Here is a 144,179-nt window from a genome sequence, read left to right as displayed (position 1 = left end):
CCCTCAGGAAGGAGGGCAAGGGGCTGCTGTTGAGGCCAAGAGGTGGGTGAGCAAGCTCCCGAGAGGGTGCACAGAAGGTGGAGGGTGCTGAGGTCAAGGAGGTACAGGCCCCGCAATTCCTTCGAGGTCCTCTCGGAGGAGATGTGCCATCACCGGCTGCGTTTGTCCAAGACCACGGTGTGTCACATTTGGGAGGTGCTCTCACATGTGGCACCATGGGGGAGCGACGGCCACCCGCTCCCTGTGGACATGAAGGTGACGGTAGCCCTCAATTTCTATGCCTTTGGGTCATTCCAGGCTCCCAGTGGCGACCTAGCTGGGATCTCCCAGGTCTCTGTGCACAGATGTGTGCCGCAGGTCACAGATGCCCTGTATGCCCGGGCAGGGCAGTTCATTAATTTCGATGTGGGCCATGCACAGCAGGAGGCCCAGGCTCTCGGCTTCACATCCATCGCCGGGATCCCGAATGTGCAGGGGCAGTGGATGGCACGCACATCGCCTTGCAGGTCCCCCATGCAGAACCGCAGCGATTTGTGAACCGGAAGGGGTTCCACTCCCAGAACGTTCACATCGTCTGCAACCATCAGCTCAAGATCATGCAGGTCGATGCATGCCATCCAGGGAGTGTCCATGACAGCTTTGTGATCTGGCAGTCGGACATCCCTGGGCTCTTTGATGATCAGCCCAGGCTCCCGGGATGGCTACTGGGTGACAAGGTCACCCACAAAGGTCATGGTTGATGACACCTGTGCAGAGGCTCCAGACCAAGGCAGAGACCTGCTACAACGTGATTCATGCAGCCATCCGGTCCGTCGCTGAATGGTGTATCAGCCTGCTGAAGATGCGGTTCCGCTGCTTGGACCGCTCTGGGGGCGCCCTCCAGTATAACCCTGTGCTTGCTTCACACATCGTTATCATTTGCTGCGCTCTACATAACATCACCCAGCAGCGGGGAGATCAGTTGGAGCAGGAAGGGGAGCAGCGAGGGGGCCAGGTAGGCGCCCCACCACATGAAGAGCTGGAGGAAAAGACAGCGGGCGGCAATGGCAGGTGTCCGGCAAAGAAAGGCAGTGAGGTAGCCTTGATTGCAGCTCGCTTCACCGAGCTGGTGCTGTGCAGTGAGGGGGGTGCAATCAACACACATCTACCACATCCCAGGAGCAAGTGCAGCCGCTATTCCCCCTCCAAATCAACCTGGTCCCTCAAACCACATCACTCTTCCCCTGCTCCTGTCATCCCACAACCACCCTATCCCCCAGAAACATCCGACCCAACTAATGTGTTTGGGCTGGCAATGGTTGCGAGTCTTGTTTGAAGGCTGAGGATGATGATGACTCACTGTTGTGCACACTGAGATCCTGCCCCTGGTGCAATTCAAGTCTGACTCCTACCTGTACTCCGAATGCACGCTGCCACCCTACCCTGGCCCATGTAGTTGTAAGGGTTGCAAACACATGTTTTTTGGCCGGGTGCGGGGGGGGAGGCACTTGCAACCAAGGGTCTGGTGGATATTGGGGAAGGTAGGGCAGGTACTCTGAAACATGGGCTGAGTCTGCAAGGCTCAACAGACCTCTAAAGTTTGGGAGTCGGGAACACTGAGCTGTGGGGAGGGGGCAGAATCAGAGACACATTAGTCACAGCATGATGTGCAATTAACAGTTTATTGTGCTCTTAACATAATGATTATCAAACCCTGACTAATGCTGACCTTCACACGTGCCCTCTAGTGAACTACAACTTTCTAACTTTGTGCTGTTTACTGCTTCTTCTCGGTGCTACCCCAGAATGCACATAGGAGGTGGAGGTGTCCAGCTGTGATGCATGCCCCGTTGCCTGTGATGCCCTTGGCAGCCATCCTCTGGGTGGCCAGGACCTGGAGGGCTGTTTGGTGCCATCCTGTTCATCTCACTGGCCCTGAGATGCCCCGGTGTGAGGAAGGGGGGAATCGGAAGGTCTCTGGACGTCTGGGATCTCCTGGGTGAATGACCCCAGCATGGACTCAAACCCTTAATCCTCCCTTGGGGTGCCCAGAGGCCCTGGGAGCACTCCATGGGACATCAGGGTAGTTGGACCAAGCTCCAGAAGCTCCAGCGTCACCTGGCTCTGCCAGTCCTGGAGGCCTAGATGTGTCTGCCCCATGATCTGTGATCCCTCAGCCCTGGCCCTCTGAGACTCGGCCAAGCTCCAGAATCCCTCTGCCACAGCATTCTGTGAGCAAGCCAGGCTCTGGAACCCCTCAGCAGTAGCCCTCTGAGCCTGGGCTAAGTTGTCGTGGCTCACAGCCACGGCCTGCTGTATCTTCAGAATGCCAGCGAGAGTCCCAGCCATGGCCAGCAGTGTCTCCCACATGCCCCCCGACACCCATGGCCATCGAACGCTATGCCTCCTGGATGCCGGAAACACACTCACCCGTGGCCTGTAGTGTCTCCAGATGGCCTGGACCCTGTCAGCCAAGAGGACAGATGCCTGAGCCAGACTTTCCACTGCAGTCGCCACCCTTGCAGTGTTGGCCTGGGTCTCATGCTGTGTCGACACCACCTCCTGCAACAGCACTCTGTCTGACTCCCCTAAACAGCCTTGCAGTAGTAGCATGGTTGCTGACAACCCTTCCACAACTCCCCAGGTTTCCTGATGCATCCCCACCAACATTGGGAGGAGCCATTGACAAGAAACTGAACTGGACTAGCCATATAAATACTGTGGCAACAAAAGCAGGTCAAACGTTAAGAATCCTGTGGTGTGTAACTCACCTCCAGACTTCCCAAATCCTATCCACCATCTACAAAGCACAAGTCAGGAGTGTATTGGAATACTCTCCACTTGCCTGGATGAGTGCAACTCGACAACAATAGTCAAGAAGCTTGGTACCAACCAGGACAAAGCACCCTGCTTGATTACTATCCCTTCTACAAACATTCAATCGCTCCACCACTGACACACAGTGACAGTCGTGTGTACTATCTACAAGATGCATTGCAGGAACTCACCAATGTTCCTTAGGCAGCACCTTCCAAACCCACAACCACTACCATCTAGAAGGACAAGAGCAGCAGATATCTTGGAATGCCACCACCTGGAGGTTCCCCTCCAAGTCACTCACTATCCTGACTTGGAAATATATAGTTTTTGCCTCATTGTCACTGGGTCAAAATCCTGGATTTCCCTCCCTAACAGCACCATGAGTGTACCTACGCCTCAGGGACTGCAGTGGTTCAAAAAGGCAGCTCAACATCACCTTCTCAAGGACATCTTGGGATGGGCAATAAATGCCGGCATAGCCAGTGACATCCATATCCCATAAAAATGAACTTTAAAAAAACGAACGTAAGAATTAGGAGTAGGCCCCGCGAGCCTGCTGTGCCATTCAATAAATTCATGGCCGACCTGCTTGTAACTTCAGTCCCACATTCTTGCCTACCCCTGATGACCTTTCATCCCCTTGTAGTCAAGAATCTTTCCAGCTTTGCCTTTACAATGTTTAAGGTTTTGCTTCCGCTGCCTTTTGAGGAAGAGAATTCCCGAGACTCATGACCTTCTAAGAGAAATGATTACTCCTCATCTCTTCTTAAATGAGTGACCCCTTATTTTTAAACACTGACCCCCCCCCCTCCCCAGTTCCAGATTCCCCAACAAGAAGAAACATCCTCTCCACAGCCTTCCTATCAATACCCCTCAGGATCTTGAAACACAGCACTTAAAGATAAGACATCATCTGTCGGTGATTAGTCAAGTTAACATTTCAGGTGCCAATCCTCTGATGACAGAACTAATTAGCTGGTTCCCTCTGAAGATGCTGTCTAAGCTGATGAATGTTTTGAACATTCCCTGTTTTCATTTCAGAAATTCAGTTTCTCAACTTTTGCTTAAAAGGGACTCATTCCCAGATCACTTCTGTGAAGGAGAAAATGATCAACTATCCCAAATTGTGAAAGTGTGGTGAAGTCGCTTGTGGTCTTTGAGATACAAACAGAAAATGCTGGTAATACTCAGCAGGTCTGGCAGCATCTGCAGAGAGAGAAATAGAGTTAATGGCTGGAATTCTCCCAATCCGCCCACCTCTGCAATTCTAGCGGGCGGGTTGCGGACAATATGAAGGTCCACTGAATTTCTGGCTTTTAGACCAGCGCGGCCGAAGAATTCCGTCCAATGTTTCAGGCCTTTCGTTCCAGTATCCACAGTACTTTGGTCTTGCTGTGGCCTTTGGAAAGTGTGATTTGCCTGTTAATAACTCAATCCATTTGTTCCGAGTCCTTCTGTGTTCATTTTAATTGCCAAGATGACATTCATGAGACACCTGTACTGTCTAGCACTCTGTTTCTATGCCAATAATGTGCAAAAATGCACAGCTTTGTAACAACATCTTGTTAAAGGTGTGAAAACAGTGAGATACATGATGCAACACACTGTGAAGATCCATGGATTGCTGCTCAAGGCATAACTATTACAAGCACAGGATTTAGAATTATCATAAGATTGCTGACTATGACTACAGTATGTATTATTTACAGCTTCCACACTATCTCCCAGCCCCCACAGCAGTTAGCTGAGGAGAACAAAACCAAAAATTTCATCAGACGAGCAAAACCTACAAGTTTCTCTCCACTGAGAATCTTCGACACTGTGAAGGCGCTGGAGATCAGGGAATGACAGAAATGGGGATCACACCAAGGCTGGATCATGGCCTGGAATACTCCCAAAGGAGACCTCCTGAAGTTTCCCCTATTGTAAAGGCAAATGCTTACCACTGATGAACACCTTTTGGGGCGGCATGGTAGCACAGTGGTTAGCATTGCTGCCTCACAGCGCCAAGGACCCGGGTTCAATTCTTGGCTTGGGTGACTGTCTGTGTGGAGTTTGCATGTTCTCCCCGTGTCTGTGTGGGTTTCCTCCGGGTGCTCCGGTTTCCTCCCACAGTCCAAAGATGTGCGGATTAGGTGCATTGGCCAAGCTAAATTGCCCCTTAGTGTCCCGGTGTGCATACGTTAGCGAGATTAGCAGGGTAAATATGTGAGGTTATGGGGATAAGGCCTGGGTGGGATTGGTGTCAATGCAGTCTCGATGGGCTGAATGGCCTCCTTCTGCACTGTTGGGTTTCTATGATTCTATGAAAGTGCACACTATCCTAAACTGGACATATATAATTCCTTCACTGTAGAATTACCTATTTAGCTCCTTGTGGTGAAGGTGCTCCAACTTCAGGACTGATGTGGTTCCAGCTGACAGCTCAGCACAATCTTTCCAGGGAATCAGGAAAAGGGAGATAAACGTAGCCTTGTCAGCAAACCTTGAAAACATCCCATCAAGGAATTCCTGCTGGCAGCAGGGATATGTGGAAGTTCCATATTCCCCAGCAATGACCTGAAATGTAAAAAGGAGGGCAGGTCCGAGAGGATACCACCTGCTCAAACTCTCATTGTTCCTGCTTCTTTTGCACTGAGAATCCTCGACACTGCGAAGGTGCTGGCAATCAGGGAATGACAGAAATGGGGATCATGGCCTGGAATACTCCCAAAGGAGTCCTCATGAACAAAGAACAAAGAAAATTACAGCACAGGAACAGGCCCTTCAGCCCTCCAAGCCTGCACCGACCATGCTGCCCGACTTAACTAAAACCCCCTACCCTTCCGGGGACCATATCCCTCTATTCCCATCCTATTCATGTACTTGTCAAGACGCCCCTATTGTAAAGGCAAATGTTTACCACTGATGAACACCTTTTGGAACCTGGCCAGACAGCTGCTTTCCCTCATCTGTCCATCATATCTTCCTCTCCTTGACTGTAGCAGCACCCAGACTGCCGGGCACTTCTTGGATTGATTTAAATTGGATATCCCCACCCGAACCCCGAATCCTGCAGCAGGATCAAGAATGCAGTTTGCTGGCGAGCTACTATTCCTACTCCACATGGCTATGGTAGCAGATTGGGACCGAGACAATTTGGTTCTGGTTTAGGCAGGAACTGTGGCCACTTGATTAAGTTAAAGGAGGGCTTACAACGTTTTGCAACTCTACTTCAGTACGGAGTCAGCTCCTTCAGGAAAGGAGCACTGAAACATTGGGGAGGGGGGCTGGAAAGTATAGCAATGGATAGAGATTAAATCTTTCAATAGCAGTCCTGAAGTCAAGCCAATTCCATTGACATCACCATCCAAGTGGGATTTTGTCTTGATATTTGGGTTTGTGTAATGACTTGTCCGTGTGTAGAGGATTCATATCCCTTTATCTTTTGCTCTGATTCTTTGAAGTGTGTAAATAATTGTATAGTTGACTCATAGATTGTTTCCAGTGACACTGAGTACCAGAGTCAAGGGATTGGGTGCAACCATCGATTGAAGATATTTCCTTTACCTCCAGGACTAGCTAAATCCAGTCCAAACTGATAAGATGAAAATCTCCACTTTCTGAATGAATTTGGGCTTTCAATCAATCCAATTCCCTGTGGTCCTGGATGCACAGCACAGTTTGTCTATAATTCTATGTTAACTGGTACTAATGAGTAAAGCTTAGTCAGAGAGTGCATCATAGAATCATAGAACCCTACAGTGCAGCAAGAGGCCATTCGGCCCATCGAGTCTGCACCAACCACAATCCCACCCAGGCCCTACCCCAATATCCCTACATATTTTATCCACTAATCCCTCTAACCTACGCATCTCAGGACACCAAGGGGCAATTTTCTCATGGCCAATCAACCTAACCCGCACATCTTTAGACTGTGGGAGGAAACCGGAGCACCCGGAGGAAGGCCATGCAGACATGAGGAGAATGTGCAAACTCCACACAGACAGTGACACAAGCTGGGAATCGAACCCAGGTCCCTGGAGCTGTGAAGCAGTAGTGCTAACCACTGTGCTACCGTGCCACCCCAAATGGGACTGTCACATAGGTCTAAGACCAAAGCTGCCCTTTGACAGAATTGTTAGCTGCAGCTGCTCTTTCCAGAGGCAATCCCACTTTACAATTTATTTCCCAGGGGGATTTCCTTAATATCCACCACGTGCCACAAACCCTGCTGTGTTCCAAATGTGGGGTTTATACGATTATTAAGTTTTAGGACTATATCCTTTGGTTTACAAAATGATCATAGTTTGCAACAGTAATTTTAAATGCCGGTTAAATGAAAGGGGTCATGTGACCTATGTTGGCGTCTATCTGATAGTCAACCTGGTGGTTTAATTGCAAAATCAAACTGAAGATTCAGGTTGCTCCGATTCTATTGAAAGAGTGGTGCCCAGCATTTACATTCAGCAACATTGACAGTTGTTTTTAAGTCCAAATGAAAAGATCCTAAGTACTCTAATACCCAAGAATGTGTTACTGACGTCAAGTTATAAACAGTTGTGCTGGAACCTGCACTTTTGTTTCTAAAATGAAAGGAAGTTGTGACCAGAGATAACTGATTAGGATTAATACAAGGATACAAAGCTAGTATCTAAAAGCTAGTACCTACGAAGCTAATACAAAGCTGATTCTGGGATGGTGGGACTGATGTATGAGGAGAGATAGACTAGGTTAGGATTATTTTCGCTGGAGTTCAGACAAATGAGGGGGATCTCATAGAACTTATAAAATTCGAACAGGACTAGACAAGGTAGATGCAGGAAGGATGTTCCCAATGGTGGGGGAGTCCAGAACCATGGGTTACAGTCTGAGGATTCAGGGTAGACCATTTAGGATGGAGGTGAGGAGACATTTCTTCACCCAAAGAGTGGTGAACCTGTGGAATTCATTACCATAGGAAGTGGTTGATGCCAAAACATTGAATTTATTCAAGAGGTGGATGGATTTAGCACTTAGGGCAATGGGATCAAAGGTTATGGGAAGAAATCAGGATTAGGCTATTGAATTAGATGATCAGCCATGATCGTAGTGAATGGCGGACCAGGCTCGAAGGGCCAAACGGCCTCCTCCTGCTCCTGTCTTCTATGTTTCCATGTTAGTGTGTTTTCCGCTTCCATGGAGAAAGAGATGAAGGAAACCATCTTGAGATCAGGTTACAGGATTCCCAATAAGCCCAGAAATATCACAGATAGATAGATGGGCATTGCAGTTTTATTTTATGGGGTCTGCAGTCCTCTCCTCAAACCAACTTTTGACCCTGAGGATCATGAAAACTACTTCCAACTCTTTTTCCTCACCAAGTTCTTTGAACATGCAGTTATCTCCCTAATCTGATCCATCTTTCCCTCCAATCAGGTTTCTGTCCCATCAAAATACCAAGCCAACTCTTATCAAAGTCACAAATGGCACCCTATGTGACAATGACAAAGGCAATCTCATCCTTCTTGACCTTTCTGCAACTTTCACACGGTTGACCACATCCTCTTCCTCCAATGTCTCTACACTGACATCCAGTGGATGGGAGTGTACTCACCATTCTTTTTATTATTCATTCAAGGGATGTGAAAATTGTTGGCTTGACCAACATTTATTGCCCATCGCTAGTTGCCCCTGAGAAGGTGGTGGCGAGCTGCCTTCTTGAACAAATGCTGTCCATCTGGTGTAGATACGTCACAGGGCTTGCAGAAAAAGAATTTACCTGGCTGTGGCCTAAGAATCACCTGTAATGGCTTCTCTTTGAATTCCATACTGTTATCTCTAGTGTGCCCCTGTGATCTATCTTTAACCTTTCCTATTTTTCATCTACATGCCTTCCCTCAGCGATTTACTTCCCTAAAAGGGACCATAAAACCACTTTTTTTATATAAGATCAATGATAGTTTCATGGTTACCACAAGTGAGAATAGCTTTCAGATTTTATTTATTGAGGTTAAATTCTACCAGCTACCATGGTGGGGTTTGAACTCATGTCGCCAGAAGAACATCCTCAAGTTCCAGGTCATAGATGGGATGCAACAGCAATTCATCTCAGCTGAAGCCTGAAGTTTATGCTGATAACCCTGAACATTCCAACAAAGGGCAGGGAAAGAACCCAGAGAGAAGGCAGCTGAAAACCCTAGAAAGAGGGAAACAAAAGACTCCAGAACAAAGGAGACAGAAGACCCCTGAGAGCGGGAAACAATATTCAACCAAAACACAAGATGGTTGCCGATCACATCAGTGCAATGGAATGCACAAGCCAAAGGTCCACGAAGTCCTACCGGAAAATGTTCACATCAGAGCTGAACTGAAAGATTTCAAAATCAAGATCAAAGCTGAATTTATACCTTTGAACATGTACAATTAACTGAAGTCTTCAATGAACCAAGTTGTGTGAGATCTGAACAAACAGATGATGACACAAAGGGACCTGATGGGAATAATGGCCCTTAATTCCATAGTTAGCAAAGAAAAACTCAACCAGATGTACAGCAAGGCTATATGGCAGGCAGAACAGACACACAAAGAAGTTGCAAACTTGAATTACTCCATATTGAGTAGAGAACTACCATCAATCCCAGAGATCCATGTGGCCTGAACAACCGCAATGTAACAACAAGTCACCAAGGCCATAAGGGCCATGGAAATAACACTCTCTGGACAAGAATCTCACCCAGATGGACAGCCAATGTCAACGCACACAGGTTCTGTTAAGAAATCTGCATGATTTAAAGACCGCATGTGAGAGACTAATTAATAGAACAAACAGCTCCTAATGCATGAGAACGGAGGGAATGTGGTGGATAACTTGAGTAACTCATAGTTACACAGGATCATGCCTGCAAATGTGTCTTTTGTTTGCTAGGCAAAGGTGGATGTTTGTATCTTTTGTTTGACATGAAAAGGAGGATGTGTAGGTTTTGAAATGTAATCAGTCAAATGTCACATCTAGCTTTTCATAGTCATGTGATTATGCCATGAGGCTGTCTCTCTGGAGGCAGACAACATAAGACAGTTCAATAAAGCCTCTCACTGAGAAGGCACTGATGTCCTTAAATACGAAACAGGGTAGGTAAGGAGAAATTATTCCTGCTGGTTAGGGCAGTCAAGGAGATTTCAGGAGTGAAATTAGGAAACACTTTGAAATTCAAAAGGTGGTCAAAGTTTGGAACCCCCTTCTGCAAATGGAAATTGATTTTTAAAAAAAGCATTATTGTTCCTGGACTGACTGCTGCTTTGTAGAATTTATGCAAATAAAAATATTTTCCCACCTACCATCAATTTATCCAGTGCTGATTGGATAAACCGTGGGAATTTGTGAGGGAGGCAATGTTATGTTATTTTAAAAATAAAATCCAAAGGCGGCCTTCACCCTTCTTCTACATTGTTTATAAAGTTAGTTTTTCCAAATGTTGGACTGAGATGCTGAATTCAATTGCTTTGCTGAGTTAACTGTACATAAGATGGGTGATAGCTTCAATACCGGCCATTCCAATTGATTATGATGGTCCTGGGGCTGACTTACGGGTGGGTTTGTTGAGTCAGAGTCATTTATAGTGCAGCAAGAGGCCATGCGGCCCATCTGTGTCTATGCCAGCTCTTCATAGAGCAATCAAATCTATCCCTTTACCCTGATGTATCCCGCTAGCACTGCAAATCTATCTCCTTCAAATACATATTCAATTTCCTTTTGAAATCATTGTTTGTCTCTGCTTCCAGAACCCTCGTGAACAGGGAGTTCCAGATAATTATCATTTACTTTGTCAAATAATTCTTCCCCACATTCCCATCACCTGGTCAGAATCTTAAATCTGTACCTCTAATCCTTGTACCATGAGCTAATTGGAACTCTTTTTCCTTGTCTACCTTATCCAAAACTTCTGTCCCTTGATCAAATCTCCTCTCAATCTCCTTAGCTCCAAAGAAAACCCCAACTTCTTCAACTTAACCTTGTAACTAAATTCCCTCATCCCTGGAACTATTCTGCTAAGTCTCCTCTGCAGCCTATTGAAGACTCTTACATCCTTCTTAAGGTGTGGTGACCAGTCTGGATGCAATCCTGTAGTTGTGGTATAACCAGAGCTTTATAACGGTTCAGCATAAAATCGCTGGATTTGTTTTCAACACCTGCAAGCCCAAGATCCTGTGTGCTTTGCTAACCATTCCTTCAATATGTCCTACCACTTTCAAAGATCTCCTAGCACATCCAACTCCCTCTGTCCCTGAACAATCTTTTGAACTGTGCCATTAAGTAACTGTTGCCTCTCCCCATCCCTTCTGCCAAACTGCATCGCCCCACACCTCTTTGTATTAAATTCCATCTATCACTTCTGGAACTGTAGGACATTAGAAAAGTTATGGCATAGACGGAGGCTATTCAGTCCATCATGTCTGTGCCATCTGTAGAAGTAAACATTTCAAAATCAGCGGCCCATTCCAATCCCACCTTCCAGCACCTGATCTGTAGACTTGCAGGTTACATCATTTCCATTATTATTATCTTTTTATTTTATTTCCTTAATTTTATCTTCCTATTCTGCTGGTCATAGGGCAACTGTAACTGCCCTATTACAGTTGATGTGCAGTGAAAGGAAAAATGACCAGTTTCCCTACTCTCCTGAATCTTTTAGGTGTTGCCTGTGGAAAATTATATTTTTATACATATCTGCTGAGAACATGATTTGGTCCTCTATGATGCTTCTGCTCCTGTCCTCAGTAATAGTCAATATGCTTTAAGCCAGGGTTGTCCAACCATTGGAGCAGGTCAGATCCTTGTGACATAACTACTTTTTAATTTATTCAGGGTGGCACGGTGGCACAGTGGTTAGCACTACTGCCTCACAGTACCAGGGACCCGGATTCGATTCCTTTCTCGGGTCCCTGTCTGTGTGGAGTTTGCACGTTCTCCCCTTGTCTGCGTGGGTTTCCTCTGGGTGCTCCGGTTTCCTCCCACAGTCCAAAGATGTGAATGTTAGGTTGATTAGCTATGCTGAATTCTCCCTCGTGTCAGAGGGATTAGCAGGGTATATGTGTGGGGTTATGGGAATAGGGCCTGGGTGGGATTGTGGTCGGTGCAGACTCAATGGGCTGAATGGCCTCCTTCCGCACTGTAGTGATTCTATTCTATTCTATTCATTCTTGAGATGAGAACATCACTGGCTGGGCCAGTATTTATTACCCATACCTAATTACCTTTGAGAAGGTGGTGGTGAGCTGCTTTCTTGAGCCGCTGCAATCCCTGTGGTGTAGGTACACCCATAGTGCTTTTAGGGAGGGAGTTCTAGGATTTTGACCCAGCGACAGTGAAGGAATGATGATATGTTTCAAAGTCAGGATGGTGTGTGACTTGGAAGGGAACTTCCAAATGGTGATGTTCAACGTGCATTTGCTGTCCTTGTCTTTCTAGATAATAGAGGTTGTGGAGCCTTGCTACAGTGCACCTTGTAGGTGGTACAAACTGCTACTGCATTGCAGCAGTGGTGGAACAAGTGAATGTTTAAGGTTGAGAAGCAGGTGCCGATTGAGCAGAGGCTTTGTCACGGATGGTGTCAAACATGTGCCTAACTCGTGCCTTGTAGACGTGGACAGGCATCTGGGAATCAGGAGGTGAGTTATTTACTGCAGAAGTTCCAGACACTGACCTGAACTTGTCAGCCACAGTATTTATATGGCTGGTCCATGGTAACAGCCAGAAATTACAGTGGGGGTTTAAATGATGGTTAGAGGTTAAGGGGAGATGGTTAGATTCTCTTTTGTTGGAAATGATCCTTGTCTGGCACTTTTGTGACATGAATGTTACTTGCCATTTATCAGTCCAAGCCTAAATGTTCTGCAGGTCTTGCTGCACCCGGATATACATTGCAACCTTATCTGAAAAGTTGCAAATGGAGCTGAACACTTTTAAGTTTATTTATTAATCACAAGTAGTCTTACATTAACACCAGTGAAGTTACTGTGAAAATCCCCGAGTCGCCACACTCCAGCATCTGTTTGGGTACACTGAGGGAGAATTTAGCATGGCCGATGCACCTAACCAGTGCATCTTTCGGACTGTGGGACGAAACCAGAACACCCAGAGGACACAGACACAGGGAGAACGTGCAAACTCCAAACAGTAACTCAAGCCAGGAATCGAACCCAGGTCCCTGGCACTGTGAGGCAGCAGTGCTAGTTACTCTGCCACCGTGCCGCCTTGTACAAACATTAACAAGTAGCCCTGCTCCTTATGATAGAGGGAAGATCATTGATGAAGCAGCTGAAGATGGTTGGACCATGGGCATTGAAGAAGTCCTGCACTGACATCCTGGGGCTGGGCTAATTCACCTCCTCGCTTATTTGAGCTAAATATGATTCCAGCCAGTGGTGGGATTTCCCCTTCAATTTTGCTAAGACTCCTTGATCAAAGGCTGCCATGATGTCAATGATATAAAACTTTCTCTTAATCTCCAGAATTCAACTTTCTGGTCCATGTTTGTACCAAAGCTGAGATCTGGAGCTGAATAGGCCTTGGAACCCACTCTCCCTCAACATCAAAATGAAGGAGATTGTCATCGACTTCAGGAAGAGTATGGAGAACATGTCCCTGTCTACATCAACGGGGATGAAGTAGAAAAGGTCAAGAGTTTCAAGCTTTTAGGTGGCCAGATCACCAACAATGTCCTGGTCCCCCCCATGCTGACACTATAGTTAAGAAAGCTCTATCTACACTTCCAACTGCCTCAGCAAAGCAGCCAGCATAATTAAGGACCCCACGCACCCTGGACATTCTCTCTTCCACCTTCTTCCGTCGGGAAAAAGATATAAAAGTCTGAGGTCACGTACCAACCGACTCAAGAACAGCTTCTTCCCTGTTGCCATCAGACCTTTGAATGGACCTATCTTGCATTAAGTTGATCCTTCTCTATGCCCTAGCTATGACTGTAACACTACATTCTGCACTCTATGAACAGTATGCTTTGTCTGTAGAGCACACAAGAAACAATACTTTTCATTGTATACTCATACATGTGACAAGAATAAATCAAATCAAATCAAATTGGGTGCTATTCCACTCACAAGATAGTTATCAGACCTTTTTTTTTAGCTAATTCTATTTTTGTATGTCTTTCCAACCAAGAGCTCCTCCACTTCTGTACTTCCATAATTTCCTGTTTTGATTCCAGATTCCCAGCGGTATGTTGCGTTGACAGAACTTTCGCAACAGATGCATTTCGGCAGACAAGGATTTTTTAAGACACAAACTTTGAAATCTAGAATAGGAAGAGGCAGAAGCATGTGAAATAGATGGTTGGTTGCCCCAACATCTAAAGTAAAAAGTTCATTTATTAGTCACAAGGCTTACATTCACACTGCAATGAAGTTACTGTGAAAATCCCCTAGTCGTCACACTCATGCACCTATACGGGTACACTGAGGAAGCATTTAGCATGACCAATACACCTAACCTGCACATCTTTGGACTGTGGGAGGAAACTGGAGCATCTGGAGGAAACCTATGCAGACACAGGGAGAATGTGAAAACTCCACACAGACAATGATCCAAGCCGGGAATCAAACCCAGGTCCCTCCCGTTGTGAGGCAGCAGTGCTAACCATTGTGCCGCCCCATCAGGGGACAAAAAAGAGGAATAGTAAGGCAACATCTAAAATGCTAGCCCCTCTTTCCAATCCCAGCACACACACACAGACACACACATGCTTCATGATTTCAGCTAGCAATTCATGAGGTAAGGAGTTCTGTAACTTTGCCACTGCGTGAGTGCAGCTATTGGAAGAGAAATCAGAACCTGAAATGAATGATAGTCATTCTGTGTAAATGAATTGAGAGGGTACTGATCGATAGGAGAGCAAACAAAGAGAAAACGCAAGTGAGAAAAACCTGCAGCAAGCCACGGCACACGGGTGTACCATGGTACAATGGTTGGGAACCACAGATTTAGAGACCCAGGGTCTCCTTTGGGGACTCGTGTTCGAATCCCACCACAACAGGTGATGAAATTTGAATTCAATAAAAATCCAGAATTAAAACTCTACTGATGACCATGAACCCATTGTCAATTGTCATAAAAACCCACCTGGTTCACTAATGTCCTTTGGGGAAGGAAATCAATCATCCTTACCTGGTCTGGCCTACATGTGACTGCAGATCCACAGCAATATGGTTAACTCTTCAATGCCCTCTGAAATGACTCAGCAAGCCACTCAGTTCTCAGTGACACCCACATCCGATGAATAGAAAAATAAATCTTGACGAGTGAAGCAGCTAAAACCGGAGTACAGATTTTAAGTAGTACAGCCAGGATGTTGTCAGGGCCATTGTTTTTGCTGTGTTCAGTGCATTAAGCTGTTTCTGGATATATAATGGGCAGGCAATGCCTGATTAAGATAGAATCATAGAATCCCTACAGTACAGAAGGAGGCTATTCAGCCCATCGACCACAATCCCACCCAGACCCTATTCCCGTAACCCCACATTTACCCTGCTAATTCCCTGACAGTAGTGTCAATTTAGCATGGCCAATCAACCAAACCCGCAGATCTTTTGACTGTGGGAGGAAACGAGCACCTGGAGGAAACCCACGCAGACACATGGAGAATGTGCAAACTGCACACAGACAGTGACCCGAGTCTGGAATTGAACCCCGGTTCTTGGCCTGAGAGGCAGCAGTGCTAACCACTCTGCCACTGTGCCGCCCCATATATATATATGTGATAGCTTGTATTTGTCCGCTTTGTCGTCCATGTCGCCCATGCTTTTCAGTAAGGCTGAATGATGCTTAACAACCACAGCCCCAAAATTCCTGGGATTTCTTTCTGTCATGGCGAGATTTGTGTGGTAGAATTTCCACCCACAAGTACCTAGGCTAGAGGGCCTATCCCAAATTCCAGGGACAGGATCATTTCACTTCACCCATTTGTACTTCCATCCCACACTCTACTGCTGGGATTGACCTCACAACTATTGTTCCTGCTGCTACGAGGGAGCATAGTCTAAAGATTAGACTATCTTTTAGAAATGAAGTTAGGAAACATTTCCACGTATGAAAGAAGACAGAAATTTGGAAATCTTATTCCACAAATGGCAAGTAACATTTGATCATTGGTAAGTTTAAAACTGAGATTGTGTTAGCCAAAGGTATTAAGGGACATGGGCCAAAGGTGGATATTGCTATCGGTTAAAGTCATTGAATGGCAGAACAGGCCTAAGGAGCTAAACGGCTTACTCCAGTTCCTGTGTTACTATAATTCCTATCACTAACTTAGTTATTGTATCTTACCTATGCAAGCACCAGTGCAGAGCCCTTATCAGAAAGAAGTAGTTAATGAGTCAAAAAGTTTTCACTGGCTGAGGCACTGAAGGCTAGTGAGCATAAGGAACTGGAAATGAAAGAGGGGGATTGAACCATTCCTCCGTGAAGAGCAGGGAATTTGAAATGAACTCTCTGCCTGTGACAGAACCAAATGAACAACCTATGTGTGATATACAGGAGAGATAAGACCAATCTTCAGCTGCACCAATGTGATATCCACATCAAGAATTCCCTACCCGTCATTGTTGGCTGTCCCTCAATTCGCGAATGACATCTACAGGATTGCAAGTTTCTGCCTTGGGTCTTCATGATAATGAACAGGCCAATTCTCAATCCACTGATATTTAGGCACATAGAGCAGGGCGAATAAGGTACTGCAGGATTTACTTCACTTTCGTTACTGCCACTCATTAGACTGAAAAATGATGCACTTTAATGGACACATTGTCAAATTGTCAATGATTGGTAGCAACTCCTCGAAGTCATTAAGGTCAATGCTGCCAGGCTTCAGGGAGAGTTCCAGAGTCTTTGAAATGTCGGTCATTTGAGAGTTGAGAGAACAGGACCTGGCGGAGAGACGGGTTTTGGTCATCTGGACACAGTGTCAGGTCCATCGAAGTTGATTTTGTAGGAGTTTTACCTGAACGCTGTGTAACTGGCTTCCAGGAGGACACTAGTGTTTGTTCAATGGTCCTCCTATTGAACGTGGAAGATGCAGCAGGAGCGTTGCTGGTGGAATTTCTCTGACAATCTTATGTGTCATTGATACACAGTCCAAATCTCACTGCAGTGTAAGAGTGTGGTGACAACAACTGTTTTGTTCACTCGGACTTTTGTTGAAAGGAGTTCTTCTACCGCCATTTGTATGGTCTGCTGTAAATTGGGGTGGAATTTGAGGAAATAGATTCAGAAGTTAGTCACGCCCATCAAATCCCTTCTAAGTGCGATGGAGCAGGCTCCCATGGGCCATAAAAGGAACCGATGATTTTGTGCGGATCTGTGGCACATTTTACTCCATCTGATACTTCAAATCCAGAACAATGCAGGCAGCAATTTGGAGGAATATCCAATCTCTCGATTAATAGTTGTCAAAAGAAGAAGCTACTAAAAGTTTGGTCTTCCGTTTTAAATTCTGGGACAGAAACTGTTCTGATGTCCTCAAAGAACTAACAGGATTGTTCCTTTAAACATGAAGAAGCTATAAAATCCAATACATGAGCTAACAAAAATCCTTTGGGACTGCCAGCTTTCTGCAGCATAGTAACTGCATATGATGTTAACAGTTAAGAGAACTATTTCCATGATTCACATGCATTGATGCCCTTATTTCCGATCAGCAGAATCTCCCTCTCTTCATATAACATGCCTTTAGAGAGTGTTGGCAACCCTGGAGTTCCATGTGTTGGTTTCACAGTTATGCATGACAAGGTTTGCTGTTGTCTTTACAGGTTCTGGCCCGTCAGGAAACTCTCCCACTCTCACCATCTATAGGCCTAATGATCAACCTGTTTGATCGTGCTTTGGACATACCTTCCAAGGCCTCCCAGAGTGGAACTTGAATCTAGAGCTTCTAGCTCAGAGGTAGAGACTGTGACACAAAACATCCAGCAGCATAATAAATTTTAGTATTTCCATAGAAACATAGGAATACGTGTAAGATAAGCCATTCAACCTCTCAAATATGTTCTATTCATTCAGTTAAATCTTAGCCATCTACCTGCACTGGCTTTGTAACCTTTATTACCGTTGCCTAATAAAAAGAGATCAATCCCGGTTTAGAAATTATCAGTTGGCTAAAGTATTAACAACTTTTTGGGTGAGAGATTTCCAGATTGCTGTTGCACTTTGTGTGAAGATTTCTGACACTATCCCTCACAGTGTAGCTTGAACTTTTAGGCTATGCTGAACTCCCCCACCAGAGGAAATAGTTTCTATCTCCTCTATCAACTCCTTTGACCGACTTAAACACTGCAATTAGATCATCCCCTAATCTTCTTGAAAAAAGGCCACAATTCCCTGTAGATTTGTTGAGCAATTGAGGAAGTTTGTGTAAATATTTCAAATGGCACTCTTCTGGGCGTTGTTTCACAATAAGGAAATTGCAATAATTTCTGCTGAAACACACAATATGCTCACTGCATTAAGAATGTTGCTTTATTTAGTGCATGGGAATCTACAGTCTAGATTCAGAGACAGTGACCCAAACCTGGACTATGCGAATCAACCAGTCTGGACTCCTATAGACACTGACACTAACCTGGACTATATGAATTAACCAGTCCACACTCTCGTAGACAGTGACACTAACCAGGACTACGTGAATTAACCAGTCCACACTCTCATAGACAGTGACACTAACCTGGACTATGTGAATTAACTAGTCCAGACTCTCAGAGACAGTGGGGGCGATTCTCCCATCACGACCCGCAAATTTTCTGGCGGGTCAGGTCAGGAGATGCACGTGTTGGCCATTTTGCGGGATCCCCGCGAGCCTTTACGACCCACGCGCGTCTCCCAATCGGACAAAAATGGCGCCGCTGGGACCGCGCAGAAAACTGGCGTGCCGCTATTTGCATTACTTTCCATTCCTTAGCATGTCATTATTGGGACTGACACACAATCTCCGCCACATTTGTGTCTCCCACCTCTTTGGCGTGATGTCACCTTGGCGCGAATCAGAGTAGGTATATAAAAGTCTCAGCCTGGCATGGCAGCCTTGAATAGGTGTGAGGAGGTAAGTGCTGCTAGTGGAGCGTGGGGGATGTTGCAGGCAAGCCCTGGAGATGCCTGGTGGGCTTCCTCCTGCTGTTTTCAGGTGCTGGCCCATGGATCAGTGATATCTGGGATTGGGGGGGAGGCTTCTATTTTCTCAGAGCTCTCTGGATGAGGTTCCCTGAAGGAGTCCTGCTCAGCCTTCCCCTCCAGGGCACTTTGCAGTGGCATTGTCTTGCCATGGGGTGTTGTCAGGGACTCGACTGAGTGCTGGCGTTCTGGGGTGGGGGAGGAGTGTACCATGTTCTGACTGAGGCCTAACCAGATGAAGCAGCTGCTGCTCCAGGTCGGGCTGCAGAGGTTCTGACATGGACTGCATGGAATCTGCTCTCATTGGACACACATCTGATGCTGATTTGCAGTCTGTCCCTGCTCTGTGACATGGACCAGCAACACATGCCTGTAACAGATGCTGCAGTTGCACACATAGCAATGGCTCAAGGGTGCGCATTGCCCATGACTGCACACCAACCTGCATAATCTGTGCCAGCATTTATCATGATGGGAATTTCACACAACCCTAATCAGGTCACGCATGGCACCATGGATTGTGTGGTGTTGCCAGCACCCACAAGTGGGGATGCCGGCCCAAGTGAGGGATTGAGGAGGTGCTGGGTCTATGCAGCCAATGATAATAATCCGTCATTCTATGCTCTTTCCAAACCCCACTGTGCAGATGGATCTCGGTTTGCTCGATCTGGAGCTGGCCATGTTGGTGGCAGCAGGGGCGGAGGAGGAGGAGGCGGTTCAGGAGGTGGCAGGCATGGAGAGAGCACTGTAGGAGCACCCAGCACCAGTCCGTCAGGAAGGAGGGCAGGGGGCTGCCGCTGAGGGCCAGGAGGTGGGTGAGCAGGCTCCCGAAAGGGTGCACAGAACGCAGAGGGTAAAGGCCCCGTAATTAATTTGAGGCTCTCTCAGAGGGGATGTGCCATAGCCGGCTGCGGCTCTCCAAGACAATAGTGTGACATCTTTGTGAGGTGCTTGCACACCTGGCACCTCAGGGAGGGGCGGCCATCCGCTCCCTGTTGATGTGAAGGTTACGGCTGCCCTGAATTTTTATGCCTCCGGCTGATTTCAGGCACCCAGTGGCGACCTAGCTGGGATCTCCCTGGCCTCCGTGCACAGATGTGTGTGGCAGGTCACAGATGCCCTGTATGCTCCGGCAGAGCAGGACATAAATTTTGATGTGGGCCAGGCTCTGGAGCCCCTCAGCAGTAGCCCTCTGAGCCTGGGCTAAGTTGTCGAGGCTCACAGTCACAGCCTGCTGTGTCTCCAGAATGCCAGCAAGAGTGCCAGCCATGGCCAGCAGTGTCTCCCACAAGCCCCCGACACCCATGGCCATCGAATGCTGTGCCTCCTGGATGCCGGAAACACACTCGCCTGTGGCCCGTAGTGTCTCCAGGATGGCCTGGACCCTGTCACCCATGAGGACAGACCCCTAAGCCAGACTTCCCACTGCGGTCACCACCCTTGCAGTGTTGACCTGAGTCTCATGCTGTGTCAGCACCACCTCCTGCAACAGCACTCTGTTGGACTCCCCTAAACAGCCTTGCAGTCGCACCATGATTGCTGACAGCCCTTCCACAACTCCCCAGGTTTCCTGATGCATCTCCACCAGCCTTGGGAGGAACACACCCAGAGGCCCAGCAGCTGGCTTGGGGACAGCTGAATCCTGGCCTCTGGCAGATCTCCGTGTGCTTGTGTCTTCAGATGTGCCCGACTCCACCCGATGTGCATCAGTGTCTATGATGTGCTCACCAGTTCGTGACCCAGAAGCCTCAACACTAAAGGTACCCACCGTCTCTGTGTTGGTGGGTTGTGTGGTACATGCCAATGCTCCTTCAGTGGTGCTACCCTCAGAGGATTCCTCAGTGCCTCCCTCCAAGGTGTCTTCCAGGGGATTGTGGGCAGCAGGCGCGGCGGCAACACCTGAAGGGCCAGGTTCCTCTGGGTCCAGAGCTGCAATAAAGAACATACATTGGGGGAGGGAGGCAAAACATTCTATGCAGCATCGCACTTACTTCGAGAAGGACCTAGGTTGAGGGTTACGCTTCTGCTCATTTGTGTGCTGGATGCCGACTTGGCTGTCGGTGACCATTCGGGATGGCCCATCACCCCCTGCCAGCTCCATGGCACGCTCCTCCATGCTGGTCAGCTGCCGCAGGTCAGGCACACCATCACCAGTCTGTGTCGTCTCACGTACATTGTGAATGTTCTTTTCCTGTGGGAACATAAGGTGGATAGCAAGCATTAATATATTGCAGTGCATGGTGCGCAATACGTGCCCCTGTCTCAGGCATTGGGCTGGCAGTTTCAGGGAAAGTGGTCACCACTGAAGGGTGCTTGTTGAGGGGTGAGGGGAAGGGGTTAGATTCTGTTCCTGGGGGAAGGGTAACTTGTTGCATGCCCTTCAGGTGTCTAAGCAGGGTTTGTGATCCGTGCCAAGCATGTGTGGGGTTCCAAGAGGGATGCTCACTCACCCTTGCTGCTCGAAGAAGGTTATACATTTTTTTCTGACACTGCTGGCCAGAGCGTGGTGTCAGGCTCCTGGCATTCACCGCTTCTGCCACTTCCTCCCACAATGCCATGGTGGATGTACCCCTTGGGTGAGGGCCCTGGCCGGGGAAGATCCACTCACGCCTCTCCTCCACGGCATCTAGCAGGTGCTCCTGTAAATCTGGATGCAGGTTTGCGCGCAGACATCTTTGTGGCGTGACTGGCTGTGTGTCCAATCCTGCAGCTCATATACAGCTTTGGGTTATTAGAGGAGTGCAGGTGCAGTGAGTATGGCCAGTCAAGGGGCCGTTGGCAACAAATACTTGTGAAAGATTTTGAAGGGTGCTGATTGGCTGCCATTCAGTAGGGGGGGTGCAATACCCAAGGCTCCCATTCAAGAGAGGAATGATCACAAGGTGGGGTTGTGCATGTCAGCACAACGCTAGTTCTCTGCAGGGCAACAGTGAGGACTGTATGTTCAAGGGATGGAGGGATTGCATTCCCACATTATCCGAATCCATGGGGACGTGAGGTGAGCTGGCAGCCATGTCTGTGTGTGGGGGGAAACAGGAGGGGGACAGTGATGAGGCTAGCGATGTCTCTATGGAGAGGTTGTGGGAGACAGCGATGTCTCTGTGGGGGGGTTGTGGGGGCCAGCGATGAGGCCAGCAATGTGCGTTGGGGGTTGTGGGGGCCAGCGATGAGGCCAGCGATGTACGTTGGGGGGTTGTGGGGGCCAGCGATGTCTGCAGGGGGGTTGTGGGGGCCAGCGATAAGGCCACTGATGTGTGTGGGATTTGGATGGCAGTGCTCTGGATGCTGGGAGGACTTTTCCACCATCTCCCAGCGATGTGCGCATGTGCGGATTCCCGCTCATCCTGCCAGTTTCAGGCTCTTTGGCCCCGCCCCCGAGCGTTTAATGATATTCACGCCTAGGCCCTCTGCATTGCAGAGTGTGGAGATTCGGGTGAGAAGCTGAACTGTCAGAACGGTCGCGATCTAGAACAGTTTTCCCATCAATTCAGCACTTCTGGGAGAATCGCCCCTACAGTGTCCCAAACCGGGAATCGAACTCGAGTCCCTGGCGCTGTGAGGCAGCAGTGCTAACCAATGTGCCACCTTCCAGTGAACTTGGCCAGATCCTGCCTTATTTTACAAAAATCTGCTTTTCCCCATTCCAAGACTCTTTTTTGCAACTTTTTTATTTCTTTGTCTATATCTTTGTCCACAACAAGCTTAAATTGTGCCATGTTGTAGTCGCTATCGCTAAACGGCTCCCCGTGAACACCTACCTCAGCCACCTGAACGAATTCATTCCACAGAATTCGGTCCAGCACTCAGCTGTCCCTTGTTCGACATTGAACGTATTGACCTAAAAGGTTCTCATGTACACATTTCAAGAAATCCACAGCATCAAGCCCTTAACACTATGACTATACTCATTAATGTTTGGAAAGTTGAAATCACCTAATATAATTATCCTATTGCTTTGTTTTTAAACACCTCCATGAATTTTGCACATACTTGCACCTCAATTTCCTGCTCACTATCTAGGGGCTTATAATATTTGTTCTTGTCCTTGATTCCCCCTCCTCTCATTCCTTGCATAGGTTCCCATCCCCCTGCCATTTAAGTTTAAATCCACAGCAATCAATCGAGCAAATACTCCCCCTAGGCAGGAGCGGGACTAAGTGTAACTCGTTCAATTTGTACTGGTTTCCTCCAGAAACAGCCCCAAGATCCTAGGAATCTGAAACCCTCTCTTTCAGACCATCTCTTCAGCCACACATTCATCCAATATATCCTGTTATTTCTACTCTGTCTAGCACGTGGCACTGGGCGTGTTCCTGAGATCACTACCTTAGAGGCCCTACTTTTCGACCTACTTCCTAACTCCCTATATTCTGCATTTAGGACCTCATCCCTTTTTTTTGTCTATGAAATTTGTACCAATGTGTACCATGACCACTGGCTGTTCGCTCTCCCCCTCCAGAAAATCCTGCAACCTCTCCAAGACATCCTTGACCCAAGCACCAGGGAGGTCTCATTTGCGACCACAGAAATGACTATCTATCCCCTTGACAATTGAATCACCTATAACTATTGCAGTCCCACACATTTTTATTCTTCCCCTGTACAGCAGAGCCAACCATGGTGCAACAAATTTGTCTATTGCTGCTTTCCACTGAAAGACCATTTGACTCAATAGTATCCAAAGTGATACATCTGTTTTGCAGGGGAATGGCCACAGGAGATTGCTGCACAGCCTGCCTAGACATCTTGATCTGCCTAGTGGTCACCCATTCCCTTCCTGTCCGCTGGTCACCCATTCCCTTCCTGCTTGGGTAGTCTTAGCTTCCTGTGTGACCACCTCTCTAAACGTGTTTTCCACAATGCACACTGTCTCGCGGATGCTCCACAGTGTCACTATCTGCCGCTCAAGTTCCGAAGCATGGGCTTCCAGGAACTGCAACTGAAGACACCTCCTGCACACATGCTGGCCTTGGGCACTGGAAATTCTCCGGCTTGGGACCCGCATCCAAGGCACTTCGCAAACCCCTACAGCATAGTCTCTTCTAGGTCACATTGGCATCGGCTCAACTCGGAACTCACGTCTTGGTTCTTCTTGGGCCCCCTGCACCTCGGGTCTATTTGGACAGCCTTGGCTCCTCCCGGGCCCCACAACTTCGCCCTTCTCAACTCACGTAGCTTCATGTGTTCACAGGCGCTTCTGACCTCAGCGCTACTCGGGCCCCTTGGCCTTGGCTCTTCTTAAGCCCGCTGGGCGTCTCCCCGCACTCCCGCCCTTTGAGCCTCAGCTCTCTTCGGGTTCTCTCGGACTCTGATCTTCTCTGGCCAACTTGGCCTCAGCTCTTCTCGGGATCCCATCAATTCTGCCATTTTCATGGCATAGCTGTGTCCATTCACGCGCTATTACCCTTGGGCCTTGGCTCTACAGGAACCAATGCACCACACCGTCATTAGTTCATCTTGCGTCCAGCTACACTGAACCCCAGTTCTTGGCATGACCCGCGGTCTCAGCTGCTCACAAGCTGACACCGACAACTCTAGTGCTCTCCCCCGCCACCGTCAACCACGTTTCCTCTTGGGCCCATTGAGTCGGCTCTTCATTGGCCTCTTCACCCTGAGCTTATCTCGTGCCTTACGCCACCCTTGGCTACTCTGCACACTTATCTCTGCCTGCTCTGCTGATTTTGGTCCCCCGGCCCCGGATTTTCTCAGGCCCCTCCGGCACAGCCTCTTCCTGGGCCCTACCAGTCTCAATGCTCCTTGTGTCTCTCCAGCCTTGGCTCTACTCAGGACCAGCTGGATTGGCTTTTCTTGACCCCCGCCCAGCCCTGGCTGTTCATGCGATCCCCTCAGCCTCTGGCATGAGTGGCCACTTTGGGCCATCTTGGGACACATGGCCTCAGCTCTTTTCACGCCCCCATGGCTGCGGGTCCGCTTGAGACACACAGATCCAGCTTTTCTCGGGCCTTCTCGGTCTTGTCTCTTCTTGAGACCCTTAGCCTTGGTGTGTCTCAGACTCACTCAAGCTCAGCTATTCTCAAGCCCATTCCATCCAGTGTCCTCAGGGCCTCATCTGCATGGGCTCTTCTCAGGACCTGTGACCTCGACTCTTCTCAGGCACATTCAGCCTCGTCTCTTCTTGGACCCACAGCTTCAGCTCTTCTCAGCTCCTGCTCGCCATCAGGTGTTCTGAGGCTCCCTCCACCTCCGCTGAACCTGGGACCGAAGGCTGTTCTCAGCTTCTCCTCGGCCTCGGCTCTAATAGGGCCCCACTGGCCTCGACAATTCTCGTGCTCCTCAGCATCAGCCTTCATAGCCTGGGTTCTTCTTCCCACCTTTCGGCCTAGGATCTTCAGGGCCCTCTCGACAAAGGCTCTTCTTGGGATCGTGGTCACAGCTCTTCTTGCGCGCCTCATTCGCGGCTCTTCTCGGGCCTCCTTGTATTTGGCTGTTCTTGGATCGCCAAAGCTTCGTCTCTTCTTGGGCCTGAAGGCCATTGCATTTCTTGGGCCACTTCAGCGTCGTCCTGTCTTGGGACCCTCAGCCTCAGCTCTTCACAGGCCTCCTCAGCCTCAGCAACCTCTCAATCCCCACTTGGCTTCGGTTCTTCCCAGGCTCCCTTGGCCTTGGTCCCTCTCAGACACCCTCCACCTCGGCTCTTCCCAGATCTTTTGGCGTTGGTTCTTCTCAGTCTCTGTCGGCTTTAGTTCCTCAGAGCCCGCTTGGCTTCGGTTCTTCTCGGACCTGTGACTTCACCTCTTCTCGGGCCACCACGGATCTTCTTGGATCCACAGCTTAGGCTCTTCTCAGGCCTTCTCAGCATCGGCTCATCTCAGGCCACCCTTGGCTTCAGATCTTGCTGGGCTCCCTCGACCTCATATCATCCTGGGACCCTAGGCTCTTCTCATCTCCCACTCAGCCTCAGCTCTTCTCATGTTCTTTGGCATCGGCCTTCATAGCCTGGATTCTTCTTGCTACCTTTCGGTCTCGGCTCCTCAGGGTTCCCTGGACACCGGCTCTTCTTTGGGACCCATGGCCATAGTTCTTCTTGAACCCTTCGGCCTTGGCTCTTATTGGGCCTCCTCGGACCTGGCGGATCTTGGACCGCCTGAGCCTCCTCTCGGAATTGGTGACTTCAGCACTTCTCAGGCCTCTTCAGGCTTGTCTGATCTTGGGACCTTTGGCGTCAGCTCTTCACAGGCGTCCTCAGCCTTGGCATCACTCACTCCTTACTTGGCCTCGTTTGTTCCCAGCCTCCCCTGACCTGGCTTCTTCAAAGGCTCTGTTGGCCTAAGTGCCTCAGGGCCTGCTTAGCATCGGCATTTCTCAGGATCTATGTCCTCGGCTCTTCTCGGGTCTCCTCAGCCTCAGCTCTCCTTAGTCCTCCCTTCAGAACTTCTCATGCTGCTGCGGTCTTGCCTCATCTTGGGACCCAAAGAACTTCTCAGCTTTCTGTCAGCCTCGGCTCTTCAAAGGCTCGCTCGGTCCTGGCTCTTCTCGTGCCCCTCAGCATTGGACTCATGGTCTCGGTTCTTCTTGGTACCTGTCCACCTAGGCTCTTCAGGACCTCCTCGACATTGGATCTTCTCAGGACCCGTTGCCTCAGCTCTTCTCGAGCCCCTCGGCCTCATCTCAGCTATGGCCCCCTCAGCCTCCTCTTTCTTGGAACTCGTTGACTCAGCTCTTCTTGGGCTGCCTCACTCGCATCTTGGGACCCTCGACCTCAGCTCTTCACAGGCCTATTCAGTGTCAGCACTTCTTAGCCCCACTATTCCCGACTCTGTTCAGGCACCCTCCGCCTCGGCCTCGGTTTTGCTTGGTACCTATCATCCTGGGCTCTTCTGGGCCCCCATGGCATTGGCTCTTCTTGGGACTCATGTCCTCGGCTTTTCTTGGGCTCAGTGGCCGCAGGTTTTCCGAGGACCCGTGGCCCAAACTTTTTCGGGACCCTTCAGCCTTGGCTCTTCCCAGGTTGCCTCAGCCTCAAATGTCCCCTAGGTTACATCTCGTCTTGGGATCCACGGCCTCCTCTCTTCTTGGAATATACGGCTTGTCTCTTCTAGGGCCCTTCCAGCCCTGGCCCTTCTCGGGCCCACTCGGCCTGGTCCCTTCTTGGAACCTGCAGCCTCAGATCTTCTCAGGCCCTCTTTGCATCAGCTGTTCCTGGGACACACGGCCGTGGCTCTTCTCAGGACCCTATGCCTTGGCTCTGCAGGAACATCTGCCTCGGCTCTTCTCGGTTCTCCTCAGCCACGTCTCTTCGTGGGACCCACAGCCTCTGATTTTTCCGTGGCATCCTTGTTCTCAGCTCTTCTCGGTTCCCCCGGTCATGGCCCATCTTGGGACCCACAGCTTCATTGTTTCGTGGGAATCTCAGCTTTGGATCTTCTCGGGCCCCGGTTCTTCGGTTCTTCTTGTGTAACCACAGCCTTGACTCTGATCGACACCCAAGTCCTGAGCTCTTCGCGGACCCCTCAGCCTCAACATTTCTTGAGTCCCCTCGGCCAGATCACCTTTTAGGATCCTCAGACTCGGAACTTCATGTGCCCTTGTTGGCCGCATCTATTCTGCATACGCAGCCTCGGTTCATCTTGGGCCCCACTTGGCCTCGTCGCTTCTCAGGCCCTTTCAGCATAGGCACTTCAGGGACCCCTACACAGCAGGTATTCATTCTCGGGACCCTCAGCATTGGTTCTTCTTGAACCCATGGCTTCTGCTCTTCTCTGGTACCCTCGGCTTTGACTACTTTCAGGCCCCCTTTCCATTCTCGCGTCCCACCCCCACCCTTCTCCCACCACCTCCCATGATCTCGGCACCTCATGTGCCACCCCATAGCCTCCCTTTCTGTATTTTCACAGAATCGCATAATGCAGAAGAGACACATGAGAAACAACTGATCTACTACACTAATCCCTTTTCCCAGGAATTGGCTCATAGCCTTGAATGTTATGACATGCCAAATGCTCATCCACATACTTTTTGAAGGATGGAAAGCAACCCACCCCTCTAATGCAGCGCATTTCAGACCTTCACCACCCTCTGGGTAAAAATTATTTTCGCACATCTCCCTAAACCTCCTGCCTTCACCTTCTGTCCCCTTCTATCACCGACACTTCAACTAAGGGAAACAGTGTCTCCCTATCCACCCTATCCATGCCCCTCATAATCTTGTACACCTCGATCATGGCACTGCCCCAAATGCCTTTTTCACCACCCTACTAAAATGCACTTCCGCTTTCAGAGATCTATGGACAAACACGCCAAAGTCCCTTTGTTCCTCAGAACTTCCTCGTGGTATGCCGTTCATTGAATGCATCGTTGTCAAAATTGCTCCTTCCAAAGTGTATTACCTCACACTTTGCAGGGTTAAATACCACCTGCAACATATCTGCCCATTTGACCATACTGTCTATATTTTCCAGTAGCCCAAGACATTCAATCTCATTGTGAATCACCCAGTCAATCTTTGTGACATCTGCAAACTACTAATCTGACCACCCCCTCCCCCCCAACGCCCCACCACATAGTCATCTATGTCATTTATATAAATGACAAATATTAGGGGACCCAGCACACATTCCTGTGGTACGCCACTGGACACTAGCATCCAGTCACCAAAATAGCCTTCTGTCATCACCCTCTGTCTCCAAGAACTAAGCCAACTTTGAATCCAATTTATCAAATTACACAGTATCGCATGTGTATTTACATTATTTATAAGTCTCCCATGTGGGACCTTGACAAAGATTTTGCTGAAATCTACTTAAACTACATCAACTGCACAACCCTCAACACAGCTGGTCACCTCTGACACCTCATCCATGGCCAGAGAGGAATTAAAAAATTGGGTCAGAGCCCTTACAATCTCCTCCCTTGCCTCCCACAGCAGCCTGGAACACAATTCATCTGAACCTAAAGATTTGTCCACTTTTAAACCTACCAACACCTAAAATATCTTGTCACTCCCTACATTAATTTGCCCCAGAACCTCACAGTCCCTCTCGCTGTGCTGCATACCTTCATCCTAATTCTCTTAGGTGAAGACGGATGGATGTGAAGGGTCATGAATGAAGCCCAGTCCATCACTCAAACCAGCCTCCCATCCACTGGTTGTCTTCACTTCCTGCTGCCTCGTTAAAACAGCCAGCATAATCAAGCACCCCACCCACCCCGGACATACCCTCTTCCACCTTCTTCCATCCAGGAAAAGGATACAAAAATCTCAGGACATGTACCAACCGACTCAAGAACAGCTTCTTCCCTGCTGCCAACAGACTTTTGAATGGACCTACCTTGTATTAAGTTGATCTTTCTCTATGCCCTAGCTACAACTGTATACTACATTCTGCATTCTCTCCTTTCCTTCTGTATGTACATGATGTGGGGATGCCGGCGTTGGACTGGGGTGGGCACAGTAAGATGTCTCACAACACCAGGTTAAAGTCCAAAAGGTTCATTTGGAATCACGAGCTTTCGGAGCACTGCTCCTTCATCAGGTGAGTGGAGTTGGTGGGTTCACAAGAACAGCATAGTCATATTGTGTCTCTGTTTCTACATGCCGTGTTTGTGAACCCACCTCTCCACTCACCTGATGAAGGAGCAGCGCTCTGAAAGCTTGTGATCCCAAATAAACCTGTTGGACTTTAAACTGGTGTTGTGAGACATCTTACTGTCTCTATGTATGGAATACTTACTCTGCATAGTGCGCAAGAAACATTACTTTTCACTGTATACTAATGCATGTGACAATAATAAATCAAATCAAATTTTTATCAATGCCCACTGGCTCCACATGCAGAATGCCCACTTTCGTCTATTTCCTTGACAACTAAATCACCTATAACTATTGCAGTCCCACACCTTTTACTCTTCCCCTATCCAGCAGAGCCTCAGCCTCGACACTTCTCAGACCCCTCGGCCTCCAATTCTCAGGCCCGTTCCATTTAGGTTCCTCAGAGTCTCCATTGCATCGGCTCTTCTTGGGACCTGTGGCCTCGGCTCTTCTCAGGTCCCACTCGCCATCAGTTCTTCTCAGGCTCCCTCCACCACGGCTGATCTTGGGACCATGGGCTCTTCTCAGCTTCTCCTCCATCTCGGCTCTTATAAGGCCCCCTCGGCCTCAGCTCTTCTCGTGCTCCTTGGCACCGGCCTTCATAGCCTGGGTTCTTTTTGCTATCTTTCAGCCTAGGCTCTTCAGGGCCTGTTTGTCATTGGCTCTTCATGGGACCCGTGGCCACAGTTCTGCTTCAACCATTCGGCCTCGGCTCTGCTTGACCCTCCTCGGACCTGGCTGTTCTTGGATTGCCTAGGCCCCATCACTTTTTGGAATTGGAGGCCTCAGCTGTTCTAGATCGTCCTCAGCCACGTCTTATCTTGGGAACCTTGACTTCAGCTTTTAACAGGCCTTCTCGGGCTCAGCACTACTCACTCCTCTGTTCGCCTCGGTTCTTCCCAGGTCGCCTTGGCCTCAGCTCTTCTCAGGTTATGCCTCCTCAGGGTCCGCATGGCGTCAGCTCTTCTTGGGATCTTTGGCTTCAGCTGTTCGTGGGTTCCATCGGCCTCATCTTTTTCTTGGACCCACAGCCTCGGCTCTTGACAGTCTCCCTTCGGCTTCAGATCTTCTTAGACTGCTGCGGTCTTGACTCATCTTGGGAACCTTAAGAACTTTTCAGCTTAACCGGACTCGGCTCTTCTTAGATCCCCAGTCTCGGCTCTTCTCATGCCCCTTGGCATCGGCATTCATGACCTCAGTTCTTCTTGGTACCTTGTCAGCCTAGGTTCTTCAGGGCCCCCACGGCCTTGTCTCTTCCTGAGACCCTCGACCTCAGCTCTTCACAGGCCTACTCAGACTTGGCACTTCTCAGCCTCCAAAGGACTTGGCTTCTCTCAGGCACCCTCCACCTCAGCCATTGGATCTTCTTGCTACCTTTTGGCCTTGTCTCTTCTGGGCCCACATATCTTCTTCTCTTCTTGTGACCCACGGCGGTCACTTCTGGTCTCTTCTAGGGCCCTTCCTCCCCTGGCCCTTCTAGGACCCCCTCGACTATAGCTTTTTTAAGGCCCCCTTGGCCTCGTCTCTTCTTGGAAACCGCAGCCTCTGATCTTCTCAGGCCCTCTTGGTGTCAGCGCTCCTGGGACGCACAGCTTTTAACTTCTCAGGACCATCTGCCTCGGCTCTTCTCGGGCCCCCTCCGCCACGTCTCTTCTTGGGACCCACAAACTCAGATTTTCTGCAGCTCACTTGTTCTCAGCTCCTGCCGTCATGGCTCATCTTGGGACCCACAGCTTTATCATTTCTTGGCACCCTTGGATTTGTATCTACCCAGGACCCCGCGTCTTCAGCTCTTCTCGGGCCCTTTCTGCCTAGGCTCCTGAGGGACCCCTACACATCAGCTATTCTCAGGACTCTCAGCATTGGTTCTTCTCGAACCTGTGGCCTCGGCTATTCTTGGGCACCCTCGGCCTCATCTCTTCTTGCTACCCTCGGCTTGGCTCTTCTCAGTATCCCTGGCCTCGGCTCTTCACAGACGCCTCGACCTTGACTCTTTTCAGGTCCCCTCAGCCTCATCCATTCTCACACCCCACCCCGATCCTTCTCCTGGAACCTCTCATGGTTTCGGCAACTCACGTGCCACCCCACAGCCTCCTTTTCTGTATTTTCACAGAATCACACAGTGCAGATCGGGCCCTTCATGTCTGCACTGAGACATGAGAAAGGCCTGAGCTACCTACCTAATCCCCTTTTGCAGGACTTGGCTCATAGCCTTCAATGTTATGACATATCAAGTGCTCAGCCACATACTTTTTGAAGGACGTGAGCCAATCAGCCTCTGAATTCATCCTGGTGAATTTCCTCCAAGTGGGAGAGGGATTAAAAATTGGGTAAGATACCCTGCAATCTCCTCCCTTGCCTCCCACAGCAGCCTGGGACAGAATTCATCAGGACCGAGAGATTTGTCCATTTTGCGTGCCAACACCTCCAATTGCTTGTCACTCCTTATATTAATTTGCTCCAGAACCTCTCAGTCCCTCTCCCTGTGTTGCATATCTTCATCCTCATTCTTTTAGATGAAGATGGAGGTGAAGTATTTCTACTGATGTCCTCAGGCACCATATACAGAATGTCCACTTGGTACCTAATGGGGCCTACTCTTTCCCTGCTCTTTCTGTACTCCACTAATGCCTCAGCTGATTTGCTCCCCTTGTACCTGAGTCTCTTTCCCTTCTTATCGTATTCTGAAGTTCTCTGCTCATCCATGGGCTTGTTAGTCCTTCCTATCACCCTAGAGGGAATATGTTGGGCCTGTACCCTCCCCATTTCATTTTTGAACACCCCCCACTGCTCTTCTGTAGAAGTCCCCACAAATAGCTTTTCCCAGTTTACCCTGGCCAGATAATGTCACATTTTACCAAAATCTGCTCTTCTCCATTCCAAAAACTCTTTTTTGCAACTTGTCTATTTCTTTGTCTATATCTTTGTCCATAACAAGCTTAAATTGTACCATGTTGTAGTCGCTATCAGATGCTCCACGGTGTTGCCAACTGCCGCTCAAACCCCAAGGCACGGGCTTCCAGGAACTGCAGCTGGAGACACCTCCTGCACACATGCTGGCCTCAGGCACTGGAAATGTTCCCGGCTTCCCACAGCCTCGACTCTTCTCGGGTTCCTCAGACTTGTCTCTTCATGGAACCCATGTCCTAGGCTCTTCTCAAACACTTTCAGCCGAGGCTTTTCTAGGCCACATTGGCATCGGCTCTTCTCAGAATCTGCCACCTGGCTCTTCTCTAGCCCCCTCAGCCTTGGGCCCCCTGCCCCTCGGGTCTACTCGGACACTTCTAGCCTTGGCTCGTCTCGGACCCCACAGACCAGCCGTTCTCAGGTCTCGCAGCTTCGCATGTTCTCAGGCCGTCCTGACGACAGCCCTACTCAGGGCCCTTGGCCTTGGCTCTTCTTGGATCCCCTGAGCATTTTCCCGCACTCACGCCCTCTCAGCCATAGCTGTCCTCGGGTCCTCTTGGCCTCAGATCTTCTCTGGCTCCTTGGCCTCGGCTCTTCTTGAGATCTCATCACTTCTGCCATTTGTATGGCCCACCCTCATCCATTCAGGTGCCACTGCCTCCAGCCTTGGCTCTTCATGCACCAACGCACCACGCCGTCCTTAGTTCACCTTGCGTCCAGCCACCCAAACCCCAGTTCTTGGCATGACTCACGATCTCAGCTGCTCACAAGCCAACACTGACAATTCTTGTGTCCTCCTCTGCCACTTGCAAACTCAGTTCCTCTAGGGCCCATTGATTCGGCTCTTCACTGGCCTCCTCACCCTGGGCTCATCTTGTGCCCTACGCTGCCTTTGGCTATTTGCATACTCAACCCCGCCTGCACCGGCTCCTTTTAGTTCCCCAGCATCAGAACTTCTCAGGCCGCTCCGACACAGGCTGTTCCTGGGCCCCAGCAGCCTCGAGGCTTCTTGGGTCCCTCCAACCTTGGCTCTACTCAGGACCAGCTGCATCAGCTCTTCTTAGGCATATTGGCTATGGGTCCTCTTGAGGCACGCAGCCTCAGCTCTTCTCGGGCCTCCTCAGTCTTGTCTCTTCTTGAGACCCTCAGCTCGGCATTTTCAGACCCCCTTGGGCTCAGCTATTCTCAGGCCCATTCCATCTAGTGTCCTCAGGGCCTCCTTTGCATCGGCTCTTCTCAGGACCTGTGGCCTCGACTCTTCTCAGGCACATTCAGCCCCATCTCTTCTTGGACCCACAGCTTCGGCTCTACTCTGGTTACACTCAACATCAGATGTTGTGAGGCTCCTTCCACCTCCGCTGGTCTTGGGACTGTAGGATTTTCTCAGCTTCTCCTCGGCCTTGGCACTTATAGGGCCTCATCGGCCTTGGCTCTTCTCGTGCTCCTCGGCATCGGCCTTCATAGCCTGGGTTCTTCTTCCCACCTTTCGGCCTAGGCGCTTCAGGGCCCTCTCAACATCAGCTCTTCTTGGGATCGTGGTCATAATTCTTGGGCCCCTGGTCTGAGGCTCTTCTCGTGCCCCCTCGTACTTGGCACTTCTTCAGACTGAAAGCCTTAGCTCTTCTCGGGCCACCTCAGCCTCGCATTATCTAGGGACCCTCAGCCTCAGCTCTTCACACACCTCCTCAGCCTCGGCACCTCTCAATCCCCCTTGGCTTCACTTGGTCTCAGATTCCCTTGGCCTTGGCTCCTATCAGTCACCCTCCACCTCAGCTCTACCCAGATCTTTTGGCGTCGGTTCTTCTCAGTGTCTGTTGGCCTTAGCTCCGCTTGGTTTCAGCTCTTCTCGGGCCCCCTTGGATCTTTTTGGACCCACAGCTTAGGCTATTCTCCTCAGCATTGGCTCATCTCAGGCCTCTCTTGGCTTCAGATTTTCTCAGGCTCCCTCAACCTCGTCGCAGCCTGGGACCCTAGGCTCTTCTCATCTGCTACTCGGCATCGGCTCTTCCCGTGTTCGTCAGCATCGGCCTTCATAGCCTGGGTTCTTCTTGCTACCTTTCGGCCCAGGCCCCTCGACATCGGCTCGCCTTGTAACCCGTGGCCATGGTTTTATTGAGCTCTTCGTCCTAGGTTTTTATTGGGCCTCCTCGGACCTGGCTGTTCTCGGACTGCCTATGCCTCAACTCTTCTTGGAATCACTGCCTCAGCTCCTCTTGGGCCTCCTCAGCCTTTCCGTTTTTTGGAACCTTGGCATCAGCTCTTCACAGGCCTCCTCAGCCTTGACACTACTCACTCCTCTCCTCCCTTGGCCTCGGTTGTTCCCAGGCCCCCTTAGCCTCGCTTCTTCTCCGGCTCTGTTGTCCTAAGCTCCACAGGGCTGTTTGGCATTGGCTCTTCTCGGGACATTTGGCCTCAGCTCTTCTTGGAAACCCTCGGCCTCGTCCTTGAGGGGTCCATAGCCTGGGCCCTTCTCGGGTCTCCTCCGCCTCAGCTCTTCTCAGTCACCCCTTGGCTTCAGATCATCTCATGTTGCTGCGGCCTTGGTTCATCTGGGAACTTCTCAGCGTTCTATCAGCCACGGCTCTTCAAAGACCCGCTCTATCTCGGCTCTTCTCATGCCCCTTCGCATCAGCCTCATGGCCTCGGTTCCTCTTGGTACCTGTCAGCCTAGGTTCTTTGGGCCCTCTCGACATCGGCTCTTCTTGGGATCGTGGTCACAGTTCTTCTTGCACCCTCATCCGCAGCATTCTCGGGCCCCCTCATACATGGCTGTTCTCGAATCGCCAAAGCCTCGTCTCTTCTTGGGACTGAAGGCCTTAGCTCTTCTCTGACCACCTCAGCCTTGCATTATCTAGGGACACTCAGCCTCAGCTCTTCACACACCTCCTCAGCCTCGGCACCTCTCAATCCCCCGTTGGCTTCACTTCTTCTCAGGGCCCCTTGGCTCCTATCAGTCACCCTTCATCTCGGCTCTTCCCAGATCTTTTGCTGTCAGTTCTTCTCACTCTCTGTCGGCCTTAGCTCCTCAGGGCCCGCGTGGCTTCAGCTCTTCTCGGGCACCCTCGGATCTCCTTGCACCCACAGCTTAGGCTATTCTCAGGCCTCCTCAGCATCGGCTCATCTCAGGCCTCTCTTGGCTTCAGATTTTCTCAGGCTCCCTCGACCTCGTCTCATCCTGGGACCCTAGGCTCTTCTCATCTCCCACTCGGTCTTGGCTCTTCCCGTGTTCTTCAGCATCGGCCTGCATAGCCTAGGCTCTTCTTGCTACCTTTCGGCCTACGCTCCTCAGGGTCCCCTCGACATCGGTTCTTCTTGGAACCCGTGGCCATAGTTTTTCTTGAGCTGTTTGGCCTCGGCTTTTATTGGGCCTCCTCGGACCTGGCTGTTCGTGGACCGCCTAAGCCTCAACTCTTCTTGGAATTCACTGCCTCAGCTCTTCTTGGGCCTCCTCAGCCTTGCCTTATCTTGGAACCCTTGGCGTCAGCTCTTCACAGGCCTCCTCAGCCTCGGCATTATTCACTCCTCTCCTCCCTTGGCCTCAGTTGTTCCCAGGACCCCTTAGCCTCACTTCTTCTCAGGCTCTGTTGGCCTAAGCTCCTCAGGGCCTGCTTGGCATCGGCTCTTCTCGGAACATTTGGCCTCAGCTCTTATTGGAGTCCCTCGGCCTCGCCCTTTGGGTCTGCTCCGCCTCGGCTCTTCGCAGTCACCTCTTGGCTTCAGATCATCTCATGCTGCTGCGGCCATGGTTCATCTGGGAACTTCTCAGCGTTCTATCAGCCACAGCTCTTCAAAGGCTCACTCCATTTCCGCTCATTTCATGCACCTTCGCATCGGCCTCATGGCCTCAGTCCTTCTTGGTACGTGTCAGCCTAGGCTCTTTGGGCCCTCTCGACATCGGCTCTTCTTGGGATCATGGTCACAGTTCTTCTTGCACCTTCATCCGCAGCATTCTTGGGCCCCCTCTGGCATGGCTGTTCTCGGATGCCACAGCCTTGTCTCTTCTTGGGACTGAAGGCCTTAGCTTCTCCGACCACCACAGCCTCGCATTATCTAAGGATCCTCAGCCTCAGCCCTTCACATGCCTCCTCAACCTTAGTACCTCTCAATCCCCCCTTGGCTTCACTTCTTCTCACGGCCCCTTGGCCTTGGCTCCTATCAGTCATCCTCCACCTCGGTTCTTCCCAGATCTTTTGCCGTTGGTTCTTCTCAGTCTCTGTTGGCCTTAGATCCTCAGGGCCCCGCTTGGCTTCAGCTCTTCCCTGGGCACTCATATCTTCTTGGACGCACAGCTTAGGGTCTTCTCGGGCCTCCTCAGCATCGGCTCCTCTCACACCCGCCCTTGGTTTCAGATTTTCTTAGGCTCCCTCGACCTCGTCCCAGCCTGGGACACTAGGCTCTTCTCATCTCTCACTCTGCCTCGGCTCATCCCGTGTTCTTCAGCATCAGCCTTCATAGCCTGGGTTCTTCTTGCTATCTTTCAGCCTCGGCTCTTCAGGGTCCCCTCGACATCGGTTCTTCTTGGAACCCGTGGCCATAGTTCTTCTTAAGCCCTTTGGCCTAGTCTCTTATTGGGCCTCCTCGGACCTGGCTGTTCTCGGACCACCTAAGCTTCAAATCTTCTTGGAATTCATGGCCTCAGATCCTCTCGGGACTCCTCAGCCTTGTCTTATTTTGGGACCCTAGGCTTCAGCTCTTCACAGGCCTCCTCAGCCTCACTCCTCTCCTCCCTTGATTTCGATTGTTCCCAGGCCCCCTTAGCCTCGCTTCTTCTCAGGCTCTGATGGCCTATGCTCCTCAGGGCCTGCTTGGCATCGGCTCTTCTCGGGTCCTTTGGCCTCAGCTCTTCTTGTGCACCCTCGGCCTCGTCTCTACTTGGACCCACAGCCTCGGTTCTTCTCGGGTCTCCTCAGCCTCGGCTCTAGATCTTCTCTTGCTGCTGCGGCCTTTTCTCATTTTGGAACCCTTAGGAACTTTTCAGCTTTCTGTCAGCCTCGGCTCTTCATGACCGCCGTTCCTCTTGATACCTGTCGGCCAAGGTTCTTCAGGGCCCCCCTCGGCCTTGTCTCTTCTTGGAACCCACAAACTCAGCTCTTCTCGGGTCACCTTAGTCTCATCTGAGAGCATCGATGAAAGCTCTTCACAGGCCTACTCAGCCTTGGCACTTCTCAGCCCCCACTGGCCTTGGCTCCTCTCAGGCACCCTCCACCTCAGCCATCGGATCTTCTTCGTACCTTTCGGCCTTGTCTCATCTGTGCCCCCCATGGATTCTTCTCCTCTTGGGACTCACAGTCTCATCGCTTCTTGTATCTGCTAGGGTCCTTCTAGAGCACCCTTGACTTCAGCTTTTCTATGGCCCCCTTTGCCTCATCTCCTCTAGGAAGCAGCAGCCTCACATCTTCTCAGGCTCTCTTGGTGTCAGCGCTTCCTGGGACACAGCTCTTCTCAGGACCATCTGCCTCAGGTCTTCTTCGGCCCTCTAGACCACGTCTCTTCTTGGGACCCACAGATTTTCTGCAGCTCACTTGTTCTCGGCTCTCCTTGGCTCCCGCTGTCATGGCTCATCTTGGGACCCTTGGATTTGGATCTTCTCCGGCCCTTTCAGCCTAGGCTCCTCAGGGACCCCTACACATCTGCTATTCTAGGGACCCTTGGCATTGGTTCTTCTCTTACCCGTGGCCTCTGCTGTTCTAGGGCAACCTCGGCCTGATCTCTTCTTAATACCCTCAGCTTTGGTTGGCTCTTCTCAGTACCCGTGGCCTCATTTCTTCGGGCGCTGTGGCATCGGCTCATTTCAGGGGTTCTCGGCCTCATCCATTCGCACACCCCACCCCAACCCTTCTCCCGCCACCTCCCATGGTCTCGGCAACTCACGTGCCACCCCACAGACTCCCTTTCTGTATTTTCACAGAATCACACAGTGCAGGAAAGGCCCTTCGAGTCTGCACTGACACATGAGAAACACCTGATCTACCTAACTAATCCCTTTTCCCAGCACTTGGCTCACAGCCTTCAATATTATGATGTGCCAAGTGGCCATCCACATACTTTTTGAAGGATGTGAGGCAATCAGCCTCTACCCCTCCCAGGCAACACATTCTAGACAGTCTCCACCCACTGGGTAAAAAGGTTTTTTGCATATCGCTCGAAACCTCCTATCCCTCACCTTGAACTTCTGTCCCCTCGTGACTTCAACTCAAGGGAACAGCTGCTAGAAGTCCCTACAAATGTTTTTTTTATTAGTGTCACAAGTAGGTTTACATTAACACTGTAACAAAGTTACTGTGAAAATCCTCTAGTCAACACATAACGACGCAGTGGGTACACGGAGGAGAATTTAGCATTGCCAATGCACCTAACCAACACGTCTTTCGGACTGTGGGAAGAAACTGGAGTATCCTGAGGAAACCCCCGCAGACAAGGGGAGAACGTGCAGACCCGCACACACAGTGACCCAAACCGCGAATCGAACCCGAGTCCCTGGCGCTGTGAGGCAGCAATGCTAACCAATGTGCTAGCGTGCTACCTTTCAGTGTAGCTTGGCCAAATACTGCCTTATTTTACAAAAATCTGCTTTTCCCCATTCCAAGACTCTTTTTTGCAACATTCCTATTTCTTTGTCAATATCTTTGTCCATAACAAGCTTAAATTGTACCATATTGTAGACGCTATTGCTATCAAGCTCCCCACCAACACTTCAGCCACCTGAACGAATTAATTCCACAGAATTCGGTCCAGCACTCAGCTGTCCCTTGTTCGATGCTGAACATATTGACCTAAAAAGTTCTCATGAACACATTTCAAGAAATCCACAGCATCAAGTCCTTAACACTATGTCTATACTAATTAATGTTTGGAAAGTTGAAATCACCTAATATAATTACCCTATTGCTTTGTTTTTAAACATCTCCATGAATTTTGCACATACTTGCACCTCAATTTCCCGCTCACTATCTAGGGGCTTAAAATATTTGTTCTTGTCCTTGATGCCCCCTCCTCTCATTCCTTGCATAGGTTCCCTTCCTCCTGCCATTTAAGTTTAAATCCACAGCAACCAATCGAGCAAATACTCCCCCAGAATATAGTCCCGCTCCTGCCTAACTGTAACTCGTCCAATTTGTACTGGTCCCAACTCCCCCAGAAACAGCCCTAATATCCCAGGAATCTGAAACCCTCCCCCTCACACCATCTCTTCAGCCACATATTCATCCAATATATCCTGTTATTTCTACTCTGTCTAGCACATGGCACTACTTTTGAAGCCCTACTATTCAACTTACTTCCAACTCCCTATATTCCGCATTTAGGACCTCATCCCTTTTTATTATCTATGTTGTTTGTACAATGTGTACCACGACAACTGACTGTTCGCTCTCCCCCTCCAGATAATCTTGCAATCGCTCCGAGACATCCTTGACCCGAGCACCAGGGAGGAAACACACCATCCTGGAGTCTCATTTGCGATCACAGAACAACTATCTATTAGCTTGACAACTGCATCACCTAATTATTGCAGTCTCACACTTTTTACTTTTCCCCTGTGTAGCAAGGCCAATCATGTTGCAACAAATTTGTCTGTTGTTGCTTTCCACTGAGAGATTATTCCCCTCAACAGTATCCAAAACGGTACACGGGTTTTGCAGGGGAATGGCCACAGGAGATTGCTGCACAGCCTGTCTAGACATCTTGATCTGCCTGGTGGTCACCCATTCCCTTTCTGCTTGGGTAGTCTTAGCTTTCTGTGTGACCACCTCTCCAAACGTGCTACCACGATGCACACTACCTCGCGGATGCTCCACAGTGTCGCCATCTGCGGCTCAAGCTCCGAAGCAGGGGCTTCCAGGAGCTGCAACTGAAGACACCTCCTGCACACATGCTGGCCTTGGGTTTGGAAATTCTCCCAGGTTGGGACCCGCATCCTAGGCTCTTCACAAACCCTTTCAGCATAGACTCTTCTAGGCCACATTGGCATTGGCTCAACTCGGAACTCGGGTCTTGGCTCTTCTTGGGCCCCACAACCTCGCCCTTCTCAGCTCCTGCAGCTTCGAGTGTTGACAGCACCAATCGTGCCCCTGGGGCTTGGCTCTTCTTAAGCCCGCTGGGCGTCTCCCCGCACTCCCGCCCTTTCAGCCTCAGCTCTCCTCGGGTCCCCTCAGATTCTGATCTTCTCTGGCCCTCTTGACCTCAGCTCTTCCCGGGATCTCATTAATTCTGCCATTTTCATGGCACAGCCCTGTCCATTCACACACTATTACCCTCGGGGCCTTGGCTCTAAAGGCACCAACGCACCACACCATCCTTAGTTCATCTTGCATCCAGCCATCCCAAACCCCAGTTCTTGGCATGCCCCGTGGTCTCAACTTCTCACAAGCCGACAAGGACAATTCTTGTGCTCTCCCCCACCACTGTCAACCTCGTCTCCTCTTGGGCCCATTGATTTGGTTCTTCACTGGCCTCTTCACCCTGAGCTCATCTTGTGCCCTACGCCACCCTTGGCTATTTTGCACACTTAACTCTGCCTGCTCTGCTCTTTTTGGTCCCCCAATGCCGGATCTTCTCAGGCCCCCCGGCACAGCCACTTCCTGGGCCCTACCAGTCTCAATGCTTCTTGTGTCCCTCCAGCCTTGGCTCTACTCAGGACCAACTGGATTCGGCTTTCTTGACCTCCGCCCAGCCCAGGCTGTTCATGCAGTCCCCTCAGCCTCTGGCATCAGTGGTCCCTTTGGGCCATCTTGGGACACATGGCCTCAGCTCTTTTCATGCCCCCATGGCTGCGGGTCCGCTTGAGACACGCAGACCCAGCTTTTCTCGGGCCTTCTCGGTCTTGTCTCTTTTTGAGACCCTCAGCCTTGGCATGTCTCAGGCCCATTCAAGCGCAGCTATTCTCAAGCCCATTCCATCTAGTGTCCTCAGGACTTCATCTGCATCGGCTCTTCTCAGGACCTGTGGCCTCGACTCTTCTCAGGCACATTCATCCTCGTCTCTTCTTGGACCCACAGCTTCAGCTCTTCTCAGCTCCCGCTCGCCATCAGGTGTTCTGAGGCTCATCGCTTCTTGTATCTTCTAGGGCCCTTCGCGACATGGCCCTTCTAGAACCCCCTTGACTTCAGCTTTTCTGCCCCCTTTTCCTCATCTCTTCTTGGAACCAGCAGCCTCAGATCTTCTCAGGCTCTCTTGGTGTCAATGCTTCCTGAGACACAGCTCTTCTCAGGATCATCTGCCTCGGGTCTTCTTGGGCCTCCTCGACCACATCTCTTCTTGGGACCCACGGACTCAGATTTTCTGCAGCTCACTTGTTCTTGGCTCTTCTCGGCTCCCGCCGTCATGGCTCATCTTGGGACCCTCGGATTTGGATATTCTCGGGCCCTTTCAGCCTAAGCTCCTCAGGGACCCCTACACATCGGCTACTCTTGGAACCCTCGGCATTAGTTCCTCTCTGAGCCATGGCCTCTGCTGTTCTTGGGCAACCTCGGCCTGATCTCTTAATATCCTCAGCTTTCGTTGGATCTTCTCACTACCCGTGACCTCATCTCTTCGGGCCCCTCGGCCTCGACTCATTTCAGGACCTCATCCATTCTCTCACCCCCACCCCAACTCTTCTCCCGCCACCTCCCATGGTCTCGGCAACTCACGTGCCGCCCCACAGACTCCCTTTTTGTATTTTCACAGAATCACACAATGCAGAAAAGGCCCTTCGAGTCTGCACTGGCACATGAGAAACACCTGACCTACCTACCTAATCCCTTTTCCCAGCACGTGGCTCATAGCCTTCAATGTTATGATGTGCCAAGTGGCCATCCACATACTTTTTGATGGATGTGAGGCAATCAGCCTCAATCCCCTCCCATCCAGCGCATTCTAGACAGTCTCCACCCACTGGGTAAAAAGGTTTTTTGCATATCCCCCTAAACCTCCTACCCCTCACCTTGAAGTTCTGTCCCCTCGTGACTGACACTTCAACTAAAGGGAACAGCTGTTAGAAGTCCCCACAAGTGTTTTTTTTATTTATTAGTGTCACAAGTAGGTTTACATTAACACTGTAATGAAGTTACTGTGAAAATCCCCTAGTCACCACACACAATGGCGCCGTGGGTGCACTGAGGGAGAATTTAACATGGCCAATGCACCTAACCAGCATGTCTTTCGGACTATGGGAAGAAAGCGGAGCACCCTGAGTAAAACCTCCGCAGACACGGGGAGAACGTGCAGACTCCGCACACAGTGTCCCAAATCGCGAATCGAACCCGAGTCGCTGGCACTGAGAGGCAGCATTGCTAACCAATGTGTCACCGTGCCATCTTCCAGTGTAGCTTGTCCAGACCCTGCCTTATTTTACAAAAATCCGCTTTTCCCCATTCCAAGACTCTTTTTTGCAATTTTCCTATTTCTTTGTCTATATCTTTGTCCATGATCAGCTTAAATTGTACCATGTTGTAGTCGTTATCGCTAAAAAAGCTCTCCATCAACACTTCAGCCACCTGAACGAATTCATTCCACAGAATTCGGTCCAGCACTCAGTTGTCCCTTGTTCAATGCTGAACATTGACGTAAAAAGTTCTCATGAACACATTTCAAGAAATCCACTGCATCAAGCCTTTGACACTATGACTATACTAATTAATGTTTGGAAAGTTGAAATCACCTAATATAATTACCCTATTGCTTTGTTTTTAAACACCTCCATGAATTTTGCACATACTTGCACCTCAATTTCCTGCTCACTATCTAGGGGCTTAAAATATTTGTTCTTGTCCTTGATTCCCCCCCCCCCCACCTCTCATTCCTTGCATAGATTCCCATCCCCCTGCCATTTAAGTTTAAATCCACAGCAACCACTCGAGCAAATACTCCCCCTAGGACATAATCCCGCTCCTGTCCAAGTGTAACTCGTCCAATTTGTACTGGTCTCACCTCCCCCAGAAACAGCCCAGATATCCCAGGCATCTGAAACCCTCCCCCTCACACCATCTCTTCAGCCACATATTCATCGAATATATCCTGTTATTTCTACTCTGTCTAGCATGTGGCACTGGGAGTGTTCCTGAGATCACTACCCTTGAGGCCCTACTTTTCGACTTACTTCCTAACTCCCTATATTCTGAGTTTAGGACCTCATCCCTTTTTTAAAAATTGATGTTGTTTGTACCAATGTGTACCATGACCACTGGCTGTTCACTCTCCCCCTCCAGAAAATCCTGCAACTGCTCCAATACATCCTTAACACAAGCACCAGGCAGGAAACATACCATCCTGGGGTCTTGTTTGCGACCACAGAAATGACCATCTATTCCCTTGACAATTGAATCACCTATAACAATTGCAGTCTCACACTTTTCACTCTTCCCCTGTACAGTAGATCCAACCATGTTGCAACAAATTTGCCTGTTGCTGCTTTCCACTGAGAGACCATTCCCCTCAACAGTATCCAAAATGGTACATCTGTTTTGCAGGGGAATGGCCACAGGAGGTTGCTGCACAGCCTGTCCAGTCTGTCTTGATCTGCCTGGTGGTCACCCATTCCCTTCCCGTCTGGTGGTCACCCATTCCCTTCCGGCCTGGTAGTCTTAGCTTGCAGTGTCACCACCTCTCCAAATGTGTTATCCACGACTGCCGCTGCCTCGCGGATGCTCCACAGTGTCGCCTGCTGCTGCTCAAGCTCCGAAGCACGGGCTTCCAGGAACTGCAACAGAAGACACCTCCTGCACACATGCTGGCCTCGGGCACTGGAAATTCTCCCGGCTTGGGACCCGCACCCTAGGCTCTTCGCAAACCCTTTCAGCATAGTCTCTTCTAGGGCACATTGGCATCAGCTCAACTCGGAACTCGGGTCTCTGCTCTTCTCATGCCCCACGGCATCGGCCTTCATAGCCTGGGATCTTCTTCCCACCTCTTGGCCTAGGCTCTTCAGTGCCCTCCCGACAAAGGCTCTTCTTCGGATCGTGGTCACAGTTCTCCTTGCGCCCCTCGTTCGTGGCTCTTCTTGAGCCTCCTCGTATTTGGCTGTTCTCGGATCGTTAAAGCTTCATCTCTTCTTGGGACTGAAGGCCATTGCACTTCTCAGGCCATCTTAATGTCGATCTATCTTGGGAACCGCAGCCTCAGCTCTTCACAGGCCTCCTTAGTTTCGGCACTTCCTAATCCCCCCTTGGCTTCGGTTCTTTCCAGGTTTCCTTGGCCTTGGTTCCTCTCAGGTGCACTCCACCTCGGTTCTTCCCAGATCTTTTGGCGTCGGTTCTTCTCAATCTCTGTCGGTCTTAGTTCCTCAGGGCCCGCTTAGCTTCAGCCCTTCTCACACCTGTGACTTCACCTCTTCTTGGGCCCCCTCTGATCTTCTTGGACCCACAGCTTAGGCTCTTCTCAGGCCTTCTCGGCATTGGTTCATCTCAGGCCCCCCTTGGCTTCAGATCTTCCTGGGCTCCCTCAACCTCATGTCATCTCCCACTCGGCCTCGGCTCTTCTCGTGTTCTTTGGCATCGGCCTTCATAGCCTGTGTTCTTCTTGCTACCTTTCGGCCTAGGCTCCTCGGGGTCCCCTGGACATCGGCTCTTCTTGGAACCCATGGTCATAGTTCTTCTTAAGCCCTTCGCCCTTGGCTCTTATTGGGCCTCCTCGGACCTGGCGGATCTCGGACCGCCTGAGCCTCCTCTCAGAATTGGCGACTTCAGCTCTTCTCAGGCCTCTTCAGGCTTGTCTGATCTTGGGACCTTTGGCATCAGCTCTTCACAGGCCTCCTCAGCCTTGGCACTACTCATTCCTCCCTTGGCCTCGGTTGTTCCCAGGCTCCCTTGGCTTCGCTTCTTCTCAGGCTCTGTTGGCCTAAGCTCCTCAGGGCCTTCTTAGCATCGGCTTTTCTCGGGACCCATGTCCTCGGCTCTTCTCGGGTCTCCTCAGCCTGGCTCTTCTGAGTCCTCCCTTCAGATCTTCTCATGCTGCTGCGGCCTTGGCTCATCTTGGGACCCGAAGAACTTCTCAGCTTTCTGTCAGCACTGGCTCTTCAAATGCCCGATTGGTCCCTGCTCTTCTCGGTTGGACTCATTGGACTCATGGCCTCGGTTCTTCTTGGTGCCCGTCGGCTTCGGCTCTTCAGGACTCCATCGACATTGGATCTTCTCGGGACCCGTTGCCTCAACTCTTCTCGAGCCCCTCGAGCCTGGCTCTTCTTGGACCTTCTCGGCCTTATCTCAGCTATGGCCCCCTCAGCCTCCTCTCTTCTTGGAACTCGTGGACTCAGCTCTTTTCGGGCTGCCTCACTCTCATCTTGGGACCCTCGACCTCAGCTCTTCACAGGTCTACTCAGTCTCGGCACTTCTCAACCCCACTATTCTCGGCTCCTCACAGGCACCCTCCACCTCGGTCTTGGTTTTGCTTGGCACCTATCATCCTGGGCCCCCCTGACATTGGATCTCCTTGGGACTCATGTCCTCGGCTTTTCTTGGGCTCAGTGGCCGCAGCTTTTCTGAGGACCCGTGGCCCCAACTTTTTCGGCGTTGGCTCTTCCCATGTTGCCTCAGCCTCAAATGTACTCAGGTCCCCTAGGCTTCATCTCTTCTTGCGACCCATGGCCTCGTCTTTTCTTGGGAGATACAGCTTGTCTCTTTTGGGGCCCTTCCCAGGCCCCCTCGGTTTCGTCTCTTCTTGGAACCTGCAGCCTCAGATCTTCTCAGGCCCTCTTTGCAACAGCTCTTCCTGGGACACAGGGCTTTGGCTCTTCTCAGGACCCTGTGCCTTGGCTCCACAGGAACATCTGCCTCGGCTCTTCTCAGTTCTCCTCAGCCACGTGTCTTGATTGGACCCACAGCGTCAGATTGTTCCGTGGCACCCTTGATCTCAGCTCTTCTCGGCTCCCTATTCATGATCCGTCTTGGGACCTGCAGCTTCATCAGTTCGGTTTGGATCTTCTCAGGCCCCACGTCTTCGGTTCTTCTTGGGTAACCATAGCCTTGACTCTTATCGACACTCAAGTCCTCAGCTCTTCGTGGACCCCTCAGCCTTGGCATTTCTTGAGGCTCCTCGCCTACATCACCTTTTAGGACCCTCAGACTTCTTGTGCCCTTGTTGGCTTTGTCTATTCTGCATAAGCAACCTCGGTTCATCTTGGGCCCACTAGGCCTCGTCTCTTCTCAGGCCCTTTCAGCGTAGGCACTTCAGGGACCCCTACACAGCAGATATTCATTCTCGCGACCCTCAGCATTGGTTCTTCTCGCACCCTGGCCTCTGCTCTTCTTGGGTATCCTCGGCTTCAGCTCTTTTCAGCCCCCCTCGGCCTCATCAATTCCCGTGTCCCACCCGCACCCTGTTCCCATTACCTCCCATGGTCTCAGCACCTCACATGCCACCCCACAGCCTCCCTTTCTGTCTTTTCACGGAATCACATCGTGCAGAAGAGGCCCTTCGGCCTCTTATTCCATTCCAGGCAACATCTTCATGAATCTCCTCTGCACCTCTCCAAGTCCAATCACATCTGGTGACCAGAACTCTACACCATACTCCAGCTGTGGCCTCAGCAAAGTTCTATGCAACTCCAGCATGACCTCCCTGCTTTTCTAATCGATGCCTTGATTGATAAAGGCAAGCGTCCCAGATGCCTTTTTCACCACCACACTAATTCGAATTCAGAGATCTATGGACAAACACGCCAAGGTCCCTTTGTTCCTCAGAACTTCCTAATGTCATGCCATTCATTGAATACTTCCTTGTCAAAATTACTCCTTCCAAAGTGTATTATCTCACAGTTTTCAGGTTAAATTCCATCTGCAACCTGTTTGTCCAGTTAACCATATTGTTTATATCTTCTAGTAGCCCAAGAAACTCAATCTCATTGTGAAACACCCAGCCAATCATTGTGTCATTCTATTCATACGTTAGGAACAAAAGGCATTCTATTCATACGTTAGGAACAAAAGAGTTGTCAGGGAGAAAATCGGACCTCTCAGGGACAAAGGAGGGGAATTATGCTTAGAACCCAAGGGAATAGGGGAGATCCTAAATGAATACTTTGCATCGGTATTCACGAAGGAGAGGGGCATGTTAACCGGGAGTGTCTCGGAGGGAGGTGTTGACCCGTTAGAGAAAATCTCCATTACAAGAGAGGAAGTGTTAGGTTTTGTAGGGAACATTAAAACTGACAAAGCCCCAGGGCCTGATGGCATCTATCCTCGACTGCTCAGGGAGACGAGAGATGAAATTGCTGGGCCTCTGACGGAAATCTTTGTCGCTTCTTTGGACACGGGTGAGGTCCCTGAGGATTGGAGGATAGCGAATGTGGTCCCGTTGTTTAAGAAGGGTAGCAGGGATAACCCAGGAAATTATAGGCCGGTGAGCTTGACGTCCATGGTAGGGAAGTTGTTGGAGAGGATTCTTAGAGACAGGATGTATGTGCATTTAAAACGGAACAATCTCATTAGTGACAGACAGCATGGTTTTGTAAGAGGGAGGTCGTGCCTTACAAATTTGGTGGAGTTTTTTGAGGAAGTGACAAAAACGGTTGATGAAGGAAGGGCCGTGGATGTCGTCTATATGGATTTCAGTAAGGCATTTGACAAAGTCCCACATGGCAGATTGGTTAAGAAGGTTAAGGCTCATGGGATACAAGGAGAAGTGGCTAGATGGGTGGAGAACTGGCTTGGCCATAGGAGACAGAGGGTAGTGGTCGAAGGGTCTTTTTCCGGCTGGAGGTCTGTGACCAGTGGTGTTCCGCAGGGCTCTGTACTGGGACCTCTGCTATTTGTGATATATATAAATGATTTGGAAGAAGGTGTAACTGGTGTAATCAACAAGTTTGCGGATGACACGAAGATGGCTGGAATTGCGGATAGCGAAGAGCATTGTCGGGCAATACAGCAGGATATAGATAGGCTGGAAAATTGGGCGGAGAGGTGGCAGATGGAATTTAATCCGGATAAATGCGAAGTGATGCATTTTGGAAGAAATAATGTAGGGAGGACTTATACAATAAATGGCAGAGTCATCAGGAGTATAGAAACACAGAGGGACCTAGGTGTGCAAGTCCACAAATCCTTGAAGGTGGCAACACAGGTGGAGAAGGTGGTGAAGAAGGCATATGGTATGCTTGCCTTTATAGGACGCGGTATAGAGTATAAAAGCTGGAGTCTGATGATGCAGCTGTATAGAACGCTGGTTAGGCCACATTTGGAGTACTGCATCCAGTTCTGGTCGCCGCACTACCAGAAGGACGTGGAGGCATTGGAGAGAGTGCAGAGAAGGTTTACCAGGATGTTGCCTGGTATGGAGGGTCTTAGCTATGAGGAGAGATTGGGTAGACTGGGGTTGTTCTCCTTGGAGAGACGGAGAATGAGGGGAGATCTAATAGAGGTATACAAGATTATGAAGGGTATAGATAGGGTGAACAGTGGGAAGCTTTTTCCCAGGTCGGAGGTGACGATCACGAGGGGTCACGGGCTCAAGCTGAGAGGGGCGAAGTATAACTCAGACATCAGAGGGACGTTTTTTACACAGAGGGTGGTGGGGACCTGGAATGCGCTGCCAAGTAGGGTGGTGGAGGCAGGCACGCTGACATCGTTTAAGACTTACCTGGATAGTCACATGAGCAGCCTGGGAATGGAGGGATACAAACGATTGGTCTAGTTGGACCAAGGAGCGGCACAGGCTTGGAGGGCCGAAGGGCCTGTTTCCTGTGCTGTACTGTTCTTTGTTCTTTGTTGTCATCTGCAAACTTACTAATCCTTACTCCCCACAGAGTCAACTATGTTGTTTATGTAAATGACAAATATTAGGGGACCCAGCACACATTCCTGTGGTACGCCACTGGACACTGGCATCCAGTCACCAAAGTAGCCTTCTGTCATCACCCTCTGTCTCCGAAAACTAAGCCAACTTTGAATCCAATTTATCAAATTACACAGTATCGCATGTGCATTTACTTTATTTATAAGTCTCCCATGTGGGACCTTGACAAAGATTTTGCTGAAATCTACTTAAACTACATCAACTGCACAACTCTCATCAACACAGCTAGTCACCTCTGACACCTCATGCATGATGTGGAGATGCCGGCGTTGGACTGGGGTAAACACAGTAAGAAGTTTAACAACACCAGGTTAAAGTCCAACAGGTTTATTTGGTAGCAAAAGCCACACAAGCTTTCGGAGCTGCAAGCCCCTTCTTCAGGTGAGTGGGAATTCTGTTCACAAACAGAGCATATAAAGACACAAACTCAATTAGTTCTTAGCTGATTAGTTGTAAGTATTCGCATTCCAACCATTATTCATGTAAATTGAGTTTGTGTCTTTATATGCTCTGTTTGTGAACAGAATTCCCACTCACCTGAAGAAGGGGCTTGCAGCTCCGAAAGCTTGTGTGGCTTTTGCTACCAAATAAACCTGTTGGACTTTAACCTGGTGTTGTTAAACTTCTTACTGTGTTTACCTCATGCATGGCCAGAGAGGAATTAAAAAATTGGGTCAGAGCCCTTACAATCTCCTCCCTTGCCTCCCACAGCAGCCTGGAACACAATTCATCTGGACCTAAAAATTTGTCCACTTTTAAACCTGCCAACACCAAAAAATCTGGTCACTCCCTACGTTAATTTGCTCCAGAACCTCACAGTCCCTCTCACTGTGTTGCATACCTTCATCCTCATTCTCTGAGATGAAGACAGATGGATGTGAAGGGTCGTGAACGAAGCCCAGTCCATCATGGAAACCAGCCTCCCATCCACTGGCTGTCTACACTTCCCGCTGCCTCGTTAAAGCAGCCAGCATTATCAAGCATCCCACCCGCCCCGGACATACCCTCTTCCAACTTCTTCCATCCAAGAAAAAGATACAAAAGTCTCAGGACATGTACTAACCGAGTCAAAAACAGCTTCTTCCCTGCTGCCATCAGACTTTTGAATGGACCTACTTCGCATTAAGTTGATCTTTCTCTACACCCTAGCTATGACGACATTCTGCACTCTCTCCTTTTCTTCTGTATGTACGTGATGTGGGGATGCCGACGTTGGACTGGGGTGGGCACACTAAGATGTCTCACAACACCAGGTTAAAGTCCAACAGGTTTATTTGGAATCATGAGCTTTCGGAATGCTGCTCCTTCATCAAGTGAGTGAAGTAGGTGGGTTCACAAAAACGGCATACATAGTCATATTGTGTGTCTATCTCTACATGCTGTGTTTGTGAACCCACCACTCCACTCACCTGATGAAGGAGCAGCACTCTGAAAGCTCGTGATTCCAAATAAATCTGTTGGACTTTAAACTGGTATAAGACTTCTTACTGTCTCTATGTATGATATGCTTAGTCTGCACATTGCGCAAGAAACAATACTTTTCACTGTATACTAATGCATGTGACAAGAATAAATCAAATCAAATCAAATTTCTATCAATGTCCTCTGGCTCCACATGCAGAATGCCCGTTTGTCTATTCCCTTGACAACTGAATCACCTGTAACTATTGCAGTCCCACACTTTTTACTCTTCCCCTGTACAACAGAGCCAACCATGATTCTACAAATTTGTCTGTTGCTGCTTTCCCCTGATAGACCATTCCCTTTAACAGTATCCAAAGCAGTACATCTGTTTTGCAGGGGAATGGCTACAGGAGTTTTCTGCTTAGCCTGCCTAGACTTCGTGCTCTGCCTGGTGGTCACCCATTCCCTTCCTGGGGAGTCTTAGCCTGCTGTGTGACCACCTCTCCAAACATGCTATCTACGATGCTCTCTGCCTCGCAGATGCTCCACAGTGTTGCCAACTGCTGCTCCAGCTCCGAAACACGGGCTTCCAGAAGCTGCAGCTGGAGACACCTCCTGCACACATGCTGGACTCGGGCACTAGGAATGTTCCTGGCTTCCCGCAGCCTCAACGCTTCTCGGACCCCTCAGACTTCTCTCTTCTTGGGACCCACGTCCCAGTCTCTTCTCGAACTCTTTTAGCTGAGGCTCTTCTAGGCCACCTTGGCATTGGCTCTTCTTGGAACTCTCACCTTGGCTCTTCTCAAGTCCCCTAAGCCTTGGCTCTCCTTGGGCCTCCTGTCTCTCTTGGACACTTCCAGCCCTCTCAGGCCCCACAGACCAACATTCTCAGATCCTGCAGCTTCGCATCTTCTCAGGCCCTTCCATCCCAGCCATACTCAGGGCACTTGGCCTTGGCTCTCTTTGGGCCCCCTGGGTGTCTTCCCACACTCCCGCCCTCTCAGCCTCAGCTCTCCTTGGGTCCTCAGATCTTCTTTGGCCCCCTCGGCCTCAGCTCCCGGCATCTCGTCATTTTTGCCATTTTCATGCCCCACCCCCATCCATTCACGTGCTACGATCCCTGGCCTTGACTCTTCATGCACCAATACACCGTCCTTAATTCATCTTAGTATCCACCCACCCCCAATCCCAGCTCTTCGCAGGAGTCATGGTCTCAGCTGCTCACATATTGACACTGACAATTCTTGTGCCCTCCCCCACCAGCGCCAACCTTGGCTCCTCTTGGGCCCACTGACTCTCAACACATCTCATGCCCCATACTGCCCTTGGCTATTTGCGCATTCAACCCCGCCTGCTCTGCTCTTTATGGTCCCCTGGCGCCAGATCGTCTCAAGCCCCTCCGGCACAGACTCATCCTGGGCCCTACCAGCCTTGATGCTTCTTGGGTCCCTCCAGCCTTGGGACCAGCTGCATTGGCTTTTCTTGACCCCTGCCCAGCCCAGGCTCTTCATGCAGTCCCCTCGGCCTCTCGCATCACTGGTCTCTTTGGACCATCTTTGGATACATGGCGTCAGTTTTTCTCAGGCTCCATGGCTGCAGTTTTCCTCAGAGACGCGGCCTCAGTTCTTCTGGGGCCACCTCGATCTTGTCTCTTCTTGAGACCCTCAGCCTCAAAGCTTCTCAGACCCCCTCAGCGTCAGCTATTCTCAAGCCATCTAGGCTCCTCAGAGTCTCCATTGCATCGGCTCTTCTCAGGCCCTTTCTGCCTAGGCTCTTAAGGGACTCCTACACATCAGCTATTCTCAGGACTCTCGGCATTGGTTCTTCCCGAACCTGTGGCCTCTGCTGTTCTTGGGCACCCTGGGCCTCATCTCTTCGTGCTACCCTTGGCTTGGCTCTTCTCAGTACCCGTGGCCTTGGCTCTTCTCGGGCCCCGTGACCTTGACTCTTTCCAGGGCCCCGCGGCCTGATCCATTCTCGTACCCCAACCTGACCCTTCTCCCGCAACCTCCCATGGTCTCGGCAACTCACGTGCCACCCCACAGCCTCCTTTTCTGTATTTTCACAGAATCACACAGTGCAGATCAGGCCCTTCATGTCTGCACTGACACATGAGAAACATCTGACCTACCTACCTAATCCCTTTTTGCAACACTTGGATCATAGCCTTCAATGTTATAACGTACCAAATGCTCTTCCACATACTTTTTGAAGGACGTTGAGCCAATCAGCCTCTACACCCCTCCCAGGCAGCGCATTCTAGACCGTGACCGCCCACTGGTTAAAAAACTTTTGCACATCCCCTAAACCTGCTGCCCCTCAGTGACCTCTGTCCCCTTGTCACTGACACTTCAGCTAAGGGAAATAGCTGCTCCCATTCCATCCTGGCCATGTTCCTTGATCAGCTTGTCCCTCAGTCTTCTCTGCTCTGAAGTGGGAAAAACGTAAAGATGGGTCATAACACATAAAATGGCTACATAAACATAAACAGTCACCTGGGAAAGAGACATTAAACAGGCACTGACTTTTAGTGCAGACAGCTACTTGAAATTTAAACATGAAGGACAGACAGTTATTTAAAGTTAAACATGCAGGAATCAGATCCTGCAAGAAGCTAGCCAGGGCTTGAGGCACTTTTTAGGATAAGGACAGATCTAGGACAATAAGGACTGATAAAGAGGTTAGCCACAAACGGGAACGGGAATACATAAATGCAGGAAAACCAATTACTGTATGAATAGACCGAAACTAAGTCATTGATAGGGAACATGTTAAAAGCCAATGTCTGTATATGTCTGGCTGTAACGATGTGTTAAACTATCAAACCTACTCAGCTATAACTATGTGTTAAAGGGCTAATGTCCGGACTATCCATTGTCTAAAAAGTATAAAAATGAACCACTCCTATTGTAACATTGAGAGAAGGTAGCTGCCTAGTGTACTGCGGAGTGCCAGTGCCTTTTTTCCACGAAGCTTCGTTAAATAAAACTGTATTGTTGAAACCTCCAAGTCTGACTCCGAAGTGGCAATTTTCCCACAACAGCTCCAACGAAAACAACCCAAGCCTATCCAAACTCACTTCTTAAATATTCCACCTGAGGCAAATACTAGTGAATTTCGTCCGCACCCCTCCAAATGGGAGAGGGATTAAAAATTGGGTCAGAGCCCCTGCAATCTCCTCCCATGCCTCCCACAGTAGCCTGGGACAGAATTCATCTGGACCCAGAGATTTATCCACTTTGCCTGCCAAAGCCTCCAATAGCTTATCACTCCTTATGTCAATTTGCTCCAGAACCTCTGGCCCTCTCCCTGTGTTGCATACCTTCATCCCCATTCTTTTAAATGAAACATGGATGTGAAATATTTCTACTGATGCCCTCTGGCACCACATACAGGATGTCGACTTGGTCCCTAATGGGGCCTACTCTTTCCCTGCTCTTTCTGTACTCCACTAATGCCTCAACTGATTTGCTCCCCTTGTACCTGATTCTCTTTCCCTTCTCATTGTATTCTGAATTTTTCTGCTCATCCGTGGGCTTGTTACTCCTTCCCATCACCCTAGAGGGAATATGTTGGACATGTACCCACCTTCCCCATGTCCTTTTTGAACCCCCCTTCCCCCCCACACTGCTCTTCTGTAGAAGTCCCCACAAGTAGCTTTTCCCAGTTTACCCTGGCCAGCTGTCTCATTTTACCAAAATCTGCTCGTTCCCATTCCAAAACCTCTTTTTTGCAACGTATCTATGTCTTTGTCTATCTCTTTGTCCATAACAAGCTTAAATTGTACCATGTTGTAGTCGCTATCAGATGCTCCACAGTGTCGCCAACTGCCGCTCAAACTCTAAAGCACGGGCTTCCAGGAGCTGCAGCTGGAGACACCTCCTGCACACATGCTGGCCTCAGGCACTGGATACTTTCCCGGCTGCCCGCAGTCTCAACTCTTCACAGGTCCCCTCAGACTTGTCTCTTCATGGAACCCACGTCCTAAGCTCTTCTCAAACACTTTCAGCCGAGGCTCTTCTAGGCCACATTGGCATCTGCTCTTCTCAGAACCCGCACCTTGGCTCTTCTCTAGCCCCCTCAGTCTTGGCTCTACTTGGGCCCCCTGCCCCCCCTCGGGTCTACTCAGACACATCTATCCTTGGCTCCTCTAGGGCCCCACAGACCGGCCCTTCTCAGGTCCCGCAGCTTCGCATGTTCTCAGGCCATCCTGACGACAGCCCTACTCGGGTCGGGGCCTTTGGCCTTGGCTCTTCTTGGGACCCCAGAGCGATTTCCCACACACACACCCTCTCAGCCATAGCTGTCCTCGGCTCCTCTCAGCCTCAGATCTTCTCTGGCCCCCTTTGCCTCGACTCTTCTCAAGATCTCATCACTTCTGCCATTTTCATGCCCCACCCCCGTCCATCAGGTGCTACTGCCTCCAGCCTTGGCTCTTCCCACGCCAACGCACCACGCCGTACTTAGCTCACCTTGCGTCCAGCCACACCAAACCCCAGTTCTTGGCATGACTGGCGGTCTCAGCTGCTCACAAGCCGACACCAACAATTCTTGTGCCCTCCTCTGCCATCGGCAAACTCGGCTCCTCTATGACCCATTGATTTGGCTCTTCACTGGCCTTCTCACCCTGGGCTCATCTTGTGCCCTACGCCACCTTTGGCGATTTGCATACCCAACCCTGCCTGCTCCAGCTCCTCTTGGTCTCCCAGCCCCAGAATTTCTCAGCCCGCTCCTTCCTCAGCCCCAGCAGTCTCGACACTTCTTGGGTCCCTCCAATCTTTGGCTCTACTCAGGACCGGCTGCATCAGCTTTTCTCAATCCTCGCCCAGCCCTGGCTCTTAATGCAGTCACCTCAGCCTCTGGCATCACTGGCCCCTTTTGACCATCTTGGGACACATGGCCTCAGCTCTTCTTAGGCATGTTGGCTACGGGTCCTCTTGAGGCACGCAGCCTCAGCTCTTCTCCGGCCTCCTCAGTCTTGTCTCTTCTTGAGACCCTCAGCCTCGGCATTTTCAGACCCCCTCGGGCTCAGCTATTCTCAGGCCCATTCCATCTAGTGTCCTCAGGGCCTCCTTTGCATCGGCTCTTCTCAGGACCTGTGGCCTTGACTCTTCTCAGGCACATTCAGCCTTGTCTCTTCTTAGACCCCCAGCTTCGGCTCTACTCAGGTCCCACTCAACATCAGGTGTTGTGAGGCTCCTTCCACCTCCGCTGGTCTTGCAACTATAGGATTTTCTCAGCTTCTCCTCGGCCTTGGCACTTTTAGGGTCTCATCAGCCTCGGCTCTTCTCGTGCTCCTCGACATCGGATTTCATAGCCTGGGTTCTTCTTCCCACCTTTCGGCTGAGGCTCTTCAGGGCCCTCTCGGCATCGGCTCGTCTTGGGATCGTGGTCACAGTTCTTCTTGGGCCCCTGGTCTGCGGCTCTTCTCATGCCTCCACATACTTGTCTGTTCTCGGATTGTCGAAGCCTCATCTCTTCTTGGGACTGAAGGCCTTAGCTCCTCTCTGACTTCCTCAGCCTCGCATTATCTAGGAACCCACAGCCTCAGCTCTTCACATGCCTCCTCAGCCTTGGCACCTCTCAAACCCCTCTTGGCTTCAGTTCTTCTCAGGCCCCCTTGGCCTTGGCTCCTATCAGTCACTCTCCACCTCGGCTCTTCCCAGATCTTTTGCCGTCGGTTCTTCTAAGTCTCTGTTGGACTTAGATCCTCAGGGCCCGCTTGGCTTCAGCTCTTCTTGGGCCCCCTCGGATCTTTTTGGACTCACAGCATAGGCTCCTCTTGGGCCTCCTCAGCATTGGTTCATCGCACACCCACCTTGGCTTCAGATGTTCTCAGCCTCCCTTGACCTCGTCCCAGCCTAGGAGGCCAGACACTTCTCATCTCCTACTTGGCTCTTCTTGTGTTCTTCAGCATCGGCCTTCATAGCCTGGGTTCTTCTTGCAAACTGTTGGCCTAGGCTCCTCAGGGTCCCTTCGACCTTGGCTCCTCTTGGAACCCATGGCCATAGCTTTTCTTGAGCTCTTCAGCCTGGGCTTTTATTGGGCCTCCTTGAACCTGGCTGTTCTCGGACCGCCTAAGCCTCAACTCTTCTTGGAATTCACGGCCTCAGCTCTTCTTTGGCCTCCTCAGCCTTGCCTTATCTTGGAACCATTAGCATCACAGGCCTCCTCAGCCTTGACACGACTCACTCCTCTCCCCCCTTAGCCTCGCTTCTTCTCAGGCTCTGTTGGCCTAAGCTCCTAATGGGCCTGCTTGGCATCGGCTCTTCTCAGGACATTTGGCCTCAGCTCTTCTTGGACTCCCTCGGCCTCGTCCTTCGGGGACCCATAGCCTGTGCTCTTCTTGGGTCTCCTCCACCTTGGCTCTTCTCAGTCACCCCTTGGCTTCAGATCTTCTCAAGCTGCTGCGGCCTTGGTTCATCTGGGAACTTCTCAGCGTTCTATCAGCCACGGCTCTTCAAAGGCCCGCTCTATCTCGGCTCTTCTTATGCCCCTTTGCATCGGCCTCATGGCCTCGGTTCTTCTTGGTACCTGTCAGCCTAGGCTCTTCAGGGCTCGCTTGACATTGGCACTTCTTGGGATCGTGGTCACATTCTTGCACCCTCATCCATGGCATTTTCGGGCCCCCTCATACATGGCTGTTCTCAGATCGCCAAAGCCTCATCTCTTCTTGGGACTGAAGGCCTTAGTTCTTCTCTGACCAACTCAGCCTTGCATTATCTAGGGACCCTCAGCCTCAGCTCTTCACACACCTCCTCAACCTTGGCACCTCTCAATCCCCCCCTTGGCTTCACTTCTTCTCAGGCCCCCTTGGCCTTAGCTCCTATCAGTCACCCTCCACCTTGGCTCTTCCCAGATCTTTTGCCGTCGGTTCTTCTCAATCTCTGTTGGCCTTGGCTCCTCGGGGCCCACTTGGCTTCAGTTCTTCTTGGGCCCCCTCGGATCTTCTTGAGCCCACAGCTTAAGCTCTTCCCAGGCCTCCTCAGCATTGGCTTATCTCAGGCCTCCCTTGGCTTCAGATTTTCCCAGCTCTCTCGACCTCGTCTCATCCTGGGACCCTAGGCTGTTCTCATCTTCCACTCATTTTCGGCTCTTCCCGTGTTCTTCAGCATCGGCCTTCATCGCCTGGGTTTTTCTTGCTATCTTTTGGCCTCGGCTCCTCAGGCTCCCCTCGACATCAGCTCTTCTTGGAACCCATGGCTGTAGTTCTTCTTGAGCCCCTTCGGCCTCGGCTCTCATTGGGCCTTCTTGGACGGCCTCAGCTCCTCTCGGGACTCCTCAGCCTTGTCTTATTTTGGGACCCTTGGCTTCAGCTCTTCACAGGCCTCCTCAGCCTCACTCCTCTCCTCCCTTGGCCTCGATTGTTCCCAGGCCCCCTTAGCCTCGCTTCTTCTCAGGCTCTGATGGCCTAAGCTCCTCAGGGCCTGCTTGTCATCGGCTCTTCTCGGGTCCTTTGGCCTCAGCTCTTCTTGTGCTCCCTCGGCCTCATCTCTACTTGGGCCCACAGCCTCAGTTCTTTTCGGGTCGCCTCAGCCTCGGCTCTAGATCTTCTCTTGCTGCTGCGGCCTTTTCTCATCTTGGGACCCTTAGGAACTTTTCAGCTGTCAGCCTCGGCTCTTCATGACCTCAGTTCCATTTGATACCTGTCGGCCAAGGTTCTTCAGGGCCCTCCTCGGCCTTGTCTCTTCTTGGAACCCGCAAACTCAGCTCTTTTCGGGTCACCTCAGGCTCATCAGAGAGCATCGACAGAAGCTCTACACAGGCCTACTCAGTCTTGGCACTTCTCAGCCCCCATTGGCCTTGGCTCCTCTCAGGCACCCTTCACCTTGGCCATCGGATCTTCTTGGTACCTTTCGGCCTTGTCTCTTCTGGGCCCCCCATAGATTCCTCTCTTGGGACCCACAGCCTCATCGCTTCTTGTATCTTCGAGGGCCCTTCACGACATGGCCCTGCTAGAACCCCCTTAACATCAGCTTTTCTGCGGCCCCCTATGCCTCGTCTCTTCTCAGGCCCTCTTGGTGTCAGCGCTTCCTGGGACACAGCTCTTCTCAGGACCATCTGCCTCAGGTCTTCTTGGGCCCCCATGACCATGTCTCTTCTTGGGATCCACAGACTCAGATTTTCTGCAGCTCACTTGTTCTCGGCTCCCGCTGTAATGGCTCATCTTGGGACCCTCGGATTTGGATCTCCTCGGGCCCTTTCAGCCTAGGCTCCTCAGGGACCCCTACACAGTCGGCTATTCTCGGGATCCTCGGCATTGGTTCTTCTCTTACCCCTGGCCTCTGTTGTTCTTGGGCAACCTCTTGCTACTCTCAGCTTTGTTTGGCTCTTCTCAGTACCCGTGGCCTCATTTCTTCGGGCCCCTCGGCCTCAACTCATTTCAGGGTCTCTCGGCCTCATCCATTCTCGCACCCCACCCCAACCCTTCTCCCGCCACCTCCCATGGTCTTGGCAACTCAGGTGCCGCCCCACAGACTCCCTTTCTGTATTTTCACAGAATCACAGTGCAGAAAAGGCCCTTCAAGTCTGCACTGACACATGAGAAACATCTGACCTACCTACCTAATCCCTTTTCCCAGCACTTGGCTCATGGCCTTCAATGTTATGATGTGCCAAGTGCCCATCCACATAGTTTTTGAAGGATGTGAGGCAATCAGCCTCTATCCCCTCCTAGGCAGCACATTCTAGACAGTCTCCACCCACTGGGTAAAAAGGTTTTTTGCATATCCCCCTAAATCTCCTACCCCTCACCTTGAACTTCTGTCCTCTCGTGACTGACACTTCAACTCAAGGGAATAGCTGCTCGAAGTCTCCACAAGTGGGTTTTATTTATTAGTGTCACAAGTAGTTTTACATTAACACTGTAACGAAGTTACTGTGAAAATCCCCTAGTCACCACACACCGGCGCCGTGGGTACACGGAGGGAGAATTTAGCTTGGCCAATGCACCTAACCAGCACATCTTTCGGACTGTGGGAAGAAACCGGAGCACACTGAGGAAACACCCACAGACACGGGGAGAACGTGCAGACTCCGCACACACAGTGTCCCAAACAGGGAATCGAACCCGAGTCCCTGACGCTGTGAGGCAGCAGTGCCAACCAATGGGCCACTGTGCCACCTCCCAGTGTAGCTTGGCCAGATCCTGCCTTAATTTACAAAAATCCGCTTTTCTCCATTCCAAGACTCTTTTTTGCAACTTTCCTATTTCTTTGTCTATATCTTTGTCCATGATAAGCTTAAATTGAACCATGTTGTAGTCGCTATCGCTGAAATGCTACCCGACCACCACCCTCAGCCGCCTGAACAAATTCATTCCACAGAATTCGGTCCAGCACTGCGTTGTCCCTTATTCGACCCTCACTATATTGACTAAAAAGTTCTCATGTACACATTTCAAGAAATCCACTACATCAAGCCCTTAACACGATGTCTATAACCAATTAATGTTGGGAAAGTTGAAATCACCAAATGTACAATTTCCCTGTTGCTTTGTTATTACCTACCACCATGAATTTTGCAAATACTTGCACCTCAATTCCACACTGACTACATGAAGGTTTATAATATTTGTTCTTCTTGATTCCGCTTCCTCTAACTCCTTCCATAGGTTCCCATCCCCCTGATATTGTAATTTAAATCCATTACAACAACTCTAGCAAATATTCCCCCTAGGACATAGTCCCGTTCCTGCCCAATTTGTACCGGTCCCACCTCCCCCAGAATGGGCCCAATATCCCAGGAATCTGAAACCCTCCCCCTCACACCATCTCTTCAATATATCCTGCTATTTCTACTCTGACTAGCACGTGGCACTCGTAGCATTCCTGAGATCACTACCTTTGAGGTCCTACTTTTCAACTTACTTCCTAATTCCCTGTATTATTCATTTAGAACCTTATCCCTTTTTTAATCTATGTTGTTTGTACCAATGTGTATCACGACCACTGGCTGTTCGCTCTCCCCCTCCAGAGAGTCCTGCAACTGCTCCGAGACATTGTTGACCTTAGTGCTAGGGAGAAAACATACCATCCTGGAGTCTCTTTGCGACCACAGAAATTAATATATTTTTCCTTGATAATTGAATCACCTATAACTATTGCAGTTCCACACTTTTTAACTCTTCCCCTGTGCAGCAGAACCAACCATGGTACAAGAAATTTATCTGTTGCTGCTTTCCCCTGAGAGACCATTCTCCTCAACAGTATCCAAAGCAGTACATCGGCTTTGCAGGGGAATGGCCACAGGAGATTGCTGCACAGCCAGGCTAGACTTCTTGCTCTGCCTGGTGATCACACATTCCCTTCCTGCCTGGGGAGTTTTAGCCTGCTGTGTGACCACCTCTCATAACGTGCTATCTACGATACTCTGTGCCTCGTGGATGCTCCACAGTATCGCCAACTGCCACTCCAGCTCCAAAACACGGGCTTCCAGGAGTTGCAACTGGAGACACTTCCTGCACACACGCTGGCCTCAGGCACTATAAATGTTTTCCTGGCTTGGGACCCGCGTCCTAGGTTCTTCTCACACCCTTTCAGCCTCGGCTCTTCTAGGCCACCTTGGCATCAGCTCTTTTCAGAATATGCGCCTTGGCTCTTCTTGAGCCCACTCAGCCTTGGCTCTTCTTGAGCCCCCTGCCCCTCGGGTCCACCGGACACTTGCAGCCTCTCAGACCCCACAGCCCGGCCCTTCTTAGGTTCCATAGACTCATCTGTCCTCAGGCCTTTCCGGCCCCATCCCTACTCAGTCCTTGGCCTCGAATATTCTTGGGCCCCCTGGGCAAGTCCCCACGCTCCCGCCCTCTGAAGCTCAGCATTCCTCGCTCGGGTCCTCTCGGCCTCAGCTCTCCTCAGGTCCTCTCGGCCTCAGATCTTCTTTGGCTCCCTTGGCCTTTCTTGAGATCCTGTCGCTACTGTCATTTTCATGCCGCACCCCATCCATTCACATACTACAACCCCCGGCCATGGCTCTTCACCAATGCACCTCGCCGTCGTTAGTTCATCTTGCGTCCAGCCAGCCTCAACTCCAGCTCTTAGCATGACCAGCGGTCTCAGCTGCTCACAAACTGGCACCAACAATTCTTGTGCTCTCGCCCGCCACCGCCAACCTCGGCTCCATTTGGGCCCACTGATTCGGCTCTTTACTGGCCTCCACGTCCTGGGATCATCACCTCCGGCCCCCTTCACTATTTGCACATTCAACCCTTCCTGCTCTGGCTCTTCTTGTTCCCCGGCCCCAGATTTCCTCAGGGCCCTCCGGCACAGGCTTCCTTGGACCCCAGCAGCCTCGATGCTTCTTGGGTCCCTCCAGCCTTGGCTCTACTCAGGATCAGCTGTGTCGTCTTTTCTGAACCCCTGCCCAGCCCTGGCTCTTCATGCGATCCCTCTGGCATTACTGGTCCCTTTGGACCATCTTGGGACACATGGCCTCGGCTCTTCTCAGGCTCATTGGCTGCAGGTCATCTGAAGACACGCAGCCTCAGCGCTTCTTGGGCCTCGTCGATCTTGTCTCTTCTTGAGACCTTAGCCTTGGTGCGTCTCAGACCCCCCTCGGGCTCAGCTAATCTCAGGCTCATTCCATCTAGGGTCTTCAGGGCCTCCTTTGCATCGGCTCCTCTCAGGTCCCACTCGCCATCAATTCTTCTCAGGCTCCCTCCACCTCGGCTGATCTTGGGACAAAAGGCTTTTCTCAGCTTCTCCTCGGCCTCAGCTTTCATAGGGCCCCATCGGCCTCCATTCTTCTCGTGCTTCTCGGCATCAGCCTTCATAGCCTGGGTTCTTCTTGCCACCATTCGGCCTAGTCTTTTCAGGGCTCTCTTAACATCATTTCTTCTTGGGACCTGTGGTCACAGTTCTTCTTGTGGCCCCTTGGCCTTGGCTTTTCTAGGGCCTCCTCAGACCTGACATAGCCAGGTTGGATCATCACCTGTTGGATCACCGAAGCCTCGTCTCTTGGGACTGGAGTCCTTAGCTCTTCTCAGGCCACTTCATCCTCATCTTATCTTGGGACCCTCAGCCTCAGTCCCTCACAGGCCTCCTCGTGCTTGACATTTCTCAGTCCCCTCAGGAATCGGTTCTTCTCCAACTCCCTTGGCGTCCGTTTTTCCCAAGCCCCCTTGGCCTCGGCTCCTCTTAGACACCCTCCACCTCGGCTCTCCCCAGGCCTTTTGGCCTCAGTTCTTCCCAGGCCCTGTCGGCCTAGGCTCCTCACAGAATCAGTTCTTCTCAGGATTTCCTTGATCCAAGAGCCTTGACTTTTCTCAGGCCACCATTGGCTTGAAATCTTCTCAGGGTCCCTCCACCTCGGCTCATCTTGGGACCCTAGCCTCTGCTCAGGCTCCCTTGGCCTCGACTCTTCTCGTGCCTCTTAGCATCGACCTTCATAGCCTGGGTTCTTCTTGCTACCTTTCCACCTAGACTCTTCAGGGCTCCCTCGACATTGGCTTTTCTTCTGACCCGTGGCTCATTGGCTGCAGGTCATCAGCCTCAGCTGTTCTCAGGCTCCCTCACACCTGGCTGTTCTCGGACCGCCTAAGCCTCGTCCCTTCTTGGAAGGGACCTCAGCTCTTCAGCATCGTCTTATGTTGGGACCATTGGCTTCAGCTCTTCACAGGCCTCCTCAGCCTCGGAACTTTTCACTTCCCCCTGAGCCTCTCTTCACCTCAGGCCCCCTTGGCCTACGTTCTTCTCGGGGCACGCTTGGCATCAGTTTTTCTCGGGACATTTGTCCTCAGCTCTTCTCGGGCTCTCTTGGCCTTGTGTCTTCTTGGACCTACAGCCTCAGGTCTTCTCAGGTCTCCTCAGCCTCGGCTCTTCACAGACACCTTGGCTTCAGATCTTCTCATGCTGCTGAAGCCTTAGCTTACCTTGGGACCCTTAACAACTTCTCAGCTTCCCTTCGGCCTCGGCCCATCTAAGGCCACTTCGGTCTCAGTTCCTCTCGTGTCCCTCGGCGTCAGCCTTCATGGCCTCGGTTTTTCTTGGTATATGTTGGCGTCAGCTCTTCCCGAGCACCTCACCCTCAGCTCTTTTTGGGCCCCTTGGATCTGGCTCTTCTTGGACCCCCTCAGCCTCATCTGTTCTTGGAACTCAGCTCTTCTGAGGTTGCCTCAGTCTCATCTTATCTTGGGACCCTCGACCTCAGCTCTTCACAAGTCTACTCAGCCTTGGCACTTTTTAACCCCCATTGTCCTTGGCTCCTCTCAGGTTTCCCCCAGCTCAGCCTCGATTCTTCTTGGTACCTTTCGGCCTGGGCTCTTCTGGGCCCCCTTGGCATTGGCTCTTCTTGGGACTCATGTTCTCAGCTTTTCTTGGGTTCAAGAGTCTCAGCTTTTCCCAGGAGCCGTGGCCCAAGTTTTTTTGGGCCTCCTTGGCCTCAGCTCTTCCCAAGTTGCCTCAGCCTCAGCTGTTTTCAGGCCCCCAAAGCTTCATCTCTTCTTAGAACACACGGTTTGTCTCTTCTAGGGACATTCTCACCATGGCCCTTCTCTGGCCCCCTCAACTTCGGCTTTTCTCGGGCCCCCTCGGCCTCATCTCTTCTTGGATCCTGCAGCCTCAGATTTTTTCATGCGCTCTTGGCGTCAGCACTTTCTGGGATACACGGTCTTGGATGTCCTCAGGACCCTCTGCCTTGGCTCCGCAGAACCATTTGCCTCGGCTCTACACAGGCCCCCTTGGCCACATCACTTCTTCAGACACACAGGCTCGGATATTCTGCAGCTCCCTCGTTCTTGGCTCTTCTTGGCTCATGGCTCAACATGGGACCCTCGGCCTCATCATTTCTTGGGACCCTCAGCTTTGGATCTTCACGGGCCCCGGTGGGCTCAGCTCTTCTTGGGTATCCGCAGCCTCGATTCTTATCAACACCCGAAGCTTCAGCTCTTCACAGCACCCAAGGCTGCAGCTCTTCATGGGTCCCTGTGTCTCAACATTTCTTGGATCCTTTGGCTACGTCACTTCTTGGGACCCGCAGCCTTGGATCTTCTTGGCGTACGCAGCCCCAGTTCATCTTGGGTCCCACCCTGCTCGTCTCTTCTCAGGTCCTATCAGTCTCAGGGGCTCCTACACCAGCTATTCTCGGGACCATCAGCATTGGTTCTTCTCGAACGCTTGGCCTCTGCTTTTCTTGGGCACCCTCGGCCTCATCTCTTGTTGGTACCATCGGCTTCAGCTCTTCTCGGGTCCCTCAGCCTCGACTTTTTTCAGGGCCCCTCAGCCTCATCCAACCTCGCGCCCCACCCCCATCCTCATCCCACAACCTCCCATGGTCTCAGCACCTCATGTGCCACCCCACAGACTCCCTTTCTGTTTTTTCAAAGAATCACATCTTGCACAAGAGGCCCTTCAAGTCTGCACTGACAGAGGAGAAACAACTGACCGACCTACCCAATCCCCTTTCCCAGCACTTGGCTCATAGCCTTGAATGTTCTGATGTGCGAAGTGCTCATCCACACATTTTCTGAAGGATGTGAGGCAATCAGCCTCCTCCCAGGCAGTGGATTCCAAACCATCACCACCCTCTGGGTAAAAAGGTTTTTCACATATTTTCCTGAACTCTTTCCCCTCACCTTGAACTTCTGCACTCGTGACTGACATTTCAACTAAGGGGAACAGCTACCCCCTATCCACCCTATTCATGCCCCTCATAATCTTGTACACCGATAAGCTCGCCCCTCAGTCTTCTCTTCTCCAACGAAAGGAAACCCAAACTTATCCCACCTCTCTTCATAACTCAAATATTCCAACCCAGGCAACATCCTGGTGAATCAGCTCCGCCCTCCCTCCAGTGGAATCACACCATTCCTATTTTCTGGCGACAAAAACTGCACACAGTACTCCAGATGTGGCCTCACCAAAGTTCTGTACAACTCCAACATGGCCTCCCTGTTTTTCTAATCTATGCCTCGATTGATAAAGGCAAGTGTCCCATATGCCTTTTTCACCACCCCATTAATATGTCCTTTCGCCTTCAGAAATCTATGGACAAACACACCAAGGTCCCTTTGTTGCTCAGAACTTCCTAGTGCCATGCCACTCACTGAATACCTCCTTGTCAAATTACTCCTTCCAAAGTGTATTACCTCACACTTTTTCAGGGTTAAATTCCATTTGAACCCTATTTGCCCATTTGACCAAACTGTCTATATCTTCCAGTAGCCCAAGACACTCAATCTCAATGTGATCACCCAGCCAATCTTTGTGTCATCTGCAAACTTGCTAATCCTACCCCCTACAGAGTCATCTAGACCATTTATATAATTGAAAAATATTAGGGGACCCAGCACAGATTCCTGTGGTACGCCACTGGACACTGGCATCCAGTCACCAAAGCAGCCTTCTGTCATCACCCTGTCTCCGAGAACTAAACCAACTCTGAATCAACTTATCAAATTACAGTTTCTCATGTGCATTTGCCTTCTTTATAAGTCTCCCATGTGGGACCTTGAACAAAGGCTTTGTTGAGATCTATTTAAGCTACATCAAATGCACAACCCTCATCAGTACGCTGAGGGTCACCTCTGGCACATAATCCATGGCCAGAGAGAAATTAAAAAATTGGGTTAGAGCCCCTGCAAGCCTGCAGCCCAATTTGTCTGGACCTAGAGATTTGTCCCCTTTTAAGCCTGCCAACAACTCCAATACCTTATCACTCCGTGTCAATTTGCTCCAGAACCTACCAGTCTCTCTCCCTGTGTTGCATACTTTCATCCTTATTCTCTTAGATGAAGACAGATATGAAGTATTTCTTCCGATGTCCCCTAGATTCAAATTCAGAAGGCCTCCTTGGTCCCTAATGGATCCTTTCCCTGGTTATCCATTTTCAATTGATATATTTAGAGAATATCTTGGGATTGCCCCAGCTTTTGTCAGCCAGAGCTTTCTCATATCCCCTCTTTGCTGTCCTAACTGCTTTCTTAAGCTCAACCCTGCTTTTTCTGTACTCCACTAATGCCTCAGCTGATTTGCTCCCCTTGAAGCTGACTCGCTTTTCCTTCTCATCGTATTCTGAAGTTCTCTGGTCATCCATAGGTTTGTTACTCCTTACTATCACCCTAGAGGAAATATGTTGGGCCTCTATCCTCCCCATTTCCTTTTTGAACACCGCCCGCCCGCCCCCCCCCCCCCCCCACTTCTCTTCTGTGGAAGTCCCACAAGTGGGACGAGTGGACAAGTGGTAATAGTAAGGACAAGTGGCGGCAGGGTGGCACAGTGGTTAGCAACCAGGAACCCAGGTTCGATTCCTGGCTTGGAATCTGTGTGGAGTTTGCACATTCTCCCTGTGTCTGCGCAGGTTTCCTCCAGGTGCTCCGTTTTCCTCCCACAGTCCAAAGATGTGCGGGTCATGTGGGATTCGCCATGCAATATTGCCCCCTAGTGTCAGGGGGACTAGCTAGGGTAAACGCATGGGGTTATGGGGATAGGGCCTGGGTGGGATTGTTGTCAGTGCAGACTTGATGGGCTGAATGGCCTCCTTCTGCACTGTGGGGATTCTATGATTCTAAGTAGCTCTTCCCAGTGTACCTTGGCCAGATCCTGCCTTATTTATCTGAAATTCGCTTTTCCCCATTCCAAAACTCTTTTTTGCAACTTGTCTATTTCTTTATCCATAACAAGCTTAAATTGTACGATGTTGTAGTCGCTATCACTAATATACTCCCCCTCCCCCTCCTCCTCCTCCTCCCCCCCCCCCCCCCACACCACCTGAACAGATTCATTCCACAGAATTGGGTCCAACACTGTGCGCTGTCCCTTGTTGAACCCACTACATATTGACCTAAAAGGTCCTCCTGTATACATTTCAAGAAAGCCACTACATCAAGACCTTAACACTGTCTACATCAATTAACTTTGGGAAAGTGATTATCCTATTGTCACTGTTTTTACACACTACCTCCACTGATTTTGGACATACTTGCACCTCAGTTTCCCGCTGACTATCTGGAGAATATTCTCCACCTCGCGGATGCTCCTCAATGTCACCATCTGCCGCACCAAGCTCTGAAACCCAGGCTTCCAGGAGCTGCAGCTGGAGACATCTCCTGCACACATGATGGCCTCAGGCACTGGAAATGTTCCCAGCTTCACACTGCCTCAACTCTTCTGGGGCCCCCTCTGATTTGTCTCTTCTTGGGACAAGTGTCCTAGCCTCTTCTCAAACCCTTTCAGCCTAGGCTCTTCTAGGCCACCTTGGCTTTGGCCCTTCTCGGAACACTCGGCCATGGCTCTTCTTCAGCACGCTGCGCCTCGGCTCTACTTCCAGGCTTGGCTCCGCTCAGGCCCCACAACCCAGCCCTTCTCAGCTCCTGCAGTCTCATCTGTTCTCAGGCCCTTCCGACTCTGACCATACTCTTTACACACTTTATCTGAATGCTTGCAGCATTCGAAACAAGGTAAATGAGTTGACAGCACAAATCATTGCGAACGAGTATGATTTGGTGGCCATTACAGAGACATGGTTGCAGGATGATCACGACTAGGAGTATCAGACTGTTCGGAGGGACTGACAGGAAGGTAAGGGAGGTGGTGTTTCTCTGATATTTAAGGATGACATCAGGGCAGTAGTGAGAGATGATATAGGTTCTATGGAAAAAAAAGGTTGAATCCATTTGGGTGGAAATTAGAAATAATAAGGAGAAAAAGTCACTGATAGGCATAGTCGATAGGCCACCAAATAATAACATCATGGTGGGGCAAGAAATAAACAAAGAAATAACTGATGCATGTAAAAATGGTACAGCAATTATTATGGGGGATTTTAATCTATATATCAATTGGTCAAACCAGGTCGGTCAAGGCAGCCTTGAGGAGGAGTTCATAGAATGTATCTGCGATAGCTTCCTTGAACAGTATGTAATGGAACCTACGAGGGAGCAAGCTATCCTAGATCTGATCCTGTGTAATGAAACAGGAAGAATTAATGATCTTACAGTTAGGGATCCTCTCGGAAGAAGCGATCACAGTATGGTTGAATTTAAAATACAGATGGACCGTGAGAAGGTAAAATCCAATACCAGTGTCTTGTGCTTAAACAAAGGAAACTACAAAGGGATGAGGGAGCCGTTGGCTAAGGTAGACTGGGAGCAAAAACATTATTTTGGGACAATTGAGGAACAGTGGAGGACTTTCAAAGCGATCTTTCACAGTGCTCAGCAAAAGTATATACCAGTGATAAGGAAGGACTGTAGAAAAAGAGATAATCCGCCATGGATATCTAAGGAAATAAAGGAGAGTATCAAATCAAAATAAAATGCATACAAAGTGGCAAAGATTAGTGGGAACCTAGAGGATTGGGAAATCTTTAAAGGTCAACAGAAAGCCATGAAAAAAGCTATAAAGGAAAGTAAGATGGATTATGAGAGCAAACTAGATCAGAATATAAAAACAGACAGCAAAAGTTTCTATTTACAAATACATAAAATGAAAAAGAGTGGCGAAAGTAAACATTGGCCCTTTAGAGGATGAGAAGGGGGATGTTATAACTGGAAATAAGAAAATGGCTGAGTCATTGAACAGGTATTTTGTGTCGGACTTCACAGTGGAAGACACAAATAACATGCCAAAAATTGATGACAGGAAGGCTATAACAGGTGAGGACCTAAAAATTATCATTATCACGAAAGAGGTAGTGTTGGGGCTAAAGGTAGACAAGTCTCCTGGCCCTGATGGAATGCATCCCAGGGTACTAAAAGATATGGTGGGAGAAATAGCAAATGCACCAATGGTAATTTACCAAAATTCGCTGGACTCTGGGATGGTTCCCACAGATTGGAAAACAGCAAATGTGACGCCACGGTTTAAAAAGGATGTAGACAAAAGGCGGGTAACTATAAGCCGGTTTGCTTAACTTCTGTAGCAGGGAAAATGCTTGAATCTATCATCAAGGAAGAAATAGCGAGACATCTGGATATAAATTGTCCCATTGGTAAGATGCACCATGGGTTCATGAAGGGCAGGTATGTTTGACTAATTTGGTGGAATTCTTTGAGAACGTTACATGCGCAGTGGACAATGAGAAACCTGTAGATGTGGTATATCTGGATTTCCAAAAGGCATTTGACAAGGTCCCGCACCAAAGACTGCTACATAAGATAAAGATGCATGGTGTTACGGGTAATGTGTTAGCATGGATAAAGGATTGGTTAACTAACAGAAAGCAAAGAGTGGGGGTAAATGGGTGTTTTTCTGGTTGGTGATCAGTGACTAGTGGTGTGCCTCAGGGATCAGTGTTGGGACCGCAATTGTTTACGATTTACATAGATGATTTGGAGTTGGGGACCAAGTGTAGTGTGTCAAAATTCGCAGATGAGTGGCAAATCAAAGGGTGCAGAGGACGCTGAAAGTTTGCAAAGGGATACAGATAGTCTAAGTGAGTGGGCAAGGGTCTGGCAGATGGAGTACAATGTTGGTAAATGTGAGGTCATCCATTTTGGTAGGAATAACAGCAAAACGGACTATTATTTAAATGGTAAAAAATTGTAGCATGTTGCTATGCAGAGGGATCTGGGTGTCCTTGTGCAAAAATCACAAGGAGTTGAGTTGCAGGTGCAGCAGGTAATTAAGAAGGCAAACGGAATTTTGTCTTTCATTGCTAGAGGGATGGAGTTTAAAAACAGCAAGGTTATGTTGCAGCTGTATAAGGTGCTGGTGAGGCCACACTTGGAGTACGGTGTACAATTTTGGTCTCCTTACTTGAGAAAGGATATACTGGCACTGGAGGGGGTGCAGAGGAGATTCACTAGATTGATTCCAGAGTTGAGAGGATTGGCTTATGAGGAGAGACTGAGTAGACTGGGGCGATACTTATTGGAATTCAGAAGAATGAGGGGAGATCTTGTAGAAACATATAAGATTATGAAGGGAATAGATAAGATAGAAACAAGGAAGTTGTTTCCACTGGCAGGTGAAACTAGAACTAGGGGGCATGGCCTCAAAATAAGGGGGAGCAGATTTAGGACTGAGTTGAGGAGGAACTTCACACAAAGGGTTGTTAACCTGTGGAATTCTCTGCCCAGTGAAGTAGTTGAGGCTACCTCATTGAATATTTTTAAGGCAAGGATAAATTTCTGAATTAACAGTTATGGTGAGCAGGCGGGTAAGTAGAGCTGAGTCCACGAAAAGATCAGCCATGATCTTATTGAATGGCGGAGCAGGCTCAAGGGGCCGGATGGCCTACTCCTGCTCCTAGTTCTTATATTCTGATACTCGGGGCCCCTTGGCCTTGGTTCTTCTTGAGGTCCTGGACGTCATCCCACACTCCCGCCTTCTCAGCCTCAGCTCTCCTCAAGTCCTCTCGGCCTCAGATCCTCTCCGGCCCCCTTGGCCTCGGCTCTTCTCGGGATCCTGTCACTTCTGCTATTTTCATGCCCCACTCCGTCCATTCACATACTACAACCCCCAGCCTTAGCACTTCACACACCAATGCACCACGCCATCCTTAGTTCATCTTGTGTCCAGCCACCCCGAACCCCAGCTCTTAGCGTGGGTCTCAGCTGCTCACAAGCCGACACTGACAATTCTTGTGCTCTCCCCCTGCAACCTTGGCTCCACTAGGGCCCATTGATTCAGCTCTTTAGTGGCCTCCTCACCCTTGACTCATCTCCTGCCCTATCCCACCCTTGACTATTTTGCATTTAACCCGCATGCTCCGGCTCTTCTTGGTTCGCTGGCTCTGGATCTTCTCAGGCCCATCCAGCACAGGCACTTCCTGGGCTCCACCAGCCTCGACGCTTCTTGGGTCCCTTTAGCCTTGGCCCTACTCAGGACCAGCTACCCAGCCTTGACTTTTCTTGTGGTCCCCTCAGCCATCGGCATCACTGGCCCCTTTGAACCATTTTGGGGCACATGCCCCTGTTCTTCTCAGGCCCCCTCAGCTTCGGGTCTTTGGCCCCACGGCGACAGCTCTTCAAGACACATGGCCTTGGATCTATTCAGGTCCCCTAGGCCTCATCTCTTCTTGGGAACCACGGCTTGGTCTATTTTCAGGCCCCACTCAGCCTTGGCTCTTCCTATGACCATTCGGCCTCAGCTCTTCTTGGGCACCTCAGGCCTCAGCTCATATCAGGCCCGCTTGGCCTCAGTTCTTCTCAGGCCCGTGGCTGTGGGTCATCTTGAGATACGCAGCCTCAGCTCTTCTCGGGCCTCCTTGATGTTGTCTCTACTTGAGACCCTCAGCCTCGGCACTTTTCAGACCCCTTCAGCCTCGGCTATTCTCAGGCCCGTTCCATCTAGGCACTTCAGGGCCTCCTTAGCATCGGCACTTCTTGGGACCTGTGGCCTCGGCTCTTCTCAGGTCCCGCTCAGCCTTGTCTCTTCTTGGACCCACAGCTAAATCTTTTCTCGAGCATCCTCAGCCTCGGCTCTTAGGTCCCGCTTGCCATCAGTTCTTCTCAAGCTCCCTCCACCTCGGTTCATCTTGGGACCCTAGGCTCTTCTCAGCTCCTCCTCGACTCTTCTAAAGGCCCCTTGGTCTCTGCTTTTCTTGTGGTCCTTGCATCGGTCTTCATAGCCTGGATTCTTCTTGCTACTTTTTGGCCTAGGCTCTTCAGGGCCCCCTTGACATCAGCTCTTCTTGGGACCCTTGGTCACAGTTCTTCTTGAGCCTCTTCGGGCTTGGCTGTTCTCGGATTGCCGAAACCTCGTCACTTGGCCTAGGCTCCTCAGGGCCCGTCTGGCATAGGCTCTTCTCAGGATCTGTGGCCTCAGCTTTTTTCAGGCTCCCTCGGCTCTTCTTGGTCCAACATCTCAAAGCTTCTCAGGCTACCATTGGCTTGAAATCTTCTCAGGCTCCCTCCACCTCGGCTCATCTTTGGATCCTAGCCTCTGCTCAGGCTCCCTTGGCCTTGGCTCTTCTCGTGTCTTTCATCATCGGCCTTCATAGCCTGGGTTCTTCTTGCTACCTATCCACCTAGGCTCTTCAGGGCCCCCTTGATGTCAGCTTTTCTTGGGACCTGTGGCCACAATTCTTCTTGAGGCCCTCGGCCTCGGCTGTTCTTGGGCACCCTCATATCTGGCTTCGTCCCTTCTTGGGAATGGTGACCTCAGCTCTTCTCAGACTGCCTCAGCCTTGGCACTTTTCACTCCCCCTTAGCCTCTCTTCTCCCCAGGCCTCTTTGGCCTCAGTTCTTCACATGGCCTATCGGCTAGCCTCCTCAGTGCCCGCTTGACATCAGTTCTTCTTGGGACATTTGCCCTCAGTTCTTCCTGGGCTCCCTCGGCCTCGTTTCTTCTTGGACCCACAGCCTTGGCTCTTCTCGGGTCTCCTCAGCCTCGGCACTTCTCAGTCCCCCTCAGCTTCAGATCTTCTCTTGCTGCTGAGGCCTTGGCTCATCTTGGGACCCTTAGCAACTTCTCAACTTTCCTTTGGACTCGGCTCTTCTTAGGCCCCCTCAGTCTCGGTTCCTCTCGTGCCCCTCTGCATCAGCCTTCATGACCTCGGTTCTTCTTGGTACATGACAGCATCAGCTCTCCCCGAGCACCTCGCCCTCAGCTCATTTTGGGCCCCTTGGGCCTGACTCTTCTTGGATACCCTCAGCCTCATCTGTTCTTGGACCCTGTGGAAACAGCTCTTCTCAGGTTCCTCAGTCTCATCTTATCTTGGAACCCTCGACCTCAGTTCTTCACAGGTCTACTCAGCCTTGGCACTTCTTAATCCCCATTGTCCTTGGCTCCTCTCAGGCTTCCTCCACCTCAGCCTCGATTCTTCTTGGTACCTTTCGACCTGGGCTTTTCTGCTCTTCTCAGGTACCCTCGGCTCCGACTACTTTCAGGCCCCTTTCCATTCTCGTGCCCCACCCTTCTCCCACCATCTCCCATAGTCTCAGCATCTCACGTGCCACCCCATAACCTCCCTTTCTGTATTTTCACAGAATCACATAGTGCAGAAGAGGCCCTTCAGGTCTGCACTGACACATAAGAAACAACTGACCTATCTACCTAATCCCTTTCCCCAGCACTTAGCACTTGGCTCATAGCATTGAATGTTATGACATGCCAAATGCTCATCCACATACTTTTTGAAGGATGTGAAGCAACACACCCCTCTAATGCAGCGCATTTCAGACCTTCACCACCCTCTGGATAAAAAAGTTTTTTGCACATCCCCCTGAACCTCCTGCCCTTCAACTTGAACTTCTATCCCCTTGTCACTGACACTTCAACTCAGGGGAAGTGTCTCCCTATCCACGCCCCTCATAATCTTGTACACCTCGATCATGCCATCCCTCAGTCTTCTCTGCTCCAAGGAAAATAATCCAAGCCTATCCAACCTCTCTTCATACCTTAAATATTCCATCCCAGGCAACATCCTGGTAAATCTCCTCTGCACCCCTCCAAGTGCAATCACATCCTTCCTGGTGACCAGAACTGCAGACCATACTCTAGCTGTGGCCTCAGCAAAGTTCTATGCAGCTCCAACATGGCCTCTCTGCTTTTATAATCTATACCTCGATTGATAAAGGCGACTGCCCCATATGTCTTTTTCACCACCCTACTGATATGCACTTCCGCTTTCAGAGATCTATGGACAAACACGCCAGAGTCCCTTTGTTCCTCAGAATGTCCTAGTGTCATGCCGTTCACTGAATGCTTTCTTGTCAAAATTACTCCTTCCAAAGTGTATTACCTCACACTTTCCAGGGTTAAATTCAATCTGCAACCTATCTGCCCATTTGACCATACTGTCTATATTTTCCAGTAGCCCAAGACACTCAATCTCATTGTGAATCACCCAGTCAATTTTTGTGTCATCCACAAACTTACTTATCCAATTTGTGCCAGCCAGAGCTTTCGCATTTCCCTCTTTGCTGTCCTAACTGCTTTCTTAAGCTCCGCCCTGCTCTTTCTGTACTCCACTAATGCCTCCGCTGATTTGCCATCTTGGACCTGGCTCTCTTTTGCTTCTCATTATATTCAGAAGTTCTCTGGTCTTCCATGGTTCTCTGGGCTTGTTACCCCTTCTTATCATCCTGTACCCTCCCCATTTCCTGTTTGAACACCCCCCATTGCTCTTCTGTAGAAGTCCCCACAAGTAGCTCTTCCTAGTGTACCCTGGCAAGATACTGCCTTATTTTACTCAAATCCGCTCTTCCCCATTCCAAAACTCTTTTTTGCAACTTGTCTATTTCCTTATTCATATCTTTGTCCATAACAAGCTTAAATTCTACCACGTTGTAGTAACTATCACTAAAATGCTCCACCACTACCACCTCAACCACCTGAACAGATTCATTCCCCAGAATTCGGTCCAGCACTGTGCTGTTCCTTGTTGGGCCCTCTACATATTGACCCAGAAAGTTCTCATGTACACATTTCACAAATTCCACTACATCAAGTCCTTAACACTATGTCTATGCCAATTAAGGTTGGGAAAGTTGAAATCACCTAATATAATTACCCTATTGTTCCTGTTTCTACACACTTCCACAAATTTTGCACATACTTGAACCTCAATTCCCCACTATCTGGGAGTTTATAGTATTTGTTCTTGTCCTTGATTTCCCCTACTCTCACTGCTTGCATAGGTTCCCATCCCTCTACCATTTTAGTTTAAACCCACAGCAACCACTCTCGCAAATATTTCCACAAGGACATAGTCCCATAGTCCAGGTGTAACCCATCCAGTTTGTATTGGTCCCACCTCCCCCAGAATCAACCCCAATATCCCAGGAACCTGAAACCTTCCCCCACACATCCCACGCATTCATCCAATATATCCTGCTATTTAGAAATCATAGAAATAGAAACCCTACAGTGCAGAAGGAGGCCATTCGGCCCATCGAGTCTGCACCGACCACAATCCCACCCAGGCCCTACCCCCATATCCCTACATATTTACCCGCTAATCCCTCTAACCTACGCATCCCAGGATTCTAAGGGGCAATTTTTAACCTGGCCAATCAACCTAACCTGCACATCTTTGGATGTGGAAGGAAACCGGAGCACCCGGAGGAAACCCACGCAGACACGAGGAGAATGTGCAAACTCCACACAGACAGTGACCCGAGCCGGGAATCGAACCCAGGACCCTGGAGCTGTGAAGCAGCAGCGCTAACCACTGTGCTATCGTGCCGCCCACTCGGATTAGCACGTGGCACTGGTAGTATTCCTGAGATCACTACCTTTGAAGTCCTACTTTTCCATTTTACTTGCTAACTCCCTATATTCCACTTTGAGGGCCTCATCCCTTTTTTATCTATGTTGTTTGTACCAATCTGTAGCAAGACCACTACCTGTTAGCTCTCCCCTCCAGAAAGTCCTGCAACTGCTGCAAGACATTCTTGACCCTGGCACCAGGGAGGCAACATACCATCCTGGAATCTTGTTTCTGATCACAGGAACAACTATCTATTCCCTTGACAACTGAATCACACATAACTATTGCAGTCCCACACTTTTCAGTCTTCCCTGTACAGCCGAGCCAACCATGTGGAAGAAATTTGTCTGCTGCTGCTTTCCCCTGAGAGACCATTCCCATCAATAGTATCCAAAGCAGTACATCTGCTTTACAGGGGAATGGCCACAAGAGATTGCTGCACAGCCTGTCCAGGCTTCTTGCTCTGCCTGATCGTCACCCATTCCCTTTCTGCCTGGGGAGTCTTAGCCTGCTGTGTGACCACCTCTCCTAACAATACGATCCACAATACTCTCCGCCTCACGGATGCTCCACAGTGTCGACAACTGCCGCTCCAGTTCCGAAACACTGGCTTGCAGGAGCTGCAGCTGGAGACACCTCCTGCACACATGCTGGCCTCAGGTACTGGAAATGTTCCCAGCTTCCTGCAGCCTCAGCTCTACTGGGGCCTCCTCAGAGTTGTCTCTTCCTGGGACCATTCTCCAACCCTTTCAGCTGAGGCTCTTGAAGGCCACCCATTGGCTCTTCTGGAATTCGTGGTCTTGGCTCTTCTTGGGCTCCCTGAGCCTCGGCTCTACTTGGACACTCCCAGGCTTGGCTCCTATCAGGTCCTGCAGCCTGGTCTGCACTCAGGCACTTTTGATCCCAGCCCTACTCAGGTCCCTTGGCCCTGGCTCTTCCTGGGCCCCCTGGGCATCTTCCTGCACTCCTGCCCTCTCAAACTCAGCTCTCCTCGGGTCCTCTCAGCCTCAGCTCTTCTCTGGCCCTCTCGGCCTCAGCTCTTCTTGGGCTCCCATCACTTCTGCCATTTTCATGCCCCACCCTCGTCCATTGATGCCTTACTACCCCCGGCCTTGGCTCTTCACGCACCCACATGCTATACCGTCCTTAGTTCATCTTGCATCCAGCCACCCCCAACCCCAGCTCTTCGCAGGACCCACGATCTCAGCTGTTCATACGCCAACGCCGACACTTCTTATGTCCTCCACACCATCATCAATCTCGGCTCCTCGTGGGTCACTGATTCTGTTCTTCATTGGCCTCCTCACCCTGAGCTCATCTCGTGCCCTACACCACCCTTGGCAATTTTACACACTTAACCCCACCTGCACATGCTCTTCTTCGTCCCCTGGCCCCGGATCTTCTCAGGCCGCACCAACACATGCTCTTCCCGGGCCACAGCAGCCTCGACGCTTCTTGGGTCCCCCCAGCCTTGGCTCTACTCAGGACCAGATGCATCTGTTTTTCTCAACCCCCACCTGGCCCTGACTCTTCATGTGGTCCCCTTGGCTTCAGGCATCACTGGCCGCTTTGGGCCATCTTGGGACACATGGCCTCAGCTCTTCTCAGTGCCCCTCAGCTTTGGTTCTTCTCTGGCCCCACAGCGACAGCTCTTCTCGAGACACAAGGTCCCAGATCTATTCAGGTCCCCTAAGCCTCTCCCTTTTCGTGAACCGTATGACTTGGTCCATTCTCAGGCCTCCCTCAGCCTTGGCTCTTCCCATGACACTTCGGCCTCTTCTTAGGCACCTCTGGCCTCAGCTCATCTCAGGCCCACTTGGCCTCAGTTCTTTTCTGACCTCACGGCTGCAGGTCCTCTTGAGACACACAGCCTCAGCTCTTCTCGGGCCTTTTCAATCTTGTCTCTTCCAGAGACACTCAGCCTCGGTGGTTCTCAGACCCCATCGGCATTGGCCATTCTCAGGCCCGTTCTGCCTAGGCTCCTCAGGGCTTCCTTGGCATCAGCTCTTCTCGGGTCCCGTGGCCTCGCCCTTATCTCGTGGATCCACAGAATCTGCTCTTCTCAGCTCCATCCACGTCGGCTCATTTTGGGACACTTCGCTCTTCTCAGCTTCCCCTCATCCAAGGCTCCCTCATGCCTCTCGGCATCGGTCCTCATAGCCTGGGTTCTTGCTACCTTTCAGCCTAGGCTCTTCAGGGCCACCTCGACATTGTCTCTTCTTGGAGCCCATGGCTAGTTCTTCTCAAGCCCCTCAGCCTCGTCTCTTCTTGGAACTTTCGACCTCAGCTCTTCTTAGGCCTCCTCAGCCCTGGCACTTCACTCTCTCCCCTTGGCCTCGGTTCTTCTCAGGCTCTCTTGGTGTCTGTTCTTCCCAGACCTCCTTGGCCTTGACTCCTCTTAATCACCCTCCACCTTGGCTTGTCCCAGGCCCCTTGGCATTGGTTCTTCTTAGGCCCTGTCATCTTAGGCTCCTCAGGATCCGCTTGGCAACAGTTCTTGGGGCCTATGGCCTCAGCTGTTCGCGGGCCCCCTCGGCCTCGTCTCTTCGTGGACCCACAGCCTCGGCTCTTCTCAGGCTCCCTTGACCTCGGCTCATCTTGGGAACCTAGGCGTTTTTCAGCTCTCCCTTAGCGTCGGCTCTTCTAAGGCCTCCTTGGCCTTGTGCTCCTCAGCATCATCCTTCATGGCCTCGGTTCTTCTTGGTACCTTTCAACGTAGGCTCTTCAGGGCCCCCTCGACATTGGGACCTCCCTCAGGCTTGGCTTGGGACCCTTGGCTTCAGCTCTTCACAAGCCTCCTCAGCCTCGGCACTTCTCACTCCCCTCTTGGCCTCGGTTCTTCCCAGACCCCTTGGCCTCGATTCTTCTCAGGCCCTGTCACCCTTGGCTCCCCAGGGCCTGCTTGGCATCTTCTCGGCTTTCCTTTGGCCTTGGCTCTTGATTTGATTCGATTTATTATTGTCACATGTATTGGCAGACAGTGAAAAGTATTGTTTCTTGTACACTATACAGCCAAAGCAAACTGTTCATAGAGAATGAGAGAATGCAGAATGTAGTGTTACAGTCATAGCTAGGATGTATAGAAAGATCAACTTAGTGCGAGGGTAGGTCCATTCAAAAGTCTGATGGCAGCAGGGAAGAAGCTGTTCTTTAGTTGGTTGGTACGTGTCCTCAGACTTTTGTATCTTTTTCCTAATGGAAGAAGGTGGAAGAAAGTATGTCTGGGGTGCGTGAGGTCCTTAATTATGCTGGCTGCTTTTCCAAGACAGCGGGAAGTGTAGACAGTGTTTATGGATGGGAGGCTGGATGAGTGATGAACTGGGCTTCGTTCATGACCTTCATTCACACCAGTTCACCAGATTCTCTATCTCTTCTAAGGCCCCTTGGCATCGTGCTCCTTGATATCAGCCTTCATGACCTCGGTTCTTCTTGGTATCTTTCAACGTAGGCTCTTCAGGGCCCCCTCGACATTGGCTCTTCATGGGATCCTTGGCTTCAGCTCTTCACAGGTCTCCCGGTCTCAGCTCTTCTCATTCCCCTCTTGGCTTCAGTTCTTCCCAGACCCCTTGGCCTTGATTCTTCTCAGGTCCTGTCACCCTAGGCTCCTCAGGGCCTGCTTGGCATCTTCTCCACTTTCCTTTGGCCTCGGGTCTTCTCGTGCCCCTCGGCGGCAGCCTTCATGGCATTGGTTCTTCTTGGTATCTGTTGGCCTAGGCTCTTCAGGACCTCCTTGATATCGGCTCTTCTCAGGACCTCCACTTCTTCTCGAGCCCCTCGGCCTCAACTCTTCCTGGACCCATCGGACCTGGCTCCTCTTGGACCCTCTCGGCTTCATTTCATCTAGGGCCCCCTCAGTCTCGTCTTTCCTTGGAACCCGTGGACTTAGCTCTTCTCAGGCTGCCTCAGTCGCTTTTTATCTTTGGACCCTCGATCAACTCTTCACAGGCCTACTCAGCCTCGGGACTTCTCAGCCCCCATTAGCCCTGGCTCCTCTAAGGCAACGTCCACCTCAGCCTCAATTCTTCTTGATACCTTATTGTCTCAGCTTTTCTGGGCCTCCTTGGCACCGGCTCTTCTTGGGACTCATACCCTCAGCTTTTCTTGGGCTCCGCGGCCTCAACTTTTCCCAGGACCCATGGCCCCAGCTTTTTCAGGCCCCCTAAGTTTCATCTCTTCTTGGGACCACCAGCTTGTCTCTTTTCGGGCCCTTCTAGTGCCAGCTCTTCTTGGGCTCCTTGGACCTCGGATCTTCCCAGGCCCCCTCGGAATTGTATCTTCGCAGACCCCCTCAACCTCGTCTCTTCTTGGAACCTGCAGCCTCAAATCTTCTCAGGGCCTCTTGGCTTGAGCTCGTCTTGGACCGCAGTGGTCTTAGCTCAGCCTGGGACACATTGCCTCAGCATTTCTCAGGCCACCGCGGCCTCGTCTCTTCCTGGGACCTGCAGCCTTGGCTTTCCTCAGGCCCCTTTGGCCTCAGTTCTTCTAAGGCACCTTCAGCCTCATCTTATCTTGGGACCCTCGGCCTCAACTCTTTTCAGGCCACTTTGTCCTCATCTATTCTCGCGCTCCACCCTGACCTGCCTGGGGAGTCTCAGCCTGTTGTTTGTTGACCCGTTCAGTGTGTGCTCTCGTCTCACAACTGGAATTGATTCTTTAACAATTGGTGCTACTCCCCCTCCTTTTCTATCTCCCACTCTATTGTGTCTTAAGAGTCTATAACCAGGGATATTGAGCTGCCAAATTTTCCCCTCCTTTAAGCCAGGTTTCTGTTATAGCAGTGACATTATGCTATCATGTGTCTACCTAGGCCTTTAATGCATCTACATTGCCTTCACCTCCAGAACACTGTCCAACACGAAGAACTACTCCCAAATAGACAAAGAAAGCTTGGCTGTCCTTTATGCAGTCAAAAAGCTCCATGACTGACATTTTACAATAGCATCAGAACACCATTGTTAGGTCTATTCAGAGAAGATAAGCCGGTGCCACCAATTGCCTCTGCAAGGGTGCAGAGATGGACCCTTTTGTTAGCAGCCTACAGTTATGTTTCAGCATCGCCCTGGAATGCACAAATCACATGCAGACACACATTTGGTGGAGTTAGTAAAAGTCAGAGTTGTTAAACCCTACCAAAGTAGAAGGTCAGAAATAACCTGTGAAGAAAACGGAGTTTTACAATGGGGGGTGAGAATTATGGATCCATCCCAGGGAAGACAACGCCTTTTACAAGAACTGAATGACTCTCATCCAGGTCAAAGTAGAATGAAGGTCCTAGCCAGAGGGAATGTGTGGTAGCCTGGCATTGACAACACAATGGAAAGGATGGTTAGTCAAGGCCCTAGCTCTGAAGCTCAACAGGCTTTACCACCACTGCAAATTTGCATCCATGGGAGTGGCCAGGCTGACCATGGGCGAGGCTACACATAGATTTTGCTGGGTCATTTATGAGTCATATGTTTCTTATACTAGTACACGCACACTCCAAGTGGTTCAATTTGCAGTTGATGAAGTCCGGAGCAGCTACGACCACCATTGATAAGTTAAGCAAGATATTTGTCATTGATGACATTCCAGAAGTGGTGGTGTCGGACAATGGCACATCGTTTACAATGGTAAAATTCCAAAAAATTCTCAAGTCCGACGGCATTCACCCTGTGAGGTCAGAACCTAATGACCCAGCATCAAATGAGCTGGCAGAGCATGTGGTACAAACATTTAAGTAGACAATAAAAAAAGGTGAACATGCATCTTCCTTTACACATAACCCATTTTCTATTATCATATAACACCACCCCAAATGTGATGACAGGGGTCACACCAGGGGAGTTACTGATGGGACATCATTTGAGAAGACATGATATTCCCAAATTTGCTGCGAGAAGGAAAATCACTATTCAGGAAATAAAAACAGAATGTTTAAAGTGGAGGATGCAGTCATGGTCAGAACTTTGGCAGCAGGTTTGGCATACGTGGCTGGTAAAATTATTGACAGCACAGGACTGATCTCCTACATCATGAAGTGAGAAGGCTACAGATGTAGGAAACACCTGGACCACCTTAGGTGACCACTGCAGATAGTTCAAGGATAGCAGGTCTGGTTACTGAGATTTCAGTTGAGAATGTGGGACTGGAGCAACGAATGGTTCTGGAGACAGAGGAGCCAGAAGGTGCCATAGAGCCACTAGGATTAATGAACCAACCCTTTTCTTCTGTCCAGCCTGGCCCTTTAAATGTAGAAGAGCCTATCATCGAACTGAAGCACTTTACCAGAGCCTAAAAGTCTCCAGATCGACTAAACCTTTGTTTTCCAGTGGTTCTTCCTGATTCCCTTTTTACATAAGAGTGTTTTCTGTTTTTTACTAAACCTGTTTTTTCCTTCTTCGTAGGAGCACTTCAGTATTTAGGGAGAAGGAATGTAGTAGCGTGGCCCTTTAAGGGAGACGTTTCCCGAGGCCACGTTTTTGGTGAGGAACCTGTGGATCATCTTGGCAAGAAGTTGAGCCAATCGGCAGGAGGGCACGTACCATGGGTTGCAGGGAGACTCACAGTAGAACCCAGGAAGTCGAGTAGAGCTGCCACATTGTAATTTAATCTGATCTTGTTGTATATATTATTCTTTACTGTTGGATCAAGTCACATTGAGTCGACCTCGATCTATTAAATATCAAAAAACCTTTAACACTAATTCACATCTGGAGATATTAGGGTGGAGGAAGGTTTTAAGGAACATATTAAAGATGAAACGAGGAACACGTTTAGGAGAGGAATTTCAGAGTTTAGGGTCTTGGTGGCCAAAGACACCCACCAATAGTGGAGCGATTAAGATGTGAGAGCGGTCAAAATTAGAATTATGTTAGAAGACTGCAGGTTACAAAGATGGGAGAAATTGAGGCCGTGTACGAATTTGAAAACATGGGGTATGAAATCAAATGTCTGAAAATTGAGTTGAGGAGTCATGACCTAATGGATTGGCAGAACAGGCTTGAAAGGCTGAATTACCTCAAAATGTTCCTCAGTTTCTCCCTGCTTATCCACTATCATTTGCATCATCCTACCTGGCTTCTTCTCAATTCAAACAAAAACAGAAAATACTGGAAAATCTCAGCAGATCTGACAGCATTGTGGAGAGAGAATAGAGACAACGTTTCGAGTCTAGATGACCCTTCGTCAGAGTTGTTTCTTCTCAATTCCACTCGGTTCTATTATCCACACACATTCACGCAACTTGACCTCGGAATATCATTGCCCTCCCCTCCCCCCGATAACGCCTCAACAGCTCGACCACAATTTGACAGAATTGGAGGGTTTCTGAATTGTCCGTTTGTTTCCTCATAACATACCACCGAATACTTGAAAGAGTCTTATTGACTGGAAGATGGATTAATTCGTTCACCTCACAATTTACATTGTTTCGGGGGTTTTTCTTAAATACTATTCCAGTCAATTCTCTCCGGTGAAGTTTCCGCCACCGTCGACATCACTATCGGATGACAGCCAGCGACCAAATGCGCGGCAAACGCTGCTTTCCGCCTCTCCTCACGCCCAGCCTGCGCTGCGGGGGCCAGAGTGGCGCATGCGCACCTCGGTGCTGTCAGAAACCCTAGCAACCAGTGCGTCATATGAGCTGACAGTAGTCTCCGTTGCCTAGGGATTGTTGCTATGCTAACTGAGGTGGGGGCTCGCGCCCGGCAGCTGTTGGGAAGAGAACGGATTTTGAACGCAGCATTCGAGCTGCAGCTACAGCGCGAGGCGGGCGGTCGGTCGCTGGGAGAGTGAGGGCAGCGCACGGTACAGACAGCTCGCCATGAACAGGTGGGTGACAGCAGCAGCGGCCCCATCCTGTACCAGACAGCGCTCAGCGCAGTACAAACTAGCAAATGACCCTGTTTATCAGACGCACCTATTTTAAGTTGATTTATTAAGGGATTATTATTTATTAATGGCTTTGCCCCCTTCTGATCTTTGATTTAATTCGCTTTTTAAAAATATAGAAAACCTTGGAGGGGAATTGCTGTGCACAGTCATATCTAATTGTGCTTTGAGCTAAAATTAACATTTTACAAAGCTTTAAACATTGACGTGTGACTTGCATATTACTAATTACTTATTATGTGCAATTGTTTTCCTGTGAGAGTGGTCATAATTAAATATTAAATTTAAAAAGTTGGTGTGTGACAGTGCTGCTGGCCAGGCCATTTGAAAGGTGGAACATGTGATGTATCTCCCTCCAGTGTGATCCAACTCACTCACATCTATCACTTCAATATTGAGGAAACTAAATGTAGATGGAACTGACTCATTTCTTCTGTTTGTAGGTATTATTTTGATCTCTCTTTCCTTCCCACTTCTACATTCCTTCCTCTCATACATTCCTTTTTGAGCAGAATTTCGCCTCCTGATTTAAAAAATAGCTGTTTTTTCCTTCTCTTTTACCATAGAACCATAGAATCCGGGTAGTGCAGAAAGAGGACATTTGGCCCATCATGCCTGCATTGACAACAATCCCAACCAGGCCCTATCAACATAACCCCATGTATATAGCCTGCTAATCTCCCTGACATTAAAGGGCAATTGAACATGACCAATCAACCTAACCCACACATCTTTGAACAGTGGGAGGAAACCGGGGCACCCAAAGGAAACCCATGCAGACTCGGGGAGAATGTGCAAACTCCACACAGACAGTCACCCGAGGCCAGGTCCCTGGTTTCAGAGAACCTGATCCCTGGCACTGTGAGGCAGCAGTGCTAACCAATGTGCCACCGTGCCGTGAATATTAATTATTCATTTTTTGGCTTTTCGAAGACTAAGTAACTAACTTAACTGAAACAACCATCGTTCAGCATAAATTATTTTTTTCTCAAGCTATTGTTGACAGCATCCACCCCCCATGTGAAATTAGTTAGCATGCTTGAACTGTTGATTTCTACATGTTTACTTTACCCTTCTTTGTCAAATTGGAAATGTCCTGTCTTAGTCTGCCCAATATCTGTACCACACACAAGACAGACCCTGAAGAGGTGGTGGCACCGTGATATACAGTCTGGAGAGAGCTGTCCATTGACTCTGGATCCCATGAAGTCCCATGTGATGCGGTGAAACATGAGCATGGAAACCTCTTGCTGACAACCACCTATTGTCGTTCCCCCAACCCCCATCCACATCTGATGAATCAGTATTCTTCCATGTTGAATATCACTTGGAAAAACATTGAGGTAGAAAGGACACAGAATATACTCTGGCTGGAAGACTTCAGTGTCCATCACCAAGAATAGTTGGGTAGCACCACTACTGACCAAGCTGGCTGAGTCCTAGGACATAGCTGTTAGTGTACACTATAAGTGATTACTCTTCAACAATATTAATTGGCTATAAAGCACTTCTGTAAGGCCAAGAGGCAATGTAAGATGCTGAATAAATGTTATGTTCCTTCTGCTTTATTATGCCACTTAACTGTATAATAAAATGGACCTGCCTTCAATGAATGCAATTCGTTCCCCTGCCCTATCCCTTTGAAATTGCAAGATATAGTCAAACTCTAGTATTGTTACAGTATGAGGTTCTATAATATATATTTTTGAATGGGACAAGTAGAAATCAGTAACTGTTAAATATCTTTTTTGTTTAACAGTACATCCTAATTGCTAGTCATTCAGACCATGTGAATATTGACTTACAAAGAACATCAGCTTGGGTCGTCATTTGATCGCAATACGTTCAATTTTTTCAATGCCAATGAGAAAAGGGAACCTGGTCAAAAAAGCCATGTCCGCACTAAGGAATTTTTAACGAACCCTTTAAGATATTTTAATACCCTTTATTTGGAACAGGTGCTGGAATGTGGTGACTAGAGGAAATTCACAGTAACTTTATTGCAGAGTTAATGTAAGCCTTACTTGTGACTAATAAATAAACTTTTTGGCATCAGCTTTAGTTCAATGGTTACTTCGCAACATCAACTTAACTGAGCCAAGTCCTCTGCTAGTGTATGAGTAAACAAAGTTTTATTGCTTTTACATTTTATTGAGCTCTTACTTTGTGTATGCTTTGTTATAAGCTTCCACTTCTAGGTGACAGACAGGCAATGTAAAGTTCAATATCTTACATTGTGTAAAGGCTTTAAAGTTCCTGCCTCTGCAATTGTAGCTATATGAGCACATCTATTACTGTATTCATGAAAGTTAAAGTCATTTGTATGATACATTATTTACTCAGAGCACAAGTATAGACATGCAACATAATAAAGTATTGTTTACTTTAGTCATAGCAACCTCTATGCACTGTTTTAATTACTCCAGCTTTGTGCTGAAATTTTAGTTTTCAAATGTAGCAAATTGTATACACCCTTGTTCAATATTTGCCATTTACCCTGAAACATTATTGCTGTCAGGCACATAGAAGACAAGTAAGGTAAGTTAGCTTTAAAGCAGGGTAGCGAATCTTCTATGATGAGTTCCAAGTAACTGGTTCTTGGGAACAGGAAAAAAGCAACTAAATATCAAGCTGTTGGATGTAGGAATGTTCTGAATATACCTTCAGCTTTTCTCAGAATCGTGATGGGAGTTTTGGTAACAGTAAGAACTGTAGAGTGGTGTCTGTGAGGAACTAAATGACAAGATACTACATGGTTTCCCTAAGGTAGAGAAATACTGTGAGAAAATAACTGTCCAGATTTCAAGTCCTAGTTCTGACTCTTGTCTGTGTTGAATTAACTGACGGCACATGGGATTCCTCAATGGTCTTATCATAAGGGGAAAACTCATCAGGGTTCTCCTCTTGCTTCTTATCCAGTCATATCTCTAAACATAGACATTGGTAAAATAGGCTTGTACCTTTCTATGATTAGGTACATCTAGGTATGATTACATCTGGGTTTATCATTCTGATGTTTCTGACAGCCTGGGTCTACATGAAATAACATGTGGGGATTAATGGAACTATACTTTTATTAGTCATAGCCTACAGAAGAGGTGAAAAGGGAATAAATTCTTGGGTGAGGCAAATATCACATGTAATTTGTATTTGGATCATGTTTTCTGCTTCTCTTTTAATAATTATTGCTTGTAGACTAGATAGTAGACCATAAATCCAAAAACTCTCCAATTCAGGTTGTTACTTGTCAATTTCTACTTTTTTGAAACAAAAAAATCAGTGAAACACAACTGTATGCACCTCAAAGTCCCAAAACAATGCAATAAAAGTAGGACAATAAAGGTGTATTTTAGTATTGCTGTCCAAATGAAAATCTGTTACTATTGACTTTATCCCACGAGTGGAGCTTTCCTGCAATTCACAATAACAACTTGAATTTACCTAGCTCCTTTTCATTTGGAACAATGTCTCAGGGTACTTACAGAAGAACAGAAGTGTGCCATCTTCTTGCACGGGACTTATAGCCGCAGAGCAGGGTGAGAACGCCTCTGCCATGTCCCTCCATTTCTCAGCCAGTGGATCATTCCAGGCTGGAGCCTGTGTCATGGATCTGTCTAATAACAGCAGAAATAAGAATTTAACAAGGAATAATTAGGATATAATGTACACAGCAACAGGTTTTTTAAAAAAACCTGCCTAGGTACAGTAGTAGAAAACATTCAAAGGGGGTGATGAGATGCAACCTTTCCCAGTAATGAGATTAGCTGGCATCCAAACGGAATCAGGTGTAAGTTGCTCTATCATCAGGGATCAGCTTACCTAAGTAACTGAGAGATCAGTGGAGGTATGCAGATTCTAATTACGAGAGTCATGGAATGTGAGAGATGCAGACAGCCAAACACACAGAGGGGAGAATCATTGAGGAACCAGGGTATAATTTCCAGCACCTGCAGAAGCAGGCAGGCCAGATTAATATCTAGCAGCCAAGAATGCAATGTAATATCTGAAAGCCAGAGAGGCAAGTTTTACAGCTCAGAGTCTGAAGCCGTTTTAACACTGAAGAAGTCCTAGAGCCAGGATAGTGCTTCGCAAAAGCAGTTTAACCTTCTTTGCTGACTGAGGAAAAGATTTTTCCCAGCTTTGTATTGTGTGCTAACTATAAGCTGGATTTGACTTAGATTTAAGTAATTGGGTATTATTTGGAATGCAAAGTCTTAAGGAGTGCTGGGGTAGCAAATATATATTTTGCAACAAGGAATAATTTCTATATAAACTCTGTGTGGGCATTTAGTAATTCATATATTTAATTGTCTTAGTATTATATACCTATTTGTGTGTATTTGTCTTTCTAATAAATAATCTTTAGTAATTGTTACACAATGACTGGGCTGGTTATTCACACTGGCGATTTCACATAACTTCTTATTCAATTCCAAAAATGAAACTGTACGCCATCACAAATTGCTGTTTTGAGATGTCCTTGCAGATCATATCCGTGCGGTTTGTGACACCAGTGTCTCCGTTACCATTTCTCAGTTCACCATGCATCACTGCATCTGGGATGTCACTAAGGTCCTTGGTGCATAGTTAGGGGACCTCATTGTCTTCTTGTTAAGCAAGAGTGGGCACGTGGCTTTTCCTCGGTAGTGGGTTTCCATCAATGAATGGAGCCATTTATTACATGCATGCAGCTCACCGCAACTCAGTAGGTAAATGTTCTGCAGCTGCAAAGAATTCCATGCCTTAAAACGTGCAATTGCTATGTGACCATGCACCAACTATCATGTTAATAGTTTCTGCCATTCTTGTCACTATGCTTTCATCCTGTGTTAGTCCATTTCTGCCATCTTCGAGCCACCATGTTGAACCACAGGACAGTTGCACGATGATGAAGGCTACCCATTGTATAGGGGGATACTGATTGACCACCACCTGACCCCTCATGGATAGTATTTTTACAATAAGAGCTATACTGCCATGTCATGAAGCAGACCGTCACTATCTTGAAAGAATAGTTCTGTCTGAACCGTGCTGGGGTATATAGGAGGGGTCGAAGCCCTCTACTACGCACTGCAGCATGTTTTGTGGTTCATGATGCTCATGACATGAATTAAGGAGAGGAGACTACAAAAGAGTGTGATAGGTATGTTGTTGGAAATTTGGCTCACAAGCTAAGTTCTGGTAAATTGTTTTCTTAAATTTAAATTTAGATCAAGAGTCAGGCTCTAACATAGAAATTTCAACCTTCAAGTGAATTGAATAATCTTGTTAAACAGGGATCTGCCTGTCTCTGGCAGTTATTTGTCAATTGGCTGAAAGTAGTTCATTCAATGTGTGTTGATCACTAGCAGGAAGCTAAATTAGATGGTGATTCATCAGAGGTTCTAGCAAATGGATGTTGAAATTAGGAGGATTTCAGATTCTGTAACAAAATGATCTGGTTGACATTTCTTTGTCACTGCAGCAGCATAATTGATCATAATTACATATTAATTTTAATATGAACTAATGCAGATACTAATGTATTTTGTGTTTTCCCCTGGGATATTGCAGAGTAGGGCTTGATTAGGTTGACTGACAGGTAAAATCAGGTGACTGGATGGAGCTAAGCTTTCACAAAGAACTCAAGGCAATCTGCTTTTTGGGATTTTTAGAAAGAGGTCACTCTCTTTGCATCTTTTGCTCTCCCTCAGGTCTGAAGACTGGAATCTGTTGGAAAATAAATCTCTTTCTCTGAGATTCTACTGTCTGGTGGGTGGAGCTTTCTCTGGAAGTTCCTGCATGCGAATTAGAAAACAAGTATCTGTCTGGATCACGCTCCAGAGGTTAAAGGCCAGAAATTGAGTAGCCACATAAGCTTTTTAGTTTTTCTATACTAACTGATTCTAAAGGAGGGATTTATGTCTTTGGGGCATACTGTTAAATTGGAACAATAGAGATAGCTAGCTGTTAAGAATTATTACAAAAGTTGTGCTAATTACTTTTGTTGTATTCTAACTGTGTTCTTAAATAAAGATTGTTTTGGTAAAAGCTTCCTAGTGGGTCACTGGACTCATACCTGGAGTGAAACGCCTTATGCTTATCCTAATGCCAAAATCAAATGTAAAAGTTGGGGTCTAGGCTAACTTCATAAAATACCTTGGAATTCCTGATCTGGTTCTTAACAACAGAAAATCTTTAGGAATGCATCTGTCTTCCATCCTGCGACTGTACCTGAGCCAGCGAAATCACTCCTGTTTGATAAGTGTCGGCATACTTAAATGGGATTTGTCTTTGAGAAGACTGATATATTCATGAATTTGTCTTTCCCTGCCAAGAATGCACTGCAAACAACAAAGGTAAACATTGTTGAACTTCTTTTCATTGTTGCTGAAAGGTGCTGAGAAAACATGCCTCATATACCAGCATCTTAACGCTAGCACTAGAAGCATAGGACCATAAGACCATAAGACATAGGTGCAGAATTAGGCCACTCGGCCCATCGAGTCTGCTCTGCCATTCAATCAATGCTGAATTCTTCTCATCCCCATTCTCCTGCCTTTTCCCCATAACCACTGATCCCCTTATTAAACAAGAACCTATCTATCTCTGTGTAAAAGACACTCAATGACCTGGCCTCCACAGCCTTCTGCGGCAAAGAGTTCCACAGATTCACCACTCTCTGGCTGAAGAAATTCCTCCTCATCTCTGTTTTAAAGGATCATCCCTTTAGCCTGAGGTTGTGCCCTCTGGTTCTACATTTTCCTACTAGTGGAAACATCCTCTCCACGTCCACTGTATCCAGGCCTCGCGATATCCTGTAAATTTCAATAAGATCCCCCCTCATCCTTCTAAACTCCAAGAGCACAGACCCAGAGTCCTCAACCGTTCCTCATACGACAAGCTCTTCATTCCAGGGATCATTCTTGTGAACCTCCTCTGGACCCTTTCCAAGGCTAGCACATCCTTCCTTAGATATGAGGCCCAAAACTGCTCACAGTACTCCAAATGGGGTCTGACCAAAGCCTTATTCAGCCTCAGAAGTACATCCCTGCTCTTGTATTCTAGCCCTCTCATCATGAATGCTAACATTGCATTTGCCTTCCCAACTGCGACTGAACCTGCACGTTAACCTTAAGAGAATCTTGAACAAGGACTGGTGTATCTGGTACCTCCATGAAAGATAAACTGCAAATAATGGTAAATGTCAATGGCCAGAAGAATGACCCATTATTTTTCATCTGCCACAATATCATTAACCCTAAAGAAGTAATGCATGTGTTCCACATATTGGGCCCAGTCCTCAACAGCAGGGTCGAACAAGCGCAATTTCCCAAACTAAGGCATGATGACTGAGAATGGCTTACCCCAATCTAGACCAGCTGATTGCAAGCAAGTTTCTTCATGGTTGTTCTTTTTCCTCGTCGTCACTAAAATAACTCCTCAGAGGCCGGTGTCCCTTCAGCAGATTCCCTTTATTTATAAACATGTCTCTGCTCCTAAGAGTGCTTCTGGTATAGAGTCAGAATTCGGAGTGCCAATAAACCTAACACTCTTCATAATATACACAGGTGAGACTCCCTGAGTGGGCAGGCAATCATTACCTCAAGACAGGAAGCTCATACTTCATGAGATGAACTTCATAGGCCTTGTTGAGGTCATTACAATAACATAAATTATCTATTTACGTGTACAGAAAAGAATAAATATATATCTTGATCTCTAACAGTTAGGAAGAGTGTGAAGGTTTTAGAGAGGATGCAGAAAAGATTTACAAGAGTGGTTTCAGGGATCGGGGACTTCAGTAATGTTGATAGATTGGAGAAGCTGGGACTGTTCTCCTGAGCGAAGAGAAGGTTGAAAGGAAATTTGTTAGAGGTATTCAGTATGATGAAGGCTCTCGATAGCGTAGATATGGAGAAACTGTTCCCATTGGCAGAATAGTTGAGATGATGTGGAGATGCTGGCGTTGGACTGGGGTAAACACAGTAAGAGTTTTAACAACACCAGGTTAAAGTCCAACAGGTTTATTTGGTAGCAAATACCATTAGCTTTCGGAGCGCTGCTCCTTCGTCAGATGGAGTGGAAATCTGCTCTCAAACAGGGCACAGAGACACAAAATCAAGTTACAGAATACTGATTAGAATGCGAATCTCTACAGCCAACCAGGTCTTAAAGATACAGAAATGTGAGTGGAGGGAGCATTAAGCACAGGTTAAAGAGATGTGTATTGTCTCCAGACAGGACAGCCAGTGAGATTCTGCAAGTCCAGGAGGCAAGCTGTAGGGGTTACTGATAGTGTGACATAAACCCAACATCCCGGTTTAGGCCGTCCTCATGTGTGCGGAACTTGGCTATCAGTTTTTGCTCAGCGACTCTGCGCTGTCGTGTGTCGTAAAGGTTGCCTTGGAGAACACTTACCCAAAGATCAGAGGCTGAATGTCCGTGACCGCTGAAGTGCTCCCCCACAGGAAGAGAACAGTCTTGACTGGTGATTGTCGAGCAGTGTTCATTCATCCGTTGCCGTAGTGTCTGCATGGTTTCCCCAATGTACCATGCCTCGGGACATCCTTTCCTGCAGCGTATCAGGTAGACAACGTTGGCCGAGTTGCAAGAGTAGGTACCGTGTACCTGGTAGATGGTGTTCTCACGTGAGATGATGGCATCCGTGTCGATGATCTGGCACGTCTTGCAGAGGTTGCTGTGGCAGGGTTGTGTGGTGTCGTGGTCACAGTTCTCCTGAAGGCTGGGTAGTTTGATGCAGACAATGGTCTGTTTGAGGTTGTGCGGTTGTTTGAAGGCAAGAAGTGGGGGTGTGGGGATGGCCTTGGATCTACTTAGGATTCAGGGTTGATTCAAAAGGACTGCATCCTTTGGAGGAGAGGTAAAAGCCATCAAGGAGGGCCCACAGCCAATAGATGTATCTGAGCTGATGATAAACAATTATGGAATTTTAAAAAAATGTTTCCACCATCTTAGCCCCACTTCACCAACTGTTAAAATACACAAAAGAAGGAAATGGGAGAAGAACAAAAGTAAGCCTGCACAAAATTTAAACAGGTTCTGCAATTGTCTGCAGTTCGACCCAAATAAACACTTAATAGTAAACTGTGATGCATCATCGTATGGAGTGGGAGCTGTTTTGTCCCATCGGATGCCTGATTGTGCAGAAAGGTCCATTAGAACCACAGAAAGGTTACAGTATAGAAGGAGGCTGCTCAGCCCATCTTGACCATGCTGTCCCAAGTATACGTAGAGGCCCATTCTAATCCCATCTTCCTGCACCCGGCTTATAGCCCTGTGGTTTACGGCACTTTAGGTGCAGATCCAGAGACTTTTTAGAAGTGTTTAGGCTCTCTGCCTCCACCCCCATCTCGGCAGCGAATTCCAGACACCCACCACTCTTTGCATAAAAAAGTTCTACCTCCTGTCCCCTCTACACCTACTGCCATTTATCTTGAATCTATGTCCCCTGATTCTAGAATTCTATCTTGTCCACTCTATCTCTTCCCCTCATAATTTTGTATACCTCTATCAAGTCATCCCTCAGCCTTTTTTGTTCCAAGGAAAATAACCCCAACCTGTCCAATCTCTCCTCAAAGCTACACTTTTCTAGCTCTGGTAACATTCTTGTAAACCTCCTCTGCCTTCTCTCCACAGCAATTACGTCCTTACTGAAACATGGTGACCAGAATTGCACATAATATTTCAGTCGTGGCCTAACCAGTGTTTTATACAATTCCAATATTATATCCTTCCTTTTATATTCTATATCTCTGCCAATAAAGGAGAGCATTCCATATGTCTTCTTTATAACCCTGTCTACTTGAAATGCTGCCTTTAGGGACCTGTGTACTTGTACGCCAAGATCTCTCACTTCAACTACCCTTCTTAGTATATTCTCATTTATTGTGTATTCCCAAGAACTGTTTCACCTCCCTAAACGCATTACTTCACATTTCTCTATATTAAAATCAATCTGCCACTTTACCACCCACTCCACCAACCCATTGATATTGTTTTGTAGATTATAGCTATTCTCTACACCAACCACTGCTCGGCCAATCTTTGAGTCATCTGCAAATTATCCAATCATTTCCCCACATTCACATCCAAATTGTTGGTATATATCACAAACAGCAAGGGTCCCAACACCAAACTCTGTGGAACACCACTTGAAACAACTTTCCATTTGCCAGGGCATCCATTGCCCATTGCCCTTTTTTTCCTGTTACTAAGCCAATTTTTGATCCAGTTTGCCACATTACCCTGTACCCCATAGGCTTTTAGTTTTTTGACCAATTTACCCTGTGGGACCTTCTCAAGCACCTTGCTAAAATCCATGTACACAACATCCACTGCACGACTTCATCAATCCATTTTGTCACTTCCTCAAAGAATTTGTGGGGCAAGACCTTCCTTTAACAAATCCATGCTGACCATCCCTGACAATTCCATGCCTTTCTACATGGCAGTTGATCCAAGAGATTTATTCTACTAATTTGCCCACCACCAATGTAAGACTGGCCTATAATTATTTGGCATTTCCTTCAATCCCTTTTTAAACAATGGAACTACATTTTACTTCTTCAATCCTCCAGTACCTACACTCTGTCTCCAGTGAGGATTGGAAAATCATCCTCAGAGTATCTGCTATCTCCTCCCTCACCTCCTTCAGCAGTCTTGGAAACAATACATCTGGCCCTAGTGACTTATCAACTTCCAAGTTTCCCTGATGCCATCAACTTCCAAGGATTCCAACCCTTCGAGTACTTCCTCTCTTTTTATGATTATCCCGTCCAATATCATGGTTAGAAACTTTGCAGCACGCCTGCATGGGTGACTGGTAAAGTTGTGAACAGAACAAGACCAAGCTCCTACATCAAGGAGGTACAAGGCTAATGGCTTAGGACCACCTTAGGAGATCAGTATTGGACACAGGGGATCTACAGATGACCATTGCAGATTGTTCAAGGATAGCAGGTCTGGCCTCTGGAATTTCAGTGGAGAATGTGAGACTGGAGCAACCAATGATTGTGGAGACTGAGGAGCCAGAAGACACCATTGAACCACCAGATCCTGGATTAATGAGCCTACCTTTTTTGTCTGTCCAGTCTGGCACTTCAAATGTAGAAGAGCCTATCTCCAAACTGAGGCACTTGACCAGAGCACAGAAGTCTCCAGATCGATTAAACCTTCTTGATGAGTTTTCCAGTGCTTATTCCTGATACCCTTTTTACATAAGTCTTTTTTGCATTTTACAAAGCCTATTCTTTGCTTCTCCTTTGGAGTACTTCGGTTTTTAGGGAGTAGGAGTGTAGTAGCATAGCCCTTTAAGGCGGCGGGGGGGGGGGGGGGGGGAGTGGTGTTGTGTTTCCCAAGGGCCATGTTATTGATGAGGATCCTATGGATCATCCTGATGGGAGGCTGAGCCAATTGGCAGGAGGGAGCATACCATGGGTCGAGGAGGGACTCACAGTTGGAGCCAGGAAGTCAAACAGTGCTGTCGCATTTAATTTAGTCTGACTTTGCTGTATATATTATTCTTTATTTGATAATAAAATTTATTGTTGATCAAACCACATTAAGTTGACCTTGATCTATTGCATATCAAACAACCTTTAACACTAATCCACATCTGGAGATATTAGGGTGAAGATAGATTTTAAGGAGCATCTGAAAGATAAAGCGAGGGAGATGTTTAGGAAAGGAATTCCAGAGTTTAGGATCTTGGTGATCGAAAACACACCCACCAATAATGGAGCGATTAAGATGTGAGAGCGGTCGGAATTAGAATTATGCTGGAAGATTGCAGGTTACAAAGATGGGAGGATGCGAAACCCTGGAGAGTTTGAAAACATTGGGAATGAAATCAAATGTCTGAAAATTGAGTTGAGGAGTCATGACCTAATGGATTGGCAGAACAGGCTTGAAAGGCTGAATTACCTCAAAATGTTCCTCAGTTTCTCCCTGCTTATCCCCTATTATTTGCATCATCCTACCTGGCTTCTTCTCAATTCAAACAAAAACAGAAAACACTGGAAAATCTCAGCAGATCTGACAGCATTGTGGAGAGAGAATAGAGACAACGTTTCGAGTCTAGATGACCCTTCGTCAGAGTTGTTTCTTCTCAATTCCACTTGGTTCTATTATCCACACACATTCACGCAACTTGACCTCGGAATATCATTGCCCTCCCCTCCCCCCGATAACGCCTCAACAGCTCGACCACAATTTGACAGAATTGGAGGGTTTCTGAATTGTCCGTTTGTTTCCTCATAACATACCACCGAATACTTGAAAGAGTCTTATTGACTGGAAGATGGATTAATTCGTTCACCTCACAATTTACATTGTCTCGGGGGTTTTTCTTAAATACTATTCCAGTCAATTCTCTCCGGTGAAGTTTCCGCCACCGTCGACATCACTATCGGATGACAGCCAGCGACCAAATGCGCGGCAAACGCTGCTTTCCGCCTCTCCTCACTCCCAGCCTGCGCTGCGGGGGCCAGAGTGGCGCATGCGTACCTCGGTGCTGTCAGAAACCCTAGCAACCAGTGCGTCATATGAGCTGACAGTAGTCTCCGTTGCCTAGGGATTGTTGCTATGCTAACTGAGGTGGGGGCTCGCGCCCGGCAGCTGTTGGGAAGAGAACGGATTTTGAACGCAGCATTCGAGCTGCAGCTACAGCGCGAGGCGGGCGGTCGCTGGGAGAGTGAGGGGCAGCGCACGGTACAGACAGCTCGCCATGAACAGGTGGGTGACAGCAGCAGCGGCCCCATCCTGTACCAGACAGCGCTCAGCGCAGCTCACTCTTTACAGGCCGAAACCCCGGGATATCTGTGTCCCGGTCCTCTTTGTGATTCCAAAACATTAAATACGCAGCAGCAATATCTTTATTTAATTACTCAGTATTCAAAATTATTGAATTTTAAAAAACCTTCCGTTTGGAGCACCAACTAGCAAATGACCTTGGTTTATGATGGGCACCCATTTTAAGTTGATTTATTCAGGAGTTATTATTTATTAATGGTTTTGGCCCACTTCTGATCTTTGATTAAATGCTGTTTTTTAGAAGTGACCTGCTTGTCAAAACCTTTGGAGGGGAATTGTGCACAATCATATCTAATTGTGCTATTGAGCAACAATTAACATTCTACAAAACTTTAACAATTAACGTGTGACTTGCACATACTAATTACTTGTTATGCGCAATTGTTTTCCTGTGAGAGTGGTCATAATTAAATATTAAATTTAAGAAGTTGGTGTGTGACAGTGCTGCTGGCCAGGCCATTTGAAAGGTGGAACATGTGATGTATCTCCCTCCAGTGTGATCCAACTCACATCTATCACTTCAATATTGAGGAAACTAAATGTAGAAGGAAGTGACTCATTTCTTCTGTTTGTAGGTATTATTTTGCTCTCTCCTTACCTTCCCACTGCAAGATTCCTTTCCTCACTATCACTGTATGCCTATCTTTCTGTTTTTAGACTCCTACATTGCTCCGACCAAATACAAGAGCAATGCCTCTCATATATTCCATTTTGAGCAGAATTCAGCCTTCTAGTTTTAAAAAAATAACTAGAATGAGATGTTTTTCTTTCTCTTTTATGTATTCATTATTCATTTTTGGCCTTCTGATGGCTAAGTAGCTAACTTAACTGATACAACCTTCATTCAGCATAAATTGCTTTTTCTCAAGCTATTGTTGACAGTATCCATCCCCTCTGTGAAATGAGATAGCATGCTTGAATTGCTGATTTCTACATGATTACTCGACCTTTCTTTGTCAAATTGGAAATGCCCTGTCTTAGTCAGCCCAATATTTGTACTACAGATATTGGCAGAACAGACGCCGAAGAGGTGGCGACACAGGGATATACAGTCTGGAGACAGCTGTCCTGGGAGTCCTCAACATTGACTCTGAACCCTATGAAGCCTCGTGATGAGGTGAAACATGAGCATGGAAACCTCTTGCTGATTACCAACTGCTGTCGTTCCACCCCCACCACCCCCCAACCGCAGCAGATGAATCAGTATTCTGCCATGTCAAATACCACTTTAAAAAAGCACTGAGGTAGCAAGGACACAGGATATATTCTGGGTGGGGGATTTCAATGTCCATCACCAAGAGTGGCTTGATAGCACCACTACTGGCTGAATCCAAGGACATGGGACATAGCTGCTAGAGTGGGTCCGCATTAGGTGTTAAGGGAACTAACATGAGGAAAAAAATCTACTTGATCTTGTCCTTAGCAATTTACCTGCCGCAGACGAACTGCCCATGACAGCATTATTATTAGGAGTGACCCAGAGAACCCCAACACATGGACCCGGCCATCGGCTCATCCGCGACCTCAGAGACGTCATCCACTTACCGGCCTTTGACCCATCCATGCCGGAGTATGGTATGGACATCCTCCAACCGCCAAAGCCAAACTACAACCTGACAGTGTCCCGGAACGCCCAACTGCGCAGACCCATCTACCAATGCAGGAACCGCAAACAAGGCAACAAATCCTCCATCCACACACTGATCAGAGCGAAGAACCTCATTGGACGCACCTATACCTTTAACACTGCATACTACTCTCACCGTCTCCCACGTCCGAAAAGAAGCAGTTACTCCAGGAAGCGTGGAAAATGTGCAGGCCTGCAGGTGAGAGTGAAACAACATGGTCCCAAGGCGTCCCTCCCAGTTTACTCCTGGCAAATGTCCAATCTCTGGAAAACAAGTTAGACAAACTTAAAGCCAGGCTCACTTTGTAAAGAGAACTGAGAGACTGCTGTGAACTCTGTTTCATAAAGACATGGCTTATTTCTGCTTCACCGGACTGAGCCCTACAACCAGACGGCTTCTCAATCCACCAAATGGACTGTACAGCGGTCTCGGGCAAGGCTAGAGGAGGTGGGGTCTGCCTCCTAATAAACACCTTGTGGTGCTTATATGTAGCAACACTGGCGAGTTTCTGCTCACTGGACCTAGAATACCTGACGCTAAAATGCCGCCCCTCCTACCTTCCGTGGGAGTTCACCCCTGTTATCCTGACAGCAGTTAGGGCAGTTAGTTTAGGGCGGCACAGTAGCACAGTGGTCAGCCCTGCTGCCTCACAGCTCCAGGGACCTGGGTTCGATTCCCGGCTTGGGTCACTGTGTGGAGTTTGCACATTCTCCTCGTGTCTGCGTGGGTTTCCTCCCGGTGCTCCAGTTTCCTCCCACAGTCCAAAGATGTGCGGGTTAGGTTGATTGGCCATGCTAAAATTGCCCCTTAGTGTCCTGAGATGTGTAGGTTAGATGGATTAGTGGGTAAATATGTAGGGATATGGGGGCAGGGCCTGGGTGTGATTGTGGCCGGTGCAGACTCGATGGGCCAAATGGCCTCTTTCTGCACTGTAGGGTTTCTATGATTCTATGAGTTCACATCCCACCCCTTTGGACATGAAGACCATGCTGGACAAATATACACCACTACAAATAGCCTTGAGATGAAACATCCCGAAGCCTTGTTCATCATGGCTGGGAACTTAAATCAGGCCAAGCTCAAGAGCATCCTACCAAGATACCACCAACATGTCTCCTGTTCCACCAGAGGCTCAAACATCCTAGACCACTACTACACAAATATCAAACATGCCTATCGCTCTATCGCCCGCCCACACTTTGGCAAATTAGACCACTAGGCTGTGCTAATGCTCCCGGCTTGCAAGCAAAAACTGAAACTGGAGAATCAGTCAAAGAAAGTCGTGCAATGTTGGTCTGAGGAATTGGATGATCTCCTACGGGACAGCTCAGAGTCAGTAGGCTGGTCAGTATTTAAAAACTCTGCGATCAGCATGAACGATTATGCCACTACAGTAACTGACTTCATTAGTAAGTGTGTAGAAGACTGTGTGCCAAAGAAGCAAATCCGCATGTTTCCCAACCGGAAACCATGGATGAACAGGGATATCCACTGCTTACTGAAGTCCAGGTCTGAGGCGTTCACGTCAAGCGACCCTGACATATACAAGAAAGCCAGATATGATCTAAGGAGATCCATCAAAGATGCCAAAAGACAGTACCGGACCAAACCAGAGTCCCAGGCTAGCCACATTGACCCCCACCGACAATGGCAATGTCTGCAAGATATAACAGGCTCCAAGATGTAGGCATGTAAAATCGCCAGCACCAATGTACCCCTCCCTGATGAGCTCAATGCATTCTATGCCCATTTTGAGCAAGAGGTCAGTGAGAGCATGCCCCCCCCACCCCGGAAGCATTGGACGAACCTGTATCCAAGGTCACCATTGCAGACGTCAGAGCAGCCGCCTTGAAGGTTAACCCACGGAAAGCGACTGGCCCGGATGGGATACCCAGATGGGCACTCAGATCCTGCAAGGTCCAGCTGGCGGGGGTATTCACAGACATCTCCAACCTCTCTTTACAATAATCTGAGTTCCCTATCTGCTTCAAGAAGACGACCATCATCCTGGTACTAAAGAAAAGCCAGGCAGCGTGCCTTAATGACCATTGTCCAGAGGCTCTGACACCCATCATTATGAAGTACTTCGAAAGGTTAGTCATGGCACAAATCAATTCCGGCCTCCCAGATTGCTTGGATCCACCTCAGGCAATAGTGGATTGCCTACCATCACAACAGGTCCACAGCAGATAGAATCATAGAATCATCTCCCTGACCCTATATTCAATCCTGGAAAACCTAGATAACAAAGACACCTATGTCAGACTCCTATTTATTGACTACAGCTCAGCCTTCAACACCATTATTCCTACGAAACTCATCTCCAAACTCTGTGGCCTGGGGCTTGGCCCCTCCCCCTGTGACTGGACCCTAACTTCCTAACCCACAGACCACAATCAGTAAGGATAGGCAACAACACCACCTCCATGATCATCCTCAACAATGGTACCTCACAAGGCTGTGTCCTCAGCCCCTTACCATACTCCTTATACACTTATGACTGCGTGGCCAAATTGCTCTCCAACTTGATTTTCAAGTTTGCTGATGACCCCACCATAGCGGGTCGGATCTCAAACAATGACGAGACAGAGTATAGGAAAGCGATAGAGAATCTGGTGAACTGGTGCGACGACAATAATCGCTCCCTCAGTGTCAACAAAACAAAAGTGATTGTCATCGACTTCAGGAAGTGTAGTGGAGAATATGCCTCTGTTTACATAAATGGGGAAGAAGTAGAAATGGTCGAGAGCTTCAGGTCTTTAGGTGTCCAGATCAGCAACAACCTGTCCTGGTCCCTTCATGCCGGCACTATAGTTAAGAAAGCCCATCAATGCCTCTACTTTCTCAGAAGACTAAGGAAATTTGGCATGTCCGCTACGATTCTCACCAGCTTTTACAAATGCACCATAGAAAGCATTCTTTCTGGTTGTATCACAGCTTGGTATGGCTCCTGCTTTGTCCAAGACCACAAGAACTACAAAGGGTAGTGAACGGAGCCCAGTCCATCACTCAAACCAGCCTCCCACCTATTGACACTGTCTACACTTCCCGCAGCCTCAGAAAAGCAGCCGCACCCTAGACATACCCTCTTCCACCTTCTTCTGTTGGGAAAAAGATACAAAAGTCTGAGGACACATACCAACTGACTCGAGAACAGCTGTTTCCCTGATGCCATCAGACTTTTGAATGGCCCTACCTTGCATTAAGTTAATCTTTCTCTACACCCTAGATATGACTGCAACACTACATTCTGCACTCTCTCCTTTCCTGCTCTATGTATGGTATGCTTTGTCTGTATAGTGCGCAAGAAACAATACTTTTCACTATACTAATATACGTGACAATAAATTAAATCAAAATCAAAGACCACCACACAGTCTTTGTGGAGATGAAGTCCCATCATTATTTTGAGGGTACCTTCCATCACATTGTGTGACACTACCGCCATGTTTTGGTGAATAATTAAACAACTAACGACTAAATTAAATTAACTAACAACTTCAACAATATCACCATCCTTAGTAATGAGGGAGCCCAGTACATCAGTGCAAAAGATAAGGCAGGAACATTTGAAACCATCTTCAGCTAGAAGTTGATGAGTCAGTCATCTTGGTCTGTTCCTCAGGTCCCTGGCATCACAAATGCCAATCTTCAGCCAATTTAGTTTACACCACATGAAAGCAAGAAATGGCTGAAGGCACTGGATACCCGCAAAGTCTCTGAGCCCTGATAACGGTCCGGCAATAGTACTGAAGTCTTGTGCTCCAGAAGTAGCAGCCATCCTAGCAAACTGCTCCGGTACAGCTACCCGGCAATGAGAAAAATTGTCTCTGTATTTCCCATCCTCAGAAAGCAGGACAAATCTAAACCAGCCAATTACCACCCATCAGTCTACACTCGATCATCAGCAAAATGATGGAAGTTGTCGTCAACAGTGCTATGAAGAATCATTTGCACAGCAATAGTCTGCCCTCTGATGCTCAGTTTGGGTTCTACCAGGGCCACCCAACCCTCGACCTCTTTACAGATTTAGTACAAACATCGACAAAACAGCTGAACCCAAGAGTTTAAGTGAGAGTGACTGCCCTTGATATCAAGGCTACATTTGACCGAGTGTCATTTGGTCAAGGAGCCCAGCATAACTCAAATCAATGGAAATCGGGGATAAACTTTCCACTTGAAGTTATAGCTAGCACAAAGAAAGATGGTTATGGTTGTTGGAAGTCAATCATCTCAGTCTGGGGACATCACTGCAGGAGTTCCTCAGGGTAGTGTCCTAGACCTAACCATCTTCAGTGCTTCATCAATGACCTTCCCTCCATCACAAGGTCAGAAGTAGGAATGTTTGCTGATGACTGCACAATCATAGAATCCCTACAGTGCAGAAGGAGGCCATTCGGCCAATAGAGTCTGCACCGACCACAATCCCACCCAGACCCCACTTCCGTAACCTCACATATTTACCCTGTTAATCCCCTGACAGGGTCAATTTAGCATAGCCAACCAACCTAATCCGCATATCTTTGGACTGTGGGAGGAAACCGGAGCACCTGGAGGAAACCCACATCGACAATGTTCAGTACCAATTACACAGATACTGAAGCATTCCGTGTCCGTTTGCAGCAAGTTCTGGACAATATTCAGGCTTGGGCTAGTAAGTGGCAAGTAACATTCATGCCACACAAGTGCTAAACAATGACCATCTCCAGCAAGAGATAATCTAACCATCTCCCTTTGACATTCAATGGCATTACCATCACTGAATACCCCATAATCAACATCCTGGGGGTTGGTTACCTTTGACCAGAAATTTAACTGGTTCAGCCAGATAAACACTGTGGCTACAAAAGCAGGTCAAAGACTGGGAATTTTGCGGTTAGTAACTCACCTCCCAATTCCCCAAAGCCTGTCAATCATCTACAAGCTTCAAGTCAGAAGTGTGATGGAATACTCTCCACTTGCCTAGATGAATGCAACTCCAAGACCACCAAAGAAGCTCAACACCATCCGAGAAAAAGCAGCCTTTTTAATTGGCACCCCTTCAACATTCACTCCCTCCACCACAAATGCACAGTTGCAGAAGTGTGTACTGTCTGTGTGTGCACTGCAGAAATTCACCAAGGCTCCTTCGAAAGTACCTTCCAAGTCTGCAACCTCTACCACCTAGGAGGTCAAGGGAAGCGGATGCATGGGAACATCATAAGAACATAAGAAATAGGAGCAGGAGTAGGCCATCTAGCCCCTCGAGCCTGCCCCGCCATTCAATAAGATCATGGCTGATCTGACGTGGATCAGTACCACTTACCCGCCTGATCCCCATAACCCTTAATTCCCTTACCGATCAGGAATCCATCCATCCGCGCTTTAAACATATTCAGCGAGGTAGCCTCCACCACCTCAGTGGGCAGAGAATTCCAGAGATTCACCACCCTCTGGGAGAAGAAGTTCCTCCTCAACTCTGTCTTAAACCGACCCCCCTTTATTTTGAGGCTGTGTCCTCTAGTTTTAACTTCCTTACTAAGTGGAAAGAATCTCTCCGCCTCCACCCTATCCAGCCCCCGCATTATCTTATAAGTCTCCATAAGATCCCCCCTCATCCTTCTAAACTCCAACGAGTACAAACCCAATCTCCTCAGCCTCTCCTCATAATCCAAACCCCTCATCTCCGGTATCAACCTGGTGAACCTTCTCTGCACTCCCTCCAATGCCAATATATCCTTCCTCATATAAGGGGACCAATACTGCACACAGTATTCCAGCTGCGGCCTCACCAATGCCCTGTACAGGTGCATCAAGACATCCCTGCTTTTATATTCTATCCCCTTCGCAATATAGGCCAACATCCCATTTGCCTTCTTGATCACCTGTTGTACCTGCAGACTGGGCTTTTGCGTCTCATGCACAAGGACCCCCAGGTCCCTTTGCACGGTAGCATGTTTTAATTTGTTTCCATTGAGATAGTAATCCCATTTGTTATTATTTCCTCCAAAGTGTATAACCTCGCATTTCTCAACGTTATACTCCATTTGCCATATCCTCGCCCACTCACTCAGCCTGTCCAAATCTCTCTGCAGATCTTCTCCGTCCTCCACACGATTCACTTTTCCACTTATCTTTGTGTCGTCTGCAAACTTCGTTACCCTACACTCCGTCCCCTCCTCCAGATCATCTATATAAATGGTAAATAGTTGCGGCCCGAGTACCGATCCCTGCGGCACGCCACTAGTTACCTTCCTCCAACCGGAAAAACACCCATTTATTCCGACCCTTTGCTTCCTGTCGGATAGCCAGTCCCCAATCCACTTTAACACACTACCCCCAACTCCGTGTGCCCTAATCTTCTTCAGTAGCCTTTTATGGGGCACCTTATCAAACGCCTTTTGGAAATCCAAAAACACCGCATCCACCGGTTCTCCTCCATCAACCGCCCTAGTCACATCTTCATAAAAATCCAACATGTTCGTCAAGCACGACTTTCCCCTCATGAATCCATGCTGCGTCTGATTGATCGAACCATTTCTATCCAGATGCCCTGCTATCTCCTCTTTAATAATGGATTCCAGCATTTTCCCTACTACAGACGTTAAGCTGACCGGCCTATAGTTACCCGCCTTTTGTCTCCTTCCTTTTTTAAACAGCGGCGTAACATTAGCCGTTTTCCAATCAACCGGCACTACCCCAGAATGCAACGAGTTTTGATAAATAATCACTAACGCATCCACTATTACCTCTGACATTTCTTTCAATACCCTGGGATGCATTCCATCCGGACCCGGGGACTTATCCACCTTCAGTCCCATTAGTCTACCCAGCACTGCCTCTCTGGTAACATTAATTGTATTAAGTATTTCTCCTGCTGCCAACCCTCTATCGTTAATATTTGGCAAACTATTTGTGTCCTCCACCGTGAAGACCGACACAAAAAACTTATTTAAAGACTCAGCCATATCCTCATTTCCCACTATTAACTCCCCCCTCTCGTCCTCCAAGGGTCCAACATTCACTCTAGCCACTCTATTCCTTTTTATATATTTATAAAAACTTTTACTATCATTTTTTATATTAATTGCTAGCCGAGCTTCATAGTCTATCCTTCCTTTCTTTATCGCTTTCTTAGTCTCTCTTTGTTGTTTCTTAAATTTTTCCCAATCACTTGTTTCTCCACTATTTTTGGCCACTCTGTACGCAGCTGTTTTTATTTTAATACTCTCCTTTATTTCCTTCGTTATCCACGGCTGGTTCTCCCTTTTCTTACAATCCTTGTTTTTTGCTGGAATATATTTTTGCTGAGAACTGAAAAGGATCTCCTTAAAAATCCTCCACTGTTCCTCAGCTATCCTACCTGCCAGCCTGCTTTCCCAGTCTACCTTAGCCAATTCATCCCTCATCCTATCATATTTCCCTCTGTTCAAACAGAGGACACTGGTTTGGGACCAAACTTTCTCCTCTTCCATCTGAATCAGAAATTCGACCATATTGTGGTCACTAGACCCAAGAGGGTCCTTCACAATAAGATCCTTAATTCTACCTACCTCGTTACACAATACCAGATCCAAAATAGCTCGTTCCCTCGTCGGTTCCGTAACATGCTGTTCAAGGAAACTATCCCGACAGCATTCTAAGAACTCTTCCTCCATTCCACCCTTACCGACTTGAGTCTGCCAGTCAATGTGCATGTTGAAGTCCCCCATGATTATTGCCGTTCCGTTTTTACACGCATCCCTTATCTGCTTGTTTATAGCCCTCCCTACCTCAACATTATTATTTGGGGGCCTATATACCACACCTACTAGTGTCTTTCTCCCTCTACTATTCCTCATCTCTACCCATAATGATTCCACGTTTTGTTCCTCAGAGCCTATGTCATCCCTCAGTACTACCCTGATATTATCTCTTATTAATAGCGCGACCCCACCACCTTTTCCTTCCTGTCTATTCTTCCTAAATGCCTGATACCCCTGGATATTCATCTCCCAGTCCTGGTCACCTTTCAGCCACGTTTCTGTAATGGCCACTAGATCGTACCCACTCGTGCTGATTTGCACCATCAACTCATTTACCTTGTTCCGAATGCTTCGTGCATTCAGGCAAAGTGTCCTTATTCCAGCTTTTATCTGGACCCGCTTTGATGAGTCGCGAACACCCTCTCCCTCTACTCCCTTATCTAAATTACCGCCTTCATTCACTTGCACCCTCTCCTCTACCATTAATTTTGTAATTCCCCTTACCCCTGCATCCTCCACCCCATCAATTAGTTCCTTGATCCTAGTCAACTCTTCTAGCTCCCCTCCCCCCAACCTATCTAGTTTAAATTCTCCCCAGTAACCTTAGCCAACCTACCGGCCAGGATATTGGTCCCCGTGTGATTCAAGTTCCACCCGTTTTTTGTATACAGATCACCCCTGCCCCTAAAGAGGTCCCAATGGTCCAGGAACCTGAATCCCTGCCCCCTGCACCAGTCCCTCAGCCACACATTCATCTTCCACCTCACTCCATTCCTGCCCTCACCTTCCCGTGGCACAGGCAGTAATCCTGAGATTACTACCTTTGCTTTCCTCTTTCTCAGCTGTCTCCCTAATTCCCTGTACTCCCTTTTCATGACCCCTTCTCCCTTCCTACCCACATCAGCGGTACCAATATGTACCGCTACCTCAGGCTCCTCTCCCTCCCACCTCAGGATTTCCGGGACGCGACTAGCGACATCCTGGATCCCGGCCCCAGGGAGGCAGACCACCATGTGAGAATCCCGCCTACCTCCGCAGAAACGCCTGTCTGTCCCCTTCACCATCGAGTCCCCGATTAATACCGCCTTCCTCCTCTTTTCCTTAGCCCTCTGAGTTACAGGGCTGGACTCCACTGCGGAGACACGGCCACTGCTGCTTCCCCCAGGCGGGCTGTCCCCCCCAGCAGTACTCAAGCAGGAGTACTTGTTGTGCAGGGGCAAATCCACTGGGGTGCTCTCAACCACCCTAGCCTTACCCTTCCTGGCCATCACCCACTTGGCCTCCTCCCGTTGCCCTGGTGTGACCACCTGATGATAGCTCTTGTCTATCACCTCCTCATTCTCCCTCATCAGCCTAAGATCCTCGAGCTGCAGTTCCAGCTCCCTAACACGGTCCCTCAGGAACCGCAGCTCGACACACCCCTCACAGATGTGGATGTCCGGGAGGCCAGATGCCTCCAGGACCTCCCACATCCTACACTGGGAACAACACACTGGTTTCACACTCATACTGGACACTTTATGTCAAGTAAGACAGTGAAAAGTTAATAAGAGTGTAAGGAAACAAAAACTCACCCCTGCTCGTCCAAGCCCTGTGAGCCAAAGCCCTGACAGCTCACTCAACTTCCCACTCACTCTGCTGCCCGCTACGATGCTGCCCGCTGTATACTTTGGTGCGCTTTTAAACCCTCCAAAAACTTCCCCAGGCCTCTCCTGGCCCGACTTCCGGTTTTGAAAAAAACCTCCGATTTTAAACCCAAAATTAACTGAAAAAATAAATAAATAATTAAAGTCAGAAAACCCACTCTCTTACCCTCAGCCTGCTCCTGGGAACAAATCCCTGATATTAACAACTGATATTAAACCCAAACAACTGAGATTAAACCCAAACAACTGGGATTAAACCCAAACAACTGATATTAAACCCAGAACAACTGATATTAAACCCAGAACAACTGATATTAAACCCAAACAACTGAGATTAAACCCAAAACAACTGAGATTAAACTTAAACAACTGATATTAAACCCAAACAACTGAGATTAAACCCAGAACAACTGATATTAAACCCAAACAACTGATATTAAACCCAAACAACTGATATTAAATCCAAACAACTGATATTAAACCCAAACAACTGAGATTAAACCCAAACAACTGATATTAAATCCAAACAACTGAGATTAAACCCAAACAACTGAGATTAAACCCAAACAACTGAGATTAAACCCAAACAACTGAGATTAAACCCAAACAACTGGGATTAAACCCAAACAACTGATATTAAACCCAGAACAACTGATATTAAACCCAGAACAACTGATATTAAACCCAAACAACTGAGATTAAACCCAAAACAACTGAGATTAAACTTAAACAACTGATATTAAACCCAAACAACTGAGATTAAACCCAGAACAACTGATATTAAACCCAAACAACTGATATTAAACCCAAACAACTGATATTAAATCCAAACAACTGATATTAAACCCAAACAACTGAGATTAAACCCAAACAACTGATATTAAATCCAAACAACTGAGATTAAACCCAAACAACTGAGATTAAACCCAAACAACTGAGATTAAACCCAAACAACTGAGATTAAACCCAAACAACTGAGATTAAACCCAAACAACTGAGATTAAATCCACAACAACTGGGATTAAACCCGAACAACTGAGATTAAACTCAAACAACTGAGATTAAACTCAAACAACTGAGATAAAATCCAAACAACTGAGATTAAATCCAAACAACTGATATTAAACCCAAACCACTGAGATTAAACCCAAATAACGGAGAGTAAACCCAAACAACTGAGATTAAATCCAAACAACTGAGATTAAACCCACAACAACTGGGTTTAAACCCAAACAACTGAGATTAAATCCAAACAACTGAGATTAAACCACCTGAAGTTTCCCTCCAAGCCACATACTATCCTGACTTGTAATTATAGCACAGTTCCTTCTTCGCCACTGGGTTAAAATCCTGGAACTCTCTTCCTAACTGCACTATCGGTATTCCAACAACACATGGACTGCAGCAGTTCAAGAAGGCAGCTCACCACCACCCGTCCCATTGTTTAAGAAGGGTAGCAGGGATAACCCAGGAAATTATAGGTCGGTGAGCTTGACGTCCGTGGTAGGGAAGTTGTTGGAGAGGATTCTTAGAGACAGGATGTATGTGCATTTAGAACGGAACAATCTCATTAGTGACAGACAGCATGGTTTTGTAAGAGGGAGGTCGTGTCTTACAAATTTGGTGGAGTTTTTTGAGGAAGTGACAAAAACGGTTGATGAAGGAAGGGCTGTGGATGTCGTCTATATGGATTTCAGTAAGGCATTTGACAAAGTCCCACATGGCAGATTGGTTAAGAAGGTTAAGGCTCATGGGATACAAGGAGAAGTGGCTAGATGGGTGGAGAACTGGCCATAGGAGACAGAGGGTAGTGGTCGAAGGGTCTTTTTCCGGCTGGAGGTCTGTGACCAGTGGTGTTCCGCAGGGCTCTGTACTGGGACCTCTGCTATTTGTGATATATATAAATGATTTGGAAGAAGGTGTAACTGGTGTTATCAGCAAGTTTGCGGATGACACGAAGATGGCTGGAATTGCGGATAGCGAAGAGCATTGTCGGGCAATACAGCAGGATATAGATAGGCTGGAAAATTGGGCGGAGAGGTGGCAGATGGAGTTTAATCCGGATAAATGCGAAGTGATGCATTTTGGAAGAAATAATGTAGGGAGGAGTTATACAATAAATGGCAGAGTCATCAGGAGTATAGAAACACAGAGGGACCTAGGTGTGCAAGTCCACAAATCCTTGAAGGTGGCAACACAGGTGGAGAAGGTGGTGAAGAAGGCATATGGTATGCTTGCCTTTATAGGACGGGGTATAGAGTATAAAAGCTGGAGTCTGATGATGCAGCTGTATAGAACGCTGGTTAGGCCACATTTGGAGTACTGCATCCAAATGGTACGCCGCACTACCAGAAGGACGTGGAGGCATTGGAGAGAGTGCAGAGAAGGTTTACCAGGATGTTGCCTGGTATGGAGGGTCTTAGCTATGAGGAGAGATTGGGTAGACTGGGGTTGTTCTCCTTGGAAAGACGGAGAATGAGGGGAGATCTAATAGAGGTGTACAAGATTATGAAGGGTATAGATAGGGTGAACAGTGGGAAGCTTTTTCCCAGGTCGGAGGTGACGATCACGAGGGGTCACGGGCTCAAGCTGAGAGGGGCAAAGTATAACTCAGACATCAGAGGGACGTTTTTTACACAGAGGGTGGTGGGGGCCTGGAATGCGCTGCCAAGTAGGGTGGTGGAGGCAGGCACGCTGACATCGTTTAAGACTTACCTGGATAGTCACATGAGCAGCCTGGGAATGGAGGGATACAAACAATTGGTCTAGTTGGACCAAGGAGCGGCACAGGCTTGGAGGGCCGAAGGGCCTGTTTCCTGTGCTGTACTGTTCTTTGTTCTTTATTCTCAGGGCAGTTAGGGATGGACAATAAATGCTGGCCTAGTCAGTGATACCCGCATCCCATGAACAAATAAAATAAATAAATGGTGTGTCTATAACTGAACTTTGCCAGTTTTGATGTTAACATGTCTTTTTGTTGAAATGAGGACTAACCTCAGTTTTTGTTTAATTTCGTATCGTCCATGGCCAACATTATTAATAAAGTACTTAGCAATTATTGAAAGATTCTGTACGCCTTTAAAAGAAAGTTGTGTGTTCAAGTTCCACCCCAGATTGTGGAGCAGATAATTTATGATACCTCATTACTGAGGCAGTTCGGTATTATCAGAATTCTGACTGTCAGGTGACACATTAAACAGAGGACTGTATTGTCAGGTAGACATAAAAAGTCCCATGGCACTATTTGAAGAAATGATGTGGAGATGTTGGCGTTGGACTGGGGTGAACACAGGAAGAAGTCTAACAACACCAGGTTAAAGTCCAACAGGTTTATTTGGTAGCAAAAGCCACGAGCTTTCGGAACAGGCTGTCCCTTCGTCAGGTGGGTGGGAGTTCTGATTACAAACAAGGCACAAAGACACAAACTCAATTTACATGAATAATGATTGGAATGTGAGCCTTTACAGCTAATCAAGTCTTAAAGGTACAGCCAATGTGAGTGGAGGGAGCATTAAGCACAGGTTAAAGAGATGTGTATTGTCTCCCGACAGGACAGCTAGTGAGATTTTGCACATCCAGGCAGGTTGTGGGGGTTATAGATAGTGTGACATGAACCCAATATCCCGGTTGAGGCCGTCCTCATGTGTGCGGAACCTGGCTATCAGAACCTGGATATGCAAAATTGGCTATAAAACACTTTTCTAAGTTGCCAGTGTTGGACTGGGGTAGGCACAGTAAGTAGTCTCACAACACCTGATGAAGGGGCAACTCTAAAAGCTTGTGCTACCAAATAAACCTGTTGGACTTTAACCTGGTATTGTGAGACTACTTACTTTTCTAAGGCCCAGAGGTTACAAAAGATGCTGGATAAATGTATTGTTCCTTTTGCTTTATTATGCCACATAATGGGTAAAATTTCTGACGATACGAAATTAAAAGTGTGTACTGTCTGTGTGTGTGCACTGCAGAAATTCACCAAGGCTCCTTTGAAAGTACCTTCCAAGTCTGCAACCTCTACCACCTAGGAGGTCAAGGGAAGCGGATGCATGGGAACATCACCACCTGAAGTTTCCCTCCAAGCCACATACTATCCTGACTTGTAATTATAGCACAGTTATAGGCATTGTGATTCTGCATTGTCGTGTGTCATGAAGGCCACCTTGGAGAACACTTACCCGAAGATCAGAAGCTGAATGCCCGTGACTGCTGAAGTGTTCCCCAAAAAATAAATGGTGTGTCTATACTGGACTTTGCCAGTTTTGATGTTAACATGTCTTTTTGTTGAAATGAGGACTAACCTCAGTTTTTGTTTAATTTCGTATAGTCAAAACTGGCAAATCGGGTGCAGACGATGTGGGTGGAGAGAGGGCCAAGCACAAGTTAAAGAGGTGTGTATTGTCTCCAGCCAGGACAGTTAGTGAGATTTTGCAAGCCCAGGCAAGTCGTGGGGGTTACAGATCGTGTGACATGAACCCAAGATCCCGGTTGAGGCCGTCCTCATGTGTGCGGAACTTGGCTATCAGTTTCTGCTCAGTGATTCTGCATTGTCGTGTGTCATGAAGGCCACCTTGGAGAACACTTACCCAAAGATCAGAAGCTGAATGCCCGTGACTGCTGAAGTGTTCCCCAACTGAAAGGGAACACTCCTGCCTGGTGATTGTCGAGCGGTGTTCATTCATCCGTTGTCGTAGCATCTGCATGGTCTCTCCAATGTACCATGCCTCGGGACATTCTTTCCTGCAACGTATCAGGTAGACAACATTGGCCGAGTTGCTGTGGCAGAGTTGTGTGGTGTTCATTCATCCGCTGTCGTAGCGTCTGTATGGTGGGGTCCTCTTTGACCTGTGCTTGGCGCCCTCTCCACTCACGTTGTCTGTGCCTTTGGGACTTGATTGCGTGTGGAGACTCGCATTCCAACCATTGTCTTGTGGGTTGAGTTTGTGTCTATATATGCCCTGTTTGTGGGCGCGGCTCCCGCTCGCCTGGTTGGGGGGCGGTGCTCTGGGGGCTTGTGCTGCCAGGTAGACCTGTTGGACTTTAGCCTGGTGTTGTGGCACTTCTGACTGTGCTTACCCCAGTCCAACGCCGACATCTCCACATCATAGTTAGGGGTAAAACAGGGGGTAATAATCAGGTATGCATGTACTTGGGCCTTACCTGGAGTACTATGTACAGTTTTAGTCACTGTACCGCAACAAAGGTATCCAGGTATTGGAGAGTCAGCAAAGAAAAGGGAAATCAAACTAATGCCTGACTTCAAGCATATGAGCTTTGAGAGGTAGTTAAAAAGTCTGTGATTGTTTTCTCTGAAGGATCGGAACCCATGCAGACCTATTCAAGGACATGTATAAATTAAACTCGAGTAATAGTTGAGGTTTCCACGTGTGAGTATGGGCTCAAACATGAGAGAGAAGCGACATGAAAGTTTTAGATTTAACTACTTGAGGGCAAATTGAAACTTAAGAATGATTTGATTGTATTTCTTGAGCTGATCAATAAAAATAGATGGGCACTTTGTTTGGATAATATTTAGTATTTAAGTGTTGTTCTGAAATCAGGGGCACCAAACACACAGGAATGGTTGTTGGACGTTCCGGGGTATAGATGTTTCAGTCAGAGTAGGGAAGGTGGTAAAAGAGGTGGAGGAGTAGCATTGTTAGTCAAGGATAGTTTAACGGCTGCAGAAAGGCAGTTTGAGGGGGATCTGCCTACTGAGGTAATATGGGCTGAAGTTCGAAATAGGAAAGGAGCGGTCACGTTGTTGGGAGTTTTCTATAGGCCCCCAAATAGTAATAGAGATGTGGAGGAGGAAATTGCAAAGCAGATTATGGATAGGTGTGGAGGTCACAGGGTAGTTGTCATGGGTGACTTTAACCCATAAGATGCAAGACTAGGCGGAGAAGTGGCAGATGCACTTCAACCCAGATAAGTGTGTGGTGGTTCATTTTGGCAGGTCGAATAGGATGAAAGAATATAATATTAAGGGTAAGATGCTTGACAGTGTGCAAGATCAGAAGGATTTTGGAGTCCGGGTTCATAGGATGCTCAAAGCAGCGTCGCAGGTAGAGGCTGTGGTTAAGAAGGCGCATGGAATACTGGCCTTCATCAATAGAGGAATTGAGTTTAGAAATCGGGAGATAATGCTGCAGCTATATAGGACCCTGGTCAGACCCCACCTGGAGTACTGTGCCCAGTTCTGGTCGCCTCATTACAGAAAGGATGTGGAAGCCATAGAAAGGATGCAGAGGAGATTTACAAGGATATTGCCTGGATTAGGTGTCATGCCTTATGAGGATAGGTTGAGAGAGCTTGGTCTTTTCTCCTTGGAGAAGCGAAGGACGAGAGGTGACCTGATAGAGGTGTATAAGATGTTGAGAGGTATTGATAGAGTGGATTCTCAGAGGCTTTTACCCAGGGCTGAAATGGTTGTCACAAGAGGTCACAGGTTTAGGGTGCTGGGGAGTAGGTACAGAGGAGATGTTAGGGGTAAGTTTTTCACTCAGAGGGTGGTTGGTGCGTGGAATCGGCTGCCGGTAGTGGCGGTGGAGTCAGATTCGATAGGGTCTTTTAAGAGACTTTTGGATAAGTTCATGGAAGTTAGTAAGATAGAGGGTTATAGGTAAGCCTGGTAGGTAGGGACATGTTCGGCGCAACTTGTGGGCCGAAGGGCCTGTTTGTGCTGTAGCTTTTCTATGTTCTATGTTCTATCCCTTTGAAATTGGAAGATATAGTCGAACTTTAGTATTGTTACAGTACGTAAGGTTCCAGAGTATATATTTTTGAATGGGACAAGTAGAATAGTACATCCTAATTACTAGTCATTCAGACCATGTGAATATTGACTTATAAAGAACATCAGTTTGGGTAGTTATTTGATTTCAATACGTTCAATGTTTTTCAATGCCAATGAGCAAAGAAAACATAGTCAAAAAAGCCATGTCCACACTAAGGAATGTTTAATGTACCCTTTGTTAGGAATGGGTTAACTGCAACCTTCCACTTTAGACCTAATTTGTATGTTAATTGGTTAATAGTACTCACCAGGATTAGGGGTTTACAAGTGGCACTGGATTTGGGGGTGTATGTGGAGTTGTAAAAGAAAATAAAGTGAGTTTGTTAAGAAGCTGGACTTGCATCATCTTTTATTACTGGACTGCAACTGAAAAGCTTAACACCCTTTAAGATATTTTAATATCCTTTATTTGTTAACTGAGCCAAGTCCTCTGCTAATGTACAAGTAAACAAAGTTTTATTGCTTTTACATTTTATTGAGCTTTTACTTTGTGTACACATTGTTATAAGCTTCTACTTCTAGATGACAGACAGTACTGGCAATATAAAGTTCCGTATCTTACATTGTGTAAAGGCTTTAAAGTTCCTGCCTCTGCAATTGTAGCTATATGAGCACATCTATTACTGTATTCATGAAAGTTAAAGTCATTTCTATGATGCATTATTTACTCAGAGCACAAGTGTAGACATGCAACATAATAAAGTATTGTTTATTTTAGTCATAGCAACCTCTATGCACTGTTTTAATTACTCCAGCCTGTTACTGAAATTTTAGTTTTCAAGTGTAGCAAGTTGTATACACCCTTGTTCAATATTTGCCATTTACCTTGAAACATTGTTGCTGTCAGGCACATAATAGGCAAATGAGGTAAATTAGCATTAAAGCATTAGCGCAAATCTTCAATGAGTTCCAAGTAATTGGTTCTTGAACGGGAATATAGCAACTATATATAAAGCTATTGGATGTAGAAATGTTCTGAATGTACCTTCAGCTTTTCAGAATTGTGATGAGTGTTTTGGTAGGTGGGAGTGTGAACTGGGGTGTTTGTGAGGAATTAAATGGCAAGTTACGACATGGTTTCCCTGAGGTATAGAAATACTGTAAGAAAATAACTGTTTAGATTTTAAGTCCCAGTTCTGACTCTTGTCTGTGCTGAATTAGCTGATGGCACGTGGGATTCCTCAATGGTTTTATCATAAGAAAGGAAAAATTAATTAGGGTTCCCCTCTTGCTTGTTGTCTAGATACTTCTCTAAGTGTACGTATGAACATTGATAAAAATAGGATTGTATCAGCTATGATTACATCTGGGTTTATCGTTCTGATGACCGTCTGGGCCTATACATGAAGTAATTTGTGTGAGGACTAATGGAACTATACTTTTATAAGTCATAGCCTACAGAAGAGGTGAACAGGGAATAAATCCTTGAGTGGGGCAATTATCACCTGTAATTTACATTTGGATCATGTTTTCTGCTTCTGTGTTAATTATTATTGTTTGTGGACTAGATAACTCCGCAACTATAAATCAAAGAACTCTCTATTTCAGGTTGGTACTTGTCAATTTCTACGTTGTAAATCATGATATTCATTGAAGCACCTGTATTGCTCTTTAGCTTACTATTTCATTAAACAGCATTTCAAAAGAATCAGTGAAACACAACTGTATGCACCTCAAAGACCCGTTACAATGCAATAAAAGTAGGACAATAAAAGTGTAATTTTAATATTGCTATCCAAATGTAAATTTGTTACTATTGACTTTATCCTACCAATGGAGCTTTCCTGCAATTCACAATAACAACTTGAATCTACCTAGCTCCTTTTTCATTTGGAACAACATCTTAAGGTACTTACATAAGTAAGAACAGAACTGTGCCATCTTCTTGAACTGGACGTGCAGCTACAGAGAAGGGTGAAGACAGTGCTGCCATTTGCGCCAGAGTTATCATGGTCCTCGATTTCACAGGCTGGAGCCAGTATCATGGGTCTGCCTAGTAACAGCAAGAATAATAATTTAACAGGGAATGATTAGGATATGATCTATCCAGCAACAGATTAAAAACAACCTACCTAGCTACAACAGGTTCTCTTTGCTCTCAGATCTGACAAAGGGTCACATAGACTCAAAACGTTGGCTCTATTCTCTCCCCAAGATACTGTCAGACCAGCTGAGATTTTCCAGCATTTTCTGTTGTAGAATCAGGTATAAGTTGCTCTATTATCAGGGATCAGTTTATCTTGGTGACTGAGAGATCAGTGGAGGTATACAGATGCTAATTATGGGAGTCATGGAATGTGAGAGATGCAGACAACCCAAATACATAAAGGGGAGAAGCAAAGTGGAACCAGGGTATAATTTCCAGCACCTGCAGAAGCAGGCAGGCCAGATTAACATCTAGCAGCCAAGAACGCAATGTAATATGTAAAAGTCAGAGAGGTACATTTTACAGCTCAGAATCTGAGAGGCCATTTAAACAGCAAAGAAGTCCTAGAGCCAGTAGTCCAGAAACTTTCACAAAGGCAGTTTTAGTCCTTAGCAATTGTCACAAAATGACTAGGTTGGTTATTCCCACTGGAGGCTTCATGTGACTCCTTATACAATTCCAAAAACACAACTACACATCATCACAACCAGTGTTTCAAGTTGAGATGCCTTCGCAAATGTTGTTAGTGTCACTGTTAACATTTCTCAGTTCACTATGCATCACTGCATCTGGGATGTCACTAAGGTCCTCGATGCATAGTTAGGAGACCTCATTGTCGTCTTGTTAAGCAAGAGTGGGCACGTGGCTTTTCCTCAGTAGTGGGTTTACATCAATGAACGAATGGAGCCATTGATTACATGCAATGCAGCTCACCACAACTCAGTAGGTAAATGTTCTGCAGCTGCAAAGGATTCCATGCCTTAAAATGTCCAACTTCTATGTGACAATGAAATCACTATCATAATTCCTGCTATTCTTGTCACCATGCTTTCATCCTGTGTTAGTTCATTTCTGCCATCTTTGAGACACCACGATGAACCACAGGGCAGATTATATTCACAGCAGTTTAGAAAAATGAGAGGGGATCTCGTAGAAACTTATAAAATTCTAACACGGTTAGACAGGGTAAATTCAGAAAGAAAGTTCCCAATGGTGGAGGTGTCCAGAACTAGGGGTCATAGTTTGAGGATAATGAGTAAACCTTTTGTTTACTGAGTAAACTGGAGGATAGCAAATGTCGTCCCCTTGTTCAAGAAGGGGGATAGGGACAACCCTGGTAATTATAGACCGGTGAGCCTTACTTCTGTTGTGGGCAAAGTTTTGGAAAGGATTATAAGAGATAGGATTTATAATCATCTAGAAAGGAATAATTTGATTAGGGATAGTCAGCACGGTTTTGTGAAGGGTAGGTCGTGCCTCACAAACCTTATTGAGTTCTTTGAGAAGGTGACCAAAGAGGTGGATGAGGGTAAAGCGGTTGATGTGGTGTATATGGATTTCAGCAAAGCGTTTGATAAGGTTCCCCATGGTAAGCTATTGCAGAAAATACAGACACATGGGATTGAGGGTGATTTAGTGGTTTGGATCAGGAATTGGCGAGCTGTAAGAAAACAGAAGGTGGTGGTTGATGGGAAATATTCATCCTGGAGTTCAGTTACTAGTGGTGTACCGCAAGGATCTGTTTTGGGGCCACTGCTGTTTGTCATTTTTATAAATGACCTGGACTAGGGCGTCGAAGGATGAATTAGTAAATTTGCGGATAACACTAAAGTCGGTGGAGTTGTAGACAGTGCGGAGGGAAGTGACAGGTTACAGAGGGACATAGATAAGCTGCAGAGCTGGGCTGAGAGGTGGCAAATGGAGTTTAATGCGGAAAAGTGTGAGGTGATTCACTTTGGAAGGAGTAACAGGAATACAGAGTACTGGGCTAATGGAAAGATACTTGGTAGTGTGGATGAACAGAGGGATCTGGGTGTCCATGTGCATAGATCCCTGAAAGTTGGCACCCAGGTTGATAGGGTTGTTAAGAAGGCATGCGGTGTGTTAGCTTTTATTGGTAGAGGGACTGAGTTTCGGAGCCATGAGGTCATGCTGCAACTGTACAAAACTCTGGTGCGGCCGCACTTGGAGTATTGCGTACAGTTCTGGTCACCGCATTATAGGAAAGATGTGGAAGCGTTGGAAAGAGTGCAGAGGAGATTTACCAGGATGTTGCCTGGTATGGTGGGAAGATCGTATGAGGAAAGGCTGAGGGACTTGAGGTTGTTTTCATTAGAGACAAGGTTAAGAGTTGACTTAATAGAGACATACAAGATGATCAGAGGATTAGATAGGGTGGGATAGTGAGAGCCTTTCTCCTCGGATGGTGATGGCTAACACAAGGGGACATAGCTTTAAATTGAGGAGTGAGAGATATAGGACAGATGTTAGAGGTAGGTTCTTTACTCAGAGAGTAGTAAGGGCGTGGAATGCCCTGCCTGCAGCAGGAGTGGACTCGTCATTATTAAGAGCATTCAAATGGTTATTGGATAAACATATGGATGATATTGGAATAGTGTAGATTAGAGGGGCTTTAGATTGGTTTCACTGGTCGGCGCAACATCGAGGGCCGAAGGGCCTGTACTGCGCTGTAATGTTCTACGTTCTATGTTTTAGGACTTTGGTGAGGAGAAATTTGTTCACCTATGAGGTAGTGAATGTGTGGAATTCACTACCACAGAAAGTAGTTGAGGCCAAAGCGTTGTCTGATTTCAATAAGAAATTAGATATAGCTCTTGGAGCTGAAGGGATCAAGGGATAGGGGGAAAAAGGGGGATCAGGATATTGAATTTGATGATTAGCCATGATCAAAATGAATGGTGGAGCAGGTTCGAAAGGCCGAATGGCTTACTGCTACTTCTAGTTTCATAGTTTCTATGTTTCTAAGTTGCACAATGATGAAGGCTACCCATTGTACATAGGGCTACTGATTGACCACCACCTGACCACATATGGATAGTGCTTCTACAATAAGAGCTATACTGCCATGTCATGGAGCAAACCATCACTGTCCAGAAAGAATAATTCTGCTGCCTGGACCACTCTGGGGTATAGGGGAGAGGTCAAAGCCCTTTGGTACTCGCTGGAGCATGGTTTGTAGTTCATGATGTTCATGACATGGATTGAGGGAAAGAGACTATGCCATAATGAGATAGATATGTCATTGGAAATTTGGCTCACAAGATAAGTTCTGGTAAATTGTTTTCTCAAATATAAATTTTGATTGAGTCAGGCTCTGACATAGAAATTTCAGCCTTCAAGTGACTTTAACCTTGTTAAACAGGGAACTGCCTGGCTGTGGCAGTTATTTGTCAATGGGCTGAATGTAGTTTACTCAATAGGTGTTGATTACTGTAGCAAGAAGCTAAACTAGATGGTGACTCATCAGAAGTTCTAGCAAATGGATGTAGAAATGTAAGAGGATTCAAGGTTCTATAATGAAATGATCTGGTTGACATTTCTTTGGAAAGAAAGCGACTGTAGCTTACATATTCTCTCTGGTTTAAAAGCTAACCATCCAGTAAGAGGTTTTAATATCAATATTTGGCACCTTAAAATTTAATTTAAGTATGCCACAAGTTCCAATAATTTATTTGCAACTAATTAAGTATAATGGATACTTAGTTCAAGTTAATAAAAACATTTCAAGCTGCAGTTTAATTGAATGTTAAGCTATACAATAGAAATTTGTATTATTGTATTTAAATTTGCAGCCAAATGCACCTTGTAAAGAAATTTAAAACTTCTACATGGGCACAGTCATGTTAAGAAACATTATTGCCTTCAGCATCTTTCTATCTATGAAGATGATGAACATACAGCAAATCCATTTGGAAGGAGAGTGTAACTTTCTCTGATGGCTGAAGAGGCCAGTTCATGAGAGACAAGTTCTGCTACTAGTGCCACATATCAGCTGTTGTTGTGAGTTTTTTCTTTTTCAGTGTTTCTTCCTAGTATCAAGCCATGGTAGGCACATGATTGACATGGTAGCAATGCAGACCCACAGATGTTGTTGCCATTTCCCAATGACATTGGGTAGCGTCTCCCAGGTGTGAAAATCAATGTCTAAAACGCTCATCCCCTGCTTCCAACATCCTTGAAGCAGAAATTTAGGTGTCCTGCTAGTCTCCTGGCTCCTGCTGTGTTGCTGTACAGAAAATCCTTGGGAATACATCTGTCTTTCATCCTGCAACTGTGCCTGAGCCAGCAAAATCATTTCTGCTTGATGAATTTCAGCATACTTAGTTAGGATTTGTTTTTGAGAAGACTGCTATGTTCATGAATTTGTCCTTCCCTGCCAAGAATGCATTGCAAACAACAAAGGTTGTTGAACTTCTTTTCATTGTTGCTGAAAGCTGAGAACACATGCCTCTTAAACCAGCATCTTAACCCTGGCACCAGAAACAACACAGCCTTCTGGGCTCTCTCTTGGCTATGAATGACTGGATCTAGCCCCTAATTATACTACCCCCTAATACAACTGTATTTGTTTTAACTCTCCCCTGCATCATGGTGGCTTAGTCAGGTTGCTCATCCTCCTTGCAGTCGCTGCTCTCGTTCACACAAGCTACAAGAATGTCAAGCCTGTTGTTTAATTGCAAGAGCTGAGACCCCTCCAATGCTACCTCATTATTGGTAGCATTGGTAACAATGCTACCAATCACATTACCCATTTTACTCACATGCAGACCATCCTGTTCCTGACCATGGACCAAATTCAAAGTTCCTGCCTCCTGGAACAAAGTGTCCAGGTAAATTTCCCCTTCCCCGATGCGTTCTGGAGTTATATTTCTTATTCCCTGATGCATTCTTATTCCCTAACCTAGAGAGAAATCCATTATGACTTCAACTTTGTTTGGCTCTTTAAAGTGGCTTTTTATAATTCTAACTTCTCCATTATAAGCAGACAAAAGGCACCTTTTAAGCAGTTAACTAATTCTCAGTACAGTGATGTGAGTAGTGTAACACAGTAGCTCTACCAAGATACTCAACCTGCTATGTGCTCTTTGGAATCCACATGATGCAACAAAGACGCTGGTAAAGCTGGAAATATATCCTTAATTAAAAAATATAGATGAAGGGTCTGTTCTGCTTCTATGTACCAAGAATGAGGTTGAAACATAAGAATATATGACTTAGGAGCAGGAGTAGGCCACTCGGCCCCTCAAGCCTGCTGTGCCATTCAATAAGATCATGGCTGATCAGATTGTAATCTCAAACCCATATACCTGCCTACCCCTGATAAACTTTCACCCTCTTGTTACTTAAGAATCTATCTAGCTCTGCATTAAAACTATTCGGAGATTCTGCTTCCACTGTCTTTTGAAGAAGAGAGTTTCAGAGACTCCATCCTCTGAGAGAAAAAAAATCTCCTGTCTTAAATGAGTGACCCATTTTTAAAAAGTGAGCCCCATGTTCTATATTCTCCAGCAAAAGGAAACATCTGACCCACATCCACCCTGTCACACCCCTCAGGATTTTAAAGGTTTTGATCAAGTGGCCTCTTACTCACCTGAACTCTAGTGGATACAAACCTAAACACTCCAACTTTTCCTCATACGACAACATGCACGTTCCTGGTATTAGTCCAGTAAACGTCCTCTGAACTGCATCTAACACATTTACGTCTTTCCTTAAATAAGGAGACTAGTACTGTTCACAATACTCCAGGTGTGATCTCACCAATGCTTTGTACAACTGAAGCACAACCTCCCTACTTTTGTAATCAATTCCCCTCACAATAAAAAATAACATTCTATTAGCTTCTTAATTACTTGCTGAACCTGTATACTAGCCTTCTGTGATTCAGACAGTAGGACATCTAGATCGCTCTTCACCTCATCTTCCACCATTTAGATGATAAGCTTATTTTTTGCCAAAATGAACAATTACACATATGCCCACGTTATATTCCATTTGTCAGATTTTATTCCCACTAGTTTACACGATCTCTGTCCCTTCATAGCCTCCTTATGTCATCTTCATAATTTATCTTCCAGCTTGTCTTTGTGTCATCAGTAAATTTAGCAACCACATCTTCAGTCCCTTCATCCAAGTCATATTTATATAAATTGTAAAGCGTTGAGGCTCCAGCACTGATCGCTGTGACACACCATTTGTTACATCCTGCTAAACAGTAAAGGACCCATTTATATGAACTCTTTGTTTCCTGTTAGCCAGCCAATCTTCAATCCATGTCATTATGTTACCTCCTACACCATGAGCTTTTATTTTCCGCAAGAACCTTTGACATTGCACCTTATAAAATGCCTTCTGGAAACCTAAGTACATCCATTCGTTCCCCTTTATCCACAGCACATATGACTCTATCAAATAACTTCAATAAACTTGTTAAACATGATTTCCCTTTCATAATACCATGTTAACTCTGCCTGATTGCATTGAATTTTTCCAAGTGCCCTGCTATAGCCTGTTTAATAATGGTTGCTAACATTTTCCCTATGACAGATATTAGGCTAACTGGGCCTATAGTTTCCTGCCTTCTGTCTCCCTCCCTCTGAATAAAGGACACAGATTACAAAAGATGCTTGCTACAGAAGAATGTATGCAGTTCAATTCAAAGTTTTTTTTCTCTCTCTTCCCCCCTCCTCCCCTTTCTTCCACCTCTACTTCTCTCTCTTCGTGCAATTTTTTTCCAACCTCACATCACAGTTGTTTCATTTTTAAGCTTAACTGTAAATCCATTATATCACCACTACTTTTGGTTTTTCATTGGATATTTTTAGCTCACCATAGCAAAGACTTCACTGCAAGATTTCAGGACATAACATCTTATCTATTTACATGTACAGAAAAGAATAAACATAAAGATGTAACCTTGAAGATTAGAATTATCCAAGGCTAATTTATATACGACAGTTATAGCCTTACAATTATCAAGAGTCAAGTACAGGACAAAATTGATTGTATGTTAAATTCTACAGCAATAAAACATAATATTACTCAGGCAATGTATAGATAGCGTATGAGAGTTTAAAAAAAATTACAGGATGTGGGCGTTGCTGGCTAAGCCAGTATCCTTTGCCCTTCCCTAGAGAAGCTGGTGGTGAGCTGCCGTCTTGAACGACTGGAGTCCCCCTGGTGTAGGTACATCCACAGTGCTGTTAGGGAGGGAATGCCCAGATTTTAACCTTGTGACAGTGAAGGGATGGCAATATATTTCCAAGTCAGGATGGTGTGTGGCTTGGAGGAGAACATCCAGGTGGTTGTGTTCCCAGGTATCTGCTGCCCATGTTCTTCAAGATGGTGGTCATGGGTTTGGAAGGGTGTTGTCTAAGGAACATTGGCGAATTCCTGCAGTGCATCTTGTAGATGGTACACGCTGTTCGTCAGTGGTGGAGGGATTGAACGTTTGTGGAAGAGTTATTAATCAAACAGGCTGCTTTGTCCTGGATGATGTCAAGGTTTTTGAGTATTGTTGGAGCCGCACGCTTCCAGGAAAATGGAGAGTATTACATCACACTTCTGACTTGTGCCTTGTAGATGGTGGACAGGCTTTGGGGAATCAGGAGGTGAGTTACTCACCACGGGATTCTTAGCCTTTGATCTGCTCTTGTAACCACAATATTTATATGACTAATCCAATTCAGTTTCTGGTTAATGGTAATCCCCAGGATGCTGATAGTAGGGGATTCAGCGATGGTAATGCCGTTAAATGTCAAGGGGCAATGGTTAAATCCTCTTTTGTTGGAGATGGTCATTGCTTGGCACTTGTGTGGTGTGAATGTACTTGCCACTTGTCTGCCCAAACCTGCCCAGGTCTTGCTAGATTTAGACGTGGATTGTTTCGGTAATGCCAGATATGCAGACAGCTTTTGTAACACTTGTACTTTGTGATAGTTCAACATTAAAAATCTGGCACGCAGATATAGTGAGTTAGCTGGGCACTGGGTGAATTTCACTGCTCTTTATATTCTTGTCTGTGATGATAATTAACATAACATCCAACAGGAGTATGGAGCACTATCCTGAGGCTCCTGAAAGATCAGGCTACTCATTAAATGATGCTTAGAAGATTTGACGATTGGGAGGTGATGTGTTACAGTATTGATGAGAGAAGCAAGATAGTAATGATGCATTGTTTTTGGCAAAATATGGCAGTAGAGCAAGGCATCAACATAAATGAACGAGATAAACTGCAAGCTCCAGGGATGAGCTAGACAAAGTGAGACACAAGAATGATGCTTCATTAGCTAGGGTGTAGAGGGTTACTGTGAGGGTTAAATTATACTAGGTTCTCTCACAAAATAACCATGTGGTGCATCGTAAATAATGGCGCGAGAGGAAGTATAAATGTTATGTCACCTAAACTGAGGCTATAAGTACTCAAGGAGCACAATGTTTAGTGTAAGATCACGCAGATCTTCTCTTGTGTATATACTTTTTCTAGATGCTGCCTGAGTTTTCTCTTTCTCTCTCTCTCCCTGTCACTTTCCTTTTGGATCTTCCAGCCCTCAGACAATACCAAATATGCTACAGACTGATGGTGATCCTGATGATGCCTGTTAGGTTCTTGGGACAAAACAGTAATATTCAGTAAGAAGCATTATGAATTAGAACTGCACATCCTGCTAAAGCATGGATTCCTTTTAATTTTCTTCTAGTCTCCCTCTGCTGGTATACATGTATGGTAACATTAAGTGGACAAATATACAATGTAATTTTCAATATATCACAGTGCCTCTGAGTACATACATATTTATAGGCCTGTCACCACTCATAGAAACATAGAAATTAGAAGCAGGAGTAGGCCATTCGGCCTTTCGAGCCTGCTCCACCATTCATTTTGATCATGGCTGATCATCAAATTCAGTATCCTGATCCCCCCCATATCCCTTGATCCCTTTAGCCCCAAGAGCTATATCTAATTTCTTCTTGAAATCAGACAACGTTTTGGCCTCAACTTCTTTCTGTGGTAGTGAATTCCACATATTCACCACTCTCTGGGTGAAGAAATTTCTCCTCCCCTCAGTTCGAAAAGTTTTACCCCTTATCCTCAAATTATGACCCCTAGTTCTGGACTCCTCCCTCCTCCCCCCCCCCCCCCCCCCCCCCCCAATTGGGAACATTCTCTCTGAATCCACCGTGCCTAACCCTGTTAGAATTTTATAAGTTTCTATGAGATCCTCTCTCACTCTTCTAAACTCCAGTGAATTTAATTCTAACTGATTTAGTCTCTCCTCATATGACAGACCTGCCTCCCAAGAATCAGTCTGGTAAATCTTCGCTGTACTCCCTCTATATATGGCAAAGACATTCTTCCTCAGATAAGGACACCAGAACTGTGCACAATACTCCAAGTGTGGCCTCACCAACACCCTATACAATTGCAGCAAAACATCCTGCTCCCGATACTCAAATCCTCTCGCTATGAAGGCCAACATACCATTTGCCTTCTTTACTGCCGACTGCACTTACTTTCAGCGACAGATGCACAAGGACTTCAAGGTCTCGTTGAGTATCCACCTCTCTCAATTTACACCCATTCAAGTAATAATCTGTCTTCCTATTATTGCTACCAAAGTGGATAACCTCACATTTATCCACATTATACTGCATCTGCTTTGCAAATGCCCATACACTCACTCAGCCTGTCCAAATCATGCTGAAGCATCTCTGCCTCCTCCTCACAGCTCACCTTCCCACCCAATTTTGTATCAAGTGCAAATTTGGAGATAACACATTCAATTCCCTCTTCCAAATCATTAATATATAATGTGAACAGTTGGGATCCTTGCACAGATCCCTGCGGAACCCCACTAGTCACTGACCTGCCAATCAGAAAAAGACCCATTTATGCCAACTCTTTTCTTCCTCTCTGCTAACCAACTTTCTATCAATCTGGAGTCCCATGTAATGTGAGACCTTGTCAGAAGCCTTCTGAAAATCTAAATAAACTACATCCACTGGTTCTCCTCGGTCAATTCTATTAGTTATGTCCTCAAAGAATTCCAATAGAGTTGTCAAGCTTGATCTCCCTTTTGTAAATCCATGCTGACTTTGCCTTCCAAATGCCAAGTTATGAAATCCTTGATAATAGACTCTAGCAACGTCTTCAGTACCGACGTTAGGCTCACTAGTCTATAGATCCCTGTTTTCTCTCTACCTCTCTTTTTGAATAGCAGGCTTATATTAGCTACCCTCCAATCTGTAGGAACTATTCCAGAGTCCAAAGAATTTGGAAAATAACCACCAATAGATCTACTATTTCCAGGGCCACTTCCTTAAGTACTCTGGGATGAAGATTATCAGGACCTGGAAATTTATCCACCTTCAATCCCATCAATTTCCCCAAAACCATTTCCCTACTATTGCTGATTTCCTTCAGCTCCTCACTAAAACATGTTTCTCTCAGCACTACTAGTACATTATTTATGTCTTCCTTTGTGAAGACTGAAACAAAGTACAAACTTAATTCCTTAGCCATTTCTTTATTCCCCGTTATGAATTCTCCCATTTCTGACTTTAGGGGGCCTACATTCATTTTTGTCAATCTATTTCTCTTGACATATCTATAGAAACTTTTAAATTCAGTTTTTATGTTCCCCGCTAGCTTACTTTCATATTCAATTTTTCCCTTCTTAATCAATCCCTTGCTCATCCTTTGCTGAATTTTAACTGCTCCCAATCGTTAGGCCTATTGCTTTTTCTTGCCAATTTGTATGCTTCTTCCTTGAATTTGATACTAGCTCTAATTTCCCTTGTAAGCCATGGTTTGGCCACAATTCCCTTACCACTCTTGCGCCAAACTGGAATAAACAACTGCTGGAGTTCACCTATTCATTCTTAAATGCCTATCATTGCCTGTCCAGTGTCTTTTCTTTAAGCAATGTTTCCCAGTCCATCATGGCCAATTCATGCCTCATACCATCATGGTTACCTTTATTGAGATTCGGGACCCTGGTCTCAGAATCAACTGCATCATTATTCACCTTGACAAAGAATTATACCATATTATGGTCACTCATCCCCAAGGGTTCTCCCACAACTAGATTGCCAGCTAATCTGTTCTCATTACACAACACCTAGTCCAAGATGGCCTGCTCCCTTGTTGGTTCCTCAACGTATTGCTCCAGAAAACCATTCCGTATGCACTTCAGAAATTCCTCCTCTATTGTACTATGACAAATTGGACTCTCCCAATCTATATGCAGATTAAAGTCGCCCATAATCACAGATTTTTCTTTAACACATTGCATCTCTGCTTTCCTGTCTAATGCTTTCCCCAACATTACCACCCCCACCAATGTTTTTGTCCCTTATTGTTTTTTAAATCGACCCTTACAGATTCCACATCTATGCAAATATAATTCCTCAGTATCATATCAATATCATTTTTAATCAACAATGCAACTCCACCACCTTTTCCTTTTCTGTCTGTTCTTCCTAAATACTGAATCACACTCAATGCTTTGTTCCCATCCTTGCTCACTTTGGAGCCACATCTCCATAATGCCAACTATATCATACCCCTTTACATCTATCTGTGCAACTAATTCATCCAATTTGTTTCGAATGCCCCGAGCATTCAGGTACAAAACCTTAAGGTGGGCACTTTTAACATTTCTTTTCCCTTTCCTACTATTTTTTACTCGATCCTTATCTGACTCTGGTCCTTGATTTCTCTGCCTATCACTTTCCTTATTCTCCTTACAGTCTTTTCCTCTTGTTCTTAATTCCCCCTGCTCTGAATCCTTGCAAAGGTTCCCATCCCCCTGCCACATTAGTTCAAACCCTCCCCAACCACTCTAGCAAGTACCCCCCCAAGGACATCAGTCTCAATCCTGCCCAGGTGTAACTTGTCCAGTTTGTACAGGTCCACCTCCACCAGAACTGGTCCCAATGCCCTAGGAATCTGAAACCCACCCCCTTGCACCATCTTTTCAGCCATGTATTCATCCTCTGTATCCTGCTGTTTCTACTCTAACAAGCATGTGGCACAGGTAATAATCCTGAGATCGCCATCTTTGAAGTCCTACTTTTTAGTTTGCTTCCTAGCTCCCTATATTCTGCTTTTAGGACCTCATCCTTTTTTTAAACCTACCTGAAGGTTGTCCAAGGCTGTTTTCACTTTTCCAAGAAATAATAGTGCAAATGTGTAAGATCAGACAGTGCTTGGGTCTTGATTAGCAAGGATCCTTGTGGCTGCACCAGCTCTTAGATTTCCCCCCTTAGATTCAGTAGTCTTTTGGCCAGAAAGTTGACATCAGTCTTATAAACCTAAACATTCAGACACCCATTGCATATAGAGGAGCTGTTTGTGTAGACCATAAGTTTTACATGCTTTATATGAACCCTCTTGAAATTGAGGATGTGATGTGCAGTATGCCATTGTGTGTGTGAGATCATCTGCTCCATCGTTCTAGTCAGCTGGCCTATATTGATGGACACATGTATCATGAAATCCTGCATTGCTCCTAGAACAAAAATAGCAATGTTTAAGTGGAAACCTTACTCTCATTGTCCATTTTTCAATCTCAAAGGAACTGCTGAACAAAAATGAGTGAAGAGAATAGTGTTTCTTCACAAGTTGAAGAATATGAAGATGATTTTGAGAAAGACCTTGATTGGCTGATCAACGAAGAAACAAAAAATAGTGATGGCAATCCAGAGGTAAGAAGTGAAAACAGTTGAGTACACTATGCCAGATGTATGACACTAATGAGTACAACGACTTTCATAGGAGTGTAGATGTTAACTTTGATGTCACAATGTTTCTTGTCTAAAGTTGTTTTTTATAATTTAGCAAAATAGAATTGACAGATATGCTGTGGAATAAATTGTAAACTGTATGAATATCAGCCTATTCTGGTGCTTTTTTTAAAAATTAAGTATTTGCAGAAATGCTAAACAAAATGGAAATTAATGTAAGCAAACATCCCAACCCTGTTTAATTATGATCAATTTATGATGTTGTTTGAAGATACGTTTCATGAACATTTTCCCAGGAATCAATTTTGTGTTTTCCCTTAAATTTGATTATTTTTAATTCAAAATTACTCTTGTTTTCATTGCAAATAACACACCTAAATCCTTTATATATGTTACAATCATATTTATTTTAACTTATTTTTTAAATCATTATTGTGAATCGTTTCCGAAATGTCCTGCTTCTCCTAAACTTCAAATATGCAAATATAGGTTCTGAATCATCATTGTTGAAGTGAACATGCATCATTACTGTAATACATTCTTTGTCAGAACTTAAAACTATGGAACTCTTTTACCTGATTTTGTCCTTCTTTCTTTCTTCTCCCCTTTAGTTCCTTCCCTTTCCATCCTCTCTCCCATCTTTCTATCTCACTCCCTTTCGATCCGTTCCTGCACACCCTTCTGTCCTCGCCCCCTTCCACCCTCACCATCTCCCCGTCCTCACCCCACTCTGTCCTCAACCCCCATCCTTGCCCTCCCAACTTGCCTATCTGTCCTCCCTCCATATTCATCTTCTGCATCCCACTACACCCATCCCCTCGATCTGCTACGCTCTTGCTCCATCTACCCACCCTCTCACTCAACTGAAGTTATCTGATATGCCTTTCCTTAATCCCCGTTCTTTCTCTATTGATGTTTCCCAGAATGGTTTATTTTTTAGTTTCTTCTTGCTACTTTAGGGATGTAACCTGCCCTACATTTCCTGCCAGTTATAATGTATAAGGGAAAAATTCTGTACCAACTATTTTGGACAGATATCGTTTTTCTAGCTATAATTTGTATCAGCTAGTAAAGAGTTTATACCAACTTATTAAAACATTAGGTCTGTTTCCAAATAGTCGATAAATTTGAAGTTTTCCCATTCCATCATGATCATTCTATAAATAAAATAATACTAAGGTTTACTCAGCTGAATGCTCTGATTCTGCACAGGATAATGAAGAAGATGAAGACATTGAAGCCAAAATTGATAAAGAGCTAGATTATGAGCAAGGAAATGCAAAGAAAAGTGCAGGAGATGAGAAACAATCTGGAAGTTCTACAGAAAAATCATGTGAACTGAATGAAGATTTGAAAAACCATACAAGAACCACCAATGGAGAGGGTAATGTTATTGTCAATCAACTAGATCCAGTATCAGGTTCAGATAGTGAGAGTTCATTCCAGGAATCAAAGCAGGAGGATCAGCAGGAAGGAGAAGAGTTGACTGAGGAAGTAAAACGTTATGTAATGGAAAAGATTGAACAAGCCAACAAGAAGCTGCTGGATGAAGATCCCATAGATCAAAATCGAGAACGCAAATTGAAGTTCAAAGATAATTTAGTTGATTTGGTGGTCCCCCCTGTGCAATTTTCTGAGATTGAAAAGGGTAATGGAGAGGTCACAGGTCAGATGTCTGAAATGTGCATTTCAAATGATACTCATAAGGAAAATGATAATGCAGAAAGTAAAGGCGATGATGAAAAAAACAAAGACAAAAAAGTGTTGATGGAAAAGGATGGAAAATTTGAACTAGTGAGTTTAGAGGATTTTGAAAGTCAAGGATTATTACCTCAGATCGCTGTTGCATTCAGTGAAAAAGAGTGTAAACAACATCACTATTCCAATGAATTAAATTCTGATAATCCTAAAGGAAACAACCTTTCAAGTAGTCAGAACAACTTATCTTCATCGATAACAGAAATGCTTCATGTCCCAAAACCACCAGATGAACCAAACGATCGAGCAACTTCTGCAGCTAATACACAAAAGAATGCATCTCAAAAGATATTACCACGAAGGGTCCAATCTGCAATAATGTCGCCCAAATCTACCCATCTGAATAATTCAGAACAAAAGGAGTTTAATTGGAGAACTCAAAAGAAGGCGCAACTTAAGACAGAGGTAAATTTGGGGTAGTAAAGCTATGTAAATAAAGCTCTTTTGGAGCAAGTTGTTCATTTATGCTTATAAAGATGTGTACCATATTCAGTGAAAATAGTATTTTGAGAATGTGAGATGTTCTTTTTTCTATGTGGCTGGTTCTGCTGTAGAATTGTCAAGGTTTGCAGCACAGAAGGAAGGACATTGGCTTAATTGTCTGCCTTAATTGTGCTAGATCAATCCAAAACCATCTCACTACCTTGTTTTGAACACCTTTCCTTGCATCTTTCTCTGCTACAAAGTATTTATCCAATTTATCCATGCAAGAAAAAGTCTGTCATCTCTGTAGCAAAGCATTTCATGCTCCAACAACCACCTGAACAAGTAGGAGAATATATAATGGAAATCGGTATGAATAAGAAGGAGTTTGGCATACATGTATAATACAGTGAGCATTGTGCATGTCACTTTTGTAAACTACAAAGATTTTGTATTTTTATTTTGGAAAAAGCAAAGGTCATCAAGTACAATGAAACACAATGGCCGGAATCTTATCAAAATATGGTGAAGTGTCAGGGTCTGACTGAAAACCGGCGAGTTTCACTTCAGAGAAACAGGCCAGTTTGCTCTCAAAATCTAATGCCACATTGCCAAAAAAACAGGTGAGCACATTTCATGCCATCATGTTGAGGGGCGGGGCTTAAACATGCCGGCAAAGCCGGCAGCTCTGATATCGGGGCGCTATTTTTGAAAGGAGCCCGGATCAGAGAAAAACCTTCCCACCACGGAGATCTCAGGGGCTTCCCCACCCCACAATCAAAGCCGGCATCGATTTTCTCGACAACCCCTCCCCCTCCCCCCAACAGTCAATGTCAGCAACCCAGTCCTCCTGGACAAGATCGCCCCTAGTATGTGCAAAGGCATATTGAAGTAAGGTGCATCACATTATTATACTAAAATTCAATATTGAAAAATTTTATACCTTGCTGGCTCATTGTGCCTATGATTTTCAAATAATCTAGTGTAAACAGGTTTATTTGATAGCAAAAGCTTTCGGAGCTCCAAGCCCCTTCTTCAGGTGAGTCGCCTCACCTGAAGAAGGGGCTTGGAGCTCCGAAAGCTTGTGTGGCTTTTGCTATCAAATAAACATGTTGGACTTTAACCTGGTGTTGTTAAACTTCTTACTGGGGGCTGATTGGCAGGGGGAACTCTGCATACGTGGGGGAGGGGGGGGTGACCAGCAGAGGGGGGGAGTGGCTCCACATACAGGGAGTGATTAGCGGGAGGGAGGAAGAGGAACGATCAGCACAAAGATCATTTGGCTGGGGGGCAGGGCGGAGACCGGTGCAGGGAGCGATCAGCATGGGGGAGGGTGGTTTAAACATAGAAATTTGAAACTGGAGTAGGTCATTCGGCCCTTCGAGCCTGCTCCACCATTCATTTTGACCATGGCTGATCATCATATTCAATATCCTGATCCCCCCCATTCCCCCCATATTCCTTGATCCCTTTAGCCCTTAGAGCTATATTTAATCAACTACATTCTGTGGTAGTGAATTCCACACATTCACCACCCCCCCATAGGTGAAGAAATTTCTCCTTGCCTCAGTTCTAAAAGGTTTACCCCTTATCCTCAAACTATGACCCATAGTTCTGAACTCCCCCACCATTGGGAACATTCTTTCTGAATCTACCATGTCTAACCCTCTTAGAATTTTATAAGTTTCATAAGGTTCTATAAATTGATAGTAGACAGTGGTGACAGTAGATCTCCCAGTATACTGGCATATTGGGGCACCTGCGCAATGGTGTCCCAAGTGCTCTGCTGCCGGCTTCACTGCTGAGCTTAGACTCCATTTTTTCCCTCGTTAGGCACTTAGAATTTTTTTGGGAAGATCCCACATTTAACATCAATTTAAAGACTCATCCAAAATCACAAAATAGATAAACATGAAGAAGCCTATTCAATCAATCTTGGATCATCTCTTCAAGTAAACCTACATTGTCCACTGTTCCTCAAATAATTTCAGGAATCGTGCATGCCTCCCTTTCTGGAAGACTGCTCCAAATGTGGATCAGTCATTTCAGAAGCTAGTACTTTCTAGACAGGGTACAACAAGAAATGCCTTGTTTCTCTCATGTAGGCTCAACTCATGCCACATTTTTGACTACCTTTGTTTTCGATTTGGTATTGTCATTGCTTCTTTAAATTTTCATCTTTTGTTCTCCTAAGCTTCGCATTGCTATTTTTCCTACTGTTTCTGTTATCTATATCACCTCTATTATTGTGAGATAATTTTTGTGTGATTTCAACTTTGCATAAACTTAAAATAACATTTCCAAGGCATGCTGGTGTCATATGTACTGAAATGAAGAACTCTGAAGCTATTTCACAATTAAGATTTCTAAACTTAACATCATGTGGGTGGCACGGTGGCACAGTGGTTGGCACTGCTGCCTCACAGCACCGGGTTCAATTCCGGCCTTGGGTTACTGTGCGGAGTTTGCACGTTCACCCCATGTCTGCGTGGGTTTCCAATGGGTGCTCCAGTTTCCTCCCACACTCCAAAGATATGCAGGTTAGGTTGATTGGCCATGTTAAATTGCCCCTTAGTGTCAGAGGGACTAACAGGGTAAATATGCGGGGTTATGGGTATAGGGCCTGGGTGTTGTTGTGATTGGTGCAGACTCGCTGGACCAAATGGCCTACTTCTACACTGTAAGGATTCTATGATATTAAACTATTGCTAGGCAGTTTTTAAACTTAATTCTCAGTGTTTTAGTGATAGCACTCTTGTTGACAGCTGCAATTAAAATTTAACCGGCTGCTGAATATAACTTTGTACGTGAAGATTCAAGTGTGCCTTTGTCATTGGGCAAAATGAAATGCAAATCCATCTGAAACTCGTATCTATAGTTTAATGGCATTTCAAGATACAACATTCAAAGTTATTCTTTCCTTGGACTTCAAAACCACCTTGGAACTCCTTACTTCCTTACCTTCGTTCCCACAACCTAGGCTTTGCAATCCAAAGTTCCTTTTTACCACTCTCTCTGAATTTATCTCTCCTAATGTTTTTGATATTGACCTTGATTATATGCTGTGGCCTTTCATGTAAGTTAGTTTAAAAAAAGGTCACTGAGCTGATGTTTTTAATAAATTCTGAAAATATTAGAATTTGATGTGTGTAGTAAGATGATTTAATATTCATTGTCTAAAGAAATGTGTAATGCTATAGAAACTAGTGTATCTGAGAGGGGAAAAATTAGATGTATGAACCCGAGGGTGGATTTGATAAGGTGGTTCTATGGGAGTTGACAATGAATGAATGTCCTATATTGCTGAAAAAATACATTTTTTGTTGAAGCTTTTCACCTTGCACTCATCAGGGTATTCATAAGAATACAATGCAAGGGAAATCAAAAAATGTATACCATATGAGAATAGAGTGCTGAGTTGTTGGCAAGTGGACTCTGACTATCCTAGGCTTGCAAAACTCAAAACACAGTGACCAACATTAACTGTGATTTTCTGATTGGACAACATTTGCTAATTAATCCGTAGTGTGCTAAGAATTTTGCTGACAAGCAATTTAAGATTGTTAGTTGGTCTCTCAATGTGGTTCATTTTCATGTACTAAAAGCTATATAGATTACTACACAGGCCTCCGTTCTTTGCGGACAGAAAGAACATCACGGCATGGTGGCACTGCTGCCTCACAGCGCCAGGGACCTGGGTTCATTTCCCGGCTCGGGTCACTGTCTGTGTGGAGTTTGCACATTCTCCCCGAGTCTTCATGGGTTTCCTCTGGGTGCTCCGGTTTCCTCCCACAGTCCAAAGATGTGCGGGTTAGGTGGATTGGCCATGCTGAATTTCCCCTTTGTGTCAGGGGGACTTGCTAGGGTAAATGCATGAGGTTATGGGGATAGAGCTTGAGTGGGATTGTGATCGGTGCAGACTCAATGGGCCGAATGGCCTCCTTCTGCACTGTATGATTCTATGAATCTATGAAACATATACAGACAGTGCACCTTTTCAGCTAAACAAAATAAGTGACAACCACTTTCTGGTTCATTTCTCAGGGCAATGCCTGGACCAATCGGAGTAAAGCTCCCCAGTTTAAATTTAAATCATGCTTGGCAGTTAACTGTTAGTCACCATCAACTGCTGCATTCTCCATGGCAATACCTCTACCAATCTGAATCCACTTGTCAACCAATCAGCATTCTTTTCTCATACAGTATTCTCCAACTTTGTTGACTTCCCTTATATTGTATTCTTGCAAATGTCCTGATGAATGCAAGGTGAAAAGCTTTGACAAAAAAACTCATCAAATGTCAAAATGCCCTATATCTTAGTTAAATATGATTTGTTGTGTAGATAGGGGCAAGAAAAATTGAAGAGGAAGTGCGGAAGAAAGAGGAGAACAAGATAGCTTTTGGGGTCTGGCTTCAGAAGAAGAAACAGCAGCACCAAGACGAAAGGAGAATTCAATGTGCAAAGGAGCTAGAAAGAAAGAATAGTAAGGTACTGTAGTCAGAAACATTGTACTTATTCTGAAGCCCAAACACTTAAGTCCAATCCCTACTGCAGGAAAATCTGGCTCTGATTATTTCATAACCATAATAACCTTGACATTTACTCATGGAGGGGATGGTATTCATTTTGTTTATCTACTTTATTCTTTCTTTTGTTCTCAAAATCCTTAATAATTTTCAAAACAATTTACTCCATTATAAAGATTTGCAATATATTGAAACAAAATCACGCTGCTTGCTCATTCTAATACATGGCCATAATCGTTTTAAGAAGCAGCAGTAGTATAAAGAAATAGATAGATAGATTTTGTGATATATTAAACCACAAACACAAATCTTAGAAATATTTAAATCTCTATCTTAAAACCAAGAGATCTGTGATTTGGATAAAAACATTAATCGTTAAAAAAGTACCTTATCAGAAGATGAGGTGCTGTTCTTCTAAGATTCCATTCAACTTCTTTAGAAGAAAGCAGAAGGCCATGATGATCTTAAGGAGTATCTTAAAAACGAGAAAGAGTTAGCAAGGCAGAGAGTTAGGGAAGAAATTCTAGCACTTGGTGTCTAGACATTGAAGACATGGCTGAGAATGGAGATACAAAGGAAATTGGGGCTACTCAAGAGGCCATAATTGAAAGGACATAAGGTGTATACAATATCTGACTCTTACTTGGCAACTCTCACTTAGCTGGAGCCAAGATAATTTCATTACTAGTAGAGATATTTAGTAAAATATCTCGATAGCTAAGAAAACAAACACCTCAAGGATGAAAATCCAACACTATATTTTGGAATTCCTTACCAAAATCTCTCTGGCTCACTAACTCTTTTTAAGCACTCTTTAAACCTCTGTCATTGTCCAAGCTTTTGGTCACCTATCCTAATATCTCCACATGTGGCTTAGTGTCAAATTTTTCTCCTATGAAATGCCTTGGGCCATTTTACTACGCTAAAGGTAAAATATGTCAACATGATAGTAAAAATGCCTGTTGTTGTAGGAAATTTAATAAAGTAATCACCCCAAGCTTGGAACAGTTTATTTAATTGAATCATCTGCCTCAACTTCTAGGATCAGCATATCTGAATGCATATGACAAAAATTGAACAGTTGATTTAATTTCACAGCAAGATGTGCCATATAATTTAAGATACTGTGACCAAACTAAATCAAATCACTCAAATCATTCTGGGCTATAAATTATCTCTTTCCCTTGGGGTACCATGCCCCAAGAATGCATTGGCAATCATGGACTTCCATTTGTTGGTCCATCGTTATGCCTGGCAAGGTACTGTATTGATTTACCTTTGCCTTCTGCAGGTTCTAACTGACTAGGAAACTCTCCCACTCTTACCACCTGCTGTAGGCATATTGAAAGGATTTGCAGGTTGATGATCAATCTGTTTGGAGCTGGGGAGATGAGAGCATGAGAAAGAGCGAGGCTGAGAGTGGGGCCGAGGAGATAAACGAGCGCGAGAATGAGCAGAGACAGGGAGATAAAAGAACACGAGAAAGAGTGAGGCTGAGAGTTGAGCCGGGAGTGAGCCTGCTGGTGGAGCCGGGAGATGAAAGAGTAAGATTTTTAGGTTGGCACATGGGCAGGCAGCCAATCCATTTTTGCCATTTGACATCCAAGGGTGAATAAAAGGAAGCAGGAGTAAAGGTAGGCTGAATTGGTAGAGTTATTGAGAGTGTAGTGTAGGCTTAGACTAGAGTATTGTGAATGTTTTCACTGCATCCTTTTGAGAGTTGTGCAACTACTTTGGACTATTCAGGATGTTTCAGTCCTTTGAGATTTCCATCCCTTTGGTTCCCACAGTGCATAGATCAGCTCCATTTGCAACTTTGCTGATGGTTCTTGTATATTGAGCAGGGAGCACTGCCTCTGAGGAGGAAGACGGAACAAAGGGAGAGGAAGCCATTTAGTCACAGGCACCAACCACCTCAGAGGAAAGGCACAGGCACTGGATGGTCTGGGGCAGCAGGGAAGGCCCACAGAAGATGCCACAATCCAGCTGCCAGGGTGTACAGGCAGCGATACAACTACCTAGATATAATAGAGGTCCAGTGCTGCAGGAGACTCCAGCGTTAAAGGCCCATTTGCCAGATGATTGGGCCAGAAATAGCCTCCAACTATGTGGGTGAACATCCAATTCCTGTGGCTCTCAAGGTCATTGTCGCCCTTAACTTTTATGCTTCTGGATCTTTCCAGGGGTCAGTAGGTGATTTTTGCAGTGTCTCCCAGTCAGCTGTGCATAGCTAATGGTGACTGAAGCTTTGTTCAGGCAGGTTAGCACATTCATCCATTTCAGGATGGACCAAGCCAAGCCAGGCTGAGCAGGTTAGAGGCTTTGTGGCAATTGGAGGGTTCCCCATCCAATGTGGTATTGATTGCAGCCATGTGGGCATCAAAGCACCAGCCAGCCAGCCGAACACCTTTGTCAACAGGAAGACATGTCACTCCATGAATGTTCAAATCAATTTGCTACCATTGGACCCAGATTCTACAAGTTTGTGGAAGGCACCCTGGCTCCCATGATGCCGACATACTCAGACACTGAAATACCAAGACTGTTCACAGCTCCAGGTCATGTTGCTGGATGACCAGAGGCATCCCTTGAAAAGGTAGCTGATAACACCAGTCAGGTACCTGAGGACAGAGGCTGATGAAAGATAGAATCACTGCTATGCCTCCATGAGGGTGATGGTGGAAAGGACAGACAATAGGTTCACTAAAAATGAGGTTCTGATGCCTGGACCACACCAGGTGCACCCTTCAATATCCACCAGAACGAGTGCCATTCATCGTCACTGTCTATTATGCTCTGCATAATTTTGCTCTCTCAGGGGGAAACCACTGGGCCAAGAGGACACTGAGGCAGGTGCACCTGTCTCAGAGGAGGAATCCAGTGAAGACTCTGATGCAGAGCCCAGGCAGGCAACTGGTGAGGACGAAGAGGCAGAAATTAGGAACATTCAGGGAGGCAGGGATACCAGGGAGGCCTTGATTTAGTGTTCTTTCAGCTAGTCTTGCAAGATCTGCCTTCTGTCTGAGGCCAAGGGCAGCACCTCCTTCCCAAACACTTCACACTAAACCATGCCATAAACCCATTGTTTCATCGCTGCCTCAATAATAATGTATGTTGCCCAAAATGTCTCACCAGACCCTGAAGAGGCCAGAGCTCTTCAAATACGCAGGACACACAAGGCTTGTGAGCAAAGCAGCCATTTTATGACATTTAAATGAAACAAAAGAAAATCTAATCTTAACTGATTATTACACGTGATACTTACAAAAAAAACAAGCCATCTCTACAAACCCATTGTTGTTATCACTGTGCCTTAATCTTATATTTGTGGGTGCTTATGTTTTGGTGCTTCTCACCCTGCCCCCACCAACACCCCCCCTCCCCTCCCCCCACCACCACCAAGCTGAAACATTTGCTACAATCGGATGCCAGTCTTCAGCCAATTTGTTTCACTCCATGTGATATCAAGAAATGGCTAAAGACACTGGATACTGCAAAGGCTTTGGGCGCTGACAATATTCTGTCAATAGCACTGAAGGCCCGTACTCCAGAACTTGCTGCACCCCTAGCCAAGCTGTTCTAGTACAGCTACAACTCTGACATTTACCTGATAATGTGGAAAATTGCCCAGGTATTTCTGTCCAAAGTAAACAGGACAGATTCAACCCAGCCCTATGAGTCTACCCTCGATCATCAGTAAAGTGATAGAAGGAGCCATCAACGGTGCTATCAAGCAGCACTTACTTAGCAATAACCTGTTCACTGACGCTCAGCTTGGGTTCTGTCAGGATCACTCAGCTCCTCACCTCATGACAGCCTTGGTTCAAACATGGACAATAGAACTGAGCTTCAGAAGTGAGGTGAGAATGATTGTCCTTGATATCAATACTGCCTTTGACCATGTGTGACATCAAGCAAACTTGGAGTCAGTGGGTATCAGGGGGCAAACTCTCCCCTGGTTAGAGTCATACCTAGCACAAAGAAGGATGGCTGTAGTCATTGGTGGTCAATCATCTCAACTCCAGGACATCAGTGGAAGAGTTCCTCAGGGTATTATCCTGCGGCCCAACCATGTTCAACTGCTTAATCAATGACTTTCCTTCCATCATAAGGTCAGAAGTGGGGATGTTTGCTGAATGTTCAGCACCATTCATGACTTCTCAGATTCTGAAGCAGTCCCTGTCCAAATGCAACAAGACCTGGACAATATCCAGACTTGGTAAGTAACATTTGCGCCATACAAGTGTCAGCAATAACCATATCCACCCAGAGAGAATCTGACTATCATCCCTTGGGATTCAATGGCACTACCATTGCTGAATCCTTGGAGGTTACCATTGACCAGAAACTGAACTAGATAATTCATATAAACATAATGGCTATTAGAGCAAGTCAGAGGCTAAAGATTCTGCAGCAAGTAACTCACCTCCTAACTCCTGAAAGCTCATCCATAATCTACAAGGCACAAGTCAGAAATGTGATGGAATACTCTCTTCTTACCTGGATGAGTGCAGCTCTAACAACATTCAAGAGCTTGACACCATCCGGGACAAAGCAAGCTGCTTCATTGGCACCCTTCCACATCCATTCACTCCCTCCACCATCAATGCACAGTAGCAGACGCGTGCAGCATTTACAAGATGCATTGCAGGAACTCACCAAAGCTCTTCCGACAGCATCTTCCAAATCCATCAACAGGGCAATAAGTATTGACCTAGCCAACAAAGCTCACGTCCTCTGAATCAATTTTAAAAATCAGATTGAAGTGAGACACAGCATCATATGGAAGGGAAAATTAAGATGCTGTCAATCATAGACAATTTCATGCAGCTGTTTGTTGCCTTGGCACAGCTGAGTCCTGGGGAAAAAGGATTTACTGAGTCCCATACTGAGGAATTAAAGTTGAAAATGGGGAAAAAACACACCATTTCAAACCACATAGTAATGTGTAATTATTATACTTGAATTAGCACAGAATAAAATCAAGCATTTTTTATGTATATACTGAGATAATTGTAGCTGTGAAAACTGCTTACTTTTGTTTTCATAGGAATATCGAGATCCGAATGAAGCATTCAATCTCTGGCTAAAAAAGAAACGGGAACAGCAAATTAAAGAGCAGCAAATAGAAGCCATGAGAAAAAGAGAACAAGATTACAACTCAAAAGTCCACACAAGAGAAGATTCTGAAAAAGCCTTTAAGCAGTAAGAAAAGTTTAATCATTAATTTTCATAAAAATTTGTACAAATCTGAATTGGTGACTCAAACTGCTAATTGTACATACACTTGTAAAGAAACGAGATACCAACTTATAGCTACAGTTGCAGGTGTTTGACCTGCATTTGACTCACCACTATCAATTGATGGCATTTGCAAATGTCTAAAGTATGCGTATATGTATTGTGAGTGCATGTGTATATATATTTTATATATAATATATTTAGTTCAATCATAAAGTATGAGAGGCACCAAGAATACATGGAGACCCTTTGAGTTATATTTGCAATTGTTAACCCAGAGTCTTTTTAGACCTGCAAAACTACCACAACAGCCCATTGTGTGCAGCAATGTCAATTCTACTGCATTATCACATAATTTTAATTATGCAGATCTCTGCAGAAAAATGAATTCATGACATAAGTAAATGTGCATATTGAGACTGATATTTTAGAAGAGAATTAGGGGCTTGTTCTGTGATGTATTACAGCAGATCATTTAATATCCATTTTATGTCTTAAGGTAATAAAACAAACTTTTTATAGGAATGTTAAACCAAGGATCTCATCTATCTATGTATTCAGGTGGATGACACTTTTCAAAAAAAAAAGCAAGGAGTTTTCCTGATGTCCTGACCAACCATCAAAGATGGTAACTGGTCACTTACCTTATTGCAGTTTTTGGGATCTTGGCACATGGAAATTGATTGCTGCAGTTTCTTCACTTTCAAAATTAATTTGTATGAAATGCTTTGTGAAACTTCTGAGATATGATGAAGCACCAAATAATAGTCTATGATTAACTATAAAAAATAATTAAGACATTAAAAGAACAGGAGCATGTGTACATTTATTGTGCTTAATAAGAATTTTATTCAGTAGTTGTTCTTTCTCACTTAAAATCTTTGCAGATGGCTAAAAAGAAAGAAAGCTGAAAAACGGGCAGAGCAGTTGGCTGCCAAGGAGCGATGCCGGAAGTTTCTGATGGAAGCCAGAAGAGTAAAAAGAATGCAAACACTACTGTGCACCCTTAGTGAATCCAAATCATTTCAGTTTGACAATTATGGTTACAGGTTCTAGGAAATCCTGGTCATGTTATTTCTCTTCATGTTTCAAATGCCTCATTGCAGAATTCAAATATGCAGATCCCTCCTAATGGTTTGCAGACTAGACTTTCAGCAGCATGAACACATTGAAGGAGATCTCAACAATACCATCTTTAATTAGCATGCTTGTACATCAGTACTAATATTTCCAATCTGCTGAGCATTCCACAACACATGATTAGATTGGAATAAATTATCTGCACAGTCTGTAAGTTGTTAATGTTTTTTCTATGCCAATGAAAATATCCTTTTAAGCATTGTTTTATTTTAATAGGTGAAAGTAGACCAGTGTTAAAGTTGCATTTGCACTTTCCACAAGAAGTCATTGACAGTTATTTAAAAAATAAACAAAGCATTTGTGTTTGTGCAAGTAATGGTGTAATTGTGTTTGTGTAAGCAATAAGTTAATCTCATCTGAACTAAATATTTTAAATTCTGATATAATATTTTAGTGTCAATAAGGTAGCATTGTTTGTTGGAACCTGCTGTTCTTTACCCCCCGCCCCCCCCCCCCCCCCACCCCCCACAACCTTTCGAAACTTTTTGCATCCTTTTTAACTGAGAAGGGGCATATGCTTTCTGCTGCTTGTTCTCTGGCAATGCCAAGGAACTGTTGGATGACAGCACCAGGGACCAGGGTTCGATTTCAGCCTTGGTTGACTGTGTGGAGTTTGCATGTTCGCCCCTTGTCCACGTGGGTTGCCTCCAGGTGCTCCAGCTTTGTCCCATAGTCCAAAGATGTGCCAGGTTAGGTAGATTGGGCATGGTAAGTACGCGGGGTTACAGGGATAGGGTGGAGAAAGGGCCAGGTGGGCTGGGTAAGATGCTGTTCGGAGAGTCAGTGCAGACTCAATAGACCAAATGGCCTTCTGCACTAGAGCCATAGAAAAGTTACAGCACAGAAGGAGGCCATTTGGCCCATTTGTCTATGCCAGCCTGAGGACACACAGGTGCCCTTTCTAATCCCACCTTCCTGCACCCAGCCCATTGCCCTGTAGTTTATAGTACTTAAGGTGTAAGGATTCTATGGTTCTATGGACAAAAAATAATGCTTTGTTTGGGAGTACCCTGTTTATTTGAAGATTTCCATTTAGAAATTGCTTAACATCTGCTTCATTCTTCCCATGATAGCCTGGCTGAAATCATGACTTTGCCTTGCGGAATCCAGTCCATAAATATGCATACCAATCTGTTATCCCATTCTCCAGTTGTATATAGTTCCTCAGGGCTTTTTCACTTCACTGGTGTAACTTTGAATGAAGTATTATTTCTGCCAAAGCCACACCAGTGAAGTGGAAAAGTCTCGAAGTTCTTAGCAACAGCAGTTTTCCTCTCAATACCTGTTTTCAGAACTATTTACTGATAACTTCCCCTTCTTGAATATTGTAGGATTCTTCAGATTTCTGTATTGTGGATTACAATTGATTCCATTGTACCACGATGCAGTCAGATTCCAAGTAGATAAACCTTTAACAACTGAAGATGAATTATTATGAGGAATGATTCTCAATATAATTTCATTGTACGACTTTGTAGTGTCACTGAAATCTATATGAAAAGATATTTGTAACAAGCATGAAATTTGAGTATTCATTTTGAAAGTTTTTTTCAGGAAAGGAACTAATGATATTTGGTCAAGGCTGATGATATATCAGTGTTATAGCACTGCTACTGTATCTAAATAAAATCACACATGGATATTGTGGATAAATTTCATGACTATAAGTGGAAAGTGTGTACTTGTGAGCAACGCAAATGTTCTCCAAGAATCCGACAAATGTTTGATATTCAGGAATAGTGCACATACTTTTGTTACAAAAGAACTGTGATTACTATATAAAATGTCATCTAATGTGATATTAAATTGTGTGACATTAAAAAATTCTTACCTATAGGCTTTTTTATGGTGCCTTTAGTAGCTATTTCATAAAAAACAAAACTTTAAATCACTTTGAGAGATGTTTCGATATTTTTCTGTACATAAATAGTATCACAAAAATAAGCTAATGCTCACTTGGTGGGTCTTGTTTGTCCCTGCATTTCAGTTGTTTAAATTGAGAAGCAAAGTGAATAACCACTGGCCATAGTCCAGCTAGAGTCCAAGATTGGCTTAATCATGAGAATCAAACCATTGAGTTCTTCATCACGGTTGACCAATCTGAGGATGAACACAGTGGGAATATGGCACTTTCTTATATGGAAATTTGCAAACTGCTTACTCACAGAACCTTCACAGTGCAGAAGGAGACCATTTGACCCATCGAGCCTGCCCTGGCTCTCTAAAATAGCATTCAACCTAGTCCCACTCCCCTGCCTTATCCCCATAA

General features: G+C 46.8%; 1 protein-coding gene across 3 annotated transcripts; it reads left to right on the top strand.

The window, feature by feature from the left end:
• The first annotated feature begins 96,115 nt into the window (after nucleotides 1-96,115).
• Nucleotides 96,116-142,261, top strand: ccdc181 (coiled-coil domain containing 181). 3 transcript variants are annotated; one of them, XM_078232007.1, is made up of 7 exons: nucleotides 96,225-96,254; nucleotides 111,655-111,718; nucleotides 128,653-128,782; nucleotides 130,034-130,984; nucleotides 135,345-135,491; nucleotides 140,580-140,734; nucleotides 141,658-142,261. In XM_078232007.1, exons 3-7 carry the CDS (start codon nucleotides 128,669-128,671, stop codon nucleotides 141,824-141,826), a joined length of 1,536 nt encoding a protein of 511 aa, XP_078088133.1. In that variant the 5' UTR covers nucleotides 96,225-96,254; nucleotides 111,655-111,718; nucleotides 128,653-128,668; the 3' UTR covers nucleotides 141,827-142,261. The 3 variants fall into 3 exon arrangements, with proteins under 3 accessions (XP_078088132.1, XP_078088134.1, XP_078088133.1); XM_078232006.1 differs by lacking the exon at nucleotides 111,655-111,718 and having other exon boundaries at nucleotides 96,116-96,254; XM_078232008.1 differs by lacking the exons at nucleotides 111,655-111,718; nucleotides 135,345-135,491 and having other exon boundaries at nucleotides 96,116-96,254.
• Nucleotides 142,262-144,179: the final 1,918 nt, after the last annotated feature.

Source organism: Mustelus asterias, chromosome 17, assembly GCF_964213995.1.
Source record: "Mustelus asterias chromosome 17, sMusAst1.hap1.1, whole genome shotgun sequence".
Lineage (NCBI taxonomy): Eukaryota > Metazoa > Chordata > Chondrichthyes > Carcharhiniformes > Triakidae > Mustelus > Mustelus asterias.
The sequence above is the reverse complement of the archived record's forward strand: the minus strand, read 5'-3'. Positions and strand labels throughout refer to the sequence as shown.

Excerpts from the sequence above, each read along its gene's own strand:
- ccdc181 (XM_078232006.1), top strand. The coding sequence starts at position 128,669 with ATGAGTGAAGAGAATAGTGTTTCTTCACAAGTTGAAGAATATGAAGAT. Across the intron at positions 128,783-130,033 it reads ATAGTGATGGCAATCCAGAG|GATAATGAAGAAGATGAAGA; the intron begins GTAAGAAGTGAA and ends GATTCTGCACAG. Across the intron at positions 140,735-141,657 it reads TCTGAAAAAGCCTTTAAGCA|ATGGCTAAAAAGAAAGAAAG; the intron begins GTAAGAAAAGTT and ends AAATCTTTGCAG.